The following is a 137,550-nucleotide window of genomic DNA, read 5'->3' as shown; positions in this document are numbered from 1 at the left end:
GGGTGGCTGCCTGCAGCTTCATCAAAACCCTTCATTTGCTGCCAGCAAGGAGCACTTTCTCTCTGTACCATAGCTTCTATCTCAGATGCCCCAGCAAATAAATGCTGTCTCTTATTGGTCAGAACTGAATCCTGTGTAATCACTTGGGCTGGACATATGGGAAAAAGGAGTTGTTGATTATCTGTTAAAGCAGTCTTGGTCTGCTTTCCTGGGCACATGTGAGCTGTACCAGGGAGGAAAAGTAAATGGATGTCCTGGTGGATGCAGATGGCCACTGCCCACTACAGGAAACATTTGAACCAGAAAGAGTGTGACTCCCTTGGATATAGTAAAGGAGAAAGGGATGAGGACTCAGACAAGGAGTGTTTTCTGAGACTTGCATCCAAAGACATTTAAAGTTTCTAAAGGCAGAAACAAACCATGGACATGTTCCTCATTTCAGAGTGCCAGAAGCCTGCGAGATACTCGCTTTGGCCAGAGATGAGACAGTGGTGTTTAGATGAGTTTATGTAGTGGGACAATTGGCAGGTTTTGCTGTGTAGCTACCTATAGAGTTAAAAACTAAACAGAGTTCCTCAGGAATCAGGCTATGGCTGAAACAGAAAACTCAAGTGTAGGAAGGAGTCCTGAAAGGGGTCCAATTGATACCTGATTGCCTTGGGAGGCTGGGGTGGCTGTATGTGGAAGATTAGGGACAGGGGAGATAAGATTGGACATGGAAATGAGTGAAGAGCCCTCAAAATATGAATTGGGGACCCTGTAATGGAAAAGCTGATCCATAAAAGCAATAAGAGAACTCCTTTTGATAGTTAGCTATTGGATTGTTATGAACCTTTTCTATGCAGAGCACTTTTCTTATTTCATTCTCATTTGACTGCCAAATGTAGGAAGTGGAGCAACAACTTGAACCCAGGCTTAGCTTTATCTTTAAGCTCATGTAAACATACTGCTATACCCAGGAATTGTCTGTAGAGAAGGAGTTCTAGATACTGGAAGGATGATTGAGTTGGCTACCCAGAGAAAGGGACTAAAAAAGAAAAAAGTCTGAGCCTCAAGGAGCCGGCTTCACTAACCAGAGAGTTTAGAAGGGAGCTAGAGACAAAGGCATGGGCAGGAAGTGGTGCCAAGCACAAGTCAAGTCAAGGCCAGGCCTCCAGAAGAGAGAGACCATCAGTGCTGCCACTACAGGGACAAGGTGGTGCCTCTCTCTGGAGTTCTTAATATGTAAGTTATTGCCACTGTATGATAGGCCAAAGAGTCCTCAGGAACCTCTCATTCCACAAGTTGTGTGTACAAAGGAATGGGGACAAATAGATAGTGTTTGTTAGGTTTCAAGCTGGAACAAATGGTTGAGATGCCTATTTAACATATCAAAGCAGACCTGGCCTCCAGGTTCTCTCCCCATGCCTCAATCCCTACCTTTTACCAGGCCCTCCTGGCTGGCATACCCCAACTCCTACCCTGAACTCTCCAGCCCAAAGGGCTGGGCTGCTCTTCTCTGTATAATCCAACCATTTTGGTTACCTACCCTCTTTGTACCTTTGGGCCTCCTAGCTACTGCACCTGGTTCTCCTCTCTCCCCTGCACCTCCCCCTCCCCCTCCTCACAGGGCTCAGGGACATGTCCACTCAGAATTCTTCCAGATGTCCCTACCTCTAGCTATGTTCTCCTACATATCTATAATAAACTTTCTCTGCCACAATACCTAGGAACACTCACGTTCATTTCCTTTCCTTTTTTATTTCTTTTTTTTTTCATTCAGTTTTAAGCCTTGAGGAGCTGTGTCAGGGCAAGGATGGCAGATGAGGGAAGACAAGAGGTGACAAATGCTGCTGGGATGAGAAATGGGGGGGGCATAAAAGGAGGCTGAGACTCAGTGACCACAGGATGCAGACCCTGCCTTTGCCCTGAATTTGGTATGGCTCTCCATACACCAGCAGACTCTGAACTCTAAGGGCCCTCATCAGGGATTGGAACATTTGCCACAGGCACTGTGCCATGCTGAGCCACATGTACACCCAAGTGGCAATAATCCACTCACTGCTCCCTGCCCAATACAAGTTCCTGAGAGCCTCTTTCTGACTCTCAGATTGGGACCCTGGTCCTAGGTATGGGATGTGATCACAATCACACCAGGAGATAGCAGCAGAAATGAATGGCCCAGCTCAGATGGCCCCCAAAGACAGAAATGTTCTGGGAGCTGGGATGAGGTGTTTGGTGGGCCAATAGGAGGGGCAGACTGAAGAGCTCACCATTTATGGTAAGGCTCATTGAGTTGGATATTCAAGGGGGATAGATTAATTAATGAGAGAGTTTTTGGTATGAACTTGTGATTTCTTTCATGTCTATGTGGACATGGGAAAGTAACACAAGAACAGCCCCCAAACAACCACATTTAGAACAGTTTGAGCATCCTTCATCCAATTGAACCTTTTGGAAAGGAGTCATGAAAGTTTGGGACATTCCATCATGCTTCCCTGTTATAACAGTATACTTTCTTGCCCTTGACTAAGGATCAGCCCTTTTTACTAGAGAATGGTATTTGTTTGTCTGTTTATTGAATATATTAAGAAATCAAGAGCTGTGTGAAAGATGTGCTCATTGTGAGTAGGATATCACTATTTCTAGACCACTTTAATAGATAAACCTTAGAAATATATATATATATATATATATATATATATATATATATATATATATAAAGAAATCACAAGTTCATGCTGAAACCTTCAGCCATAATCTTGTGTTACAATTCTTTTACACCTTCCCTCATTCCACAGTGAAAATTCTAGTTTCTGATAGCATCGATATGTTTACTCATTTGTTCTACCAGATAAAATCTATCTTAACATATATCCAAAATAGCTTCATGCTCACCTCATCCGGACCATTATCCACTTTAAATATGCTAAGAAGAAAGCCAGTTATCTTTGTCCTTAGACTATATCCCACAAGATAGTATGGTAGCAGAGTTGTACTTAAAGGAATTAGCTGGGTGTGGTGGTGCATACCTGTAGTCCCAGCTACTCAAATGACTAAGAAGGGTCACCTCAGTTCAGGACATAGAGACCAACTTGACTAACACTGAGACTCTTTACAAAAAAATTAATTTAAAAAAATGGAAAAGGGGCAGTGAGGCGGCTCAGCAGGTAAAAGCATTTGCTGCACAATCTGGAGAGCAGCTATCTCAATCCTCTATAGAAAAGCATTTTAAGTAGTTTCTGGTTTAGCCTTCCTGAAAATTGTACCACAGTAATTATGTGTACCTGCATGTGTGTTAAGTTCCTGCTCTGTTTTTTTTTTCCTATTTTGTCTTTTACTTCCTTGTTTCATGAGACAGGAAGACTACCAAGCACTCTCTATCCCAAGCTGGCCTCAAACTCAGGGCAATCCTCCCTCAGGAGGCAGAGACAGGTGGCTCTTTGTGAGTTTGAGGCCAGTTTGGTCTACACAGTTCCAGGATGGCTAGGGTGACACTATGTCTCAAAAACAAACAAACAAACAAACAAACAAAAATAAAAATTAAGTAATCTTTTAGGTTACTGTAGACAAATTGCTAAACAGTCTTATTAATTAAAAACCCAGAGTCAGATATAGGGGTAAAAACCTGAGAGATCAGAGGAATAGGAGAAGCCATAAGCTAACCTCACCTCACCGACACCTCAGCTTCCAAAGAGACCTACTTCCTATATACTCATGCCTATATGCCTTTCTGTTCTGCTAATTCATTTGTTCTCTCAGCCTAGCTACCTCACTTCCTCTTCCTGCCTAGTTTTGTTATTTCCTGTCTGTCTGTACAGACCTCCAGACCTCTATGGTTAACTACTGTTGGAATTTAAGGCATGTGCCACCACACCTGGCTCTGTTTCCAGTGTGGCTTTGAACTCACAGAGATCCAGACAGATTCCTGCCTGCCAAGTGATAGGATTAAAGGTGTGTGCTACCATTGCCTGACTTCTGTGTTTACTATAGTGGCTGGCTTTCTCCTCTGATCCTCAGGTAAATTTTATTGGAGGACACAGTATTTTGGGGGACACAATACATCACCACAGGTTACCCTACAAAGTAATTGATTTCATCATAGCATCTTCATTTTTTAAACTTATTTTTTTAATTTTTCCCCTTTATTGAAAATAGATTCTTTTTTTTATACAATATATCCTGTTTACAGTTTCCCCTCATACTCCTCCCAGTTCCTTTCCACCTCCTCTGCCGTCCAGATCCACTCCCTTTCTGTCTCTCATTAGAAAAGAACAGGCTTCTAGGGGAAAACAACAAAACATAACAATAAAATATAATAAGATAAAACAAAAACTATCACATCACATCAAAGTTGGACAGGACAAACCAACAGAAGGAAAAGAGCCCAAGAGAAGGTATAAGAATCAGAAAACCATTCTTTCACACATTCATGAGTCCCATAAAAAATACTAAACTGAAAGCTATAATATACATACATAGAGGACCTGTTGCAGACCAATGTAGGCCCTGTGATTGCTGCTTCAGTCTCTGAGTTCATATGAGCTTTGCTCAGTTGATTTAGAGGTTCTTGTTTTCTTGGTATCCTCCATCCCCTCTGGTTTTTTATACTCTTTCTGCCTCTGCTTCCACAGGGTTCCCTGAGCTCTGAGGGGAGGGATTTGATTAAGATATCCCATTTAGAGCTGTATGTTCCAAAGTGTCTTTCTCCCTCTTCCTCTCCCCTCTCCCTCCTCCCTCTCCCCTCCCTCTCCCTTTCCCTTTCTTTGTGTAATATCTGGCTGTAGGTCTCTGTATTTGTTCCCATCTGCTGCAGGAGAAGCTTCTCTGATGATAACTGAATAAGGCCCTGATCTATGAGTATAGCAGAATATCTATAGCATTTTATCACTACTTCTTTTTTAGATCAGTAAGTAGTATTTGGTTTTACCCTAGGTTTCTGGGCTATCTAGTCTCTGGTTCTTGATCACCCAAGCAGTGTTGGGTACAGGTTCTATTCTTGGTATTCTGAGTTATAAGGGACGATCAAAGAAAGAGGGTCACTCCAGGATATAATCAGGCTCTGAGGCAGCAGGGAGGAACAGTCTATGATGGACTGAACCCCAAAGAGCCATGTAGAAGCATATTTATTGATTGTTACACAAAAGTTGTTTTTTGGGCTGGGCAGTAGTTGGCACACACCTTTAATCCCAGCACTCAGGAGGCAGAGGCAGATGGATCTCTGTGAGTTCAAGGCCCGCCTGGTCTACAGAGTGAGATCCAGGACAGGCACCAAAACTACACAGAGAAACCCTGTCTCAAAAAAAACAAAGAACAAAAAAAAGTTGTTTTTTGGATAAAACAAGTTCCTCATACCAAAACCCATGATCTAATCTGTATGTTTTGTGAAGGAAAACATCACACCCCTGCAATTTTAGTCCTTATTGTGCACTGTTTGAAGTACTCAATAATGCATGACATTCCAAGTTTGACAGGACTGTACTGCGACTACAGTCATACAAAGGCTGTAAAGCTCCTTCATAAAAACAACTCTATAGATAACAGAAAACAATCATTGTTTTCTATAATGATTTATTCAAGGTCTAAGTGCTTCCAGAAAACAACTATTTCATTCTAATGTTTACCCTACAGTGACTCTACTAGATTTCCTACTACATTCCAGCTCATGGAATAAGCCTTAAGTCCAATCAGACATTGGTCGGTTATTCCCACAAGCTTTGTGTCACCATTGCCCTAGCATATTTTTCAGGCAAAGTATTGTAGATCAAAGGTTTTGTGTCTGGGTTGGTGTTTACTTTTCTCTTTTGGTAGACTGCAGAGTACCTTCCTATACCAAATACACTAGGACATAGGGGTAAAGTTCTGAGTATGCACCAGCTTGACTTCTCCATGTACAATGAGTTGTGTAGGTATTGTCTTCAGCAATAGGACCTTGCTGTCAGTGTTTTTAAAGCAACCTATCATCTTGGCAAGTCTGGGTTGTTTTGGGGTTTCCATGGAACCTCTTTGGCCAACAATACAATTGGATGTAACCCAGTCCCAGTACTTAAAGTTTTGTTTGGTGACAAGAGATGGCCAGTGAGAACTCCATCTCCCTCATTATTTGGAGACTTTATTAGGATAACCTTCATATATTTTAGGAAGTTTTCACTGCACTAATTTTCCATACCACACCTCAAGTAGCCCTCAATTCTAGCTGTCTCTCCCCAAATTCCCTCCATCAACCTCATATCCCTCCCCCTCCCCACCAGATCCTCCCATTCCAGTCCACCTGCCCCCAGTCCATTTTAAATCTATTCTATTTCCCCTCCCAGGAAGATCCATGTGTCTTCCCCTAATACCTTCCCTTATTCCTAATCTCTCTGAGTCTATGGATTGTAGCTTGGTTATAATTTATTTAATGCTAATATCCACATATAAGTGATTACATATCATATATATCATTCTGGGTCTGGGTTACCTCACTCATTATTTTTTTCTAGTCTCATCTGTTTGCCTGCAAATTTCATGATGTTATTGTTTATAACAGCTGAGTAATAATACTCCATTGTGTAAATGTACCACCTTTTTTTATCTACTCTTCTGTTGAGGGACATCTAGGTTGTTTCCAGTTTCTGGTTATTATGAATAGAACAGCAATGAACGTTGTTAATCAAGTATCATTGTGGTAGAATGAAGCATTAATGAGAACATTGTTAAGCAAGTATTCTTGTGGTAGAATGAAGCATTCTTTGGGTATATGCCCAAAATATATGGATCTTGAAGTAGATCAATTCTCAACTTTTTGAGGAACCACCATACTGCTTTCCATAGTGGCTATACAAGTTTGCACTCCCACCAGTAATGGAAAAGTGTTTCCCGTACTCCACATCCATTCCAGCATAAGCTGTCACTTGTGTTATCAATCTTAGCCCTTTGGACAGGTGTAAGATGGAATCTCAAAGTAGTTTTGATTTGCATTTCCCTGATGGCTAAGGATGTTGAACATTTAAGTGTTTCTCAGCCATTTGAGTTTCCTCTATTGAGAATTCTCTGTTTAGACCTATACCCCATTTTTAAATTGGATTATTGATTTTTTGATATCAAGTTTCTTGAATTCTTTATATATTTTGGATATTACTCCTCTATTGAATGTGAAGTTGGTAAAAATCTTTTTCCATTCTGTAGGCTGTTCCTTTGTCTAAATGATGGTGTCTTTTGCCTTACAGAAGATTTTTCAGTTTTATGAGGTCCCATTTATTAAATGTCAATCTTAGTGCCTGTAAGATTGGTTTTTCTGTTCAGAAAGTCTTCTCCTGTGCCAATGAGTTCAAGGCTATTCCCTACTTTCTCGTCTATCAGATTCAGTGTATGTTGTTCCAATCTTAGATAGTCTTTTAATTAAAAAAAACTAGAGCCAGATATTGGGGTGAAAGCTGAAAGATTAGAGAAGCAGAGCCAGCCACAGCCACCACCTCTTACCTCACCAGCTCCACGAATCTTCTGAAATCCTCTGAGTCCTTACCCAAAAGGGTCTCAGCTGAACTGCTTTAGTTTCTGTTTCCTCACACCTTATATACCTTTCTCCTCCCTGCCATCACTTCCTGGGATTAAAGGTGCATGTGCTTCCCAGTGCTGGGATTAAAGGTGTGTACTACCACTGCCTGACTCTGTTTCCAGTGTGGCCTTGAACTCATAGAGATCCAGACAGATCTCTGCCTCCTCAATGATGGGATTAAGGGTGTGTGCTACCACTGTCTGGCCTCTATGTCTAATTTAGTGGCTGGCTCTGTCCTCTGATCACCAAGCAAGTTTATTAGGGTGCACACTATATCACCACATTTCCCCTTTTTTGTCTAAAATAATAGAAGGTTATAACTAATATAAGAAAAACTATATACAAAAAGTATACAGAATATATACAGTCAAGAATTACATTAACAATGTCCATTCCATTAACATTTGACAGATTCAGAGAAAATACTCCATTATTTATCCTATTTTGGTAAGTCCAAAAGGTTGTACCTAATTCACTTTCTATCCTAACTTGTATTACCAACTGAAAAATATCTTTTGATGTCTTTCAATTATATACACTTTACACCTCTTCAGAGTTTCTTTTCTGAATTAGTTAACAAGGAAAACTATAACTATCTAATCTTCAACTCCCTCAGAGACCGGAGAAGGAAATAATATTACCTAAGTAAACAGGAAGTGCAGACAAGCAACTTCCAAAAAATGTGAGTTATGACAGAAACAACTGGCTACCTGGACAGTCACCCAAGATTTTTCTGCAACATTGGGGCATCCATCTTCAGCCTACAGGCCTAGCATATCTGATAGACTCTTCTGTGAAGCAGGATTTTCTGAAGGGCCTTCCCACTATGTCTAGGCAAAGCTAGGCAGTCCTTTGTTTTGTGCCCTGCTTGTCCATTTTGGACAGCATACTGTCAGCAGTCAAGACAAGGGCATTTTCTTGCCCAGTGGCTAACTTGCCACAAAGAAAATAAACTCTAAGGAGTTTCTTTGATGCCCATCATCTTCTCTAAAGTAGATTGGTGCTGCCAGGAGCCAACATGTCTCATTGTCATAAAAAAGAATCTATGGTATTAAAACATCTTAAATGCCATATTCTGTAGATCTCTGAAGTGTTTGAAGATGACTTGTCTATCTAAAATATGTCTGTTTGACCTTGAAAATGTACCTAATATGACTATGCATTTGATTGTAATGACTATTAACTTGCATTTCTTATATCCTAATTAGTTGGTAATAATAACTTTCAATAACTAGCAATTTACATTACATTGTTAAATAAATTGTATAGGTATAATACATTGAAAAAGATTAAAATTTATGTACAGTATTTTATAACAAAATCAATCTCAAATTTATATCAATATACATAATTTGTATATAATATACAAAAATCCAATCCAATGTAAAATATTTAAAACAAGTAGTTGCTTTCAAAAAGTAGATTCAATAATCTACCCTTTTATTTTATCATATCCATATTTCCTCTTTTTTCTTTTCAGAGTAGATTTAATAATCTACCCTTTATTCTATTATTTCTATATCTTTTTTCAGAGGAGATTCAATAATCTACCTTTTATCTTATCATATCTATATTCTTTTATTTCTCTTCAGAGTAGATTCAATAATCTACCCTTTTATCCTATTATTTCTATATATATATTTTTTTTCGAGACAGGGTTTCTCTGTGTAGCTTTGCGCCTTTCCTGGATCTTGCTCTGTAGACCGGGCTGGCCTCGAACTCACAAAGATCTGCCTGCCTCTGCCTCCCGAGTGCTGGGATTAAAGGCATGTGCCAACACTGCCCGGCTCATTTCTATATTTTTTAAGAGTAGATTTAATAATCTACTTCTTATCCTCTTTTTTTCTTTTCCTTTGTTTTTTTTCAAACAAGAACCCTAAATCTAATCTCCTTTGTTTAGTCTTTTTCCTGATCATTAATAATAACAACTTGTAACCAACCATCATCCTAAACAATGACAATTATCCATAACCCATTGAACGACCAAAAACTCAAAACCCCACCAATTGGGAATGTGGGTGTTGGGTTCTTAAAATGACTTCCTGCTGTCTGGAGGCAAAGGCATCTTTAGGGGATCCTGAAAAGAAAAATTTTGGATTAATTTTCAAGTCCTGGGTAAGGTAGCTGTATCATTTGTTGTCCAGTCTCTGCATAATGGCAAAGTACAGGGTTTGTCTCAAGTCCTAGCTCAAGTAGTCTGTGAGGCTTGATCATCTCAGCTAGCCATCTCCATATTGTCCTGAGCAGTTTGTAGTCCAAAGCTGATCTTTGGGTGGTGTTTGTCAGCTTAGTGGTGTTGTCATCATCCTGATGGAATCGTCATTGTGGGGCTCCATCATCTTTTTGTAGACTTCAAAGTCATTGTTAGGCATGGTCACAGTTACCTGCAGAAAACTGAGACTCAAACCCAAAATCATGTACAGAAAGCTAGATGAAGCCTTTTTTCTAAAATCAGTACTCTATATGACCTTTAACATCATGACAAAAGTATGTGTGTGTGTGTGTATATATATATATATATATCTTATAAATTTTGATATAAAATGGATACCTTAAGAAAAGTTTTAAAGAGTCAAAATAAAACCAAAGAATTATAAGATTAGTGACAATAGAATAGTCCCTTAATTTTGGTTTTTCTTCTGTCCCATATCAGGTGGCTCTTTTGAAATGACACAAAGATTTTGGATTTTCTATTAACAGGCATGCTTGGGTTTAGAGAAGGAGAGAGCCACGCTCCAACTCCAAAGCCAGCTTTAATTTTTAATTGAAATGGAACTACATAAAGACCATTTGTGTTATGTGTCTGTAGGGAAGAGCAGAAACAAACATTTAGGAAGATTTATGAAATTATATCCTGTTAGATATGTGATATACCAATAGGCCAATTTACTCTTTTTCTTGGGACATTTTTTTCTGGATGCTTTGTCCTTTTTCTTCAGATGTCTCTTTTGTCCAGGGTTCTTCAGATTCCTTATCCTTCATTCTCATGAAAGACAAAAACAAAAACCCTTCCCCAACCCTAACTTTGGGGAGGTTCCCTTTTGGCAAGTTATATCTGATTAAATGAAAAGCATTTGTTAGTGGTATAAGTTAATTTAAATTGGATGGTCATGCTGGTTGATGAACTATCTACTAATTAAGAGATCTCTCTTGTTCAAATCAAACCTTTATCAATTTTGATGGTCTCCACAGTTTATCTTTTCCTGTAGAAACAAAAGCAAAACCTCGTCCACAACATAACACATATCCTGGTTTCCATTTTGAGGTCAGCACATCTTTAAAGTATACAGGCTGATTTAATTCTGTAGGTTTTTCTATTATCCAATGTCTCTCCACAGCCGTTGTTCCTTTCTCATTAGCATTGAAAAAATTCAAAGTTAGTAGAGCATTATGCAGTCTATTTCTGGGGGTTTTTGTTACCCCTTTCTGTTTATTTAGCATATCCTTTAGAGTTTGATTTGATCTTTCTATGACTGCTTGGCCTGTAGGATTATGTGTTTTGCCTGTAATATGCTTTATATTGTAATAAGCAAAAAACTGTTTCATTTTAACAGAGACATATGATGGAGCATTGTCAGTTTTAATTTGTGCAGGTATACCCATGATGGCCATAACTTCTAGCAAATGCATGATTACAGAACCAGCTTTTTCTGAACTCAGAGCAATTGCCCATAGAAATCCTGAATAGGTATCAATGGTGTGGTGTACATATTTCAATTTTCCAAATTCTGCAAAGTGAAACACATCCATCTGCCAGATTTCATTCCTCTGAATACCCTTCGGGTTACATCCTGCTGGTAGTTGAGTCTGGTTATAAAAAGAATAAGTAGGACATTTCCTTATAATTTCCTTGGCTTGTTGCCAGGTTATGGAAACATCCTTTCTTAAACCTTTACTATTGACATAATGTTTTTTATGAAATTCTGAGGCCTCCAGCACATTTCCTATCAATAGTTTATCAATCTAGTCATTACCTTGTGCTAAAGGGCCTGGAAGACACATATGGGAATGGGATATGAGTTATATATAAGGGATGATTCCTATTCCTGATTATTTATTTATTTATTTATTTATTTATTTATTTATTTATTTATGTTCTTTTCGAAACAGGGTTTCTCTGTGTAGTTTTAGTGCCTGTCCTAGATCTCGCTCTGTAGCCCATGCTGGCCGTGAACTCACAGAGATCCACTTGGCTCTGCCTCTCGAGTGCTGGGATTAAAGGTGTGCACCACTACCACCCTACCTGATTATTTCTTGTAACTGAATAAATAATGAAGTTAATTCTTACTCATCAGGGATAAATTCAGGAGTTTCACTATGTAAAACCCCTCTCTCTGCACACTGAGAGTCAGTAACTATGTTGAGGGGTTCCAAAAAAATCCATTAATATCAGAATAGCATATAATTCCAAGTTTTAGACAAAATTATAAGGACTTTGAACCACTTTATTTAAATTTTCTGATTTGTATCCTACCTTTCCTTGTTTGCATCTATATAAAATGTAGGGGCTCCAGATATTGTAGTTTCCCCTACAATGCGAGGCAGGATCTAATCAGCTCTCTTTATAAGTTGAATTCTATTGCTTTTGGGATATTTGCTGTTAATCTCTCCCAAAAAATTACCACAAGCTCTTTGCCAAGGTTCACTTTCTGCCCATAATTTGTCAGTGTCATCCTTAGTTAAAGGTACTACAATTTCTGCTGGGTCTATTCCTGCTAATTGACGGAGTCTCAATTTTCCTTTTAAAATCAACTCAGAGTTCTTTTCCACATAAGTTTTAAATTTTTTACTCTGTTTATTTGGTGGAAATATCCATTCCAATATAATATCTTACCTCTGCATTAAAATTCCTGTAGGAGAATGCTTAGAAGGTAAAATAACCAAAATGCAATCAAGCTTTGGATCCACACGATCCACATGTGCATCCTGCATTTTCTTTTCCACCAAAGCCAATTTTCTCTCAGCTTCAACTGATAATTCTCTTGAACTATTTAAGTCCTTGTCACTATCTAAGGTTTGAACAAATTACTCGGTTCATCATTTTTTACCCCAACAAGAGTCTGTAGATGGTAAATGTTCTGAATAATTTTTGAAAGTCATTAAGAGTCCATAATTGATCTCTCGTAATTTGCAACTTTTGGGGTCTAACTTTTGTAAACCTATTTTATATCCTAAATAATTAATAGAATCTCCTCTTTGTATCTTTTCAGGAGCAATTTGTAATCCCCAACAAGACAAAATTTTCTTTACTTCTTCAAACATTCTTTCTAAAGTATCTGCATTTGAATCAGCTAGTAAATTATTGTCCATGTAATGATAGATTATAGATTTAGGAAATTGTTTGTGTATTACTGTAGACAAATTTCTAAACAGTCTTATTAAATGAGAAACAATGAGCCAAATACAGGAGTGAAAGCCATAGAGATCAGAGCAATAGGAATAGCCACCAACTAACCTTAGCTCACCACGCCGCCGCCGTAGCTTACCCAGAGAACCAGCTTCTTCCTGTCTAACCTGTACCTTTATTGCTTTGCTGTTCTGCCTTCTCATTGGCTCTTAGCCCAGCCACCTCACTTCCTCATCACTGCCTGTTTGTACAGACCTCCAGGTCTCTATGGTTGGTACTGGGATTAAAGGCCTGTGTCACCATGCTTGGCTATGTCCTTGAACACACAGAGTCTCTGCCTGCCATGTGATTGGATTAAGGGCATGTGCTACCACCACCTGACTTTTGTTTATGGCTTGCTATCTATATCCTCTGATCTCCAGGCAAAGTTTATTTATTAACACAAATAAATTATCACCACCTATTACTTCCAATGGTTGTCATACAAAATGTTGGCACAGGGTTGGACTATTTAGCATTCCCTGTGGGAGACCCCTCCATTGATATCTCTTAACAGGCTGAGAATTATTATAAGTAGGCACCATGAAGGCAAATATTTCTCTGTCTTTTTCTTGTAAGGGTATTGGGAAGAAACAGTCTTTTAAATCGATTACTATAAGAGGCCATCCTTTAGGTAACAGAGTAGGCAAAGGAATTCCAGATTGTAGAGAGCCCATTGGCTAAATTACCTTGTTAATTGGTCTTAGGGCTATTACCATTCTCCATTTACCAGATTTCTTTTTAATAACAAATACAGGAGAATTCAAAGGGCTGGTTGATTCTTCAATATGTTGAGCATTTAACTGTTCTTCTACCAGCTCTTCTAATGCCTGGAGTTTCTCTGTTGTTAAAGGTTGGTGTCTTTGAAAGATCAACAGTTGTTGTGCTCTGTTCTTGTACAATCTGGATGGTCGGTGACTGTTCTTTATAATATCTTCTAATATTTTTCCCAGAAACATATGTTGGTTTATAGTTTCTGATATTGGAGAAACATTAATCTGGGTATTCCATTGTTGTAATAAATCACAGCCCCATAGATTCATAGCTATATTAGCCACATATGGCTTTAATTTTCATCTCTGTCCTTCTGGTCCTATATATTCAACCCATCTTGCACTCTGTTTCACTTGAGATAATGTTCCAATCCCTAACAGCTGAACACTTACCTCCTGAAGAGGCCAATTTGGATGCCAAGATTCTGGTGCAATTATTGTTATGACCATACCTGTGTCTACAAGACCTTCAATGAGAACGTCATTTATTCATATTTTTAATTTTGGTCTTTGTTCACTTATAGAAGTTTGCCAAAAAATTTGCTTTATGGTTTCTCCGGAATTTTTTGTTCTCTGTTCTCTAGCTGTTCTATCACCCTGAGCAGCCTGGTTTTTTACAATAGGCATTTGGTTATTTAATTTCTCTGGGAAGGGGTTTCCTCTACAATGTCAGGAAAGGCCTGAACTGAATTTGCCATGGGAGCCTGTGAGAGGCCCCTCAGAGAGTTTCCCAATGGCAAAGGCAAAGGATTACCTTGTCTCTCTCTTGTTGATCTACATTCGTTAGTCCAGTGTCTACCTTTACCACACCTTCTGCATAATCCAGAAGGGAGGGGTGTTCTGTTGCCATTGTTCCTTTAAGAAACATTGTTTCTAGGAACGCCCTGTTTACAGTCCCTTTTTAGGTGACCTTGTTTACCACAATTTAAACACCTGACATTACTATTTTTCTTCAAACCTCTGGAAATCACCTCTCCTATCCAAGTATCATCATGGTCATGTGATTCAATATTGATTGTATCTCAGATCCAGTCCTTCCAAAGGTGCTGATCTTTGTAGCTTAAGTTTTCCTGCCTGGCCCATAGTCTCTCTCACCTGCCAGTCCCACAGCCACTCAGACCCGACCAAGTAAACACAGAGACTTATATTGCTTACAAACTGTATGGCTGTGGCAGGCTTCTTGCTAACTTTTCTTACAGCTTAAATTAATCCATTTCCATTAATCTATACCTTGCCACATGGCTCGTGGCTTACCGGCATCTTCACATGCTGTTTGTCATCATGGCGGCTGGTAGTGTCTCTCCGACTCAGCCTTCCACTTCCCAGCTTTATTCTCCTCCTTGTCCCGCCTATACTTCCTGCCTAGCCAATGGCCAATCAGTGTTTTATTGACCAATCAGCAACACATTTGCCATACATAACATCCCACAGCAGATCTTGCCTTTAATGGCCTAATTATCCTTTTGCGTTGTGCATTAGCATTTTCAAAAGCCATAGATTCAATTATTATCTGTCTAGCTTCTGACTGTGGTAGTCTTTGTAAGAAATCAGTGAAGGTTTTTTTTTGAGCCCCATATAACTTTTGTAAATGACTCAATTTTCTTTCCTACTTCTTCAATTCTGTCCCAAGCAGTCAAGGCTGCCATTCAGCATAAAGCCAGGGTGTGGTCATTTTATAAAGATTGTCTTTGTGTTTCAGAAAAATTGCCTTCTCCAAGAAGTTGATCTTGGGAAATTTCCATACCTCTAGCCCTGCATCATTGTTCAATGGTCTTAGCCTCATCCTTCCACCAGGCTCTCCATTGTAACTGTGGACCAGCCTCTAAGACTGCTGTAACCAAATCTTTCCAGTCTTGAGGGATAATTCTATTACAAGTTGACCATGAGTTTAACATTTTCTTCATGAACAGAGAATGCATATCATGTGTCACTATAGCTTCTTTGAATCTCCTCAAATCTAACATTTGCACAGGAGTCCAATCAGCTTGTACACAGCCTTGAGCATTTGGCAGTTCCTGTAATTTTACTGGATAGATTAAGGTTGGCTGTTTGAAAGCCTTAGACTGCTTCTCTGTAACCTTATAATGCAATGCTGAGATTGGGTCACCTTTAAATTCCTCTGTCTGGATTTGAATATCTCTATGATCTGTTTTTAACAAGTTTTTCTAAAACTTTTATCTTGGCACTCACATTAAACAACCTTTTTAATGATAAAACAGAAATGATCAAACAAGTAATATTTATAAATGACATTACATCTATCTCATCAACATTAATTATTGTCTCATTTAATTGTTCCAGTTTTCAGAATGTCAATCATATTATCAAACAGAGACCAAACACTCTCCATTGTGAAAATGTTTCGCATTTTTTAATGTGGGAAAAAAACTTTGTTTTAACTAATTCCTCCCTTTAAGAAATCCCAATTGACTCACCAAGTCTGCTGATAATGACGATTCAGATGATGGTGTGGCAGCAGCCCTAGGAGGGGGCCCAAGGAAAGCCAGAACCTACCAGGAGAGGAAATAAGCCAAAAAAAAAAATCCACCTTTATGCACCAAGGAACGTGTGAAAGCAGCTAATTCTTTGGTGTTTGGAGCTTGAGCCTGGGGAGTTTGCTGCAGAGAGGCTGCAACAGAAACTTAGCCAGTGGGGTAGGAGGCTCCTGGGTAGACATTCCAGCCACATCTAGCTCCAGCCCGAGCCTCGGGCAAGTGGCTTTTTGGTGAATTCATGCCACAAATGTTGGGCACCAGATGTTGTTCAAATCATAAATGGTCTTTTAATTTAAAAAAAAAAAACAGAGCCAGATATTTGGGTGAAAGCTGAAAGATCAGAGAAGCAGAGCCAGCCACAGCCAACATCACCTATTACCTCACCAACTCCATGAATCCTCTGACTGAAATCCTGAGTCCTCACCCAAAAGGGTCTCAGCTGAACTGCTTTAGTTCCTGTTTCCTTATGCCTTATATGCCTTTCTCTGCCCTGCCATCACTTCCTGGGATTAAATGCATGTGTGCTTCCCAATACTGGGATTAAAGGTGTGTGACACCACTGCCTGGCTCTGTTTCCAGTGTGGCCTTGAACTCACAGAGATCCAGATGGATCTCTGCTTCCTGAGTGATAGGATTAAGGCTGTGTGCCACCACTGCCTGACCTCTATGTCTAGTCTAGTGGCTTGTTCTGTTCTCTGATCCTCAGATAAGTTTATTAGGATACATAATATATCACTACAAGTGTATCTGGTTTTATGTTGATGTCTTTGATCCATTTGGAATTGAGTTTTGTGCAGGGTGATAAGTATGGATCTATTTGCATTCTTATACATGCAGACATCCAGTTTGACCCGCACCATTTGTTGAAAATGCTGTCTTTTTTCCACTTTGTATTCTGGCTTCTATATCAAAAAAGAGGCATCTATAGGTATGTGGATATGTATGGATCATCAATTTGATTCCATTGACCAATGTGTCTGTTTTTATGCCAGCACCATGCCTTTTTATTACTATAGCTTTGCAGTACAACTTGAAATCAGGAATGGTGAGACCTCCAGAAGTTTTTTTTTTATTGTTCAGGAATGTTTTATCTGTCTTGTTTTTTGTTTTCTTTGGGTTTGGGTTTGGGTTTTGGTGTTTTGGTGGTGGTGGTGGTGGTGGTGGTGGTGGTGGTGGTGGTGGTGGTGGTGTGTGTGTTTCCATATGAAGTTGAGAATTTTCCTTTTAAGATCTGTGAATAATGTGTTGGAATTTTGATGGGGATTGCACTGAATCTGTAGATTACTTTTGTAGGATGGCCATCTTTACTATGTTAATTCTACAGATCCATGAGCATGAGGGATCTTGTCACCTTCTTCAATTTTTATTCAAAGGCTTGAAGTTTTTAATCATACAAGTCTTTCACTTGATTGGTTGGAATTACCACAATATATTTTATATTATTTGAGGCTATTGTGAAAGGTGTTGTTTCCCTGATTTCTTTCTGAATACGTTTGTCATTTGTATATATGGGAGGGGGCTACTGATTTTTGTGAGTTAATTTTGTATTCAGCCACTTTCCTGAAAATGTTTATCAGCTGTAGGAGTTCCCCAGGTGGAATTTTTGGGGTCACTGATGATACTATCACATCATCTGCAAATAAAGATACTTTGATTTCTTCCTTTCCAATTTGTATCCCCTTGATCTCCTTTAGTTGTCTTAACACTTCCAGTACTATATTGAATAGGCATGGAGAAAGTCATGTGTAGTGGTGTATACCTTTAATTCCAGCACTCAGGAGGCAGAGGCAGGTAGATCTCTGTGAGTTCAAGGCCAGCCTGGTCTACATAGTGAGTTCCAGGACAGCCAGAGCTACGTAGTGAGACTCTAGCTTGGAAAAAAAAATAGGTATGGAAAGAGTGGACAAACTTTTTTTCTTCTGATTTTAGTGGAATTGCGTTGAGTTTCTATTTAAGTTGCTGTTAGGTATGGGCTTGCTGTAAACTGCCTTTATTATGTTGAGGTATGTCTCTTATATTCCTAATCGCTCCAGGACTTTAATCATAAAGTGGTGTTCAGTTTTGTCAAAGTCCTTTTCTGCATCTAATGAAATGATCATGTGGGTCTTTTTTCTTTCCGTTTGTTTATATGGTGGATTACATTTATTGATTTTCCTATATTGAGCCATCCTTGCGTCTCTGGGATAAAGCCTACTTGACCATAGTGAATGATCTTTTTTTATGTGTTCTTGCATTTGATTTGTAAGTGTTTTATTGAATATTTTTGCATGTGTGTTCATAATGGAAAACGGTCTGTAATTCTCTTTCTTTGTTGGGTCTTTATGTTGTTTGAGTATCAGGGTAACTGTGACCTCATAAAATGAATTGAGCAATGTTCTTTCTGTTTCTATTTTGTGGAATGATTTGATGACTATTGGATTTACTATTTCCTTGACAGTCTGGTAGAATTTTGCACTAAAACCATCTGGCCCTGGGCTTTTTTGGGGGGTGGGGACAGGGGGAGATTTTGAATGACTACTTCTATTTCATTAAAGGTTATGGGTATGTTTAAATTGCTTATCTGATCTCAATTTAACTTTGGTAATGTAACAGGGTCCCAGACCTTAGTAGGCCCTGAGACCTTAGCACAACTAACTTCCATGATGGAGGTGCCATTCAGGCTGTAAAACTCAGCATGTAGACAGCACCAAACAAAGACCTAATACATCAAATGCTTTTTAGCTTCCGTAGTTCCACTTCTGTCTAACTGTTCTTGTTAACTGAAGTACATGGGGTTTTTTGGGGCTTAAAAATTCATCCTGAGAAAGGCTTGGGCCTACAATGGGATCCCAAACACCAAGTATAGTTGCCAGCCGGCTAATAAAGATTTTCTATTGACTTAAACCCATGTCTGAGCAGTCTTCTCTAGTGAATATCCCACAACACCTATACCTATATACCTATAGAGAAAATTATACATTTCTTTTAGATTTTCCAATTTGGTGGAGTACAGGCTTTTAAAGTATGTCCTTGGGCTGAGGGGTCACCAACTGGATCAGGCCCTCTGAGTGGGTGAGACAGTTGATTGGCCTGATCTGTTTGGGAGGCATCCAGGCAGTGGGACTGGGTCCTGTGCTCATTGCATGAGTTGGCTGTTTGAAACCTGGGGCCTATGCAGGGTCCCTTGGCTCAGCATGGGAGGAGGGGACTGGACCTACCTGGACTGAGTCCACCAGGTTGATCTCAGTCTGTGGGGAAGGCTTTGCCCTGGAGGAGATTGGAATGGGGGGCGGGCTGGGGGGAAGGTGAGGGGGGCGGGAGGGGGGAGAACAAGGGAATCTGTGGCTGATATGTAGAACTGAATTGTATTGCAAAATAAAAATTAAAAAAAAAAAAAGTATGTCCTTGGGATTCTCTGGATTTCCTCAGTATTTGTTATTATGTCCCCCTTTTCATTTCTAATTTTGTTAATTTGTATGTTCTTTCTCTGCCTTTTAGTTAATTTGGGTAAAGGTTTGTCAATCTTATTCATTTTCTAAAAGAACGAACTCTTTGTTTCATTGATTCTTTTTATTCTTTTTTGTTTGTTTCTGTTTTATTGATTTCAGCCCTGAGTTTGATTATTTCTTACCTTCTACTCCTTTGGGTATGATTTCTTCTTTTTGTTCTAGAGCTTTCAGATGTACTGTTAAGCTGCTAGCATGAGATTTCTCCCGTTTTTTTTTTTTTTAATGTAGGCACTTAGTGCTATGAACTTTCCTCTTAGTACCACTTTCATTGTGTCCCATAAGTATGGGTATGCTGTATATTCATTATCATTGAATTTTAGTATCACTACCTGGGAGACCATCCCCGAGCAGCACAGGGCTCAAAGGGAATCCATGGAGTTGGGGCGTACTAAGACTTTTCTAGCTGAGACGGTTAGGGGAAAAGACACTCATAGTCTCTCTTGATGGTTTCATTCTTTATTCTCTATTTTTCTGTTTTTTTTCTACTATATACTTTTTTTTTCTACAGCTTGTATTCCTCAACAAAGTTTTTCAGGCAATATAGGAATTACAATGTGGTTAGATTCTGTTTTTCAAATGAATGATTACAATGAATACAAAGCAGTAAAAAAACAGCATGTTTTCCATATCCCTTACATGATTAAACATTTTATGTATTACAGGTGAAAAACAAATTATCTCAAGAACCCACATATATTTATACCTAAGCAACTTGCTATAGATTAACTGTGTGGACAAGCAAGATATTTTTCTCAGTCAGGTCTTTTACTGGCAGGCTGCATTTGCACTTACAAAGAAAGGGCCAATTACTTTATTACTTATCTTGAAAGGTAATCTTAAAGGAATCACAAATCAGTCAGCTCTACTTTAAATCTTTAGGGTGCATACCCACTCATCAATAGTTTCTTATATCAGGAGATTGAGGGCAGAAATGGGTATAAGGAATTAATCATCACCTTTTGTGGTGATATATTGTGTACCCTAATAAAATTTGCCTGAAGATCAGAGGACAGAACAAGCCACTAGATTAAACATAGAGGCCAGGAAGTGGTGGCACACACCATTAATCCCAATATTTGGGAGTCACATGCCTTTAATCCCAGCACTTGAGATCTCGTGCCTTTGCTTGGGAAGCACACACACCTTTAATCCCAGGAAGTGATGGTTGGATGGAGGAAGGTATATAAGGTGTGAAGAGATAGGAACTAGAGGTTTTTTCAAGCTGAGGAGTTGGTGAGGTAAGAGGTGGTGGCTGTGGCTTGCTTTGCTTCTCTGATCTTCAGGCAAAGTTTATTAGGGTACACAATTATCACCACAACCTTTGATCATCAACCAACCCTAGTAAGGAAAGTACATCAGCTAGTAAAAATTGGGCTGCTTTGTATTTTTGACCCTAGCTATGTGTCCTTGTGAACTTTAGATTGTTTTCTGGGATTTTTTCATTTTAAAGCTATTATCAAAGCTAATGTGAGAAATCCATGGAGTCTATTTAATGAGCAAGGGAATTTATTAGGCAGTAACTCACTATTGCACAGGTATTTATTGTAGGGTACAGGAAAGCTGATCTTCTTCCAAGATCTGCCTGGTCAGTCCCAGCATCCAAAACCATGAGGGAGCGAAGAGAGTGCCAAGTACCTTTCTTAAGGGTCCTGAGTGGCTATGCCCCAGGGGCATGTACTTCAAGGTCATAGGCAGGTGTAACAGTTACCTGCTACCTCACAGGGGTGGTGCTTCAAGGTCAATGCTAGAACATCTGATCTAACCTGAAGTTATTTTAAAGCTTTGTTTCAGCTAATGATGTACACCAAAACCTGTGAACACATCTCCCAACATTAAGATTAAAAGAATTTAAGCTAGTTGGGCTACCAGGACTCAGTTGTTTTTCTTAATCATTAACCTAAGCCACAGTCTATATGACTCCTCAATAGGAACTCTTGTGTTCTAGCTGTGTGATATTTCCTTGTTTATAATTTTTATAAACTAATATATTATTATCAATTAGACAGTACAGCTTAGGAAGAAATCATCTTCATAAAAATGCACAGGTAAAAATGCCCAGTAGAACAAGATGTTTCCATGAGATAAACACACTACATTACAGGCAGTGGGGATCTCCCCACACCCATTCATACCATGCCAGATATCAGAGAAAGATGGCAGCAGCAAACATGTAAAGGCACAGCAGAAGCAAAAGACATTCCGGGGTCTGTGGTCTCCAGGCCTTGCCTAACCGAGATTCACTCATCAGAGAGTTTCCTCCTGGTGGGCTGACACCTTGAACTTTAATTGCCACCTGCTGCCCCTCTGACACAACCACTGGCATTTTAGAAAATCTTTAATTTATTTCTTAATATCTGTGTTGACCCATTTTTCATTCAGTAGAGAGTTATTCAATTTCCATGAGTTTGTAAGCTTTCTATTGTTTCTGTTGTTGTTAATATCTGGCTTTAATCCGTGGTCTGATAGGATGCTGGGAGTTATTTCAATCTTCTTGTATCTATTGAGACTTGCTTTGTGTCTGAGTATGTGGTCAATTTTGGACAAAGTTCCATGAGATACAGAGAGGAAGGTGTATTCTTTTGTGTTTGGATGAAATGTTTTGTATATATCTGTTAGGTCCATTTGTTTTATAACGTCTGTTAGCACCAGTATTTTTCTGTTTAGTTTTTAGAAGGTAACATTGGAAGTGAAATCTAATGTTGATAAACAAGCCATAAGAAAGTTCAGGAATATTCTTACCCATGGAAGAGGCAAGTACAAAGTACTGAGGGTAGCCTCAGGAGCAGAGAGAAGGCCCCAGTAACTGCACATAATATGGGCCCAGACAGGTGGCACAGGCCCATAGAGAGGGAACTGGATCCACATCATACAGGGCTCTTATAAACTACTACAAAGGCTTTGGATTTTATTCCAAGTGAAACTAGAAAACATTTTAGGGATTATAGGTTGGTAGATAGATTAATTGTGATAATGAGAATGAAACCAGAACCTTGAAATGCCACATAAGTGCTATACCAAATGAGTTCTATCTAACCCACCATCACCTTTTTTATTTTTAAACTTTTAAAAATGTTTATTTTACTTTTATGCATATGAGTGTTTGGCCTGTATATGTGTCTGTGCATCATATGTATTCCTAGTGCCCATAGAGGCTAGAAGAGGGCATCAGATCCCCTAGAACTGGAGTAACAGACCCTTGTGAGTTGCTAGGTGAGTGCTGAGAATGGAACTCAGGACCTTGGTAAGAGCAGCCAATGCTCTTAATTCCTGAGCCATCTCTCCAGTTCCAATATACAGGGTTGTAAGCATTGATGTGATCTATATTAGAAATTACACAGACTGAGAAGGGTGAGTTGGGGTGCATAGGATCAAAGTACATTGTATACATGTATAAGATTGTCAAAGAATAAGTAAAAGATATTTTTTAAAGAAATTAGACAGGAGGTGGTGGCATATGCCTTTAATCCCAGCATTTGGGAGGCAGAAGCAGACAAATCTCTGAGTTCGAGGCCAGCCTGGTCTACATAGTGAGTTCCAGGACAGCCAGGGCTACACAGAGAAACCCTGAATTGAAAAACCAAGAAAAAAGAAAAGAAAAGAAATAAATAAATTAGAAACTATTTTGTGGGGACTAAGCTATAGACAAGAAGAAAATCAATCTCAGACCTTTTGAAGGTGTGATTCAGAGAAAGAGGCTGGAGAGATAGTTCAGTGATTAAGAGAACTTGCTGCTTTTGCAAAGGACCTGGGTTAAGTTCCCAGCACCCACATGAAAGTTTACAACCACCCATAACTCCAGTTCCAGTACCCACAGGCACTGCACACTGTGGATGCACTTATATACAACCAGGTAGAACATTCATACACATAAACTAAAAATAAATAAATCTTAAACCAGATGGTGGTGGCTCATGCTTTTAATCCCAGCACTTGGCAGGCAGAAGCAGGTGGATCTGTGAGTTTGAGGACAGCCTCTCTCTCTCTCTCTCTCTCTCTCTCTCTCTCTCTCTCTCTCTCTCTCTCTCTCTCTCTCTCTCTCTCTCTCTCTCCAGGGTCTCACTCTGTAGCCCTGGCTGTCCTGGAACTCACTATGTAGACTAGGCTGGCCTCAAACTCACAGAGATCTGCTTGTGTCTGCCTCCAAAGTGCTGGCATTAAAGGCATGTGCCACCATGCCTAGCTAAGGGACCTTGTCTGGAAAAACAAACGAAGTAAATCTTTTTAAAAAAAAAAATGTGACTGACAGTAAAGAAGGCAAAAGCATAGATGTAGGACCTATTTTAGAAGGAAATCTAAGAGGACTTGCTGATATAGCTCAAAGTCTTATTTCATTTCATTTATTTGTTGGTTTTGTTTGGTTTTTTGTTGGTGGTGGTTTTGAGACGATGTAAATTTGTCTGTCTGTCTGGACTGGAAGTGGTTGTGTAGACCATGCTGACCTTCAACTTAAGCAAAGAACTACTTCTGGGGCTGGAGAGATGGTTCAGTGGTTAAGAGTATTGACTGTTCATATGCAAAGGACCCAGGTTCAATTTCCAGTACCTACATGGCAGCCTACAACTGTCTGTAACTCCACTTCCAGAGGATCTGACACCCTCACACAAACACACATGCCAACAAAACACTAATCAGTGCACATGACCCCAACCATAAAATTATTCTTTTTGCTATTTCATAACTGTAATTTTGCTACTATTATGAATTGTAATATAAATATCGGATATCTGATGTGCAACCCCCGTGAAAGGGTCGTTCTACTCCCTAGTTGAGAACTGCAATCCTAAATGCTGGGATTTCAGGCAGGCAACGCCACACCAGGCCAGTTTTTTGGTTTTATGTATTTTGTGGCTTTTTTTTTTTTTTTTGGCTTTGTTTTGTTTGGGGGTAAATATCACCTTATATCCCCTTTTTTGTTTTTTTGTTTTGTTTTGGTTTGGTTTGGTTTGGTTTTGGTTTTGGTTTTTCGAGACAGGGTTCCTCTATGAAAGCCCTGACTGTCCTGGAACTCACTCTGTAGACCAGGCTGGACTCAAACTCACAGAGATCCGCCTGTCTCTGCCTCCCAAAGTGCTGGGACTAAAGGCGTGTACCACCACTGCCCGGCTACTTAGATCCCTTTTAAAAACGGAAGGGAAAGCTGGGCGTGGTACAGCACTTCAGAGGCAGAAGCAGACCTGATCAGCCTTAGAGAGATTGGGGAAGAAGCCTCTGGGTGGGGACTGAACCAATTTAGCAACTTTGTCGCCCGCCCATTCGCCCGCCCATTCGCGCAGGTGATGTGGGATTGGCAGCCTGAGCGAGGGCGGAGCTTCCGGAGGATAAGGCGGGCTCAGGGCGGTAGCCTTGGCGGAGGGGGCGGGCTGGTGACACGAGGGTGGGTTGGAAGGTGTAGACATGCAGGCAGCACACACAGGTTTAGGCCACACTGCCGAAGGCGCCGATTCCCCGACCAGACGCTGCTGTCCCCGTGATGCAGGCACAGTGGCAGTTATTTCCAGTGGAGCTCATCCTGTTGCACGAGCACCGGAAGTCTCTGATTCGAGCAAAAGCGCCGTGCCTTTAACCCAAAGGCCGGGAATCCGACATCATAGATTGTATCCTACTGAACAGGAACAACTGGGCCACCTTCGGGATGCTTGAGGCGGGAAAAGGGGTAGTCTGGAGGCGGAGTGGGCGTAGGGGGCGGCGGGGAGAGCCATCAGGTGGAGGGGGGCAAGGGGACCCGCTGATTAAGGTATATTAACCACGGACGGTCTGGGCATGAGAAGAGAACAGGGGAGGGGGACTGGAGGGTGGAGGGAAATGAGCAGGAATTGCCCAAACAGTGTGTAAGATGTAGTTTGGGGAGCTTAGACCAGATCGTTTTAGAGGTCCAAGGAGGCAAAGTTGATTCAAAATAGTGCCTTTCCTGAGTCTCCACCAGCGCCCTTACAGTGTCTTTCCCGACCTCTTTGGAGGCAGATATCGCCTGTGGGTCCCTAGCTCCTGATGCTGAACCACACCAAGGACTTTTGAGGAAGGAGCTTAAAGTGAGCGGCTGCATGCTGGAGGTGTAAGTGCTGAAAGAGTCTGGCATGCTGGGTAGGTGACTGGGCTATTCTCCACCCAAGACTGCACTTCCTTAGAGATGGCACACAAGGGTAACTTCTTAGGGGAGGCTTGGTGCACTGGACCAGTATTTACCTACAGGATATATGGTACAGTAGGTGCCTGAGGGGAGGGATATCAGGAAAGGGAGGAGGCAGAAGTAAACAGATTTCTGTGAATTCAAGGCCAGTCAGGGCTACATCATGAGGTTCTCTCTCTTTTCAAAAGAAAAGGATAGGAATTACCATTTTGAACTTAATATTCTTTTTCCTTACTCTTAGACACTGGATCTCAGAAGACTCTCGCCTCCTCCGAATTTCCATCATGAACTTTCTTGACCAGCTTTCCCTAGTGGTGAACACCATACAACGCTTTGGGCCCCCATTTTCTCGTTAAGCCTGGCTGGGAAAAGGGACTCAGGTCTGACCTTATGTCCATTTCCTCCTAAGCAGTATAATTTACCCTAGGAAAAAGATTCCAGAAATAGTAGCTGCTACTTAAATGTGGGGCCTAATATTTTTCTTGCCTGACTTGGTCCTCAGGCACTGGTTTAGTCTGGTGCTTAAATGTTTGTTGCTGAAGAAAGTAAAGCTGTGCTTCTAATCTGTATTTGAGTTTATTTCAGCCTCTAGATTTTCTTTGACTTTTTCCTTGTGTCAGAGGAGAGGCTCTGGAATTCAGGTACTTGTTACTACAAGAACCTCCCATATCCACCACTGCTTCCTTAACCCCCTCCCCAACTCTTTTTAAAAATAACCTATCAAGTCTAATTTGTGCTGTCCATGTACTCTTGGGTGTGGGGCCATCCACTGGAGCATGGTTGACCTATAAGAGGCCATACCCTTAAAGAAAACTGATTTTTCCCTCCCCTGTAGTGGGTAGCCATTCCAGCTTTGATCTGGAAGTTCCAACCCCCATTGAGGCTTCAGTAACTGTCACACCTACAAGGCAGGGCCAAGGGAGGACCCTGAAGACCCGAGATCCGGATGCGCCAGCCCTCTTGGTTCCTGGACCCTGGACGCTGGAGGTAGACCGAGCAGAGTTCTCCAGAGAACATCGTTGGACTACGCCACACCTTTCCCAGACCCTGTTACCTATCCCTTCACTTGCAAGTTACCCCACAAAATAAACCTCCCTTTTAACTACATGGAGTGGCCTTAATAATTTCACCAATACTCCCCCAGAAGCCATCTACTGTTAATAGCTCCCCAGTTATAGGTGAGAGCGCATGAACCTCTCCCCCTCAACATTAGACTGTTGACCAGCTCATCTTGTACAGGTGTTATGAGCTGTAAAACAAGGCATTCTTTAACCTCTAGGCCAAAACAAAAAAGAATCCCACAAGCCAGGTGTTGTTTTCATCTTGTTTTTTGATAATGTGGTCCACGCTGGCCTGGAGTTTAGTGTGTAGCTGAGGCTGTCCTTGAATTCCTGCTGCCACCTCCCAAGAACTAGGAGCAATCTACCCTGTTTTATTTTTCTCATGTGTATGTATATGCATGATCCAGTGTGTATGAGTGCACCTGTTGTATGTGTGGAGGCCTGAGATTAATGTTGAGAGTCTTTTTCTATCACTTTCCACCTTATTCAATAAGGCAGGGTTTTTCAGTTGAATCCAGAGCTTGTCTATATGACTAGTATGGCTATCCAGCTTGTCCCAGGATTCCCTCATCGCTGCTTTCTGAATACTGTGATTACTATCTAAACTCTAGTCCTCAAGTTTAGGTGACAAAGCTTTTAACGACTGAGCCATCTCCTCAGTCCTAAGCTATCCTTTTTTTAATTGTACAGTAATCTTCACCCCATATGCAACATCTAACACGTGTTGGGAGTAATTCACACACAGGTAGGTCCTCTCCAATTATAGTCCAATGAGTTGCCACATCTTCAGAATTTGGGGTACAAGTGAAGCCACTGAAAGTTTTTCTTTCGTGCATGCCTGGTGCCTGAGGAGGCCAGAAGAGGGCATCAAATCTCCCAGAACTGGAGTTACAGTTGTAAATCACTATGTGGGTACTGGGAATTGAACCTGGATCCTGTGGAAAAGCAACTGGTGCTCTTAACCACCCAGCCATCTCTCCAAACCCCACTGAAGAATTTTTTTAACACAGTGGGGATGTGTCTCTTATTTCTTAACAGCATCTCTTTGTCCCCAACTAATAATGTACTAAAAGGGGCAAGGCAGAAGCAGGAAGATGGGCATATCTGAGTAGAAACAGTATATGCAAGGAGAATGAAGCAGATTTATTCAGTCTTGAAGCTAGAACCACCAGGATTGCCTAATGAACTACACATGGCCATGATCTTCCTCAAATCATCAGAAATTCTATAAAGAGTTATATTTCCTCCCACAGTCCAGCTCATCCATAGCCCAACAGGTCTACACACTTGCCCCAAAGACAAAGACATGCACTGACCCCATTTCCCAACATTTAATTAGGAAAAACTTACAACAACAAAGAAAAACTCATGCAACAAAAGAAAAGTGGACTGGGGGATCTGGGACCATCAGACAGGGCCAGATTCCTCAGAGGCAGGAGACACGAGAAACAGTAAGGCACTGCCACCTTGGCCCCTAGGGGTGGGCACATGATGGGGCAGCTGAGGCTGAGGGGGTTCAGAGCAAGTGCCTACAACACTGAGGAAGTTTGTCAGTAGGGACACAAGGAATGTCCCAGAGGCCCAGGCCCACATCAGGCCCAAGCACAACCTGGTTTTATTTCTCTCAGAGACAACAGGCCCCATGAAAATGTGGTCTGACTCCTGAAACATCTGAAGAGGGGCACTGGCCTGGCCAGGCCCAGCCAATCTGAGGGCAGCTTCAGATGTATTATCCAACCCCAAATGCTGCTGGTACTGAGGCTCTCTTAGGGCAAGTGAGGCCTTATAGGGCAAAGGTGAGATGCCAGAGGCTAAGCGAAGGCTGGCAATGTCACAAAGGAACCAGGACAGGAAGTAGGGCCCAAATCAACCAAAGAGGCAGGTCTGTGAGGCTGGCAACATCCCATGGGGCATGTATATTTACATATGAAAATTAAGGTGGGGTTAGGTTAATAAATAGGTGGGTAGGGTATACAGAGCTAGAAGGGCAAGGGCTCTCTTGACATGGAAACACAAGGGCAAGAGGGTGGGGGTATTGCTGCTGCTGGTGGGGAGAGCTTGGTCCTGTCACCCCTCCCCCTGCAGGGCCCAAAGCAAGGCACTAATGAAGGGGGCCCAGGTGTGACGGGGGCATCTTGGCCTGGTAACCTCCCCAACAACACCAGATCTGGGTCTCAGCCCTGGAGACTCAGGCTAGAGCCAACCACTCCCCTGGCTGGGAGAATGGCTCAGAAGTGAGAAGCCCCCTCCTCACCATCTCCCCACTCAGCTACTGCTGGACACCAGGCTGATGATCTGCTCCAGCTTCTGTCGAAGCTTGTGCTTCCGACAAGAGGCATCTTGGTCCAGCGATGTAAGGATCTAGGAGATGAGGATCCATTGGAGCAGACCCATGGCAGGGCTCCACTTCTGCACAAAGCCCTTGCTTCCCAGACAGGCTCTCCCCTCCCACAAGCTTCAGTCTCTGTGCCCAGCTCAAGCTCCAAACCTCTAATTTCTCAGCAAACCACCTACTTTTCCTTGACTCCTAATACCATCCCCAACTACAGAGCAATTTTCTATCATGGCTCATGTGTAGCCTCTAGAGAGTGGGCCATACTTGCTGTTATCAATTCCTGTTCCCTCCTGACCCAAACTCCAACATCTTCTTGGCCAATCTGGCCATTCCATCCTCCTTGATCCATGAAGGGGTCTGGCTCAGGATACAGGGCTGACTCCACCAGCCACTTCTGGGATCCCTCCCAGTCCTCTGCTAGTTCCCTCTTTCTTCTTTGACCTGTGAGGGGCTCAGAGTGCTGTGCTTGGCATGATCTCCCTTGGTGAGTTCCTTTTTTTTTTTTTTTTTTTTTTTGAGACAGTATTTCACTATCTCTGACTGTCCTGGAACTCACTTTGTAGACCAGGCTGGCCTTGAATCACAGCAATCTATGTGTCTCTGCTGCCTAAGTGCTGGGACTAAAGAGATGTGCCACCATGCCTGGTCAGGGCTTAATCTTTAGTGCACCTGTGCATGCATGCACATTTGTTATTTGTCTGTGTACATGGGTGCATGTGGGTACACATGCCTGTGTGTGGAGTCTAGAGGTTAATACCTGGTGTCTTTCTCTATCACTCTCTGCCTTTTAAAAAGTGTGTATGAGTGTTTTGCTTGCATGTTATCACATGTGTGCCTGATGCCCACAGAAGCTAAAGGAGGAGGATGGATTTCCTGGAACTGGAGCTAAAGGGCTGAGTTGCCATGTGGGTGCTGAGAATCAAACTTGGATCCTCTGGAAGAACAGCAAGTGCTCTTAACTGCTGAGTCATCTCTCCAATCCATCCACCTTATTTTTGAGATACAGCCTCTCACTGAACATAGAACTCACTGATTGGCTAGACTGTGGGGATCTGCCTATCTCCTCTACCACTACCCCCAGTATAGGGATTATAGACACATGCCACCACACCCAATATTTTTACATGGGTGTTTTGAATCCAAATTCAGGTCCTCATGCTTTCATAGCAGATACTCGATCAACTGAGCCATTTCCCCATCCCCCTGGCTCAGGGCTTTAAATTCCATCTATGGTTTCCAAAAGTGTACTTCCATCCTAGACTTCCCCTGAATCTATACTCGTATACCTTGCATACTTGTCATTTTAAGTCTAGTTAGCAGGAGACTAGTAATTGGGCTCGACCTTCCCAGTCTAACCCAATCAACTTTGACACCATCCCTGCTACCTATCCCAAGATGCTTTATGTTCCCTCAGTACTTTAGCACTTTCTATGGATGACTTGAGTGGTTCTGAAGATTCTTGGTCTTTGTTCCCTGGGCCTCACAAAGCTGTTCCATCTACAGTCTTTGCTGTGGTTTATAGTATTACTGTGTTTATAGCAGTGAACTTCATCCTGTCAGCTGCTTAGGCTGAAGAAGCCCTGCAGTCATCCTTGATTCCAGCTTGTGGCTGACATCCAGTTACTCAGAAGAACATGAATCCAGGCCTCCACAGCCTTATGTGTTCCTCTGTCTGCTGGCATCTCCAACCACAAAAGCCATAGGCCCTGCTAATAGCTGGATGCACCTACCTCTGGCCCCACCCCACACACCTTGGCCCACCCCTTCTGATTTTCCAGCCTTATAACTTTTACCCAGTGGGAACTCTATACTCCAGCTGGTGGTTTCTTTCCTGTATTCCTTAAATCCCAGCATCTAGGGAAATTATTACTCATGTTGCCCTAGGCAAGGGGTAGAATGTACACAAGATACAAGATGGATTCTGTGTCCCATCTTGCTCAAATCCTTGTGGCACTCCTCAATCCATCAACCTCCCTGCCTTTCTTTGCCTTTAATTGCATCATTAGAACCATGCAACTGGGGGTCTGGAAGGTGTATCAACATACCTCCTGACGGTACTTGGTGACATAGAAGTAGAGCTCGCTGAGTGCACTTAGGACATTGAAGTCATTGGCATGGAGGCGGGACTGTTCCACCAGATAGGCATCCATGTCCTGGTCACTGATTGATGCCATCTTTGCAATATCTCGGTAGTACCTGTAGAGACCCTGGGTGAATCAATCATGCATATGTCACAAAAGCTAAAACTCATGTCATCAGTGTTTGGCCAGCCTCAGACCGGCTGTTTAGGCAGGCAGTTGCAGCCTGCCACCATGCAGTTACAGCAGTCTCCCAGGACCCACCTCTCCACCCAGCTCTTGTAATTAGGGATGTCCTTGGCATAGAGCAGCTTGTTGGAAGGGGAGTCCTTGCCCAGACGGTGCTCTGATGTAGAACAGGAGTCCATGAAGGTCTGGGCCACCACTGACAAACAGGCATCCGTGATGCTATTCTTGTGGATGTCAAATACAAACTGTGGGTTCTTGATCACATTCACCCAGAAACGCAGAGGTAAGCTGAACAGAGGGACATACACTTGAGACTTCCCAGTAGCCCTGTGTGCCCCTTTTCCCCCAATGCCTTCCTTCACACCTTGTTCCTGTCTGGCCAACTCATGTCTTCTCCTGATGTAACAGGAAGGACACATTTAGGGTAAATGGCTTTTTCTTTAACTTTCTGCTGGACTCAGGCAATGAGAAGTGAGAATAGATGGCTTTCTGTCTTCAACCTCCACCCCTGAAGTTTCCACTGTCTCCACCTGTGCCAAGCCATCAATATGTCTACCTTGTGCAAGGCCCTGGAGAAAAATGGCCAATCGCAGTGCTAGACTAGCAATTCCCATCTGCACATCCCAGCAGTACCCACCTTCTATATACTCTTATTCAGTTCTAGGCCAAGCCACTGTCCTATCCCTCCTGCCTGAAAGGCTATTCAGCTCTCAGTCAACCTGCTTCCATGGGCCTTGGGGCTTGGCTAAGTCACTCTTCCTCCCACCCATCCTCAAAATGGCCAGCAGCAGCCAGGAACTGATAAGTACCAGTTGCTTTTCCAGGTGTGGCGCACATCAGGGTCACTGATCTGGCGCTGGTCAGCCTGTTCATCCAGGAAGTCAAACATGTACTTGATGGCCAAGGGTAAGGCTGAGCCCCGGTGGGCTGTACTGAACACAGTTTCAAACAGGTCATCTACAAATTTCTGCAATGTGCCCTATGAATGACAGTAAGGCAACTATGTCAGGAAATACCCCAAATCTGACAGACAGGGGCAGAAAAGCTCAGTAAAGAACTCTGAAGAGCCAGCATTCCTAAAATGGACCTGCTCTTGACCTCAGGCCTAGAGGTCCTACTGCAAAGGCCCTGAGAAAGTGGCCCCTGCCTGGTAAGACCAGCTCATCTCATGGTTAAGTCTGGGCTAGAAAGTGTTTATGCAGATACCAAGGGAGCCTGGGGCAGGCCCACACCTTGGTGGCCAGCAGCCTTGTCAGATATATTTCTGAGACCATCTTGCTGCCACGGTCTCCCTCTCGGTGATCAGCATGGTCGTGGTTCTTCACCAGATGCCACAGCTTGGTGCCCGCCTCCTGGTCAGGTGTGAGCATAGGTGCTCGGGAACGGAGGCTATCCGGGCTGCTGGCAGCACGGAGCAAGCTCTCTAGGGCAGAGGACAGATGTGACCCTTAGGCCCCTACAGGTCCTGGCCATTACCCACCCTCTTGCTCCACTCTCCTCTAAGAGCCCAGGAGCCTTTGTGGAACCCATCTATTCTTGCCACCCCTCCCTACTGCGCTACAGAATTGGAGACCTCTCAGAGGCCCAAAATAATGAAGGTCTTTCCAGTTGGGTCAAGATAGCTACTTGGGGCTTCCTAAGATGGCTTATATAGCCTTAATTAAAGGACACAGGGCCAGCAGAAGCCACCATGATGAGGATACCTACCGTATCGACTGAGTGAACGGGTGAAGGTGAAGGAGTTGGCCATGTTATAGGCAGATACTTGTTTGGGCACCAGTGCTACTAAGGAACCATCTGTTACCTGGAGGTCCACAGACAAAGAAGGGGCAGTACAGGAAGCCAAGGGGCTACCACCCATCCAGAATCTTCAATGTACATATGTATATGTACAACCAAGGCCTTATGAGGAGAGCTCATGAATATAGGGATAAGGGCTGGGAGCAGACCTGGTCACTGCTCCTAAGAAGCCCTGGGGGTGAGGGTGAGTAGGCTCCCAGTTCCTCACCTGGTAGTGGGCCAATGAGTTGACCCTCTTCCAGTCATACTCTATCTTTGTAGTTACGTCCTCATCTTGAAGGATGATTCGGGCCATGCGGCCCTGGCGCCATTCTGCAGGCCACAGTCAGCTCTTAGGAACATTTACAACACAAGGCCTTAGGCCCACTAAGGAACAGAGCTCAGGTATAGAGTGTGAGAGCCCCCTGGGAGGGAATGGAAGGTCAGGGGCTAGGAAAAAAAGGGAGAGACCTTACCCAAGTCCATGTCCTCAGCTTTGGGGCGCTGAGAGTATGGGATACCCTTGTACACAGTATCCAACAGTTTGTCTTTAGCCTGGGTGATGCTGTCACAATTGAGAACCTTCACAGGGACCTGAGCACTGCCCTCACTCTCCGGGCACACACAATGAAGAGTCTAAGAGTAAAGGAACCCCCAGCATTAATCCTGAGCAAGGTTCCTCCACCCCATCTCCTGCTTACATGGCCCCATGCTCACCAGGGTCTTGTAGTCGATCTGCTGCCGGATGAGCTTGTCCTCACTTAAGGAGTAGCGGGCCTCTCCTGTTATGGCATCAATGGGACCTTTCTCCATCTGTTGCTTGATGGCACAGTACAGCAGGAAAAGTGGCTCCCCGGCACACTCCTGCATCCAGGGTCAAGGGCATAGCTGGCTGCCTGTCTGGCTTACCAATCAACTGCACCCACCCCTGAACATTCCTCCCCTGTTGCCCAGTCCCCCTAAGCACACCTTCAGGAACTTATGCAGCAGGAATGTGAACCAGTTGGTGAGCATCTTTTCAGCCACTGACTCTGTCCTGTGGCAAGAGATAGGTCCTAAGGCCCTGGCCTGGCTAGGGTGGGGCTTGAACAGATGGAGGGGCCTGAAATAGGAAATGGAGGAGTGGGCTGGGGGAAAGGCCAGGAAAGACAGTTACATACCTGCGCAATAACAGCTTTGGGTGGTTCTTGCTCTCAAGGTTTTTCTCTATGAGGTCGGCCAGCAGTTGCTTCAGCAGTCCAGTGGCATAGTCAAGCCGACTCTGCAGGGCCACCATGGTAAGTGAGGCTACAGTGCCACGGTCACGCATGGAGAAGCTGCTCTGAGCCTCCAAAGTGTGGATGAAGGTGAGCAGGAAGGCACGGCTGTGCAGCAACTGCCCAAATAGGCGCAGGGCCTTCTCCATGTTGGGGGGAGTCTGTGGGGACCAGAGAGTCTCAGAAGGTAGGTAGTGGTGGCTCTGGGGGAAAAAGAACATGGACGGGCAGCAGGGGGGCTCACATCCAGCTCCTTGAGCACTGGGTGGGCCTCAATGCCAGGGAAAAGCACACGCACAGCATAGGTCCGATAGTCCAAGAAAGGAATCTGCACACCATCCATGTGGTTTGTCAGTTCATTGATATCTGTCTGCAGCTCAGCAAAAGCTGGGGGAAAGTAGAGTGGAATGAGTTGAGCAAGAGGCAGGGAAGTCCCTCAGCTCTCACATACTGTGGTACACTCCCGGCTTTAGGCACCTTCTTTGCACTCCAAGGCCACACGAGACTCCAGGTTGTCCATCTGTAGCTGGAGCCGCTTGAGTGTTCGGTCTGCATCTTGAGTCTTTCGCTTGTAGGCGACCAGCACGGCAGTGATGGCCAGCAACAAGAGCCCACCCCCTGCTGCCAGCCCCACTATAGCCGGTAAGGTCAGTGCCCGATCAGCAGTGATATGCAGGGTGCCCAACCAGAACTCCAGGCCACCCACCAGCACCTGTAAGGGCAGGCTCAAGGTGAACCAACTCCCATGTACACCCAAGGCTGCCCTGGTGGCCTCCCAAGCCTATACGCACCATGACAGGCTGCCGGCCTGTCTGGCTGGGGGAATCACACAGAAGTTGAGTATCTGAGACGGTTAGTGCACACGGCTGTCCTCCAATCAGTACTGTATAGTTGAGGCGGGAGCTGCCAGCTGCAGCAGGGATCAGGTTCTTGCCCTAGCAGTGGATAACCCACACAGAGATAGTCAAGCTCTCCAGCTCTCTGCTCCTCCCCTCCTTTCTACTCCCTACCCCTATCCAAGCACCTTCAATACAACATGTGAGCCAGGCTTGACATCTAGCACACCAGATGGCCCAAGTGGTTCAAAGCTGGGATCGGGGTAGTAGGTGAAGGAAGAACGGTTGAGGGAGCGGGCTGTCTGCACATGATCCAGCAAGAAGCCAAATTCATCAGGGTGCTCGCCTTGGGCCCGAGGCTGAGGACGCCCAAGGAAGATGCCAGGGGCCTTACATAGCATTGCAGTGTCATTGATCACCTGGCATGTCTGTGGAAACAACAACAATCACCTCAGTGCATGATGCCTTGAATAAGAAGCAAGGATGGGAGAGGGATGGGAAGCTGCTACTCACATTAGTAGTCTCAATACCACGGTACTTTGCCCGTACACGGGGTTCCTGCACCGTCAGCAGATGGGTTCCACTCACAGTGATGGCAGTACTTCCACTGCAGAGATGGGTAAAGATCTCAGGTTCCCTCCCCCATCCTGCCTTGAAGTTACCAAGATTTTTCTCAAAGCTCAGAGCCTCTAAACTTGGATCATTTAGCAGGTGCCAGGCTCTATATGGGCAGGACAACTCTGTGTCCCTATTGATGCGGGTTCAGGAATGATTTGATACCCCAAGGCCCCAGTAACATATAAGGCCCCAAGAGAGACACTCGGAGCCCCAAATTAGTCCTCAACCCCATTCTCCTCAGAGTCTCACTTGATGATGCTCCAGGTGGGCTCAAGGTGTGTGACAGTGGGGTCCTGGGTGTACGTATAGATGACTCCAGGGCTGGAGATGTTGGCATGGTCGATGGCAAGGGTGATAGGGGCCTGACTGGGGCCCAGAGTGGAGACAGGTGAGATACACACGATTGCCTCGGCATCTCTCCTACGTAAGTAAGCAGGTAGGCTTGAAACAGGTGGCCTGGCACCTTCAGCTACCCTGTCCCCACAGCCCTCCACATAACGCTCAACTCTAGACTGCTTGTGCTCAGGCCCACCTTACAAACTGGCACTCGCCATCTCTTACAATCACTGTGACCCTGCTGCCAGCATCCAGAGAAGTTCCAGAGATGGTGAGCCGAGAGCCCCCAGAAGCTGGGCCTCGAGTAGGACTCACACGGTCAAATGTTGGGGTCTAGGAAAGAAGCAGCCCTTGAGAGGAGATAGGAACTAGCCCCATCCAAGGGCTACTCCAAATTCCCTGAGATAGGGGAGGGACAAGGCTTAAGGAAGGGGAAGGGACCAGTAGGCCACATACCACAAAGCTGTAGAGCTGTTGGGACTGTGTGCGGAAGTCAGCCGAACAGTCACCTACACAGAGCTCAGCAGGCCCAGGTGGTGGGCTGGGCACCAGCGATTCTTCCATCTCACATACGATCCTAGGAGTCACAGAAAGTCAGGACCAGCTGGGTACACAAGGACAGGGTACTTATATGACCACACTCACCTTTCAGCACTGACATATTCAGTAGGGATGGAGTTACAACGTACACCAGCTACTCGCAGGCCAATCTCACGGGAAGTGAGGCCCAGGTTCTCACCCACAATGGTGACCCGGGTACCACCCTCCTTGGGCCCTGTGAGTGGGTGGATCTGTAGAGCAGGATAAGAGGCAAAAAGATCAGGCCAGACTCATACATGCCCAGCAGGCAAGGTAGGACAAGTAGGTAAAGCTAACCTGGGTGATTCGGGGATGGCTGCATCGGGCACCCTTCTGGCTTGGGTGCATCCAGTTGCTCTTGGGAGCTGGGCAGTGAGCCCGCAGTTGGCACCTGTGCTCTGAGATGCACCAGCCACAGTTGAACCGGGGATCAGCCTTGAGGCAGAGGCCACAGCTAGGCCGCTGAGCCCAGCACTTGTAAAGAAGGGCTGCAGGCACAGGGGACTACTGATGGAGCAGACAGTGGCAGAGAAGCAGGGGGCTCTAGGGCCTCCAGACTTGCCCCCAGCATTGTCAACCCTATCCCAGGAACATGCTCCTTGGACCCATGTCATCCCTCACCTCGGAAGCTGGGAGGCTTATCAATGGGGAAATCTCCATCCCAGACCACAGAGAAATCCAGTTCTGTGTCACCAAACTCATCACCTTCATAAAAATACTAAAAAAAAAAAAAAAAAAAAAAAAAGGAACCACATGAGCGCAAATAAGATGAGCAAAATCCTTGCCCAACTTAGGAATCTCTGGTAAAAAGACTAAGAAGGGCCTGCCAGGACCAACCAGAGGCTTCCAGATCAGTAAGCTGACCATACACCAAAAACAAAAAATAAAAACCAAACCAACAAAAAACCCAACTATCCCTGGCTAGCCCACCCTGGACCTCACCGAGGCATTCTGGCACTGTACACTGCTGCTATTAAAGCGCACTGCAGGTACCCGATGCTGCCGACCCTGTACACGAACCACACATTCATAATTTTTCTGGCCTGACTGAGGCTGTGGCAGGTTCTTAGCCCGCAGGGTTAGAGGCTGCATGACACCCACAGGGATCAAAAGGTCTCCTCGAGGCAGGATCTCAGGGCAGCCCTGGGAAGAGAACAACTGTCAGAAGTATGCTGGGCTATCCACCTTTCTCCAGGCCCAAGGAGATGGGAGAGAAAACAAAAAAAAGTGAGAGGCCAGCCCCCAAGGAGCCCAGCCTTTTGCAGTGTACTGCACCACCTCACCTCAGGGCTGTGGACCCTGCCCTCCTGGAAGGAACACTCGTGTGGGTGGCTGGTACACACATGACGGTACTTACACCAGTGGCAGGGGTAAGGGCTGCCAACACAGGACATGCACCTGGAAAGGGAAGTGGCTTCAGAAATAACAGAGAAGGTCACACCACCCTGTTATCATCATCCTACAAAATGCACTGGGGAACAAATGAAGGGACAGGCAGAATCTGCATAAGCCACACAGTGCACATCAGGATTGATTGGACAGAAGTGGGGACAGAGCAGGAAGACCCAACAGCTCACCCCTGAAGCCCTAGAGACAACCTGCAAGTTTTATATATCCCAGAGCACCTATCTATCCCCAGGGATAGGGACAGATTCTGGACCAGGTACTCACGACTGGAGGGCACTGCAGTTGTAGAAGACAAAGTCAACCCCAGCAAACTTCACACCAGTCTCCATGGAGAGCAGCTGCAGCCGCACAGTATGAGTGGCCCCTGCAGCAAGCCAGATAGCCATCACCAACTAGCCTGGTATCCTGCCCTACCCCACAACACCCAAAATAGCCTGAGTCCACTGACCATGCCCTCTGGTAAGTGTCTGGAGCTCCTGAAGGGATGGTGAAGGGCAACGCAGCTCTCCAGAGGGCAGCAGAACAGCCTCACTTTTAGTCACCTCCTCAAATGAACAGCTCACACCTGCACTGAGGTCTGGCACGTTGCGCATGGCTACCATCAGCTGGGGGAGGCAGAGGGCTCAGAGCAGGGGCAGGATGTACCCCTTCCTCATGAAGCATACATGGACCCAAGTACCCTCCATATTGCTTACCTGCACCCTGGGGGTTGTCACTGACACATTATTGGGCCGGACCCGCACCTGCACACATTTGTTCAGCTCCTCTGCAAAGCCATGTGGGGCAGAGGCACCTGGACAGGCCCCTTCACGGCAGCACCTGCATGGGGACAGGCCAGAGCAGTCTTAGCACTGTCCCAGGAGGGCCCAGATGGGGGTGCAGTAAGAGGCTGAGTGGGGCAGAGGACAGCATACCCAGCTCCTACTGCCAGGCAACAGTGTGCCTTGGCCTCATCCCCTGAGATCCAAGGGACGTCACTCAGGGTGGAAGTTCCGCTCATTAGCTGGAGAAAGTGGAGGGGAAGGGAGGGAGGGGAAGGCTCAAGGCTCAAAGCTCAAGGCTCAAGGCTGGGGGAAACTGGGCAGGTGGGTGAAGGAAGGTATAACAAGTGTGGCTGGCTTCTGTTCAGCTGGCAAGACCCTCCTAAATCTTTCTGTCTCCCAAGATAATGGCCCCAGGGAGCCCATTGCTGCCCCACGTCCCTCACCCACTGCCCTCACCTGTGCTGTAGCACACACCAACCACAGTGTGGGTCCCCTGAGCCCAGGCATGCAGCGCAACTCAGATACTGCTCACAGGTCTCCACCGGGAGTTGGCTCACCTGGGGACAGCCACATCAGCACACAGCCCACCCCTGCCCCACCATCCACCACCACCCACCACGGGCCCACCTGCTTCTCACTCAGGAGGTAGATATGCCGATGGTCAGGGCTAAAGAGCAGGTCTCGGAGTATGGGGCTGCCCTCCACTACAGAGACCGTCTCATACAGCTGGGCATCTTGAGAGCCATCGACCCGCACCTGAGCCATAAGACCATGACAGAGAAATGACAGGCCAGCTTCACATTACCACAACTCCCTGCACCCAGAGCATCCTCTTCAGCCTCTAGAACTTTCTAGATTGCAGCTGAGCTGAAGTCAGGCAGGACCTCCTTGAGCCTACACTCAGTTTGAAGGCCCATAGCCCCAATGGCCACAGCCTTAGGCTAAGGCAAAGGCTACCTTGGATTCAGCTAAAAAAAAAAAAAAAAACACTGGTGAAGGTAGATGGCAGAGGAGCCACCCAAGGAGCAGGACTCAGCTCTTGGGGCCTAACCTGGAAAGTCATCATACCCTGTTCAGGGTTATCCACACTCATGTGCACATTCTGTTCCCCAGCCCTTCTTTCCGTGCATGAAAAACACTCCCAATCCCATAAGACAAGGGTTCTAGGACCAACCTTCTTGAGATTACCACTGCGTGTACCGATGAAAACCACAGAGTGCTGGTGGTAGGTATAGGCAGCTACACTGGCCATGCCATCAGTGCTGTCAGCCAGCAGGGGTAGCCCCTCAATCACGTGTAGGCCACCCAATGGTTGATTCAACACTAACCCACAGAAGTTTCCATTGATCTGCATGGGCTGGTGACACAGGAGGGGTGAGTGAGAGTTCAAGATAGACAGATGCTATTAGATCTAATGTTCTGTAAAGCAGCAGAACCTGGAAGCCACTGCCCTCAAGACATGCCTGACAGTTTGCTCTAGGATCCCATGGGAAAATGGGACTGGGGACGGAAAGCAGGGAAAGAGAGGAGAAGCTTGGATCTACAAGACTTGATAGAGGGCAGGGAGCAAGCCAGGAATTAATATAGAGTCAGGAAAATGAAGGTGGCAATATACAAACAGGACACTGGCCAAGACATAAAAAGAGAGTTAAGGCTCTCAAGAAAGGTAAAGCAGGAAAAGTGTCAGAACAAAGGTGTTACTCCCAGGACCATGCCAAGCCTGGGAGTGGACAGACAGCCACCCAGCAGAAGGGCAGAAAGGCACAGAGCTGTCATGTCTAGCACAGGGACAGCAGAGCAAGCAAAAGGCTCACGGTGTTGATGCATGGCAGCTCCTTATTCAGCAGCCAGGGCAGGGCCAGTGTGCCCTCCCCACGGTAGCATGATTGGATTCGGCGCCGGATGTGGGCATTGATGTTGCTGAGGGTGAAGAGGCAAAGAATGGTCTGCCGAGGTGGGCTGGCTCGATTCTTCTGGCCCTGAGAGAAGATGGTGAAGAGGACATCCTCATCGGCTGGCACACCCAGAGCCTGGGCCAGTAGCAGGCCAGGCTTGGCCAGGTGGGCACTCTGCACCAAGCGGTACTCCACACCACGCCAGGAGCAGCCAATGGGAAACTCTACATAAGAGTAGAACTCTGAGTCTCCTGAACACATGCGCACGATCTTGGATGTGAAGAATTTCTCGCCTGCTGTATCCAGCAGCGTCTGCTGGGTGTCCAGCTGCAGTGTTAAGAAGTACACGAAGGAGGCACTGACAAAGCCATATATGTAGTAGATGTCAAAGGCGGGGTACAAGGAAAGTGTGTCTGAAGGGATCTTGATCTGAGAGGAGACAAACTCATCCTGGTACACCTGGAGAGTAGAGCAGAGTATGAGTACGGGATAAAGGCCTGCTCCCTACTCCACCTTGACTTCCCAACCCTGCTCTAACAATGTGGTATTCCAAAGGCTTCCCCTGTGATCTCCCACATGCCCTGCCTGGACAATTACTGGGATCCATGCCACAGAGTGCAAGGTAACCTCAGCCTCTCTAGAGACAGGCTTTCTACAGGTGAATTCTACCCATTTTCCTGTCCTCAGCAGCTGGTCTACATCTCTGTGACAGTGATGGGTCACAAATTCCCCTCTCAATCAAAGCTTTCCTTCCCAAGAAGCAGGGCCAGGACTGAGGGAAAGGAGTGAATAAGACCTGGACTCATAAGAAGCAGGGGAAAGAGGACAGAACAAACAGGCATGGCTCACCCACCAGACTGAACATATCTGCACTGTCTTCATCATCGATGAGCTTACGGGAACTCAAGGTGGGAAAGTATTCAGACTTGCCATCAACAGCAGTGCCCACAAACAGCTTGCTAGCCCCCTGGCCCTGTTCAACAATGACGCCAGCCATGGAGTCAGGCTCCTGGGCCCCTGACAGGTAGTGCTCCTTGCGATGATGGGGCTCACCCAACTTGAAGAGATCATCCAGACGTAGGAATTGGCAGATGCCCTGCCAGATGCTGCCACAAGCTACCAGGCGACGGGCTGCATAGTCTATGAGGAGCAGCTTGTTCACATTGTCCACAGGCACCAGGCGGTGGGAGCACACACGCATGCTAGGGGGTGGGTAGCAACGAGCATTGTCCTCAATGGGCCCTGTGACATGAGCCCGTAACTCAGTCAGGTTTGGAGCCAGCTTGAAAACTCGGTTCACTGCACCTACAAACACCTCCCCAGTCACTCGGTGAACAGCCAGGTGAGTCAGTGTGGTATCTGTCACCACAAAGGTACGAAAGGGCCTGCTGCTACCCAGGCACCCTCCTATGGTGAAGAATAACAATGGGAGAAGGCAGACAGTGGGCATGACCGGCAGCTGTACCAGGAACAGGCCTGAGGAGAAACAGCAAGTGGGAGTCAGAAGCCCCAGGGTCAAGCTGCTCTCCCTCCCCCTGACCTGCCTGGCCCAGTGACCCTGACAGACCAGGCTCCATGCCACAGAGGGGCAGAGCAACTCATCCAACATGACAGAGCCCCAGATGGTGACTGAGGCTGGGAGAGGGGAGGGGCCTCTAATAGGGCAAATGAATGAGTAACAAGCACACGCAAGCTTGGAAGCCATCAATCATTCCCCACCCTGTACTGGAAAAAAAGCCAAGAGGCCTTGTCTCAACTGGGCCACACCCAAGGGGACAGCAGAGCCAGACACTTGAAAAGATGGGGTGGGAGGCCATCCCAGAACTGGGACCCAAATATATACCAAATACATACCAAGGCTGAGAGCAGTTGATGGCACAGGAGAGCATTAACAGAGAAGCCTAGACCCTAAATACCCCTTGCCTGAGCTAGAGAGGGAGAAAAATAGGGAGAGAACAATCACAAGCTGGAGGTGGGGGATGCTTCTCTGTGAATGGCACTGCCAACAGGAGTCCTAGAGCAAAGCTCTGGAGAATAAAGGCCTGAGGCTGGTTTCAATGCCACCACTTCTCCAGCTCATGGCCTCAGGTGCTTTCTCCCGGAGGGCCTTGGCTGCCTATCCAGGAGTCTGCTGTCTGGCCTTTCTGCTGCAACACAAAGCCAAGACTCTCACCAAGACAGACGTAAGTCAAGCTTTAGTCAGATACAGGCAGACAGATGCTCTGCCAGGCCTGTGTGGCTCTCCCTGAAGATCCAGAGGTTAGTCAGAGAGGGGTAGGGGCAGAGGGGTCTAACCCACTTTTGAGAGTCCCAGAAGTCTTATATGTAGGAAGCAGCATCCCCAAATACAATTGAAGCCTTAGGGATATGGGGCAAGGCCTATATGGATAGGGACAGTGCTGGCACCCCCAGGCCACACCCAGCCAGCCCCAGGCTGCAAAGACAGCAGAGCAGTCTCTGCAGTCAGTGCTACCCTCTCACTGCCCAATTCCCAAGAAACACAGGAGGAACTCAGCATTGGGGGGGGGGGGGGGGACACAGAAAAGAAAAAATAAAGCCAGCATTTGCTGGAACAGGGAGCAATTCCAGCTTGAAATTGCCAAATTTCAGCTCAAATTGATTAGCTCTCTGGGGTTCTTTTGTCAGGTCTGCATCCCGGACCCCTCATGCAACAACCAGAAGAAGAATGGAAGGCGAAAGAGAAAAGCAGCTGCATCCTGCCCTCACCTCTTTTACACTCTACAGAAAGCCAATTTTAGAAACCCGCCAAGGACAGATTGGGAAGGAGACCTGGAAAGTCGTGATTTGCAGCACAAGACCCCACCCCAGCCCCCACCTCTAAGTGGCAACCTCAGGCATCACAGACGCACCCAGCCCCTCTGCTACAGCCCTGCCAGCAAAGAGCACGATAATGAGGAAAGCTCCATACAGATATGTGGGTCCACAGACCGCTCTCCCACAATGCTCCTCACTGTGCTACCAACCCAGCCAGCCCTGCCCCCATCGGGGGCACCCCTGGGCAGACCCGTGGAGACCTTAGTCAATGCAGAGGCTACAGCAATGCTCAGAGCTGCTGCTGCTCCTCTACAAAACGGTCGTATCAGGCAATGGGGCTACAATCAATCGAGTTGGCTGTCTCTTCCTGCTCAGGGGACCTAGTGCCTGGTGAACCTCAAGAGGCAGGGACAGAGCCTGACCCCTGAAACCATCTGGACCCCCAGGCTGTCTGAATCTCAGACATCCATCAGACTACTGGCACATGAGTTGTAAGGATGGCAGCCACCTACCTGCCCCTCCAACGCGGCTGACTCGGGGTGGCCACTCCTGGCCACGTGGATGTGCCCCCGTGCCCTACAGCAGCCCCACTCGCGTGGCCACGCAAACCCGCGCGCCGCGATAACTGCAACCGCCGTCGCCCACACACTGGGCTGGCCCGAGGCCGCCTGGGCCTTTTAAACCTGGACTGTACCACCACACCAGGAGGGGACTCCCAGGGAGGGTCCAGGGCCTGAGAGGCAGAGCGCATGGGAGTGAAGCCGCTGGTCCCTGAAGCCCAGGACTCTAGTGCACAGCACGAGCCGCCCATGGACTACTGGGGATCTCTTCCTGAGAAATTACCTCCTTCGCTCAATGGCTGAGTCCTAGGCGCTCGCCTCTCTACACTCCCAGCTCCTCTCTTGCTGCTTCCAGCAATCCTGGAATCCGCGCGAGGCCGCGCCACACCCCCTTGGTCCTGGAGAGCAAGCCAGCTCCTCCTCCGGGAGCCTTGGGCCACCTGCTGCGGTTGCAAGATTTTACTTGGACTGGCCTATCAAAAGCACCTAATTCAGGGCTCTTTCCCCAATGATCTATAAACTGGAAGGCTAATAATGAACAAATACCCAGCACAAAGCTTGGAGTACTGCAATTTATAGCCATTTTCACCTAGCTCCTTCCTCAACAAGCCACTCTGACCCTGAATCTGGGATTCTAATCCCCTTGTTTTCTTTTTCCTCTTTTTTTCCCCTTTCTTTCCCCTTTGATACAGTGTGACCTCGTACTGACCACCCTTCTGCCTCATCCTCCCAATATTGGAATTATTATGGGCTTGTGCCACCACAACTGGCTTTTTTTCCCACGTTGCCTCACACTGTGGCTCAGGCTGGCCTTGAACTTCCAGTGATCCCCCAGCTTCACAGTCCCATCTTCTGGAATTACAGGTGTTTGTCAACAGGTCCAGCTGTTCTTTTATTTATTTGTTTGTTTGGTGTGTGTGTGTGTGTGTGTGTGTGTGTGTGTGTGTGTGTAAGCCTCATGTGTGCAGGGGCCCAAGAAGGCCAGCAGAGGGCATTAGAGCCTATGGAGCTGGAGTTAAAGGAGGTTGTGAGCCATTGGATGTGAGTGCTAGGAACTCTTTATTCAGACCTGCTGGGTAAAGCCACTAGGAAAAATGGGCTCCAACATCAGGTGTCTTCCTCAAGCATGTTCCACCTTATATATTGAGATAGAGTTTATTTGAACAGAGAACTTGCCAATTCAGCTAGTCTAGCTAACTAACTTGCCCCAGGGATCCCATCTTTGCACTAGGATTCCAGTTGGGCTGCCATGTCTGACAGGCATTCCTGTGGATTCTGAGGATCCAAACTCCAGTCCTCACACTTTCACAGAAAGTGCTTTATGCACTGAGCAATCTCTCCATCCCATCTGGCCTTTCTTATTTATTTATTTATTCTTGTGTTTTTATTTTGTCTTGTTTTGATAGAGGGTCTTACTATATAGCCCTGGCTGTCCTTGAACTCACTCTGTAGACCAGACTGACCTTGAACTCACAGAGATCCACCTACCTCTGCCTCCCAAGTGCTGGGATTAAAGGTGTGCATCATTATACCAGGTTCTTTTTAATTTATGTTTTGTTTTAGTTTAGTTTTTTTGAGACAGAGTTTCTCTGTATAACAGCTCTGGCTGTCCTGGAACTCACTCTGTAGACCAGGCTAGCCTCAAACTCACTGAGATTACCTGCCTCTGCCTCCTGAGTGCTGGGATTAAAGTCATGTGCCACAACCGCCCAGCTTGTTTTATTATTTTATGTACATGATTGGTTTTTCTGCATTTATATATGTGTACCACATACAAGCCTGGTACTCTTGGAGGTCAGAAGAGGGCATCACATCCCGTGGGACTGGAGTTACAGACAGTTGTGAGCTGTCATGTGGGTGGTGGGGGTTGAACAAATGTTCTTAACTGCTGAAACAACTCTCCAGACCTGACCTCAAACTCTTTATTCCCCTGCCTCATCCTTCCAACTTCTGGAATCATAGGCATGCTTCACCACCCAGAAAGAATAAATTTTATTTTTTAAACTTTTAAAAATTTGTTTTATATGTATGGGTATATGGATGGGTATATGGATGCATGTATATGGATGGGCCATGGGCATGCAGTGCCCTCAGAGGCCTGAGGAGGGCACCAGATTCCCCTGGAACTGGAGTTATAGACAGTTATTAGCTACCATATGGGTGCTCAGACTCAAACCCAGGTCCTCTTAACTACTGAACGAACTCTCCAGTCCTAAGAATGAATTTTATACTGGGTGATAAGGAACTGGTTCAGCAGTTAATAGAGTATACTGCTCTTGCAGGGAACCCAAATTCAGTTCCCAGCACTCACATCTGGTAGCTCACAAATGCTTGTAACTCCAGATTCATGGGATGCCTCTTTCCTCAATGAGGACTGGCATACACATGCAGATACCCAAAGACAATCACAAACACATAATTTTTTGAGACAGGTGTTGTGGAATATTATTTTAAGATGTGTTACATTTGTTTGTGCTGTGGAGCATTTGCTTAATGATGCAAAGATGTGTTGCATTCCTTTATGTTGCATTTGTTTAACTCTGTGAAGCTGTGTTACTTTGCCTGTCTAAAACACCTGATTGGTCTAATAAAGAGCTGAATGGCCAATAGCTAGGTAGGAAAGGGGGATAGGTGTTGCTGCCAGGCAGAAAGAATAAATAGGAAGAGAAATCTGGGGAGAGGGAGATCAAGGAGCGAGAGAAGGAGGAGGACTCTGGGGGCCAGCCACCCAGCTACACAGCAAGCCATAGAGTAAGAATTAAAGAAAGGTATACAGAAATAGAGAAAGATAAAAGCCCAGTGGTAAAATGTAGTTAAAGAGAAATGGGATAATTTAAGTTAGAAAAGTTGGCTAGAAACAAGCCAAGCTAAGGCCAGACATTCATAAGTAAGAATAAGTCTCCGTGTATTTACTTGGGAGCTGGGTGGTGGGCCCCAAAGAAAAAAACTACAGACAGGGTCTCACTATGTAGCTCTGGCTGTCTTGGAACTCAATATGTAGACCAGACTGACCTCAAACATACAACGATCCACCTGCCTCTGCCTCCTGAGTACTGGGATTAAAGATGTGCATCATTACACCAGGTTCTTGTTAATTTTTTTTTAAGACAGAGTTTCTCTGTGTGTAGCCTTGGCTGTCCTGGAACTCTGTCTGTACTAGGCCAGCCTTGAACTCATGGAGATCTGCCTGCCTCCAAATGTTGGGATTAAAGGCATATGCCACCATTGCCCAGCTTCTAAGAAATCCTTTTAAAAGAAGGATTTTTATACTCTGTGTTACCAATTTCTGATTTCCAGTATGCACCATCACACTCAGCTCCTGATATAGCTGGGTGGAGAGAGGAAGTGATGTAGCTGGGTGGAGAGAGGAAGTAAGATGGCAGGGTACAGAAAGGTATATAGGAGTGAGTATACAGGAAGTAGTTCTCTTGGGCTGAGGATTTCCTAGTGGTAAGAACTTGTGGCTGTGGCTTGTTCTGTTCCTCTGATCTCTCGGCTTTAACCCCAATATCTGGCTCTGGGGTTTTTTTTATTAATAAGATCGTTTAGCAATTCATCTTACATCCCTTTTATTTTATTTTACCTATGTATTTATTTATTATGTGTGTGTGTGTGTTTGCTTGTGTGCCACCGCATACATATATGGATGCCAGAGGATAATTTAATTTGCATGAGTCAGTTCTTTTCCTTCTACCATGTGGGTCCTGTGAAATTATCAGGCTTGGTGGCTGGCATCTTTTTTTGTTTGTTTGTTTTGTTTTGTTTTTTTGTTTTTTGAGACAAGGTTTCTCTGTGTAGTTTTGGTGTCTGTCCTGGATCTCACTTGGTAAACCAGGCTGGCCTTGAACTCACACAGATCTGCCTGGCTCTGCCTCCCGAGTGCTGGGATTAAAGGCGTGGGCCACCAATACCCAGCTCATTTGGGGTTTTTATGGCATGGTTTCATAAAGACCTGGCTAGCCTTGAATCCACTATGTGGCCAAGGCTGCCTTGAATTCCTGATTCTCTTACCTTGTTACCTCCTGAGTGCTGGGATTAGTGTGTGGCTCTATACTGACACTCCATATTCTTTTAATTTTATATTTTGAAATTCTGTCTCACTTAGCCTGTATTTCTTCTAGCTAAGGATATTTGAATATATGGTAGTTCTTTATTACATTCTAGACATTCATGACTCTTCTGTGGTTTGAATGTCTGGATTTGTTGTCTTCCTGAAGAATATTGGACTTTGGCAGTCAGTGATAGATGCACATGATCCTCTCTTAAGGTCTGTTGCTAAGCTTTGGTAGGGCAAGTCTAGGAAGCTTTTACCAACAGTCAGTTTAGCTGTTCCTAAGGTGTGACCCTTCTGGGTTTTCACTGATTCACTTCCTGGATCTTCACCCTGTGTACATGTGTTGAATATTCAACCTGAAATAATGCCAGGTTTGGTGGCTCAAGCCTGGAATCTAGGCCAGCTTAGGCCAGCTCAAAAAACAAAAAACAAGACAACAGAAACAAACCTCTGAAACCCAAGGAAGATAGGCAGGGTTGGGCTAGGCTGAGCTACAGAGTGCTTGCCCCACTGTATTACACCTAGGTTCACAGAGAAGGAGAGAAGAGGGAAGAGGGAGGTGGAAGGAGAAAGTGGGGGATGAGTCTGCAGAGGTTATTCTTGGGTTATTACAGAGGAGAAGGATTCAAGGCCATTTCCTGTGATTACTCAGCATTCTCATGTAAATATCACAAGCTCCAAACACTTCTCCTCACCCTGTCACATCTGTTTCTCAATCCCATCATTACCATCTATTTTTTTTTTTTTTTTGGTTTTTGGTTTTTTGAAACAGAGTTTCTCTGTGTAGTTTTGACACCTTTCCTAGAACTCACTCTGTAGCCCAGGCTGGCCTCGAACTCACAGAGATCTGCCTGTCTCTGCCTCCCAAGTGCTGGGATTAAAGGTGTGCCCAGCCCATTATTTCCATCTTATTTGCTCACACAAGAAGCCTAGGTCCTCATGATGACCTCTAGATCAACAGCATCAAATAAGGTCTTTCTTGAAATCACTATGATTTCTCTCCCCAGCTTTATAATGTCTCCTTAGAACTGCTAGTTCATAGATCCACATCTCAGCTTGGTAGCCCCACTGGACTACCTAGCAGGAATCTCTACAAAACATGTCCACAGTAAACTGTTCACCTAAAACTTGCTTCTCACCGTGAGTCCATCTTAGTGCAGATATTAGAGTTCAGTATAGGTATTAGGGCTTACAAGATGGCTCAGCAGTTAAGTGTGAATACTACTCTAGTAGGGAACTGAGTTGGGTTCCAGCACCCATGTCAAGCAGTTCACATATGCCTGTAACTCCAGATCCAGGGGACCTAGTGCCTTCCTCTCACCTCTATAGGCACCTGCATGCATGTGCACATATACAGACACACATACGTGCACATTAAAAATAATCTTTTTACACCTTGGTGTTGTCCTTCATTTCTTTCTCTCAATGCCACTTCCTACCCATTATCAAATCTTATCATCTCTCCCCTAAGAAACTACCCTCTCCAAGCCTGCCTAATCCACCAGCACATCAATCACTTCCTTTGCAATACTGAATTGCAGAAGATCTTTCTAATGCAGAAACCATGAGATCAAAAGGATTTTGGTGAAATTATTTAGGCCACTCCATGTAGTTAAAAGGAGATTTATTTAATGGCGTAACTTACAAATTAAGGGATAGGTAGGTCGCGGGGTCTGGGGAAGGTGTATCACAGTCCAGCGGTGTTCTCTGGAGCTCTCCTCTGTCCACCTCCACCATCCAGCGTCCTCGAACCAAGCGCGCGTTCGCTGATCCCGATCTCTAGCTACAAATGGCGCCCAACGTGGTGGCAAGAGTTTCCACCTAAAAACTGAGAAAAAGGTTCTAAAACGGAGCTAAAAACAGTTCCTAATTGTCTCTCTCAAATGAGCGGCAGCTGTCGGTTTGAGCTACTGGTGTACTGCAGTTTGGCGGGAATGAAGCCTCTGCAAGTGGCACATTAAGCTGCATGGTGGATTTAGCCTTTGCAGGTACAAAACAAAAAAAGAGGTTTTTGGGCTACACGCTGCTTGGATAAAAGCATAGACCCACGATAGCTCCCAGAGCTGGTGGTAAACGTAGCCATGTTGGGAAGCTGAGGTGGGTGGAGCCAGCAGCCACAGCAGCTACAGTTTAAGGCAAGAGATTCACAATAAGACAGATTCAGATGTAATAGTTTACAATGTGTGTAAAAGATACGTAGGCTTGAAAGAGACAAAAAAGGTGATATATAGAGTTATAGAAACAAATACATAGTTTTAAAAAATAAAGTCATTAAAGAGACAGTAAAGGTAGTATAAAAAATAAGCCACGTAAAGATGAATATTACACAGAGAATCTGGATTGTGTTGTCTTTGGGATTTTTAACTGCAGAAAAACATTTGATTGTAAAAGCTGTTGAGTTATGCCAAAATGTATATTTTAAAGGTACCTTGACTTCAGAATTTGAATATAAGGATATGTTGCTTTGGAAAGGAGACTCTGCTTTTGTTCCCACAGAAAGCCAAAGGCTATGGATTTGTTCAAGATTAAGATACATCAGGTTTGACCAGCCAAGACCACCTGAAAGGTCTCCAATGACACCATGGCCCAGATGATCCAACATTCAGAATGGTTTGAAGGCATCTGGCTCAGACGATACAGCCTCATAGACTATTCCATAATTCTAAAATTTTCTTTGTTTTCCCCATAAGATACAGCGCCCCCCTCCAGCAGGAAGTAGTAAGAGAAGCTACGCCCAAATTCCCAAATTATATGTAATTTTACTTTGTTAAGGTTAAAACCTTCCTTTTTGAAAAAAAAAAAAGGGGGGGAAGTGCTGTGGGATGTATGGCAAATGTGTTGCTAATTAATCAATAAAACACTGATTGGCCGTTGGCTAGGCAGGAAGTATAGGCGGGGCAAGGAGGAGAATAAAGCTGGGAAGTGGAAGGCTGAGTCAGAGAGACACTGCCAGCCGCCACGATGACAAACAGCATGTGAAGATGCCGGTAAGCCACGAGCCATGTGGCAAGGCATAGATTAATGGAAATGGATTAATTTAAACTGTAAGAACAGTTAGCAAGAAGCCTGCCACGGCCATACAGTTTGTAACCAATATAAGTCTCTGTGTTTACTTGGTCGGGTCTGAGTGGCTGTGGGACTGGCAGGTGAGAGAGATTTGCCCTGACTGTGGGCCAGGCAGGAAAACTCTAGCTACACACTGCCTGGATGCCTCCCAAACAGATCAGGCCAATCAACTGTCTCACCCACTCAGAGGGCCTGATCCAGTTGGTGACCCCTCAGCCATTAGTTCATATTTCATGTGTTTCCGTTCGTTTGGCTATTTGTCCCTGTGCTTTATCCAACCTTGGTCTCAACAATTCTCGCTCATATAAACCCTCCTCTTTCTCGCTAATTGGACTCCCAGAGATCCACCCGGGGCCTAGTCATGGATCTCTGCATCCAGATCCCTCAGTAGTTGGATGAGGTTTCTAGCACGACAATTAGGGTGTTTGGCCATCCCATCACCAGAGTAGGTCAGTTTGGGCTGTCTCTCGACCATTGCCAGCAGTCTGTTGTGGGGGTATCTTTGTGGACTTCTGTGGGCCTCTCTAGCACTTTGCTTCTTCCTATTCTCATGTGGTCTTCATTTACCATGGTCTCCTATTCCTTGTTCTCTCTCTCTGTTGTTGATCCAGCTGGGATCTCCCGCTCCCCCAAGCTCTCTTTCCCTCGACCCTCGCCCTTCACTACCCCCATTCATGTCCAGGCTGTTCATGTAGATCTCTTCCATTTCTCTGTCATTGGGCGATCCCCGTGTCTTTCTTGGGGTCCTGTTTTCCAGGTAGCCTCCCTGGTGATGTGAGTAGCAGTCCAGCCATCCTTGTTCCACATCTAGTATCCTGCTATGAGTGAGTACATACCATGTTTGTATTTCTGAGTCTGGGTTACCTCACTCAGGATGATTTTTTCTAGATCCATCTATTTGTCTGCAAACCTCATGATGTCATTGTTTTTCTCTGCTGAGTAGTATTCCATTGTGTATATGTACCACATTTTGTTTATCCATTCTTCAGTTGAAGGGCATCTAGGTTGTTTCCATGTTCTGGCTATTACAAACAATGTTAATATGAACATAGCTGAACAAGTGCTCTTGTGGTGTGGTTGAGCATTCCTTGGGTATATGCCCAAGAGTGGTATAGCTGGATCTTGGGGGAGATGGATTCCCAATTTTCTAAGAAAGCGCCATATTGATTTCCAAAGTGGTTGTACAAGCTTGCATTCCCACCAGCAGTGGAGGAGAGTTCCCCTAGCTCCACATCCTCTCCAGCATAAGGTGTCTTCAGTGTTTTTTATCTTAGCCATTTTGACAGGCTTAAGGTGGTATCTCAGAGTTGTTTTGATTTGCATTTCCCTGATGATTAGGGATGTTGAGCAATTCCTTAAATGTCTTTCAGCCATTTGAGTTTCCTCTGTTGAGAATTCTCTGTTTAGTTCTATAGCCCATTTCTTAATTGGACTGTTGGGCATTTTGATGTCTAATTTCTTGAGTTCCTTATATATTCTGGATATCAGTCCTCTGTCAGATGTGGGGTTGGTGAAGATCTTTTCCCATTCTGTAGGCTGTTGCTTTGCCTTGTTGACCGTATCCTTTGCTCTACAAAAGCTTCTCAGTTTCAAGAGGTCCCATTGATTGATTGTTTCTCTCAGTGTCTGTGCTACTGGTGTTCTATTTAGGAAGTGGTCTCCTATGCCGATGCGTTCAAGACTACTTCCTACTTTCTCTTCTAGCAGGTTCAGAGTAGCTGGATTTATGTTGAGGTCCTTGATCCACTTGGACTTAAGTTTTGTGCACAGTGATAGATATGGATCTATTTGCAGCCTTCTACATGTTGATATCCAGTTTTGCCAGCACCATTTGTTGAAGATGCTTTCTTTTTTCCATTGTGCACTTTTGGCTTCTTTGTCAAAAATTATATGTTCATAGGTGTGCGGATTAATGTCAGGGTCTTCAATTCGATTCCATTGGTCCACATGTCGGTTTTTATGCCAGTACCAAGCTGTTTTTATTACTGTAGCTCTATAGTAGAGCTTGAAGTCAGGGATCGTGATGCCTCCAGAGGTTGTGTTATTGTACAGGATTCTTTTGGCTATCCTGGGTTTTTTGTTTTTCCATATGAAGTTGAGCATTATTCTTTCCAGGTCTGTGAAGAATTGTGTTGGTATTTTGATGGGGATTGCATTGAATCTGTAGATTGCTTTTGGTAAGATTGCCATTTTTACTATGTTAGTCCTGCCTATCCATGAGCATGGGAGAGCTTTCCATTTTCTGACATCTTCACCTCTTTACCTTTTAACACTCCCATACTTGCAGTTAAAAAGTCTAATGGAACCTACCACCTGGTTCAAGACCTCCGGCTCATTAACTGCAGTGGTCCCCCTCCATCCTGTAGTGCCTAACCATTATACTCTCCTGTCCACTATCCCTTCGGGAACCTCTCACTTCTCTGTTCTAGATCTCAAAGATGCCTTCTTTTCTATTCCTCTCAGTCCTCAGTCTCAAAATATCTTTGCTTTCACCTGGACTGACCCTGACATTCATCTGTCCACACAGCTGACCTGGACTGTTCTGCCACAAGGATTCAGGGACAGTCCACACCTATTTGGTCAGGCTCTGGCCTCTGATATGCTTTCTCTGTCTCTCCCTGGCTCTAGACTGATACAGTATGTGGGTGACATTTTACTCTGTAGTCCGTCCTTACAGATTAGCCAAACTAACACCTCTGCTCTCCTAAATTTCTTATCCAGCTGAGGTTACAGGGTATCTCCTTCTAAAGTTCAGCTGTTGACTCCCCAGGTCACCTATTTGGGTCTAACTATTACTCCAACCCACAAGGCTATTACTGTAGACAGAAAGCATCTAATCCAGTCTCTTATAGTCCCTTCTACTAAACAAGAGGTTCTGTCTTTCCTAGGAATAGCTGGCTTCCTACAGTCTTGTGTTCCATCTTTTTCTCTCCTTGCTCACCTTTTATATGAGGCAGCTCAGGGCTCACCACATGAGCCCCTCCTCCATCCTGTCACTAAATCTTTCCAGAAGCTCCAGCATGCTCTTCTTCAGGCTCCAGCACTCCATCTTCCAGACTTAACCTGTCCCTTCTCCCTCTATGTAGCAGAGAAGGAGAGATTTGCCCTGGGAACTCTAGGGCATCAGCTGGGACCTTCTTTTGCACCTGTAGCCTATCTGTCAAAGAAGTTAGACCTTACCAGTCAGGACTGGGCACCTTGCATCCATGCCTTAGCAGCTGCAGAGCTCCTTATTCAGGAATCAAAGAAGCTAAGCTTTGGGTCACCTATTACTGTCTTCTCTCACCATAATCTGTCCCATCTCTTAGCTTATAAAGGCTTACAAACTTTACCTCCTTCCCAGGTTCTTTCTCTCCAGGTGGATGCCACACTTACTTTTTGGACTTGTCCACCTCTTAATATTTCAAGCCTCCTCCCTCAACCTAATGCTGACTATTCTCCTTCTCATTCCTGCACTGAAACCTTGGAGGAACTGTTACCTCACCCTTCACACATACAGGAGGGCACGTTGCCTCAGGCTACATATATCTGGTACACAGATGGCAGCTCCTTTTTATATGAAGGGGCCCATAAAGCGGGTTATGCCATAGTGTCAGATACTGAGATGATAGAGGCACAGGCATTACCCACACACACCACTAACCAACAGGCTGAGCTGATAGCTCTCACCCGTGCCTTCCAATTGGCACAGGGACAATCTAAATGTTTACAGACTCCAAATATGCTTTTCATATCCTCCTGTCCCATGCTGCTATTTGGAGGGAGCATGGCCTTTTCACAGCAAAAGGGGGATCCATATCTAACTCAGGCCAAATAATGGCCATGCTGGAGGCTTCCCACCTCCCCAAGGCTATAGGAATTGTTCACTGCCGGTCTCATCAGACCGATAGCTCCCATCTCTAAGGAAAACAACTGGGCTGACCAGGCAGCCAGGCAGCCCTCCAGGGCCAAGTCTCACCTTATCCACCACAGAGAATCCATACAGTACAGTTCACACCCTCACAGGGAACCCCTGACACTAGGCAAATTCTGTCCTATCTACACCAGCCCTTTCATTCTAATAATCTTGCTCTGTCTCAATTCGTAAGAGCTCACCTGCAGCCCACCTCTAAGGACTTACAGTTCTTAAGAACTATTACTGCCTCTTGTGAGATCTGCCAAAAAACAGATCCCAATACCAAGTACAGGAGTCAGCCTTTTCCCACCCACCAGGCTAGAGGTTCCCTTCCAGGGACTGACTGGCAGCTCAATTTTACCCATATGCCCACCATCAGGAAAGTTAAATATCTCCTCGTGATGGTAGACTCATTTTCAAATTGGGTGGAGGCATATCCGGTTTCTAATAAGCAGGCTCAGACAGTTGCAGACCTCCTTCTCTGAGAAATTATTCCTCAGTTTGGGGTTCCTACTTCTCTTCAGTCTGACAATGGCCCGGAGTTCACCTCTCAGATTTCTCAGACACTAGCTAAGGCTCTTAACATTCCTTGGCATTTTCATATCCCATACCGTCCTCAATCCTCAGGAAGGGTGGAGCGTACCAACCAGTCTTTAAAAACTATTCTTACTAAGATGTCACAGGAACTTCACCTTGACTGGGTAAGATTATTGCCTCTAGCTCTTCTCAGGCTCAGGGCTCTTCCTAAAAAGCCTCTTTCAATTTCTCCATTTGAACTAATGTATGGAAGGCCAGTTCTAACACCAGGTCTTCTATCCAACCCTCCAACTGTTCCAGATAGCCTGTTAACTCCCCTTTTATGTCACCAAAGGTCTATCCTGTGGAGCTACGCAGATCATTCCTTACCTCAGCCATGTGACAATAATTGTCCACCTCCAATCCACATTGGGGATCAGGTTCTTCTCTTTCCTCCAGGCTAGCGCCCTTCACCCCTTTCCCCTAAGTGGCAGGGACCCTTCAAGGTAATTCTTGTGACTCCTACAGCTACTAAACTCGAGGGCTTTCCTCACCGGGTCCACTTGTCTCATCTAAAACCTTGTATCTCACCTCCATCCCAGAAAAATCTCTCTTCATATACATTAAAACCAACAGAGCCTTGTTCTCTCAAGCTCCAGAGGACATCAGGATCCACTGCCTTGTCACCAATTCCAGAGGAATAAGGTATCACCCCTTCCTTTCCCAACTAGGGCCACACAGAGCCGGAGACAAGAAGGACCATCAGAAATGTCCAAGCGATAAGGAAAAATGTAATACAACAGTCTGTCATTGTTCAATACTCAACAACTGATCACTTGCGTTTCCTAAATGCTAAACTAATGAAGGAAACAGGTGCCTTAAATAAACTACCTCTAATAAGGCTTGTCTCAGGTAAAAATTAAGCACAGTACTAGGACCAGATCTACCTCAGATAAATGCCAACTCCAAAAATAAAATAATAATGATTCTTTTTTCTCTAAGCTTTTTCTATGTCACCAGTATCTTATCAGACAAAAGGTTCCCAGCCACCCCACGAAGGATGGACAGCTGCAGAACAAGGGGACGACAGAACTTCATTCCAGGACCCCCACCATCATCTCAGGACTTCACAAGCTACCCTCCCCATTTCCCCAAGAGCCAACTGACACCCACCATTCAGCCTGAAGCAGTCTTTGAGAGAAATGGTGCCCCATACTCACTCATGCGCCATTTAAAAAAAAAAAAAAAAGCAAGAGTCTGGGATGATAGAGATTCACAATATGCCCCCATGTCCAGTGGACCTAGACACTTCCGCCTAGCCATTTCTGGGTCAAAGTAGCCATTTCCGGATCGAAACGTCTCACGTGACCAGGAACGCACAGCGCAACCATGTGATCTATGCGCATGCGTGGAGTAGCCACATGAGCCTGTGTGCGCAGGCGCAGCCCAGCCTTTATAAGCCAGTGCCATATTCCTGTCTCCATCTTTCTTTAATCATGTGTGTTTCCACAGGCCTGTCACATCTGTCTCTCTTTCCTATCTTAATAAAACTCTTGTTAGTGGATTCTGTTGTGTTTCGTAACATTTCCTCGCAGGGTAAGAGCACCGCAAAAAGCTAACACTACTGAACTTGGGTCACACCTAATTAACCCTCCTCAGGCCAGCACCGGCTTCCAATAATGAGGTTCATACAGAGACAATTGAACCCCAGTGGCCACACAGGAATCTTAGGAACTGGACCCTCTAGTTCTGCTCTTCAGGCTTGGCCCCATGATGGTTAATGTTGTCAACTTGTGACAGGATCTAGAGTCTAGATTCTAGACTCACAAGAAGACCAGCCTCTGGTTGTGTCTGTGTAGGAGTTTCTATATTGAGGAAGGAAGATCCTCTTAGTGGGTATAGGTAGCACCATCCTATGGGCTAGAGTGTCAGAATAAATAAAAGAAGGAACTAAGCCCGTATAGTGGCTCATGCCCTTATCCCAGCACTTGGGAGGGAGAGGCAAGCAGATTTCTGGGCCAGCCTGGTCTACAGTGGAAGTTACAGAGTAACCCTGTCTTGAAAAACCAAAACAAAAAAAAAAAGCCTTTAGGGCAGTGGTGGCACACGCCTTTAATCCCAGCACTCAGGCGGCAGAGGCAGGCAGATCCCTGTGAGTTCAAGGCCAGCCTGGTCTACAGAGTGAGTTCCAGGACAGGCACAAAGCTACACAGAAAAACCCTGTCTCGAAAAACCAAAAAAAGAAAAAAAAAAAAAAAGGAACTGAGCTAAGCACCAGCTTTCACCTCTCTCTGCTTCCTGACTGTAGATGCAATGTGACGACCAGTTGCCTCAAGCTTCTGCCACCATGCTTTCTCTGCCATGATGGATTGTACCATCAAACTGTAAGCCAAAATAAAACCCTTTCTCCCTTTTTTAAAAATTTTATTTTATGTGCATTAGTATTTTGCCTGCATGTATTTCTGTGTGAGAGTGTCAGATCCTCTGGAACTGAGTTACAGACAGTTAAGAGCTGCCATGTGGGTGCTGAGAACTGAACCCAGGTCCTCTGGAGGAGCAGTCAGTGCTCTTAACTGCTGAGCCACCTTTCTAGCCCCACTTCCCCTTCTTCCTTAAGTAGCTTCTGTCAGCTATTTTATTGCAACAAGGAACATAGCTAATACAGCTCAACACTTCAAAGGGATCCTGGATCCACCATGACACAGCCTTCCGTCTCTCCATGGGCCACAACAAGAATGTGGCCTCTCTAGCCAGGCATGTTGATATATCTTTAAACCCAGCATTCAGGAAGGCAGAGACAGGTGGATCTCTATGAGTTTGAGGCCAGCCTAGTCTACATAGGAAGTCCCAGGATAGCCAGGGCTACACAAAAAGACTGTCTCAAAAAAATAAAACAAAAACAAACAAAAAACTGACATCTCTTTCCCTGTCAGACCTTTATCCTCTTAGTCTTGACCCTAAGGTCTCCCCAAATACTTGGGGTTGTTTCCAGAAAATAGATCTGTTGCATTTGTTTATGTGTTACTTTTCTTGTCTAAAACACCCAATTGGTCTAATAAAGAGCTGAATGGCCAATAGCAAAGCAGGAGAAAGGATAGGTGGGGCTGGCAGACAGAGAGAATAAATAGGAGAGCAAGAGAGATCAAAGAGTAAGAGAACAAGGAGAGGAGGATGCTAGGGGCCAGCTACCCAGCCATCCAGCCACCCAGCCATGGAGTAAGAGTGGAAGTAAGATATATAGATAAGAAAAAAACCCAGAGGCAAAAGGAAGCTAGGATAATTTAAGGAAAGCTGGCTAGAAATAAGCCAAGCTAAGGCCGAACATTTATAAGTAATAATAAGACTCCCTGTGGATTTATTTGGGAGCTGGGTGGTGGGCCCCCAAAAGAGCCAAAAATAAAAACAACCAACAACATAGATCCTTCCCTGTGAAGACTCGGCAGTGAACTTCAAAGGAGTTCCTTTTCCAGAAGATGCAGGATTGGAGTAGCTTCTATCTTCTATCTGAGGTCCCTTAGGCCTCAGATCCATATGAATATAGAGTTCAAAGAGCTTGGGGACTAAAGAGGGGATTTGAGGCACTAATATGTGGATAAGATAGCCGAGAGTAAACTTTTTCTCCATAGTGCCTTCTTTTTCTGATGACTTCTCAAAAGGCAGATTGGGATTGTCACAGGGGACTAGACAATTCACATCCAGGACTCCCAGCAGCATACATCTGGAGTAGAAGATGAGGTCTAACTACCTACTACAATGTGCTCCCAAGATATCCTGACCTACTTTACCCTCTCCACCCTCAAAGTGATCTCAGATGTCTCTACCATAGGCACAGAGTCAAGGACCAGGCCTCCTCCAGCCATAGCAAAGCTCACTACATAGTACCATCAGATATTCATGCTTGCCAGAGAGACAAGGTGCAGACAAGCACCTGGCCTCAAACAGGGAAGGGACTCTCAACTCATCTTTTCTACTCTCCAAGCTGGACCACTATGTCTTAGCTTACCCAAAAGGAACTGAGAGAGCTGCCATTGAGATGGCAGAGCCACTGGTACTGGAGGCTAAGGCACTGTCCACCCCCAGATGGATCCTGCCCCTGGGGCTATTAACAGTGACCAGTCCCCATGCAGACTGAGCAGGGTAGGCACAGATGTGGCAAGTGAACAGTGACTTCAAGGCACCCATAGCAGCCATGAGTGGTGGGACTAGGGACAGGAGCTAGGAGAGGTTGCTTGGCCAAGACCCCATGGAAGAGGCAGCTAAGAGGACACAAGAACCTGGGAAGGAGGCTTAAGGAAGTATTCCCTTTTCACTCCAGAGCCCTGTCCAAGTGTGAGGCTATGTCTCCACATTCAAGAACAGTACTACCTAAGTGTCCTGGGGAAGGGAGGGCAGGGTCATGGCAACAGCTGGGCCTTCCCTTAGAAAGCCCTCCTTTTGCTTTCAGATTTGTTCTCATGGCATCCCTTTCTATTTCCAGACAAGTGAAATATCTAGAAGAGGCCAATCTACAGAAAGATTAAAGGTTGCTAGGGTCTAGGCCTGGGGACATGAGGAATGACTGCTAAAAACCCAGGAAGTCCATGGAATAACGATGCAAATGTTCTCGATGTATATAGAGGAGATGGTTGCACGCATTGTGAATAAACTAATTTATTCACTTAATTATATGGTTTAAAAATGAATGGGTGATGTGATGGCACATGCCTTTAATCTCAGCACTTGGGAGGCAGAGGCAGATAGATCTCTGAATTCAAGGCCAGCCTGGGCTACAGAGTGAGTTTTTAGGACAGCTATGGCTATGTAGACTGAACCTGTCTAAAATAAATAAATAAATAAAAAGGAATGGGTAAAAAGAAGAATCCTTTGGTGTGGTCTGTAGAAGAGGTTGACACAGGATCTTACTCTGTAGCTCAAGTTGGCTTGGAACTTGCTGTGCAACCCAGGCTAATCTCAAAACTCATGCTCCCTCTGCTTCTACTTCCCTAGTGCTAGGATTATAGGATTATACCTGGTAAAATGACCAAAATATTATATAAATGTTATTTCAACAAAAATGTTTTAGGTCTAGAGAGATAACTCAGTTGGTAAAGTGTTTGCATTGCAAACATGAGATTATCAGTTTAATCCCCAGAATCCATATTTTTAAAAGCCCAGCATTGATGATATACATGTACAATTTCAACCCTGGAGAGATAGAGACAGGTAGCTCCCCGGGGCTCACCGACCTTCCAGCCTAGTATATTTGGCAAGTTCCAGGCCAGTGAGAGATCCCATCTCCAAAAAAAAGTTGGAGAACAAAAATGACACCCAGGGTTGCCTTCTGGCATTTGAGCGTGTACACACGCACACACACACACACACACACACACACACACACACACACACACACTCTCTAAAAATAAAGCACAGGTTCTTATAACACAGGCACTCCGGCTCCCACATGTACACTTTTTTATTGTAAAAGAGAAAAGCAGTAATGACAATATCAGGGCCAGAGAATAGCAACTAACATCCTCCCAGAGTGCTCTGGCATGATCCCAAGGAATCTAGGCACCTGGAGCCCTAGAGATATGGAGGGCACGCTGGGGAGAGCCAAGGTCATGCCCACTTCTGGATGCTCACCGGATCTGGTATGAGAAAATGGGGACACATGAAACAAGGAAAGGAAGCCAGGAAATAAATAGGGGCAGGCTAGCATGTCACTTATGATTCTTCTCCCCTCCCCGCACGCCCCCCCCCCCCCCGTGTGTGTGTGTGTGTGTGTGTGTGTGTGTGTGTGTGTGTTAAAGTGGTCTTGCTATGTAGCCTGGGGTGGCTGCGAACTTATGCTCCTCTTGCCTCAATTTCCCTAGTGGAGGGATTATAGGTATGTGTTACCATGTCAGATTAGTTATCTCTGGTTTCCTAGCAGGATGGTTGCAGGTCACTGAAAGCCGAGATGACTCACACCCCTGACTTTGAGCTGCCCAGTCCAGCAGTGGGACCACCAAGAAGTGGCTTCCCAGGACCTAACCTTCCTGCCTGTCTTCCCTAACTCCTCACCGTGTACTTGTCCCATTTCTTCTCTGGGTCATAGGGCTCCCAGCGACTGGCAGGAAAGATGTGCTTGTTCTTCTCATACCAGCTCCTTAGCACCACTTTGCCTGCATGTGACTGAGGAATGAAGGCTGTAATTCAGGGCCATACTACCTGACCTTGCCTTCCTGTGACTTCTCCCCAAGGACAACCCCCATGTCAGGCTCAGGGCACCTTTGCCTGACCAGTATCCTAGCACTATCATACCTCATCTTTCTCCACAGTGGCATCACTGAGCAGTCGTACATCATCATGAACATCAAAGTTGAAGAGTGGCCCTGGAAGGGAGAAGCAGTAATCCCAAGGCCATACTACTGCCCTTCTCAACATATTAGAACAAGCTATAGGATAAACTAAGATAGAATCACTCACCACTCTTTCCTCGTGCCTTGGTAACGATGAAATCATAGAAGCTGTGATGCTAGGAGCAGAGGGTGAGAAAGGCAAGCTTGATGATCCATCTAAGCCTCTATCACCCACTATTCCCCACACCCCTACCTGCAGGGTGGGAGCAGGCACCACTGTGCTCACCAGCCCTGGAAGAGTGCACAGCAGTATGGTGACTCTATGAAACCAGTGTGTATGACCCTGGGTTGAAGGGACTCACGTGGGGGATGATTAAGTCCTCCTTGATATACATGAGCTGCTCCACCCCTGCTGACCTGAGAGAGAGAGAGGAGGGGATGAACAGCTGGAAGTCAGCAGAGTTGGCACAATGCTTTAAGCCTTATAGTTTAAGGGAAGCTGTGTAGTTTAGTGAACCTGGGATGACAATCCCAGTGTCCTCCACTTCTGGACCATATCACCAAGGCAGGGCTCTCTCACCTAAACTCTCTATAGCAGGAAGTTAAGAAAAAAGAGCACAGCTCTCCTCTTTGAGGAGCAGTGCCCAGCATAACATCTTCCCAAATGTGGAACAGTCAGCAGGGTTATCTGATACCCTGGCCAGGAAGGCAGGCTCTTCACAGATGCACAACACAGGCACACACAGTGTATAGTTTGCTCACCTGAGCTCACTGAAGTCTTTGCGCAAGATCTCAAGTGCTTTCTGCAGGAACTGCTGCATTGTGTTGCCCTTTTTCATCTGCAGAAGCAGGTATACCAGTGATTTGGGAAGTAAAAACAACAGCCCAAAGAAATACCTCCAAGAAGGCAAAGACCCACCCTGCTATCCACAGAGGTTTCCCAAGCCAAGACTGTCAGCTACTTTCCACTGAACTCAAGACAAAGGAGCCCTTCCACTTCTTACCTTAACTGTGCGCCGGTGTCCAGAGCCATCCCAGTAACTAAAGGTAATTTCAATCTCTTCACCTACAAAGAAGAGTTGCCTCTTGGTCTTCAGACCCAAGTGCTAAGAGTTCCCTTGAGATACATAACCAAGGTGAATATTTGCAAGAGAGCTGTTTGGGCCTTGTCCCTGTTCTCTCACTGCCCCAACTCTAGACCACACATGCCCAACTCTACTAGAACTTGTTTTTTCTTAATAATTTATTTTTATTTTATGTGCATTGGTGTTTTGCCTGCGTGTATATCTGTGTGAGGATGTTGGGTCCCCTGGAACTGGAGTTACAGATAGTTGTGAGCTGCCATGTGGGTGCTGGGAACTGAACCTGGGTCCTCTGGAAGAGCTGTCAGTGCTCTTAACCACTGAGCCATCTCTCCAGCCCCTATCGGTTGTTTTAGTGTCTGTTTTGTTTTTGACTTTTTGAGACTAGATCTAATGTAGCCAAGGCTGGCTTCAAACTAGCCATGTAGCTAAAGATGACCTTGAATTTCAGATCCTTTTGCCTTAGTCTCTTGAGTGCTGAGATAACAGGCCTAAGCCACTATATCTAGCTATATAGTACTCACTCTTGATTTTCTCCTGCTTGGCTTCCCACTCCTGACGCAGCTCTTCTCGAAGCCGATTCTCCTCCTCCTGAGAGGAAATGGACAAAGGATGAGGTTCAGGGCTGCTTCCTGGGCTAGAGTCTCCAACAAAGCCAACTTCATGATCAACACCAAAGTCAACACCAGTTTTTACCTCTCGGTCCCGGTCAGGCAAGAAGCTTGTGTCCACATCAGGGTTCTTCCCCAATTTCCTTTTCTTTGTGGTGATCTCTATAGCAAATGAGACAAAGAACATCTTATCATTTTTCAGAAAATGATTTTGCACGTTTGTTTTTAGACAGAATCACATTTGTGTAGCCCTGAGTTGCCTGGAACTCTCTTATATAGACTAGGCTGGGCTCAAACTCAGAGAACTGCCTGCCTCTGCCTCCCAAAGTGCTGGGATTAAAGGCATATGATACCATGACTAGCCTAAAAATGATTTTGATCTCTATGGACCTCTGTAAGGTCTCTCAGGCCCCTAGAGTATGTTGTAGGAACTACCAACTGCCAGTAGGTAGTGGTGCAAGCCTTTGATCCCAGTACTCAGGAGGCAGAGGCAGGTGGATCTTTGTGAGTTCAAGGCCAGCCTGGTCTACGAAGTGAGTTCCAGGACAGCAGCAGTCAGGGCTATTCAGAAAAACCCTGTCTCGAAAAACTAAAAAAAAAGTACTACTGACTTAGCTAGTCATGGTAGTACATAACTTTAATCGGAGCTCTGAAGAGAAGAAGCACATGGATCAGAGTTTAAGCCCAGCTCCATGTATACAGTGAGTGCCAGACATGCCACAACTACAGTTAAACCTTGTCTTAAAAATAAAATCGTTAGGTGGTGGTGGTGGCACATGCCTTTAATCCTAGCACTCGGGAGGCAGAGCCAGGTGGATCTCTGTGAGTTCAAGGCCAGCCTAGTCTACAGAGTGAGTTCTAGGATAGGTTCCAAAGCTATACAAAGAAACCCTGTCTTGAAAAGCAAAAAAAGAATAAAGAAAGAAAGAAAAAGAAAACCATTTGTGTGATGGTAGCTCATGCCTTTAATCCCAGCACTTGGGAAGCAGAGGCAGGCAGATCTCTGTGAGTTCAAGGCCAGCCTGGTCCACAAAGCAAGTTCCAGGACAGCTAGGGCTGTTACACAGAAAAACCCTGTCTCCAAAAAAAGCCAAAATAAATAAACAAATAAAAAAACAAAACAGAACTACTAACCTAGATAAATAACAAGCATAAACTAAAAGAAAAAAATAGATGCCAGGGCACTGGGTAACCAGTTCCTATTGCTAAAACACCAAAATGAAATCTCTGGATGGAAGGAGAAAGCCCACCACCCATGCTTTACAAAAGCCCTAGTGAACTAGGTGTAGTGGCATACACCTGTAATCTTAGCACTCAGAAGGCTGAGGCAGGAGCATCGAAATTTGGATGCCAGCCTAGGATATATAGTGAAACTATCTGAAAGAAAAAATCCCACTGATACACAGTGAGGTTGACAACATTTCCACTAGCCTATGTAATCTAGAACAGCTCCTAAGGTGGATGCAAGATGACTATCAAGGCCAGACTGAGCTACATAAGACCCTGTCTCAAAATACATCAAGCAAACAAAAAAAAAAAACAATAACACTGCTTGCCACATAGATCTCTGAACACTACTGAATGTATATCTAGTTCAAAAATCTATAATGGTATTATTTCTGGGTTAAATGTACTGCTAAAATTAAAGTGGAAGGGCCCATTGTGGTAGTGCACACTTATTTTCTTAGCATTGAGGAAAATCGGGAAGATCCGGAGTTCAAGACCAGCCTTAGCTACATGAGACCCTGACTCAATAAAAGAAATTTTTAAAAATTACAGTGTCAGGAAGCAACCAGAGGATGGGGGACGGACCTACATCGCTAAAATAACAGCTATTACCTAACTTATTTCAAGTCCTCACAGGCATTCTTTGTCCTGTTATTTCAGTACAACTGTTTCACTTCATCATCTACTCTTCCTGCCTCCTCCCATCTCTGCAACTAATGAAATATTCATCCTTTATGCCCAACCCAACTATCCCCATATGACTATCTCACATTGATCTAGCAATTTCCCCTGGGCTCTAGGGAAAGCAGTAATCCCAAGTGTCCTGAGCCCACACTGACTGTGTAGCCTGGCCAGGCATAGAACAGATTTACATACATAGGACTGTACATTGAAGGCACTGGATTTCAGCATGTATAGATCAAATTCACCAATCACAATAAGTGCCCAGTGGCCACCTGTGGTGAGCAGTTACACCACTTGGCAGTGGCTAGTCGTGGTGGCACACACTTTAATCCCAGCACTCAGGGAGTCAGAGGCAAGCGAATCTCTGTGAGTTCAAGGCCAGCCTTGTCTATAAAGTGAGTTCCAGACAGCCAGGACTATTACACAGATAAACCCTATCTCGAAAAACCAAAACCAAAACCAAACAAAACAAACAAAAAAAACCCACAATGCCTGGCAATGTATTCATGAACACTCCTATTGTTTCAGAAAGTTTCAGCAGGCAAGCCTAGTCCAGACTATCTTCTCTCCTCCTCAGTTTATCCTGTGTGCTCCAAAGGACAGCTTCTGGATCCTTTTAGACCAGGCACTAGTAGTACTCTGGTAACTTCTCACACTGGTGGCTCCTGTACTGGCCTAGCTCTGACTTAGTCTACTGCTGACAGCAACTCTATCCTTTAGGTTTAAAAACATAATGCTGCCTCAATTCTGTCTTCTTCTCCTACCCTGTGTGAAACTGGGGACCACAAGCACAGTAGGTGACTTAGGCTAAAAAATGAGTGTGTTTCTTCTTTTGCCGGCCCTAATGTCAGCCCAAATGCCAAGACAGAGCTCTGGCGGGCAGTGCCCTCACCTTCCCTCTCCAGTTCCTCCTCATACATGGCCACCTCTTCCTCCTCTTCACCTCCCTCTTCTTCTTCCTCCAAGGTGAAGGACAGGCTAGAGATCTTCCGCTTGGCCTCCTTCTTGCGCTCCTTCTCTCGCAGCTTCTCTAGCTTCCTACCAAAGCATGGGTGGCCATCAAGCCCCATGTTCCTGCCCTGGGGCCCCTTCTCTGACCCAGAGCCACTGTGTGCCTAGCATGGGGTCCACTTAGCACAAGCTGGATCTCCCCAGCACCCCAGAGGGATTCTATTTGCCCTAGTTTACTTCAAGCTCAAGGGCAGGGCTCGGATTATGACACACCAAGCATAAAGGACACAGGGGTCATGGGACAGAGAGGAATGGTGACAATGCAGGCTGTTCAGGCACCCAGTAAAAAGAAAGGGCTCAGAAAGGACTCACCACCTTTACAGAGGAACAGAAAGAAAGATAAACCTGGAAAGTGAGAACCAGTGTGGAGCTCAATAGATACCACAACTGCTCCCAAAGCAGAAAATGGGGTCTCCCTATGGAATGGGAAAAGCCTGACCCACCCCCAGGAGTTCCTAAGCACTAGCTGTACTGGAAGGGGACCACTGCTTAGAGAGGATGGGGGACCCACAGCTGTAGCTCCTTTGATTGCTCCTTTTTAGCCAGCTGCTTCTCTCGCTCTTTCACCAGCGCCTCCTGCTTGGCCTTCATGTCATTCAGGGTCACAAGACCTGTGAGGTAAGGAGACATGGGAGGAAAGGCTGGTCAGCCAAGGCCAGTGAAGGAGTAGCCCCTGGGTCTGGAAGAAGGTGGTACATGTGTCCTGCTTACCCACAGTACTGGATTTAAGCTCTGCTTCCACAGCATCATAGTGTGCAGAAAACTTCTTGTCAATGTTGGATTTCATTATATTCTCCTGCAGGGGAGGTACACATCAGTGAAGGCCATCTACCACTCCACTGTGGAAGTGAAAGAGTGGCTGTGGGTCCTAGATCTGTACCCAGACACACATGATATGATCTTAGAAAAGACACATACCCCTTTCCTTTTCTGGGGGGAAGGGTCCATGAAGCTAGGAGGACTAAAGGAGCCAAAGGAGATCCTTTCCTTGGCATCTCTGAACTGCTCTGGCCCCTTCAGGTCTCCTGCTGGGGATCAGCACTCCCTCAGTAGCCTATAGCCACCACCATACTTTGGCCTTTTTCCTACTCAGTCTTTAAGCCAAAACTCCTGAGACCCAAACCATGGGATTTCAGGAAAAGATAAACAAGAAGAAGAGGAATAAAAAGGTCCAGCCCTCCCCCCCCCCCCGTGAGAATTTTTCTTCTTTTTGGCCCAGGATGTCATCAGCAGCTACCTAGGTCATTGTTCTTCAGTCCAGCCCCATCATAATAGGTGCCATGTAGGTCCCTCTCTGACCAGGACCTCCCAAATGAGTGGCCAGCAGAAGTGTACTTTCAGCTGCCACTGAGGCAATGGGGTCAGAGCTAGAGGACCAGATGTCAATACAAGCATGACTGAGGGTTGATGATACCTCCATCTGAAGGCTGGTTCTTGGGTTTGGCTTCTCATTTCCCTAGATAGGCTTGCTCTCACCTGGAGAGCTAAGGCCCTGCTCTTCTTAGGAGTCTTGCCCAAAGGATCAAGCCCAGGTCTCCTTGGTACCGCGCCCCTGAATCCAGTGACCACTCAATGAAGAAGCCCTGAGGGAAACGCTAGTACTCTGGAATGCTAAAGGCTCTGGAATTAGCTTCAGTGGCATACCCCCGTGCCTCTCCACTTCCCTGTATGCACTGGAAGGCTGGGAACATGAACTAGAAAGCTCTGTGCTCAGGAGTGCCAGTGAGTCTCGCCCAACATCAGTGCCACCAAGAATCACGGACTGTGGCTCCCTCCTGCTGAAGTTTTCACAAGCTAGTGGTCTCAATCTCTGACATGGCCCAACACTGAGCCCATTTTACAGATTACACTGTCTCAGCTGGCTTCCCTTAACAGCCAGAGACGCACAAGCAAGTCCCGCCCCCAGTGCAGGGGCCCGCCCTCCGGGCACTCTCGCCCGCCTAGGGGTCTCCTAGAGCCAAATAGCATGAGACTGCCAGGGGTCCCGCGCGAAGCGCATGCTCTGAGGCGCCCTGGCCTGGCCCACACCTCTGCAATCCTCTGCTTCATCTGCTCCATTTGCTCACGCTGTTTCTCCCTTTTCTTCATCAGGTGCATGGCGCGGCCAGCCTCGCTTGCGGCGCCCTTGTACTGAGCCATAATGGCTGTGGCAGTGGCGGCAGTGGTGGTGGCGGCGGCGGCGGCGGCGGCGGTGGCGGCGGCGGCGACTTAGGCTGGAAAGAGTCCTGGCGGCAGCAGCAGCGACTTAGTCAGCTGATGCTTGACGTCAGCCACCAGGGAACGTGCGGACGCCGGCCCTGCCTTACGCCCGCGGCTCTGGCACGTGATCACACCCCGCCCCGCCCCACAGGAGGCTGGACTCCTTTCCACACCATTTAGAGAAACAAGTTCTTTCTGCTGGCTCTTTTGTGACAGAGCTATGTCTCCTAGCTTCCTGCATGCCCTCAAAGTTAACTGCTGTCTTAAGCTAGACCTCCAGTCCCCTTACTTCCTCCAGTTGGCCCCAAGGCTAAGCGCAGCGCTTCCCTGACTTAGCTGATGGAGCTCTTCGAGCTACATCTCGTAGTTAAGTGTCCCCCTTCACTCTGAGGCTTAGTCTCTTTCCCCTACTTGGTCACAAACTGACACTATTTGGCTACTTGGATTTTTTTTCCCCCCGAGACAGGGTTTCTCTGCATAACCTTGGCTGTCCTAGAACTCACTCTCTAGACCAGGCTGGCCTCCAGCTCACAAAGATCCACCTGCCCCTGCTTTCCAAGTGCTGGCATTAAAAGCGCGAGCCACCACTGTGGTTATATATTGTATACCCTAATAAAATGTCTTAGGATCAAAGTACAGAATAAGCCACTAGATTAAACATAGAGGCCAGGCAGAGGTAGCACACACCTTTAATCCCAGGACTAGGAAGAGATAGCTGGGTGGAGAAAGATATATGAGGCGTGAGGAGACAGAAACTGAAGGCTTTTCAGGCTGGAGTCCTAGAGGTTAAGATGTGGCAGTGGCTTGTTCCTTTGTCTCTCTGATCTTTAAGCATTTACCGAAATATCTGGCTCTAGATTTTTTTTTATTAAAGGACAGTTTAGAATTCGTGTTACAGGGCTGGAGAGATGGCTCAGAGGTTAAGAGCACTGGCTGTTCTTCCGAAGGTCCTGAATTCAATTCCCAGCAACTACATGGTGGTTCACAACCATCTGTAATGAGATCTGGTGCCCTCTTCTGGCCTGCAGGTGTACACGCAGGCGGAACATTGTAAAGAACAAATCTTTTTAAAAAAAACAAAAACAAAAACAAAAACAAAACAAAACAAAACAAAAAACCATTGGAGGAAAAAAAAGAATTCGTGTTACATACCACCTCAGTTGGCTGCTTGGATTTTTTGCTATCATCCAAGGCTAGGTATGGGTCCCTTTGCTTTCCCAGAACTGAGGCTGATTCAGGCAATGATGGGCACTAGAGGAAGTACTTCCAGAGGACCCAAGTTCAATTCCCAGCACCAACCGACTGTAACTCCAGTCCCTAGAGAACCAACGCCCTCTACTGCCTTTGCAGGCAGCAGACATGCAAATGGTGCACATTCATCTAGGCAAAACACCCATACACATAAAATGTTAAATGTGCGTATGTATGTGTTTGTCTGTGCATAAGCCATGGAACATGTGCAGAGGTCATACTGTGGAGTTGGTTTTCTCCTCCCACCTTTACATGGGCTCTGAAGATCAAATTCAAGGTTGCCTGGAAAGTGCCTTTACCCATTGAGCAATCTCACCTGTGCTTCCCTGCCTCAGAGAGTCCAGAATGGCCTTGAACCCAGTCTCTACACCCAGACGCCTTCTCTCTGACTTAGAAACCACTAGTGCAGCTGGGCAATGTTGGAGTACCTTTAATCCCAGCATTAGGAAGGCAAAGGCAGGCAGGTCTCTTGAGTTAGAGGCCAGCCTGGTCTACAGAGTGAGTTCCAGGACAGCCAGGGTTATAAAGAGAAACCCTGTCTCAAAATACCAAAAAGAAAAAAAAAAAGAAACCTCAAGTGCAAAGATGACCCCACGAAACACCAGCTGTTGATCTACCTACTTCACCTGCCTTGACCCTTGAGGATACAGTTCTAATTCCAGAAGCTAAATTGCTCCAGTCCTGCAAAACAACCCAACAACCTTTGAGAAAAGAACCTAAAGATCCAGACTCAGGTTTCAACAGTTTTATTGGGAGGTTTTTGTTTCCTGTGAAATACACTAGAGGTTGGGGAAGGGGACACATTCACTTTGCAAGATAAGGGTTCCCACCACTAAAGGAAAAGGCATGGGGCAGGGCATACTGGGGTTTGGATCCACTTTCCCACCTCCTTCTTCTTTGCTCACATTTACTTTTTCTCAGAGAACACAACACAAAGACAAGAAATTAAAAATAGATCAACCCCCAGAGGGGGCTACAACTAAACCTTCACCCAACCCAGACTTTGCAAGGGCTGGGAGAAGCCAGGGCAGCTCACTCTACAGCCCCATGCTGCACAGAAAGGCTGAGGGCTCAGATAGGTAGGACAAAGTTAATAAATTAGAATAAATTATAAGGGGGAGGAGGAATGCAATTTTGTGCTGGAAGGGTCCCGTGTCTCCAACACATAAGAGTTGGGGGAGGAGATGGATCTCCAAAGGCCACTACATTGGGAGTAAGAACAGTGGGTGCAGAGTCAGCTTTTCCTCCACTCCTTCCCAAACAGTAGAATTAGGGTGTATATGTGTATGTACATATACATACATACACATACACACACACACACACACACACACAGAGAGAGAGAGAGAGAGAGAGAGAGAGAGAGAGAGAGAGAGAGAGAGAGAAATCCTCTTTTCCTAGAACAAGGGTAGACCAAGAAAGAGGATACTATCCAACCCCCATCTCCCAAACCATCACTAAGGTTAAGAATTTGGTCAGTGAATCAAATCAATGAGGTGTGTGATCGGAATGTGGTGGGGGAAGCAGAAGATTCTGGAAACAGGGATGCCCAGCCATACCATCTTCCCTGTTCCAGAGGACATACAGGTTGGGGAGAGGGGAGCAGGGGCTGGAGGAGGGGAGTCAGCAATCACTGATCAGCCTCTCCAAAGACATCATTCTGTTTGCGCTTCATGTTCTCAAAATCAAAGGCAGACCCAGCCATGCGTTTGTAGATATCTTTGATGTCATTGCAAGTGGTCTCGAAGTGTGTGGTGGCATCATAAGAGCAGGAACAAAATACCTATAAATAGGCAAAACCCCAGGGCTCAGGGAAGTCAGGCAAAGGATCTTGGATGGGCATCAAGACCCAGGGCTGACTGGGACAGGTTTCTTACCTGACTCTCAGAACCATCATCAATAGGCTCATATAAATCACTGATAGCCACAAACCTGAGGGGCAAATGGGACAGAGAGGTAGATTAAAGTCTCCGGTTGGGCCTTGCCCATTCCTGGTCTTTAACCAAGCCCTCCCAGTTTGGCTCAGCCCCTCACTTCTGGTCAATGGGTTCCAACAGCTCCAATGCAGGCTCAACCTCCTTTTCTGGTTCTGCAGTCTCCACAGTGGTGCTGGCAATGGCGATGTATTTGCCCTGTGCTGCCACGTTGTGTGCATAGGAGATCATGCACACATAGATGTCTGACCACAGAAAGCACTCAGTTAACATGTGCCAGGGGAAATGACCATACAAAAATGTAGTTCCTAGGAACTGGACAAGAATCTGGCCCACCTGCCCCTCCCCAGCCCAACATGCAGACAGTATCCAAACTGTCACTCTCATGAAGAGGGGAAGGCCATCCAATCCCAGGTATATTCTGTAACAAAATGTCACAAGAAGCCACAAGACTTCTTGTGAGAAGAGAGGCATAGCAACAGAAGGTAGTCCCTCATCACCTGGCCTACCTGACTTCCTGTTGACCTGGTTCTGAGGGATGATAATTTGGCAGGAATTGGCATCATTGGTGTTCTTGATGGGGTGGCTGAGGATACAGATGATGCGAATAACCTGGCCAGCCTTCCGTACACGATCTGGGATGTAGCTAGGGTCACAGATCAGCTGCTTGCAGCGGGCCACCTGTGAAGGCACCAGAAGGCTTTGCACCTGTCAGATCACCCCCTTGCCCTGGATAGTAGTAAGCTGAGCTAAGAGTAAAACCAGAAAGCTCTGAGTTGTCATCACCATCCCTACTATAGCACATAAACCCTTCTTCGAAGCTCAGAGAGGTAAGCCCTTACATACAGAGATAGGTGACCCTACTGCTGAAACACAATCACAAACACATTTTTTTGGTGTTGATGGGGTTTTTGTTTGAGTCTATTTGGCCCAAACTAGTCTCAAACTCAGGACCTTCCTCCCTCAGTCACCTCAGTGTTCATGCCCCATCACAACGGGCTGAAGGATTTTTTTTGGAGGGGGGGCATGGATAGGGATGTGTCTCAGTTGGTAGAATTCTTGCCCTATCATGCATAAAGCCCTAGGTTAGATTTCTAGCATTGCCTAAACCAGGTATGTTAACACACACCTGTAATCCCAGCATGAGGAAGATGGAAGCAAATGGATTAAGAGTTCATCTTCAGCTAGACTATTTGAGGCCAACCTGGGATATATGACACCCTTTCCAAAAGAATGCTTTCAGGACCACAGACACAGCATGTGACTTCTGAAGGTTATTTATTTATTTATTTACTTACTTACTTACTTACTTATTTGTTTTTCGAGACAAGGTTTCTCTGTATAACAGTCCTGGCTATCCTGAAACTCACTCTGTAGACTAGGCTGGCCTCAAACTCCAGAGATCCACCTGCCTCTGCCTCCCAAGTGCTGGGATTAAAGGCATGCACCACCATCGCCCATTTGAAGGTTACTTCTTGCTTCTTGATTGATTTAAATCCATCTGCCTCTGCCTCCTGAGTACTGGGATTGCAGGCATGTACCACCACACCTGGTAATTTGAAGGATACTTCTTGCCAAAAGGAATAGCTACATAGACTTTTATTGACTACCCAGTTCCTAGCTACAAGGCTCTCAGGGTTAATCAACAGCAAACTTACCAGCAAAAAGGCTCCCTATGAACATAGCCCTAAAAAAAGACCAAACCTTACCTGAGCCATGGTAACAAATGCACAGGGCATGCTTACCTCTCCCTCAGATTTCACACCCACCACCTTGCCATTCTCCATGATGATGTCATCCACAGGTTTGTTCAGCATATATGTTCCCCCATAGATGGCACTCAATCTGTAGTAAGGAAAATGATGGGTAAGTCTTAGGAGAAGAGGGATCAAATCTACTGTACTCTCCCCACCCTACCAGTGATATAGAGAAAACTGCCCAAGTAGACAGAGTTCAACTCCAACTGTTTCAAGTGTCCCTCCTATGAACTTGGGGCCCCATCTTGGCATACTCCTTCCTCTCTAAGTTTCCATCCAGAATATTCTATTCTGCAAAGGGACAGTTGAGTGTAGGATGAAGGAGTAGCTCCACATAGTAATGGCCTAGGAATCTAGAATCAAGGACTCTGGAAAAGAACCAGCTCCCAGGGAAGCCCAGACTCAAGGTTCTGGGATCCTAGACTTAGTCCTGATGCTATCAGATGGGGAATCGATGTTCATGGTGATTTGGTCCTTTACTTTGTATTTCATTTACTTTTTAAGTAATTTTTTTATATTCACTATATTATGTGTATATATTTTGTTTGCATATGCCTGTACACCATACACATGCTTGGTGCCTGTGGAGGTCAGATAAAGGTGTTGGATTCCCTAAAACTGGAGTTATGGACAGTGTAAGCAACCATATGGGTGTTAGAATTGAACCTGGGTCCCCTGTAAAAACAAGTGCTCTTATCTGCTGAGCCAACTCTCCAACCTCTACTCTGCATTTTAATGCACTAGGGCTGTGCCCCCATTACCTAGGGATGAAGCAATGTACATGAAGATTAGATGGGAAAGTAGGAGATGCCACAAAAATGCTCAAGGAGGTAATTTCCATTCTTGGCCTTAGTCTTTTATTTCATTTTATTTTGTTTTTTTGAGACAGCGTTTCTCTGTGTAGCCTTAACTGTCCTAGAACTTACTCTGTAGACCAACCTGGCCTAGAATTCACAGAGATCCACCCACCTCTGCCTCCCAAATGCTGGGAAGCTTGCACCACCACCTGGCTTATTGGCCTTAGTCTTACCAGTAATGCCAGCTGGAAGAAAAAAAAACAGGTCCTCACCTTGCAAAACCCTGGGGCAGCTCACCCAGGCCATAGAGTGGGTACAAATATGGGCTCTTGCCATACCGGGCCAAGGACTCACTGTACAACTTGATACGGTTAATAGTCTCAAGACAGGGCTGATCCAGGTAGCTGGGGAACAAGAGAAGATGCTTTGACAGCAGCACCCCTGCTCACCTTCCAAGACAGCATCCAGCCCTCCCACCACCCTTTGTGACCTGGCAAAGATATAGGTCAAATGGAAGAGGTATGGAAATTCAACAGGTGAACTTGTAGACAAGTAAAAGGGATATGTAGAGTGGGTGGTGGATACAATAGGCAGATGTGGGGAGGGTAAGGTGTGAGCCAGACAAAGGGGCTCCTGCCACCAGTCAGCTTTCCCCTCACTCATCAGTGCGGTAGAGCGCCAAGGCGTGGCCAGTGAAATCAATGACATCTTGGCCCAGATCAAACTTCCGGTAGACATCACGCATGCTGGTGGTCTGGGGATCGACACCCTCAAAGGTTTTGGGGTCATTTTCATCAAAGTTTGCCACAAACACCAAGAATTTTCGGAAGCGTCGCTTTTCAAACATGCCCATCAGATCTGAAGAAAGGGTTTTGAGAAGACCCGTTGTATTACTAAGACATAAAACCCCTCTTTCCACCAGAGCAGGCCAGGAAAGTTGATGTCCTGGCTCCCACCAGAGCTTAGTCATGGTAATCCTGCCCTACCCTTCTTGGCCTCAGTTTTCCTATTTGTAGGAAGAGGCCCTCCTAGCTCCATTTGGGGATGTTATGGGGGTCAAGTGGGCCCTATGCCAAAAAGAAATCCTCCCCCATGAGCTTTCTTTCTGGTAACTTGCCAGAATGGGTAGCACAGTCCAATAAATGTACTATAAAGCAAGGGGCCTCTAGTACTACATGGAGCTAAGATTAGGCTTAGGCAAATGGGAGCCTTTTGCCTAACTATCTTGAGAGAACAGTGTGCCTCCTCCTGTCCCATTATTCTCTGTGGAGAATCATACTCACTAGAAGCCAAGGCCTCAGTCTCAGTGGATGGTACTTTGTAGATCTTGCCTCCCTTGTATACAAAGCTGCCCTCTACCACTTTGAAGTCCAGATAACGAGTCACTTCTGTATACAGTAGCATCTTTACCAGCTGACCTGTGTCCAAAGAGGGGAAGGGACATCAGTGTGACTCCCTTCAAAAGCTCTCAGTTGTCTGACTGACCTTATTCTGGAGTTTAACCCTTCCCTCTGGTCTTCCCAATCACCACTACCCCCTAATCACCATATACATTATTTTCTTAATCTCTCTCACCATTGGCCATGAGGAATTTGGGGATCAAGTCAACGTTCCAGTCTCGGCCCCGGCCCATTGACTCAGGGGGCCCTTCCAGCAACTGAAAGCGCTTATATAGCTGTAAGACAGGAAGAAAGAAAAATGTCAAGGACCATCCATCCCTCTCCCATTCTCCTGCCCAGCACCTGGGAACTACTTTACCCCCATTTCCCTATGTAAGACTAATGAGGGGTCTGGGTCTAAGCCCAGATCCAAGAAGCCTTACCTCCTCCAGAGGTGTGATGGAAGAGCTCTCACCCCCATAGTAGGGGTTCCGGTCCATGTGCAGCACCTTCTTTCCATTCACAGACATGATGCCAGACAGGATGCATTCCTAGGAGAGGGGTGGTATTTGCAGCTACACTCTCATCTGCCTTCTGACCTGCATCCCTGATTTGTCCCTGACTCAAACCTGCCACAAATTTCATAATGTAAAACCCTGGCTCTTGCAGCACTTAAAACTGGGGAGAGGGGAGACAGCTTCATGTGATGTTTCCTTTATAACCCTGCTGGGCAAAACAGTGAACTACTAGAGCATTAAAGAAGGCTTAAGGAGGCCGACCTTCCAGCAGACCCAAAAACAGTCTTCTAGCACCAAGGAAGTATCTACTTGCTCTGAGCCCACAAAAAGATAAGACAACGAATTCTGGAGAACCAATTCAAAGGGTCTTTGAAAGGGAAGGCCAGTCCTTGAAATCCCAGGCCCCACCCTGGGCTCCTCCTTCAAAAGGTAGGAGCCCCTGACCCTTCTGACCTATCTACTGGTCCAGACTCAGGGTGCAAACCAACAAGATTTAGAGGAAGTGAGGAAGACAAAAACCCCACCCTCACCAGTCACTGTCACTAGCCCAAGGACAAAGACCGAGGATATATTCAGCCTGAGATTTCCATGGGAAACAGGGTTGGGGTAGAAGGAATGTGGTAACCACCCCCATTGCTGCTGCTTCTGGAACATTCCCTGGGTTCCCCGTCCCCTCTTAAAAGGCGGAAAGGCAGGATGAGAGCCCACCCTTGGAAAGCCCCCATAGCCATACCTTCATACTCCATGTCCTAGTGTGATCACCACAAAATAAGGGATGCTAATCAAGTGATGAGTGCAGGGGAAGGGTGGGGGCTGGGTGCAACCGGTCCAGTGGGAGGAGGGGGAGTTTTCCACCTCAGTGACACAGATAAGGAAGATGAGAGGGGTCTGAGTTTAAGACCTAGGGTGTGGGGGTACAGGCTGAAAGGGGACCCTCTATGGGGAGTCAAGAACAAGGCAGTGCAGTGGAGTCGACATCCTGGGGTGAGGTAGTGGGGTGGGCGCGGGGTTGGCTTTGCCAGGACCGGAATGATGGGAGAATGAGACGGGTGGCCGGGGCTCTGCATCACCGCGGGGGATGGGAAAGGCATGATGCAGGGGTATGAGCGCCTGTGGTGGCACTTACGGTAAGACCTGTCCCCAGCACAATCACATCGTATTCCTCGTCCATGGTCAGGCCTTGGTACCAGCGCCCACTCGGCTCCTCCTCCTCCTTCACCACAGCAGCCACTGCCGCTGCTGTTTCGCCGCACTGAACCAAAGATGGCGGCTATTAGTCGTCTCCCTATCCCTCCGCAGCGTCAAAGAGTCCCTCTACCTCCTCGGGCCCTGCCACACTAAACCGAAGCCACTGTTCCCCCGCTTGTTTTCTGGAAGGGCTTCCGGCCCCCGAGTCCCAGCACCAGCACGACTCTGGGAGCAAAGCGGATCTTCGTGAGCCCAGAGAAATACGGGGCGGGGCTGGTCCGCCGCAGGTGCTGCGTCCAGTGCAGGATCCATGCGCGGGAGCCCCGTGCGCCCCGCCCAGTCCCGCCCCGCCCAGCGCACTCCCGTACCAACCCCCTAGAAGAAAAAGCAAGGCCCTGTGGTGTGTCTTTGCAGCTGACAGTACCATTGAGAAAGATCCCATTGTCAGGACTCCTCCCAAGGCCAGGAGAAATAACAGGCCTCTACCCTAACTCTTAGAGTACCAGCTTGCTTCCCCCCTCACCTCCCTCCTGACAGGACTAGACCCGGGAACTTCTTCCCCTCAGTCAAGAACAAATCTACTGTCAAGTGCAGAAATGAGTGACATGAAGCCGAAGCCCAACACATGGCAATACGTCTTTATTTTATTAGGAAGGAAAAAACAGAGCACCCCTACCCCCGCCTCTTGACAGGCAATCCTAGTGGGAACAAGCCAGAAACCCAGTAAGCACACTCTGCTCACCAGTCCTCGTGGAGGTCTCTTCCTTCTCAGGCTACAGAAATAAACCCCAACATACCGCTCATTCTTAACACATCACCCAAAAAACACAACAGTCAAGCTGGACAGACAGTTAAGTAGTCTTTCCACACCTCTGAAACTCAAGGAACCTCGAGTTCACTGCTGTTTCTGGAAGCTCCATAAAGCTTGGGGAGTAAGCATTAACTACATAAAAGCACTATAAACAGCAAGGGATAGTAGCAGAGGGGCAAGAATAAATAAGGGGGAAGGGGGAAAAGGAAACACTAGAATTAATGTCCCTTCCCCTTATGATGATGGAGCCTGGAAGATTTGTCTAATATCTATGAAGAATATATACACTTTGTTGGTAGAGATGGGGGATAGCCCCAGGGAAGTCCCTAAGCAGGTTGAAGAGGAAGCAAAAGGTTGAGGGTAGTGTAGGGTTCATGCTATAATAGGAAGAGGACAAACCCTTCCATCCACTGTGCCACAAGATGGAAACATGACAACCTAGACACCAACATTTCCTCAATCCCTCTCTGGCACATGTCACACAATCTGTGTCAAAGTGATGGTGGGGCCCTTGTGGTCATCAAAGCGATCCATGGTCTTGAGGCTGAGTATCATGTGCAGGCCATAGGTGAAGATGAAAAGCATGAAGAGGGTGGTGAGCAGCCCCATCCAGATGCCTGGGGAGAAGAAGCCAGCACAGTCGCTAGCATAGGAGAACTGCTCACCTGTCACATTGAAGGCCTGGATCTAGGAGACACATAGACATTGATCAGAAGGGACTACAAGTTTCTACAGACAGCAAGGGCTGGGGTTCTGGAATCAGTGAACAGTCTATACCTTCAGAGACAGCACAAGGATGGAACTCTCAGCTACATGCCCAAGCCATACTGAGATTCTCAGGGCTCTTCTTCCCTCCCCCTACTGCAACCAGCTTGGGGCCCATCCCCCTTTCAATACCTGGAAGTCATGAAGAGTCATCTGCCAGAGTGAGGGCACGTTGGTCACAAGGAGATTGCCTTTCTTGCTCAGACTGCTGACATACTCACAGTGGAAAGAGTAGATGCTGGGTCCCGTGACTTGGGAAACATTGAAATGGGCAACAGAGCCATTGCTGTGGATTTCAAGTCGTTCCATGGTAAACCAGTATCGGGCAGACACTGGGTAAAAGCGACTAGCCAGAATGAACCTGGGAGGTGAGGGTAGCAGAGATGTCAGATGAACAGAATTGAGACATACCAGCCCAGCCACACTTCAGTCACCAGAACTTACTTGAATGTCACTGTTGCACCAAAGAGTGGTTCATAGGTCAGTGAAAGCCTGTGAGACAAAGAAGAGGGGTGCTATCAGGCTCTAGAAGGACCTTGAACAAGGTCCTCCTCAGGTTGGCTCCAACCTAAGCTGCCCTAGGTCCAGCTTTACAGTCACCTGCCAATACAGTGTCCTCATTTAGCAGGTGGGAAAACTAAGGCTCCAGTCATAACCAAATCAGGAGCAGTTGGGGGGTCAGCACCTAGGTCCCACACCTCCAGCTTAGGATTCCTTCCTCTGGTTCTCCTGACTCCCCTGGACCTCTTTCAGCCCCTTCTTAAGGTCATTCAGCTGCCTGCCGAGGTTTCAGGGGTAGGCCTAGAACTGGTTTTGGCAGTTGATCTGCTATTTGCCCACATGCAGTCCCAAGGGTTGAGCTCAAAGAAGGGCCAGGGTCCCAAGGGACTGTGTGATGGTACTAACCCAGAGCCTAACAACCAAGGCCTAAAAAACATGGGAAGGCAAAACTTGTGAGAGGCTCCCTCTCTAGTAACCTCCCAGCAACATCACCCTGTGATACTATCTCCAACTCCTTGGTGAACATACCATACAAAGACCTTTTTCACCCCCAATACATATACACCTAATCTTATATCCTTGCCCTGTACTGGGCTCACAGAGGCAACAAGGTCATGTGTGATAACACATTCCTTCTTTCCCTGCCTAGTACCCTTACATGGCAAAGGAGTCGTTCCAGAAGGAGCCAGTCAAGTTAAGATTCTCCACACCAAAGGTGAGGGAAGTCAAGTCTTTCCACTCGTCTCTGTATGCCACAGAGAAGTTTTGTGCCCAGAACAGGATCCTTGGGGCAGTGTCATTGTAACTCACAGGAGGATGGATTGCAGGTGATGCCACCTGAGTCTGAAGCAGCTGGCGACCTAGACCCCCAGCCACCATGGGTACATCACGGGCCACCTGCAGAAATATCAACAAGCCTTCTCTCAACAGTCCTAAAAACAAAGCCTAATCCACTGTAGTGGTCTCCCTCCTCACTGGGTACCCTGTACACAATCTGAAAGTCCCTAGCCCTGATATTCCCTCTCCCTAAACTTATGGTCACTTGCAGCAAGTGTACATGAACACAAGTGGCTCACAAGCAAGATGGAAAAAAAAAGGCCCTGTGGATAAAGGAAGCAATCCTTTGCCCACTAATCCCCCAAGCTGAGGACTCCTGGGAGGCCCTGCCTATGACATACCCTTCTATCTCCAGGCACACCCACCAATGACCTCACAACCCCAGGGCCCCTGCTAGAAGAGTACATACTCTAGGACGGACTGCAGTAAGAGCCGCGGTGTAAGGGACATCTTCAGACTTGAGTGTGCTCAGAACCTGTCCAATGACTTCATCTGAAGAGTGACACAAGAGCAGAGAGCCAAGTCACCAGGTAGCCTGCTTAAATAAATACTCCCCACTGTCTGCTTTAGAGACCTAGACCTTGAGAAAATCAGTGCTGTTAGTTTCCACTGAGGACCCCTAAAAACAGCTATTTCTCCTCCTACCCCCTGCCAGTCTCTCTGGCAGGCCTCTAATGCCAAGCCCAACCTAAGTGAAACAAAATAAATAGTGGATACAAAGAACTCCATATCAATCCAACTCCTTTTCCATGCAGATAGACTGTCCTTTACTACAAAGACAAGTCCTCCTAATCGCCTTGCATAATGCTACTGGTCTAGTAAATCCATAGATTCATCAGACCTGTGCAGAAACTAGATTCCGGAGCTCTTCCACAGGGGTCTAAGGCACCTCTGTCAGGCGAAGCTGGCTACAGAAGAATATGACCAGGCAACCAGCCACTATGTCCCTGCTCGGCTGTCAGCTACTCTGAGAAACAGGGGCCACCCTTGTATTGAGAAACCAGTTCTATTTTCCTGGCTCAAAGGCAAGATGAGGAGATAAGTTCTCTGGGACCACACTCACCGTTGCCTGTGAGGACCTCCCTGGGCGCCATCAGACCGGAGCTATGGATAAGAAAGTGAGAGACCCTCAGGTTGCTCTTTCCTCAAGTCCAAAAAGCTTGTCTGGAGCAGTTCTCTGATGCTCACTACCTTTCTCTCAGTCCTTCCAGCATCTCTTTCCCTACTAGCCCCACTCACCAAGCCTGTGCACTTCAGCTGCTGCCCAGACAGTCATGCAGAGGCCCAGCTCAGCTGCAGCTAGCCCCTGTACTTCTATTTGCTTCAGTACCCCTGCCTAGAATCCCATTTCCCTTTCCCCATTTTGCAGGTACAGTCCCTGTCCACAGTTCTATAAAGAGGGCCTCAGTGAGTGAAGAGGTTTTCTAGGCCATGTTTGCCTCATTTCTGGAGGCCCAATAGGCATAACTCATTGATGGACACTTGTAAGTCACAGCCTGTCAGGAAGTCCTTCCTGTCTCTTCTGGGCATACAAAGAACTTTCTGGAAGAGTCTCAAGGCAGTGAACAGGGGAATATTGTCATCTTTGGCTCAACTCTGCCACCAAAGCTCAGAGCCCAGGACCTTACCCATCTCTCAAACTGCAAGGCTGGAGGCTGTGCCACCCAGGCTGTACCTGGCTGTATAGGGCAGGCGGATGAGCAGCAGGGCAGGGAGACTGGCATTGAGCTTCAGCTCCTTTAGGGTAGCTAGATCCACATGCAGGGGACTAGCCCCAAGCTTCTCCTGCAGGTAGGTGGTCAGAGTGCTGATTGCATACCAGTCCACGGCAGGAAGCACCAGTGAGGAGGGGGCCAAATCCAGGGCATTCTGATGGTAGGGGAGAGGTGGAAGGCAAAGTAAGCCAGGGAACAATGTGCCTAATAACCCCTAAAAATCTTGCCTGGAAAGCTATACCCCACAGGAATATCACATGGGTCAGAAAGTAAATGTCCCACAACTGACATTCACATCCCAGGCCCTCTACCCTCAAAGCCTCTGGTCCTGTCTCTGGGAGAGAGAACACAGAATGTATTGTCTGTCCTCTTAGCTGGGGTTGTGAGCAGACCCTTACCTCCAGGTTAGAAAAGGCACTGTCCTGCTTATTTCCAAACACACCACCGTATGCTGTGAAATCCTCAATGCTTAGCTAAAAGGGAAGCAAAAAAGATGTCCCAGGAGGGTAATTAAGGAACAAAGACTAAGGAGGATGGGTGTGTAGGGGTGGGGATTCTCAGGGCTAAAAAAAACATTACAAGTCAGATGGGGGAGGAGAGTGAACCACCAGCACTTGTGGTGGGGGCAAGTGGAAGGCTCACTCTTTCCTCCCCAGCACTCTGAGGGCAAGGTGACAAGACATTGAAGGTGGTCATAGGGTTGGAAGATCTATGGACAGCTGGCTTATGATAACCTACAAAGCAAGAGTCAGCCAGCAAGAACTGGGGAGGGAAGAGGGAAGCTGGAAAAGAGGAAGAAGACAGCAAAGAATGTTTATTGCATGCCTCCTAAGAGGGAAGTAGAAGTCAGAGCAAAGGAGAACCTCTACATCTAGTCTAGACAGGATCCTTTTCAAGGGAAGCAGTGCCCCACCATTTTTGGTGGGAATTAGGAGAGAGGAAGACATTGGAACACAATGGAGGAAGCTGGGACTTCTGAGCTCCCAGGATCCCAGTAACTCCAATCTCATTCGCTTCCCTCTACAATCTACAAGTATCTCAGCCCTCCTCTCTTCAACCCCCAGCTAGCTTCCTCTGGCTTTTCCCAGTTAGGCCCAGAGGGAATCTTAACCAGCTTCCCTAAACTCACTGTGTTTAGTATACACAAGCCCAGCCTTCTTTCCTAGCCTCTTCTCCTGCTATACTCTCATATACTCTGTACTATATATGCAAGGCTTTGTTATACTCAAAACTGCCACCAACCTTTCCCTTTGTGGCTCCATCTCTAGGTAACCTAGCAGATCATCTCCTACCCTTTCAATCACTCACCAGGCTTCAGTCACACAAGCACTCCCTTGAACTTACTAAGAGCACTCCCTTGCCCAGGGCCTTTACACCTCATGTTCTCCTGCTAGTAATGTACTCGCTGCTGCCAACAAGATGTTACCTCCTGAGACCCTGCCTGATCATACTGTTATTGTGTTGCCTTAGCCTGCTTCTTTATCTAGAATAAAGAACTGACATCATATCATGTACCAACTTAGCTCTTTTTTTTTTTTTTCCGAGACAGGGTTTCTCTGTGTAACAGTCCTAGCTGTCCTGGAACTTGTTCTGTAGACCAGGCTGGTCTCAAACTCACTGAGATCCACCTGCCTCTGCCTCCCAAGTGATGGGATTAAAGGCATGCGCCACCACCGACAGGCTCCAATTTAGCTCTTAACTACTTGCAAGACATTCATTCACAAGAATGTCTACTTCCTAACACATACTAAGCATTCTATCATTGGCAAAAGAAGGAAATACTCTAAGATTGGGAGACTGTGGCTAAAGGATTTATGTAGATTACTTCTCTCAGTCCCCTGGAATAGGTGGATATCTTCATTTTACACTTATAGCAACTGTGGTTTACAAAGATTATTCTACGTGTCCCAAGGCTGAAACAAGTGGTAGGACTGAGTTCCAGTCTGACCTGTTATTTACCACCTTTCAAAAGGACTATTGACCAACATAATCACCACCACCAGCAGACACAGCAACAGAGGGAGGCCACAAACAGAATGAGCCAGGCAGGCCACTAAAGAGGAAGGGACAAACAGAGACTTGACATCCTCCTGAACAATAATCTTTTTTTTTTAAACATTTATCTATTACGTATTCAGTGTTCTGCCTGCATATATGACTGCAGGCCAGAAGAGGGCACCAGATATCATTATAGACGGTTGTGAGTCACCATGTGGTTGCTGGGAATTGAACTCAGGACCTTTGGAAGAGCAGCCAGTGCTCTTAACCTCTGAGCCATCTCTCCAGCCCCTGAACAATAATCTTATGCTGCACTAGAACCTTCTCATAGCCCATACTCCTGCTCTGGGTGGACACACCTGGGGAAAAAGGGGAAATAGAATGCTGAGTCAGCACAAAACTGGGGGGAAAGTCTGATACCTCCAAGCTGGAAGCAGTGTGTTGTGCTGTCTCCAAATCTGGAGCTTCAACAACTCATTTTACCTCTTCAACATTATTTTCCTTAGTGGTTAAACCAAGAAAATGTTATCAGTAGAGCACAGTACATATAACAGGCAAAATAAGGGGTCATTTTCCAGTTACTCCTATTACAGTTGTGACAGTTAATGATTACAATTCTGCCAACTATTAGCTATTGGGCAAGTCACTGATCTTTCCTCAAAGTGAATTTTCCATCTGTGAAACTGAGTGATAATTCCCACCATGCTCCAGGACACCAGAAAATAATGCTTAATACTAGGTTGGTATCTGATGTTTGACCCCTTGCTTCCTTAAATCAAGTCCCTGCCATTTCCATGAGTCTCTTGTTTCCACTGAAGCATCTCCAACAGGTCTTAACAAAAATCTAACCACACCTGCCTACAGGTGGGACAAGGTCACTACAGCTTCACCTGGGGAATTGGGGGTAGGGTAGGGTCTGCTTCCCGATGACAAAGACATAGCAGACTGGGTCAGGCTCACCTTGTCCTGCAGGAACAGCAGTACATTGCGTGGGCCCAGTTCCAGGGCAGGGTCTAAGTAGGTAGAAAGCTGCATATCGCTGGTTATATGGCCCTCATGTGTATCGGCCACAGGAGACCACAGGTCCCTAAAAGTGGACAGAAAAGAAACTGCCAGATGTGATTGCATGGCTTGAGATCCTAAGCCCATGGGCGCCCGGCTTCACGTGGGGCCCTGAGAGCTGAACACTGGCCGTCATGGAGCAAGTCCCTGAGTAAGAGACTGTCTCCATCTGGGCCTCGAAGCCCCTGGCCAAGGACAGTCCTGGAGTTCAGCGAGGGCGACTCATCCACCGCGGCGCACAGCAAGTCCCTCACAAACCCCACCTGGCCCGATTCAACTCGGCCCGGCCCAGTCCGACCCGACCTGGCCCGACCAGCTCACCGGTCACTCGACCATAGTACCAGTGGCACCTGCTGCTCCGCGGCCACTGCCGCCGCCACCGCCACCAACGACAGAGGCAGCCACGGGACCGGGGCCCGCCGTGTCCCCATCCGCATCCGGGATACCAATGTTGCCGCCATCATAGCCTCAGCCTTCAGTGCCTGGGCCTCCCAGGCCGCTGCAGATCAGATGACCGTCACCTCCGCCCGAGCCCCGCCCCCATCGATCTGGGAGGGGGGGCCTTCTCTCATACTCTCCTGTGATTGGGCCAAGATCGTGGCACTCATGATCACTCGTTCTCATTGGTTGGCTGTACGTGTCTCCAGTCGCGCACGCTCCTTGTGAGAAAGGAGGCGGGACCGAGCGCTACCGGCTGCTACCTGGCTCAGCTGGGTGGGGTAGTTCGATAGAGTTCCATTCTCTAATATTTGCTTTTTTCTATTTTCGTCTTAAAATTGCGAGACTGGATCTTTTTCTAAAGATAGACCCTCTGTCTGGTACAGATGAAAAACTGCAATACTGTAAAATAAGGAAAGGGTTCACCATACCATCAAGGGAACAACAGCCAGCACTTAAAATGGGCAGGTTGGAGGAGGATCTAGAAATGAGAACAGATGCAGCTTCAGAAAGGAGGGGAAAACCCAGACGGTGGTAACCGAGTCTGAAGGACACCATTAAGTAACAATGTCAATGTCATTTCCCACTAAAAGGCAGGTAATACGATGAGATCAGAACACTGTTTCTTTTTACTTAGCAACACTTGATAACTTTGGCAAGGGTGATCCCACTGTTAAGTTAGGGGAGACGCCACGTGGGAGGAGTATCCTTCTTTGTGATTTGCCTTAGAGGAAGGACTGACAGCTAGAGTGAGAAAATGGAAGTCACCGGCACAAACAAATTGACTTTTCTGGTTTTGTGGGTTTTTTTTTTTTTTTTAAACAGGCATGAACAAAATTCACTATGCAAACCTCAACATTTCAAGTGCTAGGATTACAACTGTGAACCACCAAACATGCCTACATTTCTGTGCCATTTTTATTTCTTGGTCTGTTGATTATCTTTACATATAAGAAATTCATTCCCACATTACTACAAAAAAAAGAAAGAAAGAAAAAAGAAAAAGAAATGAAGAGTACAACCAAATCTTGAACTCTCCAAACATATGTGATTAATCTAGGACAGTGTTTCTCAACCTGTGGATCGTAACCCCCAAGAGATTGTAAGTGCATCTTAATTTGGAAACAGGGTCTTTGCACATGTAATCAATATAATAAACCCATATTGACTGCTAAAATCACAATATGGAAGGATGGGCCACAGTATGATAATTGATTATAAAAAGAGGGAAATTTGCTGGGCGGTGGTAGTGGATGCTTTTAATCCCAGCACTCAGGAGGCAGAGGCAGGCAGCTCTCTGAGATTTCAAGGCTAGCTTGGTCTACAAAGTGAGTTCCAGGACAGCTAGTGCTACACAGAGAAACCCTGTCTCCGAAGGGAAAATATATATATATATATATAAATAAATAGATAGATAGATAGATAGATAGATAGATAGATAGATAGATAGATAGATAAAATACAAATAAAAAGTTAGAACCTTTCCAGGCATGGTGACACAGCTATGTAATACCAGCATTCGGAAGGTAAAGGCAGGAGGATCAGGAGTTCAAGGTCATCCTGGGATACACAGTGAGTTCAGACACACTTGTACCAGCGTATACACAGAACAGACACAATCCTGGGTTAGGGGAATTCCTCTCTTTATTCAACATTTTTCTTTCATTTCTTGATTTTTTTTTTTTTTTTTTTTTTTTTTTAGTTTTTCGAGACAGGGTTTCTCTGTGTAGTTTTGGTGCCTGTGCTGGATCTCACTCAGTAGACCAGGCTGGCCTCGAACTCACAGAGTTCTGCTTCCAGAGTGCTGGGATTAAAGGTGTGTGCCACCACTGCCCAGCAATTTCTTGATTTTTTTTTTAAGGGCTGGAATTAAACCCAGGCACTCAGGGCCTCACACATTCTAAGTAAGTGCTCTATCATTGAGCCACATCTCCAACCCCTTCTAAGATTTATTTTTTAATTTTTTTTTGTTTTTTCGAGACAGGGTTTCTCTGTGTAGCTTTGCGCCTTTCCTGGATCTCGCTCTGTAGACCAGGCTGGCCTTGAACTCACAGAGATCTTCTTGGCTCTGCCTCCCAAGTGCTGGGATTAAAGACGTGCACCACCACTGCCTGGCTTATTTTTTAAATTTTCTGTGTTTGTCTGCATGTATGTATGTGTACCACATGTATGTCTGGTACCAGTAGAGGCAAGAGAGCTTTGGATCTTCTGTAACTGGAGTTACACATGGTTGTGTGTTACCACATGGGTGATGAGAAACAAACCTGGGTCCTCTGGAAGAGCAGTCAGTGTTCTGTTGAGCCATCTCTCCCACACCCCCTCCTTTCTTTTTAAGGTCTTTTTTTGTCATGCTAGGGATCAACCCTAGGACTTCTTACATGCTAGGCACACACTATACCAGCCACAGTCCTTGGTTGCCATTGTTGTTTTAAGATAAGGGCTTGCTAGATAGCCCTGATTGGTCTGGAACTGGACATCCAGTTGAGGATGACTTTGAATTCTTCTGATCCTGCCTGTTTCCAGAGTTCTGCAATTAAAGGCTTGTGCTTGGCTGAAGGCTATATTAATTTTTAAAGACAGGTCTCAGGTAGCCCAAAAAGGCTCTGAATTTGCTATATAGCCAAGGATGACCTGAATTCCTACTCTTCCTGTCTCTATCTCCAAAATTCAGGCATTACTGGTATTTATCATCATGCCTGGGTTACTATTAGTTCGAAACAGTTTCTTGTTTTGTGGCTCAGGCTAGCCTTGAACTTAAGCCATCCTCCTAAGGGCTAAAATTATAGGTATGCACCACCATGACAAACTTGGTCTTATCTTACCTCTGTCCCATCTCTCTTCTACTCTTTGCTTCCCACTGCCAAAGGGTGCACAGCTCTGTTCCATTGTGTCCACCCCCATCATGATGCTCTCACAAGCCTACAGTGATGGGATCAAGTGACCATGATTGAAACACTGAAAGCAGAAGCCAATATAGTTCCTCCTTTAAGCTGACTTCTCTCAAGTATTTTGTCACAGCAGCAGAAAGCTCAGAAACCCATTAATTGCTGGTAGGAATACAAACAATATAGCTACTTTAGAAGACTAGATGTTGGCTTCTAACAAAAATTAAACATATTCTTGCCATATAAACCAGCAAGTATATCCCTTGGTACTTACCCAAATAAGTTAAAAGTGTATATTCGTGAAAAAAATTGCACAAAGATGTTTAGAGCATTTTAAATCGTAATTACTAAAGTTTGGAAGTATCCAAAATGTCTTTCAGTAGGTGAATGGCTAAATAAACTGGCACATTCATACAAGGGAATATAATTCAGTGCTAAGAGGAAAGCAGCTATAATGTCATGAAAAAGACATAGGGCAAACTTAAATGCTTATTACTAAGTGAAAAACAAGCAATCTGATAAAACTGCCAACTATGATTCCAAATTTGCTGCATTCTACCTAAAGCAAAGCTGTGGAACAGTAAAAGGCTAGCAGTAGCCAGGGGTTTGTTGGGAGGGGAGATGAGTAAGAGGAGTATAGTATTGCCAGGTGTGGCACACGCCTTTAATCCCAGCACTCAGGAGGCAGAGCCAGGTGGATCTCTGTGAGTTTGAGGCCAGCCTGGTCTACAGAGCGAGATCCAGGACAGGCACCAAAACTACACAGAGAAACCCTGTCTCGAAAAACAAAACAAAACAAAAAGAGTATAGTATTTATGGTAGTAAAGCTACAAATAATGGTGGGCACATGATAGACTGTACCTATGTAAATAAACTATGGACTCAGGGAGATATGTCATGTGAGTTCATCCATGTGACAGATGTGCCCTAGTGCAAAATTCTGGTGGTAGGGTAGACTATATGTGCAGGGTATATGGGGTAGGTAGAAGTTCAATATACTAATTTTGTTGTGACTATAAGATCATACTCAAAAAAATAGCCTGTATTTAAAGCACATGGTGTAGCTCAGTAGTAGACTGCTTGCCTAGCACACAGGAGGCAGTATTTTAAGTTATTTTTTAAGATTTATTTTTATTATTTATGTGTATGTTTGTGTGTAGGTGCCCATGGAGGCCAGAGAGGGCACTGGGTCCCCTGGAGCTGGAATTATAGGTGGTTGAGTCCCCTGACATGGATGCTAGGTATAGAACCTGGGTCCTCCACAAAATCAATAAGCACTCTTAACTGCTGAACCATTTCTTCAGCACTCCCTACCTGTGTGCATCTCTGTGTGTGTACACACATATATGGGCATGTGAGTGTCATGGCATGTATGTGTTGGTCAGATGAGAGACAACTTTCAGCAGTTCCTTCTCTCCTTCCATCATGTAGGTTCTGGGCATCTCACTCAGGTTAACAGGCTTGGCAATGAGTACCTTTACTTGCTCAGACATCTTGCTGACTCTACTTTTTCTTTTTGATAAAAGGTCTCCTATAGCCCAGGCTGGCCCTGAACTCACTATATAGCTAAAGACCTTGAACTTCACTTTACAATTGCTGGGATTATAGGATTGCATCACCATTCCACCAGGGGTGTGTGTTTGAACAAATGGAATTGTAACATCGGTATAAGTTCAAAACTCCTTAAGAAATGTAGCTAGCATTTCTCAAATGTATACAAAATAAATACATGAAAAGGCAATGTTACCCTTGGACCTAAGTTGTATGGTTGGTTTTTACATGTATTCTATCCCCGCAAAGTGATGTTTTCCCCTTCTGAAAAATGTTTTAAATTTTTAATTGTCTCCCCCCTCCACTTTCCCAAGACAGGGTCTCATTGTGTAGCCCTGGCTAGCCTGGAACGCTCTATGTAGACCAGGCTGGCCTCAAATTCAGAGACTCAACTTGTGGTAGTTTGGTGTGTCACTGTGCGGGTGGCCTTTGAGGTCTTCTATGTTCAAGCTATGCACAGTGTGGACACAGACTCCTGCTGCCTGCACATCAAGATGTAAAACTCTAAGCTTTTTCTCCAGCACCAAGTCTGCCTGTATGCCACCATGATGATAATGGACTAAACTTCTGAAAATGTAAGCCACCCCAATTAAATGTTTTCCTTTTTAAGAGTTGCTGTGGCCAGGTGTGGTGGCACATGCCTTTAATCTTAGCACTTAGGAGGCAGAGGGAGATGGATCTCTGTGAGTTCAAGAGCTACACAGAGAAACTCTATCTCGAAACCCCCCCCCCCCGCAAAAAAAAAGAGTTGCTGTGATCATGGTGTCTCTTCACAGCAACAGAAACCCTAAGACACACCCACCCCAAGTGCTGAGATTAGAGTGCACCACCATATACACCTAATTTTCCTATTGAGACAGGATTTCACTATGTAGCTCAGAGAGATCTGCCTGCCTTTGCCTCCCATGCTTGACTTAAATTTTTTTCTTTTTAGTCTCTCACTCAGTATCCCAGGCCAACCTTGAACATGTGGCAATATTCCTGCTTCAGCCTCCCTAGTGCTGGGATCACAGGTGTGTACTACCATGTCTGACTTCACTTGAGGTTTTGAAGCTAGTTTATTAGTCTTGTTGTGCCGCCATTATGAATCTCTACTCCTGCCACACTGTTATGGGGCTTAAAGTTAATAATGGAAGTCTCAAGTAGCCAGAGCACAGTGAAATCCCTATGTCCATCTACTTAAATGATCTCATTGTATCCAGCCTCAAGGGTCCTATTTTCTTGTCCACCAAGGTACTTCCCATCTGCATTCCTACACAGAAGACAGAGGTATAGTGGCATAACACAAATATTTTATTACTCTAAAAACACGAAAACCCAGACCTCAGGACATAGGGAATGTCAAGGCAAAAAGGTTAGAGAAGTGGGTAGGCCCTGACATTGGGGGGTTCACAGTCAGGTCTTGGGGGCCCTTTTTCTGCAATCTAGCAGAAACATCTAGTTAAGTTTAGCTAGGCTTGAATCCTGGCCAAGACTTGCTCTTGTCTGGAGACCACCCAAGGACAAACCTTGCAGCAGGAGAAGCTCAGGTAGAAGAATGACCTGGCTGACAGCCATTCCTAAGGAGATTGTGAGAAGTTCCTGGGTAAATATAGGCAAGTGGTAGTCCATCCAAGGGGCCATTTGGGTCCTCTTTCTGCATCTATGGCCAGGACACCTATTCTCCTACCAGTTTCGCAACTGCCTGTTTTGCTCCCTTCCAATGCTAGCCCCTGAGAGATGTGAGAAGGAGGCCAGCCCCTGCCTAAGAGTCTTCCTCCCTTCTCTGCCAAGTGTGAGGGACAGCCAAGGCTCTTCTTTTAGCCCAGGAGACCCAGAGGAACCAGATGCTTGAGGATAAAAAAGGGTATCCAGGCCAAGCAATGGTGGCACACACCTTTAATCCTAGCACTTGGGAGGCACAGGCAGATGGATCACTATGAGTTCAAGGCCAACCTGGTCTACAGAGTAAGTTCCAGGAGAGCCAGGGCTACATAGAGAAACTCTGTCTCAAAACAAAACAAAACAAAACAAAACAAAACAAAACAGTATCCAGCAGGGATTATGAGCCAATCTGAGTTAAAAGCATCAGTTCATCTTCCAGCCTCAGTTTTGTGCAGGGAAGAATCTCAAAGGCAGTACAGAGCCAAGCAGGGTTGGGCAGGGTCCTGCACCACCACTTCCCAAACCCTGGAGGATCCAGTGCTCCCTTGGCTAAGGACTTCAGGGCACAGACTGGGCAGGCAAAACCTATCTTCCAGGCTGGAAATGGTTGTGGAGCTGTTCCGCCTGCATCTTCAGCCGCTGGAATTCCTCTTGAATGAAGTCTGTGAGGGCTTTCCGAATCTCCACCTGAGAGCAAGGATGGTGCTGGCCTGCACTCCCTAAGGACCATGGCTGAGGTACCCTGGGAGTCTGAGGGGCTGGGAAGGCCAAGGACAGCTAGGGGACCTTGGGTGGAAACTCACAGCAGACTTGTTTTCTGCCCGGAGCCGCTCAAGCACAGGGAGTGCACTGAAGGGCTTCCCGATCAGCACGGTGATTTTCTGTAAGGAGGCAGGCCATCAAGGATGACAAGGAGCCTATAGTTCCAGCTCAAACAATGTGAGGAGTCAGAGCCCTGCCCTGCCCAATGGGCTTGGTGCTCCTGAAAGCCACTGTCTCTCTCTTCAAAACAGGCAGCTGGGCTTGGTGATATCCAAGAGACAGCCTAATCCTAGGATCCATCCTATCAAGGACCTGTCCTGCCCCACCTTGTCCCCCACCTGATTTTCAATTCCTATTCTAAAGGCCTTGCTTCCAGAAAAGCCCCACCTAGACCCCCACTACATGCTTATGTTGAGCAAATAACCAATCCTTTATAGTATGGGCTAGGAGACACAGGGCAGATAGCAGGCAAGTAGATAGACAGATAAGAATCAGCAGTGCCTACCCACCTGTCCAAATCGGGGGAAGTAGGGCGGGCTATTAGGGAGGACATCATTCATTCCTGTAGCACAGTGGATAGAAAGCCAGCCATTGGGAGAAGCGGTGTACAAGGGTACCAGAGAGAGCCCCAGGCACTTCTCTCAGCCATCCAACCCACAATCCCCTTAAAAACATCTAAGGAAGTCCCTCCCTACCCCCAGCCCCTGGCTCACCAACATGCCATAGTGGCAAGATGATTGGGTTTAGATGACACTCAGCAATCAGCCGTCCAATTCCTACTTAGGAGAGAGGCAGAAACACTGGCACAAGTTGAGCCAAGCTTCCGTGCCAATCTCTGGCCAATGTCACTTCTACTGTCTCTCAGTTAAAGACTAGTCCTTGACTCACCATCTGTCCCCTTCCCACTGCTCCTGATACACCCACCAGAGAGGGGAATGAAGCCAGGTATCCACAGGGCCATCTTTGGATGGGGAACTTGGCTGTGTCAGCTTGACCAGCAACACTTACCCCATTTGAAGCGCAGGAACTCAGAACTCATGTTTACTTTCCCTAGTGAAAGAATAGAGACAAGGTTTGGAACCTGAAAACATGCATGCTGCAGGACCCTGACCAAGCACCCAACTGACCTTCTGGAAAGATGTGTACCCAGTCCCCATGGTTAAGCTTCTCCAAAATGAAGTCCATCCCTTTCTGGTAGACACCATCTCCTGCAGAGAAAGGTCTGTTCTCTTTGATTCATTCTCTGGGGAAGATATCAAGCTCTCCAAACCTCAGTGAAGTAGATTCACACATTAAGGCCCACTCCTGATCCATCCTCATTAGGATAGAGGCAACAGTTCATAGCATCATCCATAGACACCTCCAATAACTATTTCCAGAGCCTGTTCCTCCCTGCTACCCTGACCCTTCACATTTTTGGTTTGACCACGTCCTCCTCTCAAGATGGGCACGGTGGCTCATGCCTACAATCCCAGCACTTGGGAGGCTGAGGCAGGAGAGCTGCTGTGAGTTTGAGGTCAGGATGGGCCACAGAGTAAAATCCTGTACCAAAACAAAACAATGTCCTCTCAACCTCTTAGTGCCTCTCATGTGCAAATAGCACCTTCCTTTTCTTTTTTGAGACAGATATTACTGTGTTACCCAAGCTTGCCTCAAACTTATGGCAATCCTCTTGCCTCAGCTTTCCTGGTGCTGGAATTACAGGTATACATCAAGACATCTGGCTAGACAGTATCTCTTACTGAAATGATAACCATGGCAAGTCCTCCACCTTCCTCTGCCCCTATGGCCTGCCCTACTACAACCTGCCTCCACAACACACACCCATTGCTGGCTCCAGATCAGCTCCAGAGCCTCTCTTACTCTTTGGTTGCCACTACTTTGACCTTCCTTGAGGTTTCTGGGCCAAGGGAGAACAGTTCAGTAAACAGAAAACACAAAAGAGACTGGGAAACTTGGAAGGATCGATCAGTATTTCAAGGCCAGCCTGGGTTATATGAGACCATGTCTCAAAAAACAAACAAAAAGATTGAAAAAAAAACTGAAAATAGGAGTCAAGCTGCCCTGAGGCTAGTAAAACCTTAGAGATATTCTGAGATGATCACACTGGATTAAGGAAAGGCAACAAGACAAACCTAGATCATCCAGGTAGCCCAGCTATCAGCCACACTATAGACGTAGAGGCCTAACACCTCTTGCTGGCTAGCAACCTTGAGTCACCTGGATATAGTAAGACTCTCCACAACAGTGGAAGAATAACCATAGGGTGGACAGAACCAGGAAAGGGAAGGGAGGAGGCTAACGGAATGGGCAAATATCCTAATCTTATAAAATGGGGCAGAGGGGTATATCTCACAAGAGACAGAACAATATTGGGGCTATCTCAGGTCAGTACATTAAGAATTGCCTTTCTGCCGGGCGGTGGTGGCATACGTCTTTAATCCCAGCACTTGGGAGGCAGAGGCAGATGGATCTCTGTGAGTTCGAGGCCAGCCTGGACTACAGAGTGAGTTCTAAGAAAGGCGCAAAGCTACACAGAGAAACCCTGTCTGGTGGGGTGGGGGGTGGATTGCCTTTCCACGTTTCTCTGTAAGCCTGCTATTTGGAAGATGTGGTTAGGGGTTCAGGAGTCTCACCTCAACCTCAACAGGTACCTGATCTGGCAGCTCACTCAGGGGCCACAAGTGGGAATGATTTCAGGGAACAGAATGAGACACAGGTTCCTTGCTTGGGATGGCAATACATAGCAAGGGTGGTCACTAAAGGTGTTTGCTCCTCTAGCAAAAGCCACTGGTATATACCCTCTGAGCTTGAAATTGGGAAGTAAAAAGGATAACAGCAGGTCACACTTTTTAGCTTTTGCAAATGCTATTTCTACTTGTGTAAAATCACTTCAGTGCTTAAAGGTCAACCTAAAAGTCTTAGGCTTAGAGAAAAATGGTTTGTTTGTTTTAACACAGAAACAGTATCGCAAGCTCTGTTTCAGTCGCATGTAATTAAATCTTTGCTGTCCTTGAAATTAATGTTTCATTTTCTAGTTTTTGTTTTATAATTTTTACAATGCTGGGGATAGAACTCAGGGTTCTGTGCCAGCTACACACAAACTGTACCATCGAGCCACACCTCCAGCCCTCAATTTCTTTGTATGTGTGTATGTGGGCACACACTTGTGTACACACACGGGCTTTTTTTGAGACAGGTCTCAGTCTCCAGCCCAAGCTGGCCTCAAACTCATGGTAAATCACCTATTTTCACCTCCCAAATACAGAACTACAGGCACAGGCCACCATACCTAGCTTTTTTGTTTGTTTTTGTTTCTTTTGAGACAGAGTTTCTCTTCATAGCCCTGGCTATCTTGGAACTAGCGCTATAGACCAGGATAGCCTCAAACTCAGAGACATCATGCCCATCTCAGATCCTGTTTTTAACTGAAATAAAATCTAGGTACAGGCCAGGCAGTGGTGGCGCATGCCTTTAATCCCAGCACTCGGGAGGCAGAGGCAGGTGGATCTTTGTGAGTTCAAGGCCAGCCTGGTCTACAGAGCGAGATCCAGGAAAGGCGCAAAGCTACACAGAGAAACCCTGTCTCGAAAAACCAAAAAAAAAATAATAAAAATAAAAAATAAAAAAATCTAGGTATAGATAAAAAAGAATGAACAGAACTGGGAATATAACTCAGAGGTACAGTATACGCCTAGAATGCAGAAGTCTCTATGTTCTGTCCCCCGAACTGAAAACAAAAGAAAAAGAATAAAAACAGACACATACACACAAGACTTTTGAGCTTGCTGAGGAGAGGCGCTTAGAGTCAGGGACAGGTGTAAATTAATAGAATGCTGACATATCAGAGCAGGACCTAAGAGAAAATGCCACTGTCATTCAGCAAGATGATGTAGTCTCTGCTGGAATGCTTAGAAAGATGGAAATACAACTTTCCCTCCTTCAGACATTTTCTACCTTTCTCTTCTCTTCTCTATCACCTAGTACATGCCCCCCCCCCTTTGGAATGTTTTTTGTTTTTCAAGACAAACTTTTTCTGTAGCCCTGGCTGTTCTGGAACTCGGTCTGTAGACCGGGCTGGCCTCGAACTCACAGAGATCCACCTGCCTCTGCCTCCTAAGTGCTGGGATTAAAGGCGTGTGCCTCTACCCCTTGGCTTATTTGCCCATTTTTAGACTTTTTTCTTTCACTCTTTGCTTAAAAAGAAATCTGCTTCCCCAGAGGAAAGGGAAATGTGGATCTGAATCCTAAATTTGTCCAAGGTCAGTCTATGACCTTAGACTTCTGAACTCTGTCTTGAGAATCTGAGCCCTATCTAGAGAACTTCTAGGGGTTTGTGAAAAGTACTGAGTGATCATTCAATCCCAGGCTCCTCACCCCACCAGTCTGTTTGTTCTCACAGAAACAAACCCTCTGGCCTTCTTCTATACATGTACCCCACTGCCACCATAAAGTGATGGTACCACACTCCTCTCCTTGAGAGGAACAGTAGATACAGAAGGGATGGCAAATAAAGCTTCCTTGAATTCTCATGTGAGTTCTGGACAATCCTCAGGCAGCTGCAGAGGATCTAAGAGGCCATCCTTCTCCCTACCCTCTGCCACCTATACTGTTATGTCATGGCTCTCATAAATCCTTCTAAGACAAAGACACTACCACCAGCTTCCTTACCCCCAATGGAGGACTGGACATGCCTCTCAAGAGGAGCAGCTCACCTCGACACACAGGCACACATTTGCCCAAGCTGAAGAAATGAGAGTGCAGCTCCTTGGTGAAGCAGATGTCTGCAGCTGCAGGGGTCCTAGAGCAGCAACAGACCCAGTCATCCCTGCCTTCAAGACTTCCTAGTCCTTGTCCCTAACTCCCCCCACCCAGTACAACACCTGCCATCATTGTCATGCAGAATGAAGCTCGAGAGAAGGGTCTATGAGGCCCCACCCATGCCCTTCCTTGACTGATGGATGCCACCTCCTGAACAGAGGAGGAAGGCAAATCTGGGCAGAAATGGGTGGACCACTTTAAGGGGCCTATTGCTCCTCACCAACGCATCAACTTCAGGTTCCAGATGTGGCGAAGTTTCAGGATTCCTAGGAAAAAGGAAAGCCCTTGATTTGACATAGCCACTTCCACATTCCTTCTAAATTTCTGATATCCTGTTCAAATAACATTCCCTGGAGGAATTCTAAGAGGAACACAAAACTTCCAACAGCTAGGCAGTATATCCCACAAATAATGCCATGGTTTTCCTGAGAGCCTGGTGAGAAGTGAATCTACTCTGTCTTTGGCTGGGGCCTGTTCCTGTTTTTCCTTCCTGAACCCAAGTACACTGACACATTACCCCATAGATGAGGGTCATCCATGCAGGATTGGTGGTTGGAGACGGTGATAAGGGGTGTGGCAGGGCCTCGGTTCTCAATGAGCTCATACAACACTTCTTTGTTGTGCACGGTGAGTTGGTTCATGTACTCTGAGAAGAGAAGTCAGGCTCAAGCTCTTGCTCATCTCCACCTGCCGCCAAAGAGACCCTGTCACCCCAGTACCCAAACCAAAATCAAACTCTGGCCAGGCTGGGAGCCTGTGACAGACTTTGCCTTGGCCTTTGGCCACTCACTGGTCCAGAAGCAGCTGTAGGTGCCCACCAGGCCCATGACGACGCTGCTGGCTATGGTCCAGGTGAGCCGGGGCACCGCGGGGAATGGCCACTTCACGTGGAGGGGCATCTCCTCCGGTCCCGACCCTGCTGCCCGGAGCTCCTCCTGCCCTGGGCCAGCCCGTGTCCTCCACCGCTCAGGAGATCTCAGACACACTAGCAGGGGACTAGACTAAGGTCAGACTAGCAGGGGGCTAGACTAAGGTCACCTAGTGGAGCAGCTCAGAGCCTCCTTAGCACCGCTCTCTAGACAGAGAAGCGCCGCCGCTATGGCCAGGAGCCAGGGTTGCTGTGGGGAGCCATACGCACTAAGAGAGGTTGCCTTGGGGGCCTCAGGGTCCACATACCCGCCGGAAAAGGATCCCCGCCTGTTGTCGCAAAACACGCCTAGGTCGCTTGACGGCTGCCGGGGGCAGGTCTACACCAGTCTCGCCCCGCCTCCTTCCCGTTAGGGTCTTGGCTAGAGACCGCCGGAAGCTACGAGTCTCTTTCGTTCTTTAATTCTATAGGTGACATGAGCTGCGCAGCACCATTACCTGAAGCCACTCAAGGCCTAGGCTGGCGGAACCCTTTTACTTATTATCTCTCCCTCTCCCTCCCCCACTCAGTGTGAATCCGGTTATACACGCTTCTGAAGGCGCACGCAGAGGCAAGAAAAGGGCATTGAGTGTCCGCGTCCATCATTCTGTCCCATCATTTAGACGCAAGGTCTATTATTGAGCCTGGGGTCACATTTTTCGCCTAGGTTGGCGTCCAGGAAGCCTCAGAGATTATCTTTTATTGCCCCCCTCCATTTAAAACAATATAGTCTCATGCAGCCTACACTAACCTCAAACTCACTATGTAACCTAGGCTGGCCTTGAAGTCACAACAATCTCCTGCCTCCGTCTCTCAAGTGCTGGTATTATGTGGGCATCACAAGAGGCTTTTTTTTTTTTTTGAGGGGGGGGATTTACTGTGATCCCTGACTAGTGTGGAACTTAATATATAGACTCAAACTCACAGCGATACCTGCCTTCCAAATGCTGAGATTAAAGGCATATGCCACCACCACATCCTGGTATTGTTTTAAAACTCAGTTTTATTGATTGTACTGTAGTATTTCCCCCAGTAAGCTGGCGGATGGAGCGTGAGGGGGGTTATCTCCACAATAAAGTCCTTGCCTAGCATTCATGTGGTAGCAAAAGTAACAAATTTCTGCCCATGAGACGTTTTTCTAAGCTGCCACTCCATAGTCATCCAGTGGGGACCTGAAAGGATCCAGTCGCCAGTCGCGCTGCCTATCCTGTGCAGAAGGTCCATTGCTTTGGGTTTTCTGAGCAGTCACATTGGCAAACATAATTTAGGAGGGCCTGAGAACCTGGAGAAAAGACTGTCTTTGTTTCGCTTCCTGCTGCGAGGAAGGTGCCAGAGAATGAGTGAGCAAACCTACTCACCTTGGTCCCTGGGTCCAGATAACTGCTCAATGATGGGCCACTGCTCGTCGGCGCAGGTAGCACCAACCATACTCAGATCCCCAAAGTGCTGTCCGCTATGAAGAGACACCACCCATTTTGGGCGGGGAGGGCGGGCAGGTGGCCAATTCCCAGGCGCCGCCTCCTGGGCAGAGGGGCGGAGCCCAGCCCTGTTTGTTGGGACAAGCGAGCTGGCTGTGGGGCCGGGCATTTGGGTGGGTCTGGAAGCGGTCTTCCTCTTTTCCCCACTCCAAGTCCTTACCCTGGCTGGCGCTGCGATTCTGTGGAGTGTTTCAATCGGTTCAAGGCTGAGGCAGGCGTGCGGCCAAGTAGGTCTGCCGAGGTATGAGAATCCTGAGGGCTAGGGAAAGGGAGGAGGTTGCTCTCTACCTGGGGAGGGGCTTAAGAGGGGAAGGGAACTTTGATCCAGAACTAAGGCTGACTTTGGAAGATTAGGATGGGCATTGAGCTGAGGCCAGGAACCATCATTCTTTGTGGTTCTTTCCCAGAGTTCTAGTGGTCTCAGTCTCCAAATGTAGTTTGGCCAGTGCAGAGCTGCACCAATGCTCACATGAATCCCAGAATAGAAACCAGTGCAAAGAGACGAAAATAAGCATGAGTGACAGAGCAGATGGTCAGAAAGAAACAAATATCAAGGCCAGCCAGGAAGACACTAACAGAAACACTGAGATGGGCAGAACCGGGATGATAGAACAAGACACACAGGAAGAAACTAACAGAGAGGAGAAAGTGACAGGGTGACTGAGAAAGCAAGCAGACAGAAGCAGAGGGCCTCATGCTTCAGAATGTGACATGGACAGGGAGTACAGTAAAGGGTGTGCCCAAAAGATATGGTAAGGCAGAGCTGACTCTGAGACAAAGATAAACCTGAGACAGATGCTCAAAGAGGGGCTCCAGGAGCACCCAGTAAAGTTGAGGCCAGCCTGGGACTACATAATGAATTACAGACCAGCCTTGGTTATAAATTGAGGCCTGTATATGAAACAAGCAAAAATGAAAAAAGAAAGAAAAGGGGAAAAGGAAAGCACATAACATGTCACAAATAGAAAGAGAAATGGTATGGTATAATGACTCAGCAGATAAGGACAATTGCTGTCAAATTAGATGGCCTGAGTTTGATGCCTGGAAGAACCCACATGGTGGAAGAAAAAAACAGACTCCACATAGAAGCATGCACACGTGCATACATACACCAACACACACAAATACATGTTTAAAAAAAGAAAAAAGGTTTAAGAAGAAGAAAGAAATGCCTGAAGAGGTTCATGTTTTATTTTCTAATATGGATAGGACAAACTGAACCTTCCTGAATCTGGAACTATCTCTGTCCTAGCTAGGAAGTGGGCCTATGTGGAATATGGTACACAGCAGTTTATTTATTTATTTTATTTATTTATTTATATTTCAAGACAGGGTTTCTCTGTGTATCCCTGGCTGCCTAGAACTCATTCTGTAGACGAGGCCCGCCTAGAACTCTGAGATCCGCCTGCCTCTACCTCCTGAGTGTTGAGATTAAAGGCATATGCCACCACCACCCAGCTACTTCTCTACATTTCAAGGAAGTAGATTAAAAGAATGAAGTCAAACCCTTATGCACTGTTAGTGGGAATGTAAAATGGCACAACAGCTGTGAAAAGCAGTTTGGTGTTCCTTAAAAATTAAAAATAAAACTAATATATGAATCAGCAGTTCTGCTTTAGGAAATTGAGATACTTACTTTACTCAAAATGGCTGAGCTGGAGGTTCAGATGATACAGTGCTTGCCTAGTTATGAGGCTTACCTAATATAGCTTACATAGTATAGCCTTCCCAACATAGCCAACATATGAGGCCCTGGGTTCTAGCCCCAGCACTGTATAAGCCAAGCTTGGTGGTATACACCTGTAATTCCAGTGTGGGTGAGGTAAAGGCAGGAAAATCAGAAGTTCAAGTTCAGTTTACCCCCAAAAAACAAGCAAACAAACAAAACACTATGGGGTTAGGGATATAGCTCAGTGGTAGAGCAGTTCCTTAGCATGTGTAAGGCCCCATCTTCAATCCTCAATACCCCACATAAAAAATTAAATAAGAGCCAGGCAATGGTGACACATGCCTTTAATACTAGCACTCAAGAGGCAGAGGCAGGTTGAGCTATGTGAATTTGAGGCCAGCCTGGTCTACAGAGCAAGTTTCAGGATAGTCAAGACTATACAGAGAGAGCCTGTCTCAAAAAACAAACAAGCAAGCAAACAAATAAATAAAAGAATCCAAGTAGTGGATGTACCTCAATGCTGATGGACAAAGTGTGTCTGAGCATAGACTGGAATATTAATCATTCTTAATAAGGAAGATGGGACCAGGCAGTGGTAGTGCATGCCTTTAATCCCAGCACTCAGGAGGCATAGGCAGGCAGATCTCTGCGAGTTCGAGGCCAGCCTGGTCTACAAAGTGAGTTCCAGGACAGCCAGGACTGTTACACAGAGAAACCCTATCTCAGGGGGGAAAAAAGAGTGTTTACTGTTCTTGCAGAGGACCTGAGTTTGGTTCCACGTGCCTATAGGTTGCTCACAATCTCCTGTAACTCCAGCTTAAGAGGGATCTGATGTGTCTGGACTTTGAAGTTACCTGCCCTTACATGAACATATCCACATGCAGACACATACACATAATTGAAAGTGAAATATACCCTTTTTAAAATGGAAGAGAATTTCTAGACTGACAAGATGTGTCAGTGGGTAAAGGCACCTGTTGTGAAAGCCTAGTACCCTGAGTTTGATCACCAGAAACTACGTAAAGGTAGCAGAAAGGAGATGACTCCACAAAGTCCCCTGACCACCACATATGAGCCATGGCACATGCCCACCAACCAACACACACAATAACAACAATAATTTAAAAAAATTAAAGCCAGGTCTAGAGCCAGGTGTGGTAGTGCACATCTTTAATCCCAGCACTCAGGAAGCAGAGGCAGTGGAATCTCTTTGAGTTGGAGGACAGCCTGGTCTACCAAATGGGGTCCAAGGCTACATAGTGAAAACTTGTCTCAAAAAACCCAAAATAGCTAAATACTAAAAATAATAATAATAATAATAATAATAATAATAATAATATAAAAATAAACTAGACGGTGGTGGTGCATGCCTTTAATCCCAGCATTCAGGGGGCAGAGGCAGGTGGATCTCTGTGAGTTTGAGGCCAACCTGGTCTATTTAGTGAGTTCCAGGACAGCCAGAGCTATACAGAGAAACCCTGTCTCAAACAAACAAACAAACAAACAAATAAATAATAAATAAATATAAGACCAGGGCAGGAGAGATGCTCAATAATTAATAGTGTATACTGCTCTTGCAGAGAACAAAAACAGCTCACAACTGCCTCTAACTTCAGTTCCAGGAAATTCAACTCTCTCTGTGGCCTCCTTAGGCATCTGCATGTGCACTTACCCCCATAAACATATACATAACTAAAAATAATATTTTGTTATTTCTTGAGACAGAGTTTCTCTGTGTAACAGCCCTGGCTGTCCTGGAACTTGCTCTGTAGACCAGGCTGGCCTTAAACTCAGAGATTCACCTTCTTCTGCCACCCGAGTGCTGGGATTAAAGGTGTGCGCCAACACCTCCCTGCACTATCTTTTTTAATCATTGTGATTGTGGGTTTTTTCCTGAGTATCACAGAAGTTTATTTAGCAAAAAGTTTCATATAAAAAATGTACATGAGCCGGGCGGTGGTGGTGCACGCCTTTAATCCCAGCACTCGGGAGGCAGAGCCAGGTGGATCTCTGTGAGTTCAAGGCCAGCCTGGGCTACCAAGTGAGTCCCAGGAAAGGCGCAAAGCTACACAGAGAAACCCTGTCTCAAAAAACCAAAAAAAAAAATGTACATGACCCAATTCTACATCACAGTCAAAAGAGACCCTTTGGGGAGGGTTGTGGACTTCTCTGCTGAAAAGCCATTGTTTAGATGCTTTCCAAGTTTTCTAACAAGATGATACTGTTTCCTCATATGACCACTATTCCGATGTTGTTCTGCTGCTCACTAGTTGTCATTTCCACACATTCATCAGTCTCAAGATTCATAAGGAGATCAAAGCCCTGCAGTACCCAAATACTGGGAGTGTAGGTATATGCCACCAAACCTGGAAAGCCTCTCTCTCTCTCTCTCTCTCTCTCTCTCTCTCTCTCTCTCTCTCTCTCTCTCCTTCTTCCCCTCCTCTCCCCTCTTCTCCCTCCTCTCCTCCCTCCTTTCGTCCCTCCTTCTTTTCAGTACTGAGGCTTGAACTCACAGTCTTTATCTTTCTAAGCATGGTAGAGAAGCACGCTGCCATTGAGCAATTCTCCAGTCCTGAGACCCTGTCTTTCAAAAAAACAAAAACAAGGCTAGGTGTGGTGGCATACTCCTATAATTCCAGCATCTGGGAGATGAAGGCAAGAAGATCACAAGTTTGAGGCCAGCTTGAGTTATATAATGATACTCTGCTTCAAAATACAAGCACAAGCCAGGCAGGCAGTGGTAGTGCACACCTTTGATTCCAGCACTCAGGAGGCAGAGACAGGCAGATCTGTGAGTTTGAGGCCAGCCTGGTCTACACAGTGAGTTCCAGGACAGCCAGGGCTACACAGAGAAACCCTGTCTCGAAAAGCAAAAAAAAAAAAAAAAAAAGAATGAGTCATTCAGGCATCATGGTGTACTCATGTAATCCCAGCACTCAGGAGACTGAGGCAGGAGGATTGCTCCAAGTTTGGGACAAGCCTGTGCTACAGAGCAAGATTGTGGTTCAAAAAATAGTCAGAGGGCCTGGGGACAGTCAGTAAAGCATCCATATAAAAAAAACAGGCATGAGCCAGGTCACGGTGGCACATGCCTTTAATCCTAGCACTCGGGAGGCAGAGCCAGGTGGATCTCTGAGTTCAAGGCTAGCCTGGTTTACAGAGAGAGATCCAGGACAGGCACCAAAACTACATGGAGAAAACTTGTCTGGAAAACAAAAACAAAAACAAAACACAAACAAACAAACAAACAAACAAACAACAACAACAACAACAAAAAGAAACAGGCATGGTGAAATGCTCTTGTAATCCCAGCACTGGGGAAGCAGGGATAAGCAGATCCCTAGGGCTTAATAGCTGGCCAAATAACCTAGCCTAATTAGTGAGTTCCAATCCCATGAGAGTCTGACTCAAAAAGCAGGTGTATAGCTCTTGAGGAATAACATCTGAGGTTGACCTCTGACCTCCAAAAATACACACACATATATGCATATGCACTCACATGCACCCATATACTCACCCCCCCACTCATGTACAATGCACATATCATTAAAAAGTAGGATGAAAGACAAACATAGAGACAAATAAACTTTGTTGCTGGGGCTGACCCTCTGTGAACTCCTGGCCTCAGTTTTGGCAAAGAAGTTATACTTATTGAGTACACAATTTCAATTGAGGAAGATGAAGATACTCTGCAGATCTAGGCTGGTAATAGTACATTGTGCTTGTGTCCCTGGCTACTGGACTGAGTCCTTAAAAGACTTTATTCTATCCAGGACAGGCACCAAAACTACACAGAGAAACCCTGTCTCAAAAAAACAAAAACAAAACAAAACAAAAACAAAAACAAAAAAATGTTTAAAATGCTTTATTCCTTGTACATATCTGCCACTATTTAACTTCAGTGATAACTTCTTGTCCATAAATTTCTTCAGCTCCAAAGGGTGGGCCTTGCTCATAGTGACTGTGCTTATGGTTTGTTTGTTTTTGTTTTTTTGAGACAGGGTTTCTCTGTGAAGCCTTGGCTATCATGGAACTCTCTCTGTAGACCAGGCTGGCCTCAAACTCACAGATCCAACTGCTTTCTGCCTCCTGAGTGCTGGAATCAAAGGGGTGCACCACCGCCTGACTTGTGCTTGTATTTTGAAGCAGAGTATCATTATATAACTCAAGCTGGCCTCAAACTTGTGCTCTTCTTGCCTTTATCTCCCAGATGCTGAAATTATAGGAGTATGCTACCACACCTAGCCTTGTTTTTGTTTTTTGAAAGATGGGGTCTCAGGACTGGGGAATTGCTCAATGGCAGGGTGCTTCTCTACTGTGCCTAGAAAGTTTTATGCCATACCACATGTATCTTATCAGGTGGTCAAGCTTATTGTACAGAAGTTGAAACACTTCCCAGGAAGAGATGCAAGAAACATTCAGGGCCAGCAGCAGGGAGCACACCAATTAGCTGAGATCAGCTGCAGTGACAGTACTCTCTGGACAACCTTGATTCCTTTGGAGGGCTCCTGATGCTACCACATATGGCCATGCAAGGTCTTGTTGTGGCTCTCCTGCTCATCCTCTTGGCTGGTGGGGCTGAAGCCTTTCGTATCTGTGCCTTCAATACCCAGAGACTGACACTGGCCAAGGTGGCGAAGGAGCCAGTGGTGGATACCTTAGTTCAGGTAGGTTAAGTTCATTGTTGCAAATTATCTGTGCCCTTAAGGACCTTGACCAAAAGCCCTCAGCTTTGTCTGACTAGGGATATGCACTAAAAAGGGGGGACATCCGGAAATGTGAGTGCACAGATGTGAAAAGTGTCTTTCAACTATCATTTAATTACCAACCTCTTCCTCTAAAAAAATGGGCAAGGTATAATGGAATGATGCTCTTTATTTTCCTGGGTGCCTCCTAGTCCCACTGCTATCTGTAGCCACTCTGATGCCAGTCTTTACATATGTCAGCCCCTCCATAGTGACAGCTCTGAATTGAGCTGGTATCCCTCATTCCCTGCAGATCCTGACCCGATGTGATATCATGGTGCTTCAGGAGGTGGTGGATTCCTCCCAGAAAACTGTCTCCTTTCTGCTTCGAGAACTTAATAGGTAAAGAAGGGTTCTGTCAATCTAATCTGGGTTCCACCCAGAGCCTCAAGGGCCCTAACTCTGGGTTCTTTTTCTGGCAGATTTGATGGTTCCAGGAGTTACAGCTTCCTAAACAGTTCCCTGCTGGGGCGCAGCACATACAAGGAGAAGTATGTGTATATCTACCGGTGAGTATGGGGCTTGAAATCTATCCTCATAAAGACAATTCTAGCTGATCTTGGTGGTCTGAAGACCCAGCTAGTCTATTCAAGAGGCTAAATTAGGTAGAAAAATTGCTTGAGTCCATGAGTTCAAGACCAGCTGGGCAATAATGAAATGGATCTCAAAAAGACTCATGAAAGTTCTAGGTAGAGCTGGAGAGATGGTTCAGTGGTTTAAGAGCACTTGCTGCTCTTTCAGAGGACTAGGGTTTTATTCCCAGCACCCACACAATAGCACACAACCATCATTAACTTCAGTTCCAGGGGATCAGACACCCTCTTCTGGCCTCTGCAGGCCCATGGTGTACAGAGACATACATGCAAGCAAAACACTTATACACATAAAATGAAAATAAATCTTAAAACAAAAACAAAAATAGTCCCAGAGGGCTGGAGGCATAACTCAGTGGTAGAGTATCCCTAGTGATAAACTCTTTTAAGCTAGAAGTGGTGGCACATGCCTTTAATCCTAGCACTCAGAGGCAGAGACAGGTGGATCTCTGTGAGTTCAAGGCCAGCCTGGTCTAGAGTTCCAGGACAGCCAGGACTACATAATAGAGTGACCCTGTCTTAGAAAGAAAGAGAGAGAGAGAGAGAGAGAGAGAGAGAGAGAGAGAGAGAGAGAGAGAGAGAGAGAGAGAGAGAAGAAAGATAGAAAGATAGAAAAATAGGAAGAAAGAAAAAAAGAAAAAAAAACAGAAGTTCTAGTTCATGTGCCCATATGAAACTGGCAGAACAAGGAACCTTGAATGTTCTTCCTTGAGCACTAGCTCTGTTGTTTTCACATAAATAAGACTTGGGTCCATTGCTTTCCACCCCTTGGTTTTCCCAGGTCTGACAAGACACAGGTTCTGAATGTCTACCAATACAATGACACAGATGACCTTTTTGCCCGAGAACCGTTTGTGGCCCAGTTCACTCTCCCCAGCAAAAGTAAGAGGGAAAGAAAGGTGGGCCTAGTACATGGAAATAGGAGGAGAGGTACAGCTGGCTTTCCTGCGGGTTGGTTCCTAAGGGAAGCAGAAGTGTTGTGTGTGAGAAGGGCTGGCAGCTGTTGGCAGCCTCAGCTTCTTGGGCCTCACAGTTCTTCCTAGTGTGGTACTGGTTCCACTCCATACTACTCCCAAGGACGTAGAGAAGGAGCTGAATGCCCTATATGATGTGTTTCTGGATGTCTCCCAGCGCTGGCAAAATGAGGTAGGGTTAATAGCTTGCAGAGGAGAGGGGATGGTGGGACTGCCCTCTGGCAAAGCCCAACCACTTGTTTCATCTTTAGGATGTGATCCTGCTTGGAGACTTCAATGCTGACTGTGCATCACTGACTAAAAAGCGTCTCAACAGCCTGCTACTGCGGACTGAGACAGCTTTCCGCTGGGTGATTCCTGATGGGGAAGACACTACAGTGCGGACCAGCACCAACTGTACATATGACCGAATTGTGATGCATGGACAGGGCTGTCAGACACTGCTGAGGGCTGCAGCTCCCTTCAACTTCCCCAGGAGTTTTCAGCTGACTGAGGAAGAGGTAAAGAAGCTAAGTTGGCACAAGGGCTACACAATGCTGAGGGCAGAATTGTGGAGGTGAGTTGACAGGAAAGCCCCTCAGGCACTGACACTTCATCTCGTCCTGCCCCAGGCTCTCAGCATCAGTGACCATTATCCTGTGGAGGTGGAGCTGAGCCGGGCAGCTCCAAGTATCCAACCCTTAAGTCTGGCCATTCTGCTATTTCAGTTGGGTAGGTGGCTTGACACCTTTTATACCTGATGGCCATGACTTGACCGGGACACTGCCATCTCCAGGAACTGAAGCAAGACCTGAAGGACTTCAACTGCAACCTTCCTTTTCACGTAGGATTTCTGCTGCCTGCTATTCCAAGAGGAAAACAGGGCTGGCAGTGTTCTTGCCTATTAAATCCAATGCCCTGGGTTTGATTTCCATTTGGAATAGACAGGACTTGTCAATGTATGCCACTCTACCTCAGGTAGTCAGAAGCTAGAAATGGGCTCAGGGATTTAGACTATACCTGCAGGAGATTTGTGCAACTGACAGGAAGGGTATTGTATGCCAGGTAGCTTATTGAAAATGAGCTCACATGAAAGAAAATAAAACAACCTGGAGGCAGGAACTCACCACTAGCTTGCAAAAAGTTCTGGTAGATATAAGAAATGTTCATAGCACCATAACCCCACGTTTGCTTCAAAATTTTTAGATCTAAGTTATCTTGCTTCTCAAATGGTTAAACTATATGGGATAGTCTTGTTTCTGGGCCACACATCCATGGTATGATAAACTTGCTCTGTACTCATGTACTACATGGCTTTCTGCCAGGAATGTCAGGTTTAAAATATTACAATAAAATCACCAATTTTAACTCTTTGTATGCTTAATTCACTAAACTGCCCTGCTTAACCAAACTATACAACCCCATGGTCTTAAGAATCAGATACAAATACATTAAGCAGACTGGATGTGAGATTTATTACTGAACATGATTTGGTAGGGTACAGGAGAACACTGTGGAACCCCTCAGGAGTGCAGGGCTCGCCATTTGTCCAAGGGACCACGATTAGGGATATACTTGACCCCACAGCCATCAGGAATAAGGCGCTTCTCAGCAACCATGTCTTCAAATTCATCCGCATTAAACTTGGTGAAGCCCCATTTCTTTGAGATGTGGATCTAGAGGGAGACAGGAGAAAAATAACTTAGTGAAGAAGATCAGAGCAAGAAAGCAGAAGGGAACTTAATAATACCACCTACCTTCTGGCGGCCAGGGAACTTGAACTTGGCTCTACGAAGAGCCTCAATCACATGTTCCTTATTCTGCAGCTTGGTACGGATGGACATGATGACCTGGCCAATGTGAACCCTGGCCACTGTGCCCTGGGGCTTCCCAAAGGCACCACGCATACCTGTCTGGAGCCTAGATAGGGAACAACATTGAGATCAGAGGCTTGAATAACTGCCAGAAAATTGTCTCCAAGGTCCCTTAGAGCAACCTATATAGGCAACAGGCTGCATACACTACCAAGGAAGCTGCTGTTTGCAACCATTGCACACCAGGCCCCCATGGGGAAAGGAACTTGGTCGGCTTAATTAGCTGCAAAAACAAACAAGCAAGCAAAAAAAAAAAAAAAACCAAAATAATCATGTGAGAGGCATTACTAGCTCTTCGAAAGCTACCCAACTATGTACTCCAGGCAGATGATTGTCATGGTCAGAAAGAGTACGAATAGCACAAGTTTTTCCTTTTACTTCAGGACCAGAGGCTGATAAGCCTTAGTTGTATGCCCATGCATCACACTATAGTGTCCCATCATTGGACCCCTTTAGAATTGTACATGGGTCTTCTACAAGAGCCAAGTGCTCCTAGCCAGAGCTGAACCATCTTTCTAGCCCATCTCTGTCTTGACTGGTAAAACAAACACAACATTACAGGCCACAAATTATGGGGAAGGGTGAGAACTGCCAGCTTACCTGTCAGCCCCAGCACAGGACAACATCTTGTTGATTCGGATGACATGGAAAGGGTGGAGCCTCACTCGAATATGAAAGCCATCCTTGCCACAACTCTTTACCATGTATTTGTTGGCACAAATACGGGCAGCCTCCAGAGCTGAGTGGGAAGAAAAACAGCAGTGAAAACAGGATAGTGTAGAGGAAGGACTGGGATGGAGGTTATGTTAGTAGAAATCTCAGATTAATGAAATAGCTACTACCATGTACAGTGTACACAGGAAGAAATGTTGATCAACCAAGGGGATCTCACCTTCAGAAGAGAGCTGCTCATATTCATCTGACACCATGTGGCCACAAAGTGGGAATTCATCAACCTTCGCCTTCTTCCGTCCCAAGTCAAAGATGCGGATTTTAGCATCTGAAAAACACAAGTATTACGGTGGTAAATGCCTACGGAGTGAGAATCAGCACCACAGATTCAGTTTGCAAGTTTGTCACTACTTACCAGGGACACCTCGGCAGAAGCGAGACTTTGGGTATGGCTTGTTCTTACAATACCGGTAACTGCAGGAGGAAGGAAAGTCAGGTGTGGTAAGTGTGGCAACTAAACACAGCAAGCTTTAAGCAGTAACAAAGGGAGGACAAGACCAACTCTGAATTCGGTCTCCATTACCGTAAACTGACTCTAGGAAAACTAATTAAACAGGCTGCCATACAAAACTCATGAAACAGAAGCCAAGCACCAGTATCACCCCCTAATCAGAGTCGGGTGAGATAGCACAATTTTTCAAGACCTCATAGCACGTGGACATAAAACCGTCCTCAGCCACGTGAAGAGAATATGGCGCCCCCTGCAGGGCTTGCAGCTAGGTGGCGCCCACAACCATTTGGCCGGCCCTTGGTGTCCGGTCGAAACCACAAAGCACAAGGGTCCGGAAATAGCATGGGAATCTTTGTGACAAGGTTTATTTGCGACACAGAAGGTTGGATGCATACGCACATGCTTCTAGCTATACACAAGCGCTTTAAACTAGTCTTGGGTCAACCCACCCACAACCTTGAAAAAACAAAGCTCCCAGTAAAGTACTAAAAAAAAAAAAAAAAACCTCGGGTCAGTTTTCAGTTCTGGGTCGCTGAGTGACCGAGAGTCGTCCCCAAAAAAATTTATTTGGGAATAAATGCAATTATTCCTCCGTTTTTACAGTAGAAAAATAGTATGGCTTCAGCACTTACCACCGGGCAGGGCGGCGACCCATGATGACAATAGGATCGTCGGTGGCTGTAATGAAACGGTCAAAGTAAGAATACAGACCCAGATTAAGTGTAAAAGTCCTAAAAAAAAAAAAAAAAAAGAACGACGAAAGCACCGAAAAACACCAAGGAAGCGAACTCACTCACCGCGCCGGAGGAAAAGAGACGCTCCCACGCCTGCGCATGCCTTATATAGGCGGCCTATCTTCCAGCGTAGGAACCATAGAGTCCCAGCTACGGGGTGATGACGACGCTCTATCAGACTCCAGGATCATAGATGCAGTGGCGCTCTGCGCATGTGTACCAGGCCGGCCCGAAACATGCGCAGAGCGCTGTGGTGTCTGGACACGGGAATCAGAGCCGAGTGCTAACGAATGAGGTTTCGACACATAGGCAGGAGACACCAGCTTCCGTCTGGCCATTTTGGGCGGGGAGCCATTGACAGACTTCGCTGTAACTAATATTCTAACAATATCCTAAGACTTGAAAAAGAGGAGTTTTTCTCAGTGGAACTGGGCGGCCATGCAGGTGTTCCTTAGCTTATGGGACTCCAGAATACTGGTTCAAGTTTTCCTCAAAGCTACAGGAAATGGCGCGAAAGTGCTATGCCAGGAACTCGGAGTTCCTTTGTCAGCAGGGAAGTTGGAGCCGGAGATCCACCCACAACGCTTATACCTACGCCGAAGAGCCCACAAAGAGCACCATGATAGGCGCTTGGTTTCAAGAGGCGGACAAAAAGCCTCCGTAGGCAATTGCGGTCGTCGTCACTAGTTGGGTCCTCTCCACTCTAAACTCCTGGGAAAAGATAACCTACGTTCTCAAGGAGATTGTAAACTGGCAAAAACAGTGGCAACACCACTACTTTCATTTAGCCAAAGAGGAGGGTCACAATGCCTTGGGCCACGCCCCAATAGGGGCATTGAAGCTCCTTTACTCTAGGTTCCAAAAGAAAAACAAGGTGTAGCACACCCCTTCTTTTCACTAAGATGAGTTCAAAATGTACATCTGGGTATGTCTAGGAGAATTGGCAGTTAACCACTACTTTCCTATACAAGGTTACTATTCAGGGAGACACCAGAAGGAGAATATTGTTCTGACCCAGGAGCAAGTGTCTGGACATCAATCACTGAGACTCTTTGAATTCTTGGCTCTAGTGTCACCTGAGGGGGAGACATTTTAAGGACAGTACTGTAGAGAAATCCATTGGCTTTTCTATAGGTAAAGGTAGGGACAAGGAGACTTCCCTCCCTACAGTTCTTACTGTGCATCTCCCAGGTACACAGGCCCAGCTTGTTCCAACATGCTTAGGAGCCCCAGCCACAGTCAAGAGTTAGTAGATTTCCTCTGCCTTTCTTTGAAATTGCTTCCCTGGCGCTATCACCCAGTTCCTGTAGGCTTCTGCACATCCCCACACATTGCCACCTATCTCCTGAAGACAGTTGTGTCCAGCCAGTCCTTTCCCTCATTGGTATTTGTGCAGTTGTGGAGGTTGCTGGAGGGGGATAAATGAGAATCTAGATTGATTGATTGATTGATTGATTGATGTATTTTTGAGACAGGGTCTCACTTTTCCCTTGGCTGACCTGACCAGGCTGCCATTAAACTCAAACTCAGACAGGTACCAGCTTCTGCGTCCACAGTACTGAATTTAAAGGCATGTGCCACCACACCCTGCCTGGACCTAGCATCTTACTGCTGTGGGAAGATATCATCTCCCAGAGTCACCCACAGGTACTCAAATCTTTCCCTTTTCCCTTGTCATTCTTATCCAGCTCCCTCTGGGCTTTCCTTGTTTTTGGCTCACTCAGGATGGACTGCCCTCTGATTCCCAACTGCTGTGTGACAGGTAACCCCAAGGTTAGTGCCTTCCACATGAATGGCACTTCTGTTCTCCAATATTTTATTTATGTTTTAGATTTATTTATTTTAAACATTTATGTATTTATTGTTTATAATATATTTTGGCCTCTTTTTCAATTAAACATTTTTTGAAACAAGATCTGTCACCCTGGCTTGCCTGAAACACACTATGTAGATCAGGCTAGCCTCCATCTCCCAGAGATCCAAATGCCTGTTTCCAAAGTGTTGGGATTGAAGGCCTGTGCCACCACACCCAGCCATTTATTTTTATGTGTATGAGTGTTTTGCATGTATGCATGTAAGTGCACCACATGCATGTCTAAAGCTGGCAGAGGACAGAAGAAAGTGTCAGATCATCTGGAAATGGAGTTACTGACAGTTGTGAGCCCTCATGTGGGTGCTGGGAACTGACCTCAGGTCCTCTGCAAGAACAACAGTGCTCTTACAACTGACCTTTCTCTTTAGCCATTAGATTTATTTTTCTATATGAATATTTTGTTTAACAGTGTCTGGCCCCTGCTTTGCAAATCTTTAGCCCTAGGAGCACAGTCTCCCAGGCCTTCCTTGCATGAATATGTTTGTGGTACATGAGATATTCTTTCAGCCAGGGTGCTGGGCTGAGTGTCCTTGGGCTCTTTGAGACACAGCCAAGCTCAAAATATACACAGACTCAGAGCTATCTGTTTGTTCTCTCTGTCTTTCTAGTGGATATGAGCCACCTTTCCCATGCTCTGATAGGAAGGTAAGGAGCAGGGTGACAGCAAGGAGCCAGACTTCCCTTGCCTGGGATAGTCTCAGAGAACCAGGGGAGGGGCTAGGTCTGCCCACTAATATTTGCATGGCATCTTGGTCATGGGGTTCCTTTATGGGCCTCTCTGTAGATAGGTACAGTTAGGACAGCTGCCAGTTGGAACTTGACCCGTGTACCCATCCTGGCTTAGCAGCTGCTCCCTTCTACCCCACTGTTTCTCTCTACATTCCCAGTAGAGCTGTATTGGAGCATTATGGCCAGGGTCTCTCATATACCAGGGTCTCCAGAAGCTGATTCCAGTATGTCCCTGCCCACAAGTAGGACCCTAGGGCCTTTTGGAGACAGTGTGGCCACTCTTGGCACCTACACGCAGAGCCTCTCCAGCTGTCTCAAATCAAGGGCTCTGCTTTGGCTACAAATCAAGTTCTACTGTCTGCACTTAATTTGGCCTGGAACTGCCTGTTGTGGGCTAGTGTTCTGCCCCTTGAGCCCTTCTCACTGACCATGGCAGCTGGGCCTTGGCGTCCTCTCTAATCTGGGTGTGTAGAGAAAGGACACACACTGGCCCTCCGTTGGGGGATGAGGAGAGGGCACGGAGGGTCACTGTCATACACTGCCTTGTCTCTGGTAGTCCTTGACAGGTATCATGACTCAAACTGATGCCCTCTGCCTGCCTTCACCTACCAGTCTTGGGACCCTGGTTGATCCCCTCCTGCCACCCACCTGAGTCTCCCTGCCTCTCTTTCAGGCTCTGGCTGCCTGGCATATGCATGGGCATCTGCTCCTCCACAGATGTCTGCAGCGCTCGCCCCCACCCCCAACTGTCTGTGGCCTCTGTGGGTTATTCCCATGATCACCTGCTGCTTGTCCCCTCTGGTCTATTCCCACCCTGCCACCTTGGCCTGGGCCAGCCCTCTAGAAGCCCAAGGGATTACTGGTCAGTTCCTGGTGGGGTATGAGTGCTGTGCCCCCCCCCACTGCTGAGGGAAACCCTACTGAAGGCATTGTCCCCCTTTCCTTATGGGGGTGGGGGTGGTTGAGCAGAGTGTCTGGGCTGTCAGGCTAAGGGAAGAGGAATGGTCGGCTGGGCCTGCCCCCTGCCTTGCCCTGCCCTGAGTCCAGCCTGAACTTGCAGTCTCTGGGCCCTGCTTTCAGCTGGAGCCAATCAGTCCCTGGTCCCCTTCTTGGTATCACTGGGTGGGAGATCAGGCTGTGCGAGGTGTATGGCCATGTGGCCTTGACCTCTTGACTTCTGGTACCTGTTGGCCAACAGAGCCAGGGCATGGACTGTGTTGTGGTTGGGCAGATTCTAGGCCATGTGGTCTGGCTGACTTGCAGAGTCAGTCAGCTGAAGTGGCCACAACTGTGTACCCTGCCTGCCTCTTCCTGGTAGCCTGTGGGACCTCCTGTACTTCCTGTGTGGCTGGGTCTGTCAAGAATGGTAGGCATGGGACTGGAGAGATGGCTCAGCTGTTGAGTACCTGCTCCTCTTCCACAAGACCCAGAATTGATCGATTCCCAGCATCCATATTATAGTGGCTCACAACCATCTCTAACTCCAGACCCAGGCAACAAAATGCTCTCTTCTGGCTTCTGTAGGCACCAGGCATGGATGTGGTACACAGACATACATGCAGGAAGACACTTATACACATAAAATAGTTAATCCTTTTTAAAAGGATCCATTAAGGATGATAGGCATACTTGTGGGTATCATATGCCTGGCTCCTGGCCAGTATAGGGCACCCATCTCTTTTCCTTTTGCCTCCCTGACCAGATATCTTCCAGTTCACTGCCTGAAGCCTCTCACCAGGTTTCCTCAGAAGCCTGTCCCATCCCCAATCAGGCATCTTCTGCCCTATCTACAGCCCTAGGTGTCTCGGCCACCTGTGTATGATGTAGAGGCAAGGAGACAGGGACCCCTGCTTAACCCAACTCAGCCCTGGGCGGGCAGTGGCTCCCTTGAGTAACTTTGCCAGGCCTTGGCTTGAGAAGAGGGTGTGAAGGTGGGCCTGTGTGGGCAGAATTGGTGCCAGGACTGGGTAAGAGGCTCTGGGTGATTAGGGAGCAGGGATTGTCCCAGGATGCAGTCCTAGCTATGTAGAGGGGGAAACTGCCTCATCTGCCTCTGCCTCTGTTAATGCTGCACCTCCTTGGACTTGCCTTTGATATATATATATATTTTTTGCAATACAGTTCAGTTCTATATATCAGCCACGGATTCCCTTGTTCTCCCCCTTCCCGCCCCCCTCATCTTCCCCCCAGCCCACCCTCTATTCCCACCTCCACCAGAGCAAAGCCTCCCCTGCAGACTGAGATCAACCTGGTAGACTCAGTCCAGGCAGGTCCAGTCCCCTCCTCCCAGGCTGAGCCAAGCGACCCTGCATAGGCCCCAGGTTTCAAACAGCCAACTCATGCACTGAGCACAGGACCTGGTCCCAATGCCTGGATGCCTCCCAAACAGATCAAGCCAATTGACTATCTCACCCACTCAGAGGGCCTGATCCAGTTGGGGGCCCCTCAGCCATTGGTTCATAGTTCATGTGTTTCGGTTCGTTTGGCTATTTGTCCCTGTGCTTTATCCAACCTTGGTCTCAACAATTCTTGCTCATATAAACCCTCCTCTTTCTCGCTAATTGGACTCCCAGAGCCCCACCCGGGCTTTAGCCATGGATCTCTGCATCCAGATCCCTCAGTAGTTGGATGAGGTTTCTAGCACAACAATTAGGGTGTTTGGCCATCCCATCACCAGAGTAGGTCAGTTCGGGCTGTATCTCGACCATTGCCAGCAGTCTATTGTGGGGGTATCTTTGTGGATTTCTGTGGGCCTCTCTAGCACTTTGCTTCTTCCTATTCTCATGTGGTCTTCATTTACCATGGTCTCCTATTCCTTGTTCTCCCTCTCTGTTGTTGATCCAGCTGGGATCTCCCGCTCCCCCAAGCTCTCTTTCCCTCGACCCTCGCCCTTCATTACCCCCACTCATGTCCAGGCTGTTCATGTAGATCTCTTCCATCAGGCAAACCACTTTTATATATACAAATCAAAAATAAAATTGGGAATCAATCTCCCCCAAGATCCAGCTATACCACTCTTGGGCATATACCCAAGGAATGCTCAATCATACCACAAGAGCACTTGTTCAGCTATGTTCATATCAGCATTGTTTGTAATAGCCAGAACATGGAAACAACCTAGATGCCCTTCAACTGAAGAATGGATAAACAAAATGTGGTACATATACACAATGGAATACTACTCAGCAGAGAAAAACAATGACATCATGAGGTTTGCAGGCAAATGGATGGATCTAGAAAAAAATCATCCTGAGTGAGGTAACCCAGACTCAGAAAGACAAACATGGTATGTACTCACTCATAGCAGGATACTAGATGTGGAACAAGGATGACTGGACTGCTACTCACATCACCAGGGAGGCTACCTGGAAAACAGGACCCCAAGAAAGACATGGGGATCGCCCAATGATGGAGAAATGGAAGAAATCTACATGACCAGCCTGGACATGAGTAGGGGTAATGAAGGGCGAGGGTCGAGGGAAAGAGAGCTTGGGGGAGCAGGAGATCCCAGCCTTTGATACTTTTTACCCCTTTGTCCAGGTGGGAAGCTTCTGGAGGCTCCCAGAGTGTTGGGCCCTCCTCTCTATCCTGGCTGTTCAACAATAATACCAATGGGCCAAGGGAGAGATTTTATTTAGTTGTGTCTACATGTCCCTTGGGCAGTGTCTTTTGTGAATAGCTATCCTCAGACCATGAAGCATGCTAGTACTAGGTGTAGAAAGTCTGGATCCAGCACAAAAAGAAAGTAAAAAGTGATGATCCAGTCCCATTTTTGTCCTTTCTTAGGTGCCCTGTTGTCTGTCTGTCAACCATTGGGTTCTTTTCAGAAGATATGCAGGCAAGTGGGGAATGTGGCTCAATTTTTACTTGCCTAGCAGACACAAAGCCCTTAACATTCTTGGTATTAAGACACATATCTGTAATCCCAGTACTTGGAAAGTTGAAGCAAAAAGATCAGGAATTCTAGATCGTTCTTGGCTATACAATGAGTTTGAGGCCAGCTTGAGGTTCATGAGACTCTATCTAAAACAAATTAACAGATGCCAGATGGTTGTTGTTAGAATCTTAGATGGTCTTTTAATAAAAAACCCAGAACCAGATATCAGGGTGAAAGCTGAAAGATCAGAGAAGCAGAACAGCCAGCCACTAGTTCTTACCTCTATGAAATCCTCAGCCTAAAGAGAGAGAGAGAGTTCCTGTTTCCTCACACCTTATATACCTTTCTCTGCCCTGCCATATTACTTCCTGGGATTAAAGGTGTATGTGCCACCACTGCCTAGCTCTGTTTCTCTCCTAAATTGAATCAATCTCATGTATCCCAATGTGGCCTTGAACTCACAGAGATCCAGATGGATTTCTGCATCCTGAGTGATAGGATTAAAGGTGTGTGCCACTGCTGCCTGGCCTCTATGTCTAATCTAGTGTGTGGCTCTGTCCTCTGATCCTCAGGCAAGTTTATTAAGGTACACAGTATATCACCATATTTCCCCTTTTTGTCTAAAATAATAAAAGAAGGTTATAACTAATATAAGAAAAACTATATATAATAAGTACAATAAGTATATATAATATATACAGTCAAGAATTACATTAACAATGTTTGGTCTATTAACATTTGACAGATTCAGAGAAAATATTTCGTTATTTATCCTATTTTGGTGAGTCCAAAATGTTGTACCTAATTTACTTTTTATCCTAACTTGTATTACCAACCAGAAACTATTTTTTGATGTCTTTCAATTATATACACTTTACAACTCTTTAGTGAGTTTCTTTTCTGAATTTGTTAACAAGGAAAACTATAACTATCTAATCTTCAACTCCCAAGAAGGAAATAATATTAACTGAGTAAGCAGGAAGTGCAAAGAAGCGACTTCCAAAAAATGTGAGAAATGACAGAAACAGCTGGCTGCCTGGACAGTCACCCAACATTCCTCTGCAACGTTGGGTCATCCATCTTCAGCCTACAGGCTTAGCATATCTAACAGACTCATCTGTGAAGCAGGATTTTCTAAAGAGCCTTCCTACCTTGTCTTGGAAAGGATCAGCAGTCCTTTCTTCGTGTCCTGCTTGTCCATTTTGGACAGCATACTGTCAGCAGTTGAGGCAGGACATTTTCTTGCCCAGTGGCTAACTTTTGCCACAGAGAAAGTAAACTCCATATGGAGTTTCTTCGATGCCCATCATCTTCTCTGAAGTATATTGGTGCTGCCAGGAGTAGACATATCTCATTGTCATTTAATAAAAAAGAACCTATATTATTAAAACATCTTAAATGCCATATTCTGTAGATCTCTGAAGTGTTTGAAGATGACCTGTATATCTAAAATATATCTGTTTGACCTTGAAAACATACCTAATCTGACTACAAGTTCAATTGTAATAACTAACTACTAACTTTCATTTCTTTATATCCTAATTAGTTGGTAATAACTTTCAAGGACTAGCAATTTGCATTACATTGTTAAATGAGCTGTATAAGGTAGAATACCTTGAACAAGATTAGAAATATATGTGCAGTATTTTCTAGCAAAATCAATCTCAAATTTGTATCAATATACATAATTTGTATACAATATACAAAAATCCAATCCAATTTAAAACTAGTAGTTGCCTTCTAAAAGCACATTTAATAATTTACCTTTTTATCTTATAATATCTATATCTTCCCCTTTTTTTCAGAGTAGATTCAATAATTTACCCTTTATCCATCATTTCTATATCTTTTTTTTGAGAGTAGATTCAATAACCTACCTTTTATCTTATCATATCTATATTCTCTTTTTTTCTTTTCAGAATAGATTCAATAATCTATCTTCTATCTTATAGATGGTCACTGTCCTGCAGGTACCCTCCTAGTGCAAATTCTGGCTTTGTCATGTGGAAGTCAGGCACAAGAACCTTTTGGCTATCCCCCTCCTATATGTTAGCTCCATAAGATGTATACTGTGCTTGCCTTGCCCTACAGGGCAAAGGCCTTCCTGGACCTCTTCCTACACTACTGTCAATTCTGCTACGCCTATACCCCCCAGCTGTTAGGCTCCTCCCTTGTCATCAAGGCCTAGCACAATCATGGTGACTGTGCACATTGTACTTCCACAGGCTGTACTTACATAGTCATAGAGGGAGAGAATTAGGAGGCTGATCAGTGTCTGGCACAGTCTCTTGTTGACACTTTGAGCAACTACACCTGCTAGGGATGCTGTGAATGTGTTGTTCTGATTGATTGATAAATAAAACACTGATTGACCAGTAGCCAGGCAGGAAGTATAGTATAGGTGGGATAAGCAGAGAAGAGAATTCTGGGAACAGGAAGCCTGAGTCAGGAGTCGCCAGCCAGAGACAGAGGAAGCATGATGTGAAAGTACTGGTAAGCCACAAGCCACGTGGCAACTTATAGATTGATAAAAAAAAATGGGTTAATTTAAGATATAAGAACTAGATAACAAAAAGCCTGAGCCATTAGGCCAAACAGTTTAAATAATATAAGCATCTGTGTATTTATTTGGGTCTGAGTGGCTGTGGTCCCAGGTGGGACTGGAGATAACTCCAGCAACATACACCTTGTATTCTCCATCGGCTACTGGAGTCCTGAGGTGGGGGTGTAGAGTCCTAGATCTCTCAGAAGTCTTGACCACTGGTAACTCTGAACCCTTGGAAACTTTTAGGGGGTGGAGTCCCAGCTGCCCCTCAGGTCTTGGAGAGTGGGTTCTGGAGCTCTACAGAGCTGGCAGCCTTTATTTTACTTGGAGGTCTATAGAGGCTTCACAAGCCTGTGGCACAACACTTAGTTAATGTCTGGGTATTCATGTGCCTTTCTAAGGCACCAGAACCCTTAAGATTCAATGAAGTTGAATGGAGTTGGACCCTCAGAGCTCTTAGAAGCCTTGGAGGTTGAGGACCAAACCAAAATAAGAGGCCTCAGGAATCTGAGAGGAGCCTAGGCATGTTGCTAGAGAGCCTTAAAGAAGGCTCAGAGCCCCCAGGAACCCTTTTTATTATTTAATTTTTATGTGCATAAATGTTTGCTTGCATATATATGTACTATGTGCTTGTGGAGGTCAGAAGAGGCCATCAGATTCCCTGGAATGGTAGTTATAGATGGTTATGAGCTGTTAACTGAAACCTGTTGTAGAATATTATTTTAAGATGTGTTACATTTGTTTATGCTGTGGAACATTTGTTTTTTAATAATGTATTTATTTTTATTTTATGTGCATTGGTGTTTTGCCTGCATGTATGTTTGTGTGAGAGTGTCAGATTTTGGAGTTACAGACAGTTGTTAGCTGCCATATGGGTGCTGGGAATTGAACCCCTGTCCTCTGGAAGAACAGCCAGTGCTCTTAACCACTGAGCCATCTCTCCAGCCCTGGAACATTTGTTTTAATGATGCAAAGATTACTATGTTGAAGTTAAAACCTTCCTTTTTGAAAAAAAAAGGGGAGGGGGAGAAGTGCTGTGGATATCGCTCTATATAAATAAAGCACTGATTGGCCAGTGACCAGGCAGGAAGTAGAGGCAGGACAAGGAGAGAGGAGAATTGAGGAAGGAGGAAGGAAAGGGAGACCGGCTGGAGCCACTGCCAAGACAAGGAAGATGTAAAGTACCAGTAAGGCACGAGCCACGTGGCAAAGTAAAGATTAATAGAAATGGGCTGAATATAAGAGTAAGAGCTAGACAATGATAGGCTTGAGCTAATGGCCAAGCAGTTTAAATAATGTAAGAGTCTGTGTGTTTATTTTATAAGTGGGCTCTGGGACTGGTGGGACTTGGCGGTGGGAGCTGGAGAAAAATTCTCCAGCTACATGTGTTGCATTCTTTTATGTTGCATTTGTTTAACTCTGTGGAGTTATGATTCTTTGCCTGTCTAAAACACCTGATTGTCTAATAAAGACCTGAATGACCAATAGCAAGGCAGGAGAAAGGATAGGTGGAGCTGGCAGGCAGAGAGAATAAATAGAAGAAGACCATTAGAGGAAGTGAAGAGAAGGAGGAGGAATCCAGGTGCCAGCCACCCATCTACACAGCAAGCCACAGAATAAGAAGGAAAGAAAAGATATACAGAAATAGAGAAAGGTAAAGGCCCAGAGGTAAAAGGTAGATGGGATAATTTAAGAAAAGCTGGCGGGCTGGAGAGATGGCTCAGCGGTTAAGAGCACTGGCTGTTGTTCTTCCAGAGGTCCTGAGTTCAATTCCCAGCAACCACATGGTGGCTCCCAACCATCTGTAATGAGATCTGGCGCCCTCTTCTGGCCTGCAGGTGTATATGCAGACAGAACACTGTACACATAATAAATAAAATCTTAAAAAAAAAAAAAAAAGAAAGAAAAGAAAAGCTGGCTAAAAACAAGTCAAGCTAAGGCCAGGCATTTATAAGTAATAACAAGCCTCTGTGTGTTTATTTGTGAGCTGGGTGGCAGGCCCCACAAAAGAGTAATGAGAAATAAAACAACCAACCACAGAACCCAGGTCTTTGGACTAGCAGTCAGTGCTCCTAACCCCTGAACCATCTATTCAGCCTCCAGGAACTTTCTATTTGGTACTTGGCCATGGATGAGCCTGGGAACCCTTGAATGAATGAGTAAATGAATGAATGAATGAAAATTGGGAGAGTTTGACATATTAAGGTCACTCTTCCTTTTCTTACTCAATGCCAGAAAGTATGAAATTGCCACAGACACATACATAGCTGTTATGTTCTCCACACATGCAACAATTCGAGACCTGAGTTAGAGGGGGGGGGGGCGCCCTTTTGTTCCAAAGCCTGACAACAATCCCTATCCTTGTTCTTTTCAGAACCTAGATCCCCTTCTTGTGCTGTCCCTTATCTCCTCACCACGGACTGCCTCATAACTTTGGGATGCCAACCTTGATACCACAGGACCCAGTACAAGTGTTATGCTCCATCTACTTCTGCCTGGTCCTCATCAGATGCAGTCCAATAGCCATCCCAAGCATCCAGTCCCTCCTCAGTGTACTGTGTGAGCAGTTGCTGAAGCAGAATGCTGTCATCACGTCCTTCTAAGGTGCTGTTGGGAATTTGCCTGATTATTTTGACACCCCATGTACAGAATCTTTGACAGAACTCTTACATCCTTAGTACTGATCTATAAGGAAGTAGCATGTCCACCACCTACAATGGATCACTGGGCAGGTAGAGCCAGACTTCAATCCTTTGCATTGGAACTGAGATGGTGAGGAGTAGAAGGCAGTAACCTGGCTCATAGATACAGTGATGAGGTGCTGGGAAAGCAGCCAGATGGAAATGGTTTGCAATAAACCTAAGGTTAGAGACTTAGGCTGTGAGTGTCAAGAAAAATAAAAATAACTCATTCTTTTCCACTCACCCCCTGGAGACAGGGTTTCTCTGTGCAGCCCTGGCTGTACTAAAACTCTCTCTGTAGAGCAGGCTGGCCTCAAGCTCAGAGATCCGCCTGCCTCTGCCTCCTGAGTGCTAGGATTAAAGGCATGAGCCACCACCACCCAGCTCTGTTGTGGAATATTATTTTAACTATGTAAAGATGTGTTAAATTTGCACTGGGCAGTGGTGGTGCACTTTTAATCTCAGCACTCGGGAGGCAGAGGCAGGTGGATTTGTGTGAGTTTGAGGCCATCCTGGTCTACAGAGGGAGTTCCAGGACAGCCAAGGCTGTTATACAGAGGAACCCTGTCTCGAAAAAAGAAAAAAAAAAGATGTGTTACATTTGTTTATGCTGTGGAATATTAATATTACTTTAACTGTGTAAAGGTGTGTTGCATTTGTTTATGCTGCCTTTGTTAATGATGTAAAGATGTGTTGCTGTTTCACCTTGCCTGCCTTAGGTACCTGATTGGTCTAATAAAAAGCTGAATAATAGGCAGAAGAGGGATAGGCAGGGCTGGTGAGCAGAGAGAACAAATAAGAGAGAATGAAAGGTGAGAACGAGAGGCAAGAAAGAGGAAGAAAGAGAGGGACATGCTGGAGTCATAAGCCAGGTAGCCAGACACAAGAAGCAGTGAAAATAAGGCATAAAAAAGGGAAGAGAAGGAAGGAAGAGAAGGAAGGAAGGAAGGAAGGAAGGAAGGAAGGAAGGAAGGAAGGAAGGAAGGAAGGAGGGAGGGAGGGAAAGAAGGAGGGAGGGAGGGAAGGAAGGGAGGAAGGGAGGGAGGGAGAAAGGAAGAGAGGGAGGAAGGAGGGAGAGAGGGGAGAGGAAAGAAGGAAGAAAGGAAGGAAGGAAGGAAGGAAGGAGGGAAGGAGGGAAGGAGGGAAGGAGGGAAGGAAAGAAAGTAAAAAGCCCCAAAGCAAAACATAGATGAAGAGAAACAGCTTAAGTTATAAGAGCTAGTGGGACAAGCATAAGCTAAGGCTGAGCATTCATAACTAATAAGAATTCTCTATGTCATTATTTGGGAACTGGTTGGTGGCCTAAAAGAAAGTCTGATACACAGCTCATAACTCATTCTTTTTTTGGAAAGCATTTCACAAGGGTCTCATTGAGTTGCCTAGGCTGGCCTCTACCTTGCCATCTCCATTTCCACATGCACCATACCACCATGTCTAGCTGGCTCATGTTTGTTCTGCATCATTTCTTTTTTTGAGACTGTCTCCTGAACTCCCAGGCTGGCCTAGGACTCACTAATATATCCGAGAATGACCTTGCACTTCTGATCTCTGGAGTGCTATGATTACCCTGTGAACTACTACACCCAGCTAATGTAGTGCTGGGGATCCAAACTAGGGCTTCATGCATACTAGGCAAGCACTCTACCAACTACATCCCCATCCTACTTTTTTTATTCATAGCTGAGGACCAAACTCAGGTCCTTGTGCTTTGCTAGGTAAGTGCTCTACCATTGAGCTAAATCCCTAGCCCCATACTTACTTGTTGTTTTAAAGAGAGATGGCTCAGTAGTTAAGAGCACTGGTTCTCTTCCAGAGGTCCTGAGTTCAATTTGCAGCACCTGAATGGTGACTCACAACCATTTATAATGGGATCTGATACCCTCTCATGGTATGCTGACATACATGCATATAGAGCACTCATATAAAAGATACATAAACACAATCTTTTTGAAAAAGGGTCTCCCTGTGTAGCTCTGGCTGTCCTGGAACTCACTCTGTAGACCAGGCTGATATGGAACTCGGAGATCTGCCTGCCTCTGCCTCCCAAGTGCTGGTATTAAAGGCATGTGCCATCATTCCATTTTTTGTTTTGTTTTGTTTTGTTTTTCGAGACAGGGTTTCTCTGTGTAGCTTTGCGCCTTTCCTGGGACTCACTTGGTAGCCCAGGCTGGCCTCGAACTCACAGAGATCCGCCTGGCTCTGCCTCCCGAGTGCTGGGATTAAAGGCGTGCGCCACCACCGCCCAGCATCATTCCATTTTCATTCATTCATTCATTCATTCATTCATTTATTTATTTATTTATTTATTTATTTATTTATTTATTTATTTATTTATTTGGTTTTTCGAAACAGGGTTTCTCTGTGTAGCTTTGGACAGGGATTTGAAACAGGGTTTCCCTTTGGAGCCTGTCCTGGAACTCGATCTGTAGACCGGGCTGGCCTCGAACTCACAGAGATCTGCTTGCCTCTGCCTCCCAAGTGCTGGGATTAAAGGCCTGCACGTGGGATTAAAGACCACTGCCCGGCACCATTTTTTTTAAAAATAAACATATTAAAATAGAAAAGATTTAGGGCTGGAGAGATGGCTCAGCAGTTCAGTTCCCAGCACCCACATAGCAGCTCATAAATATGTGCAACTCCAGTTCTAGGGGATCCTACACCCTCACACAGATGTACATACAGGTAAAATACCAATCCACATAAAATAATCATTTTTTAAAAGATTTAATTTTTGTTTTATGTGTTTGTTTTGCTTGCATGGGTGTATGTGCACTGAGTGATCAAGGAGGTCAGAAGAGAATGTCTAGTCCCCTGGGAATGCTGGGATTAAAATTGTGCACCACTATATCCAGTCTTTAAATTATTTTTTAGGTAGTCTTGCTTTGTAGTTCTGGCTGGCCTAGAGCTCATTATATAGTTCAGACTAACCTTGCCTTTTTTTGTGTGTTTTTTTTGAGACAAGGTTTCTCTGTTTAACAGTTCTGGCTGTCCTGGAACTTGTTTTGTAGACCAGCCTGGCCTTGAACTCACAGAGATCCGCCTGCCTCTGCCTCCAGAGAGCTGGGATTTAAAGATGACCCAGCCTATATAGTTTGTGTGTATTCACATCACATGCATGCAGATACCTATGGAGGCCAAAAAAGAGTGACAGATACCCTGGTACTAGAGTTACAGGTATTTGGGAGCTGTAAGACATGGATGCTGAGAACTAAATCTGTCTTCTGGAAGATCAAGTGCTCTTAACTTCTGAATCATTTCTCCAGACTCCATGTTATTTTTTTTTGAGGCAGTGTTTTACTATGTGGCCCTGGATGGCCTTGAATTCAGAGATCTGCCTGCCTCTCCCTTCAGAGTGCTGAGATTAAAGTCATGCACTATCACTGCATGGCTAAAAAATATTTATTTATGCATGTATATGGACACACGTGTGTCATGGCTTTCATGTGGCAGTCAGAGGACAATTTGCAGGAGTTGATTCTCATTGTTAGGATTGGTGGCAACTATCCTTACATACTGAGACATCCTCATGTAGTATTTTAATTAAAAAATTATGGCTAAGAGTGGTTTGACTTCATGTCTGTCTGTGTACCACATGCATGCCTGGTGCTGAAAGAAGCCAGAAGACAGCACTGGAGTCCCTGAAACTGGACTTATAGTCAGCTGTGGGCCATCATGTAGATGCTGGAAATAGGAACTTGAGTCTTCTGCAAGAGCAGCCAGTGCTCTTAACTGCTGAGAAACCTCTCCAGCCCTCCATGTATTATTTTTTTTTATTTATTATTTTTGTTTTGTTTTGTTTTTCAAGACAGGGTTTCTCTGTGTGGCTTTGCGCCTTTCCTGGAACTCACTTGGTAGCCCAGGCTGGCCTCGAACTCACAGAGATCCGCCTGGCTCTGCCTCCCGAGTGCTGGGATTAAAGGCGTGCGCCACCACCGCCCAGCCTCCATGTATTATTTTTAAGATCACACACACAAAAATGTAGGATCAAACAAAGAAATTGGCAGGAACAAGTGGTGAGGGTCATCCTGTGGCCCAAGACAGCCAAGAGCCCGAGTGCTCAGGAGCCTAGGATGAATGTACAAATACTGTGTGGTTGCTATGCGAGATGAGAAGCTGGGCTAATTCCCACTACCTGTAGCAAGGAACAAGCTGGGCAAGAACTGAAACCATGACCCCACCCTTGGCTGGGCTTCTACTTCCTACGGGGAATGTGTGCCTACCAATTCACCTTTCTTCCCTGTTGGCAGCATGGAACCAGGCATGCAGGACAGTATATGGCGTTCCACTCTGGATTTTTTTTTTCTAGATACGGTTTCTCCTTGTAGCCCTGCTGTCTAGAACTTGCTTTGTAGACCAGGCTGGTTTTGAACTCAGAGAGATTTGCCTGACTTTGCCTCCTGAGTTCTGGGATTAAAGGTGTGCACTACCACCCCCTGGCTGTTTTTTTTTTAATTTAAATTTTATTGTGTTTACTGAGGTTGTCAGGCTTTCACTGAAAGCACTTTTACCCTCTATCTTTCTACCTTTTTTCTTAAATAATTTATTTTTATGTGCATTGGTGTTTTGCTTGCATTTATGTCTGTGTGAGGTGTGGATCCCCTGAAACTGGAGTTACAGACAGTTGTGAGCTGCCATGTGGGTGCTGGGAATTGAACCTAGGTCCTCTGGAAAAGCAGCTAGTGCTCTTAACTAATGAGCCACCTCCCCCCCCCTTTTTTTTTGAAGAGGGTTTCATGTAGCCCAGGCTGGCTTTGAACTCCTTATGCTGTCTTCACCTTCCAAATCTCAGCATGGTGATGGTGGCATATGCCTTTAACCCCAGCATTTGGGAGGCAGAGGCAGGCAGGCCTCTCAGTTCCAGGCCCACCTGGTCTACTGAGAGAGTTCCAGGACAGCTAAGGTTATACAGAAAAACCCTGTCTCGTAAAACCAAAACCAAAAACCAAGAACAAAACAAAAAACAACAAATCTCAGCATGGAGGGGATTTGGCCATACAATCCCACCCCTAGCCATGGATTGAATAGGAATTGTTATCTTCTAGGAGAGGAAAACAGTTTTCCCTATGTTGATCATGCTCCAATGCAAGACATCCAAGAATATTTGAGCAGCATAAATTGGCCTGGAACTTTTTTTTTAAAGACATAAAGTTGGGTGGGTCGGTAAGGGGGGGGTGGATATGAGAAGAGTTGGGGGAAGGGGAGAGAATATGAACAAAACACACACGAAGCACAAAACTGAAAGAAGAAAAATAAAAGACATGGTTGCTTAAATAAGATCTGTATAATGACAACTCCACTTGACATGCCAATATGGATGAGGGAAAATTCACAAGGTCCCATCCATAGGTAAACAACTATAGGCAATCAATGTCTGCCAAGAGAGGGAAAAATTTTCTCTAGGTACAAGCATCTTGATAGGTTTTTCAATCACAAGTGCTGTCTTAGTGTTTCTATTGATGCAACAAAACACCATGAACAAAAAACATGTTGGAGAGAAAAGGGTTTATTTGTCTTACACTTCAGTATTGCTGTTCATCACCAAAGGAAGTCAGGACCGGAACTCAGGAGCAGGATCCTGGAGGCAGGAGCTGATTGATGCAGAGGCTATGGAGGGGCGCTGCTTACTGGCTTGCTTCCCCTGGCTTGTTCAGCCTTTCTTATAGAACCCATGACTACCAGTCCAGGGATGGAACCACCTATCATGGGCTGGGCCCTCCCCCATTGGTCACTTGCTGTGGGATGTCTTGCTGTATGCTGTGTGTTGCTCTCATTGGTTAATAAATAAAGCTGTTTGGCCAATGGTGAGGCAGAATAAGGTTAGGCGGTACATTCAAACTGAAGACAGCGATGAAGGGTGGAGTCAGAGAGAGGTCATCCAGCCACCCAAGGAGCAAGCTGTCAGCAGACCAGTAATGCCATGGCCACTAGGCAATATATAGATTAATAGAAATGGGTTAATTTAAGATGTAATAGCTAGCTAGCAAGAAGCCTGAGCCATAGACCAAACAGTTTGTAATTAAGCCTCTGAGTGATTATTTTATAAAAACAGCTGCTGCCCAGGCAGGATAGAGAAACTTCAGTCTACAGTCACTAATTGAGAAAATTCCTTACAGCTGGATCTCATGGAGGCAATTCCTCAACTGAGGCTACTTCCTCTCTAATGATTCTAGCTTGTGTCAAGTTGACACCCAAAACCAGCCAGTACAAGTGGTCAGCCCTAAACACATGAAATATAAACAACTCTAAATGGACTCAATAGGGGTTACCTGGGGAGAAAATAAAAAAAATGTTCTACAAGTGTACAAAAATTCTCAATTAATAAAAATATTATGTTAAGCCAGGCAGAGGTGGTGCACAGCTTTAATCCCAACACTCAGGAGGTAGAGGCAGAGGCAGATGGGTCTCTGAGTTTGAGGCCAGCTGGATCTACAGTGTGAGCATTCCAAGATAGAGCTACACAAACTCTATCTTGCAAAACAGTAAAAAAATAAGAATTGTATTAAGAAGGATGATGGGACAAATGGACTTTAAAAAATGTCATGCAACTTTATCTTGGGTTTCTGGTTGTTTTTTATTTTTTAAAGATTAAAAAAATTGGGGGCTGGAGAGATGGCTCAGAGGTTAAGAGCACTGGCTGTTCTTCCAGAGGTTCTGAGTTCAGTTCCCAGCAACCACATGGTGGCTCACAACCATCTGTAATGAGATCTGGCTCCCTCTTCTGGCCTGAAGGGATACATGCAGGCAGAACACTGTATACATAATAAATAAATAAATCTTAAAAAAAAAAAAAAAAAGATTAAAAAAATTATATGTATGGCGTTTGTCTTCATCTATCTATACATAACATGTATGTCTTGTGCCCACAGAAGTCAGAAGAGAGCATCAGCTCCCCTGGAGCTGGAGCCACAGCCAGCCTGTAAACCACCATGTGGGTACTGGGAATTGAACCTGGGTTCTCTGGAAGAGCAACCAGTGCTCTTAACCACTGAGCCATTATCTCTGCAGCCTAGGATTTAATTTTTTTAATTTTCATTTTGAGACGCTGTCCTGGAACTGTGATATGTAGATCATGGCAGCCTCGAATTCAAAGAGATCCTCCTGTTTCTGCCTCCCAAATGCTGGGATTAAAGGTGTGCACCACTATGCCTAGATAAAACCTTTTTAATATTATGTAATATATAACCAGGACAGAAAACCTGGAAACTCAGCAAGAATAAATAGGCAAAGAATTAGGATACTCATGGGAACACTGTATTTTTTGAATCTACCTCTATGCCATCAAATGACCATCAATCCCAGGAGCTGAACAACAATCCACTGGCAAGATGCCTCATTTTTCTAACCTTGTTTGTAACCTCGGATGTTGGCATGAGCCTATCCTGGCTAAAGTGCCTGCATGTGGCATCATACAAGCAGTTTTGCCTGCATTTCCCACGGGCACATTTGGTTACATAGTAGTTATTTTTTGTAAGTAGTTATAAGTGCTTCAGGGAGCAAGCCCAGAAATAAAACCCACAACCAAAACAGACTTATAGTTGGGTAGCATTTGATCCCTTCCCCAAGATCAAAGTAAAATGCACAACCAAAGGAAAAAGCCACAGTGATTTTTGAGACCCAAGACCAAGCACCTATGCCATGGCAGCCCAACTCCCACCCAGGTAGGAAAAGCCAACAAAGTAAAAATAAACATGTTTTTTATTGTGTCCACGAAAACAAAGCCAGGGTGGCCTTTGGTTAATACACCTTGAAAAGGTAACAACAAACAGGCATGCATGACAACTACCAACTACCACCACCAAGTTTTCCTCTAAAGAAGTGAGGTCTTATCTCCCGGAGCCCTAAGGGTCAGAGGCAATAGAGCTAGGAAGCTCCAGAGGAAGGTACATGTGGGCCCACTGGGCTGTGGAAGGCCAGCATTTGCTGCCTTCTTGGCAGGAGGTGGGAGATAAGCACTGCCCTAGGCTAGGCCCTGAACCTCTTAACTAGAACACACAAAAAGCCCCCCCCCACCCTACCCCCAGCAAACACTGCTAAGGCAATCAGCCAAAACTCCTGTTAAGAGCTGCTCTGAAACCAATACCCTCAGGGATCCATCCAGAAAGGGTTGCCTTCTTCAGCTTGTATGGAATAGTAAACAAAGAGCAGAAAGGCAGCAAAGACAAGGAAGAGCAATAGCTGGCCCCAGAGTGGGACCTGTCGATCCTGGCCCAGAGCAGCAACAGGGGCCTGCTTTTCTGGCCTGATGGCACGTCGGGTAAGCCAGGAAGAGGGAGAGGAAGAAGAGGAGGACACAGAAGAGGTGGAGGATGTAGGATAATAGGATAAGCCCAGGGAACTCCTGGAGACATTGGAAATGGGGCGGTAGTGTGCGATGCTCTGGTAGGCACTGTCTCGGCCATAGATGGAGCGTTCCCTGTGGCAAAAGAAGTGAACAGGTGGGCAGGAGAGCCTGAGCCCAAAACCTGTCCCTGTCCCTATGTGTGTTCACTACTCACCTATCCTTGCCCTCCTCTTCTGAAGAAGAGAAAATATCATCACGCACCTGCAGGACAGTAGGGGTTAGGTACTTGGGGAAGGGTGTTTCCCCACAAATGTCTCTGACCAGCCTACTCTAATCACATCCTAGAGGCCAGACCATTGCCCCCTCCCTCCAGAACCATTCTGGGTCTATGGCCTTTTTTTTTTTCCTGTGGGGCCTTGCCACTCAGTGACTATGCCTGTCGACTCTGTCCCAGCATCCTTTTATCCCCTAGTATTCTCAGAAGGGTTAAACCTAGATCCCAGACTAGAGTGCAGGGAATGCTACATGTGCTCTGATCAAAAGTTTGTGGGTTGGAGAGATGGCTGGGTACTTGAGTTCAATGTCCAGCACTCATCAGGCAGTTCACAACTGCCTGTAGCTCCAGTTCTAAGGGGAATCTGACACCTTTGGCCTCTGCATACGCCAGCACTCATGCATAAATATAATTAAAGTAGTTAATTTTTTTTTTTTTTGGTTTTTCGACACAGGGTTTCTCTTTGTAACCCTGGCTGTCCTAGAACTCACTCTGTAGACCAAGCTTGCCTCAAGCTCATAGAGATCCGCCTACCTCTGTCTCTCAAGTGTTGGGATTAAAGATGTGTGCTATCACTGCCCAGCAAAGTAATTAAATCTTTAAAAAAAAAAAAAGCCCAAAACCTAAAAACATTTTGTGTGCTGCTGGAGATGGAACCACAGGTAAGTGTTACTCTACTGAGCTACATGTCCACCCACAAATCTAATAGTTTTGGAGGCCCCAAAGTAGAACTTTGAGTCAACAGCTGTATGCCGACCCTATCCCTGTTTGAAGGCCTAAGGACCACTCTCTGCTCTTAATATCTCCTTGGATTTATCCAGACCTAGCTAGAATCCCCCCAGACTACACTATGCCTGCCAGCCAACTCACCTGGTGATGAAAGGTGTGAGTATTTGCAAGTGAGGTCCCCGGCTGGCGGAAGCTCTTGGACATGCCCACAGACTCGGGCTCCACATATGTCCTGGTAGTCAAATAGCTCTCCTCATAGTAGTCGTCATTATAGTCTTGGGAAGGAAAACAGTGGTAGAGGAGGCAGTGGTGTCCCTTACCTGGCCTCATGGCCCCAAATTCTGTGCCAGTTTCACCACTCTAGAGCCACTGAGAACTGGTATGAGTGGGTGAAGTCTGAGGTTTTCCTGTGCCCAAATCCCTGAAGCATGGGGTAAAGATACCAGTGCCCACCCCACACCTGTCTTACCCTTGCTCTGGTAAAGTAAGGCGTCCTCTTTTTTTGGCAGATCGTACATGTCTGAGTCCACAGAGGCTGAATCCAAGTCTGCATTTAAGGGGGGAAGGTACAGACCATTAGCTCTCCAGGCTTCCCCCTACTCCCTCAGTTGCTTCAGCCACACCCTCCCTCCCCAAGCCTTGTGCCCCCAAGCAGCTCAACCGGGCTCTGCGGCAGAGGCCTCACCTGAGAACCGATAAGAGAATGAAGAGGATGATGAGTTGGGGGGTGAGAGCCTCCGTCTCTGGGTCTCATACTCGAAGATTTTCTTTTCGTAGAGCTTGCGAGTGGAGCCTGGCCAGACACAGGGTGCGAGGCGGTCAGGGGGTGCGAGCTAAGCACCCCAAGAGCGCTGGGGAACACAGGGAGGGGAAGAAGAGTGGGGAGAACGCTCAGGGAAGAGCGCGGGAAAGCGGGCCCGGGGGAGATTCTGCGCGCCACCGGCTGCCGCGTACCCACGATAGGCCCATGAGGTATGTTGTACTGGCGTAGCACAGCGGCCAGCTCAGTGTCGGACAAAATCGCATAGTCGTCCATGGCAGACACGTCCTGCACCGGGAAGCGGTGTTGAACGTAAGGGGTGGCCCGAGCCTATGGACACAGCCCAAGAAACGGACAGCTCCGAGCGTGGCAGAAGAAGCGCCAGCGCCTCAGAAGCTGCTGTGGTCGCGTCACGCCTCTGTCACGTTTGCGTCACAGCGGCGGCTACGCGGGTTGCGCGCGCTCCTCAGGGCAGGCTCAAACCTGCCTGAACAGCCGGTACAGACCGGTCTGGCAGAGGGAACAGGCGGGGCAGGCAAACGGAAACGTCACACTTGTGTGGTATTGGCTAGAACAGGAAGAGGGCGGGGCCTGCAGGAGAGCCAGAGGGGCAGGCAAGCAGACTATCTCTAAGAGCCCGGCTGGTGAGGGGCGGAGTTAGCTAGACGTTACCAGAGGGTGTGTTAGAGCTAAACATACTAGAGGGGCGGGGAAGTGCTCGTTCTCAGCTGGCTAAAACCGGCCTGTGGTTGGGAGACTGTAAGATCTCACATACCTTTGTCACTGTCTTCACACTGATTTTATTCCCTAGTGCTCTAGCGCCTAGGGTCCTCAGCCGCAGACTGTTCCACAGCAATGCAAAGAGTCCAATCCTGAGAGGGAACCCTTCCAGAACGCCTGGTGCTGCTGCGAGCTCTTTGTGCGCACTAACGCCAAGAAACGGCTGCCATTCAGGGCTCTCATCACCTAACATAGCCACCCGCAGACCCTTGCCCACCCTACCCATCTCCGCTGGTCTTCCCAGTCTCCATGGCCCTGCTCACCTGCACCAGCTCATTCCCACCGTCTTCTCTGCCCCCTAGTTCCATCCGGAAGGAAATGGGGCAAGCAACTGGGCCAGGAGGCTGCCAGCACTCCAGGACCAAGCAGCCTTCCAAAGGCCCAGGGCATACCAATGGGCATAATCAGAGGGCGCCCACCTTGTGATGCGTGTAGACGGGTACACCTTGTGCCTGCCAACTCACAGTTCCATCCACCTGGGCCCCTGAGGAATTCTGGGGGAGAGTTCTCACTTGGCAGAATAGAATAGCCCCTAAACTTGGTGTGACCTTGGAGGCCATCAGGGTGCAAAACCTAGAAGCAAACCGTGGGAATCGGCTGAGGCTTACTAAGCATCTGTATCAGACAAAAGTTGTCTGGAAGAGTGACCATAACCATTATATTCTATTTGAATATTATATTCAAAGTCATCTGGGACTAGGTAGGCTGTCCCTTATTGGACAGACCTAGAAGGAGGGGTACATGCAGAAAAGGTGCCTGGGATGCCTGATTTCTTAAATCAGTGGTTCTCAACCTTCCTAATGCTGTGACCCTTTAATACAGTTCCTCAGGTTGTGATGACCCCCCACAACTATGAAATTATTTTCGCTGCTTTTTCACAACTATAATTTTGTTATTGTTATGAACCTTAATGTAAATATTTTTGGAGGAAATGATTGTCAAAGGGATCGAGACCCACAGATTGAGAACCATTGTCTTAAATGTTAGTGATAGCAAGTACTCTGGTCAGTTCTAGACTGGCCTGATGGTACTTTGGTGAAGGTCACAGGTCAATTCTCTACGGAAGTTTAAAGTAGGCAATGGTGAGGAGATGGAGCCCCATTTTGACCATATACAAAGTTGTTAATGAAGAGTTGCTGTTGGATGGATTTCAAAGACAGTGCCCTCATTTGTCCCTGGAAATGGAGTTGTAGGAATCCCTGGAAAAGATACTGTTTTACGGAAAGACAGGAGAATCTTGGCCAGGAGTGTATGTAAGTGAGAGACAGGGTAGGGCAGAGAGAGACATTCTACCCATCCAGAGGCTGCTTCATGAAATGTTTTTAGTTTTGGCAAAATCAGTTTTCCCAGCATCCCCCTCCCCCTGTGCTGGCCCCTCTCCCAGAGGTTTCTGCATACAGAGTGATTGCTCAGTACTCCCCTATGCCCCCCCATACAGAATCAAGTTGCTTCCTTATGAGGTCAAGGAATTTTAGGTTTGCCTTCTCCCTAAGGAGCACCCTCTGCACCTGCCTCAGCACTCTGCCTCTTAATCCTCCCACTACTCCACTATAAAATTCTATCATAGATGTTACCGGGAAGCTGAACTGTGGTTTTCTTGAACAAACCTGGAGCTTAAGTCTAGCCCCATTGCAATGTAGCTTCCTTCTCTATCATCCCAGAGTTGAAAGAGGCTTTTGCAATAGCCCCAAGTTGAGTGATTAATGGAAATAGTCTCCCCAGGAAGTAGCTGGTCACCTAGGTGTTGCAAAAGTATGGCCTCATACCTCATCCAGGATTTGTCAGAGGGGCTAGAAGGATTCGTGCAGGGCATTCTGTGGATCTCTGGTAAGTTCTTCCTCAGAAGGAGTAGCCCTTGGCAGGTGTGGCTAATGGGGAAAAATCTTGGAAGTGACCCATTGTAAGAATAAAAAAAACAAAAATTGTTGGTCCTGTAATCCCACTGAGCACTTAGGATTTTGAGGCAGAAGAATTGAAAGTTCAAGGCCTGCATAAGCTACAAGGTGAATTCAAGGCCACCTGGGTAACATAGTGAGACCCTGTCTCAAAAATCTCAAAAGCTGGGGCTGGAGAAATGGCTTAGAGGTTAAGAGCACTGACTGCTCTTCCAGAGGTCCTGAGTTCAATTCCCAGCAACCACATGGTGGCTCACAACCATCTGTAATAAGGTCTGGTGCCCTCTTCTGGTCATACATGCTGTATACATAATAAATAAATCTTCAAAAAAAAATCTCAAAAGCAAAAGAAAAATGCGGGCTTGGGATATAATTATCTTGGTGGTAGAGTACTTGGCCGAAATGTATTAAATTCTGGATTCAATCCAGAAACACCCCTCCCCAGTTGTAAGGAAAAATCTATATGAAAACATTTATTCAACACAAGAAGAAAATTCTTTGTTTTGGTTTTTCGAGACAGGGTTTCTCTGTGTAGCCCTGGCTGTCCTGGAACTCACTCTATAGACCAGGCTGGCCTCAAACTCAGAGATCTTCCTGCCTCTGCCTCCCAAGTGCTGGGATTAAAGGCGTGTCCCACCACCGACTGGCAAGAAAATATCTTTTTAACTTTTTATGCTTTTTACCAAAGAACCAATTAGTCCTGAATTAACTAATCTTAATAGTTGATAGATCTGAAAGAAGTTGGAGGCCCTAACTTCTTGTGCTTCTTGAGTATGTGTGTACTGGGAGGAGCAGTAGAGTTCAAATGCAGTGTGTGTGTGTGTGTGTGTGTGTGTGTGTGTGTGTGTGTGTGTAGTGTAGCTACACACTCACTACCTCCCCCATAGTCCTTCCATCTGCCTACTTGTTGATCTGATTACCGTGCCTGTGGGTAAATGGGTTTCTCCTCTGAAAAGACAATCATTTCCATGAACTCTAGTGCAGCCACCTCATGAACCTGAACTCAAGCCACCAATTTAGTAAATGATGAATTCATTGGCTTCCCTAGTAGAGGTCTCCAGCTGGACAGAACAGTGAGAGACCTTGATCCTAATTGGGAAGCCAGAATGTGAAATGTCATTGCCAGCAGAGCCAACAAAGGTAGCAATGGATGCATAGTGCCTGGAGGGGGGCCCAGCACTTTGCTATTCAAGTTAAAATATGGATTACTGAATTGACTCTGCAGATGTGATCAAACTCCCCCTCACTATTTTTCCTATTCCTTCCTTCCTCTCCTTTCTTACCTTCTACTTTTTCCTTCCTCCCTTTTACTATGTAGCATGTGCCACCTTCTCTTTTTGATAATATAGAGTAGGAAAGCAAATCAAATAGGTCTGTTATTCCAGCACTTGGGAGGCAGAATTAGGGGGTTGCCACTTCAAAGCCCAGTCTGGGTGCTACATAGTGATTTCCAGATCA

The 137,550-nt window shown here is 45.9% G+C and overlaps 11 protein-coding genes and 1 non-coding gene across 19 annotated transcripts in view; 3 read left to right on the top strand and 9 right to left on the bottom strand.

The window, feature by feature from the left end:
* Positions 1-309, top strand: part of Ubl4a (ubiquitin like 4A) — a 3,049-nt gene extending 2,740 nt beyond the window's left edge. Inside the window, exon 4 of the mRNA XM_059250482.1 lies at positions 1-309. This exon is cut by the window's left edge and continues 1,772 nt beyond it. The gene's annotated coding sequence lies outside the window, so the exon portion shown is untranslated.
* A 24,697-nt stretch (positions 310-25,006) lies between these two features.
* Positions 25,007-26,728, top strand: Lage3 (L antigen family member 3). Of its 2 annotated transcripts, XR_009376083.1 has the most exons (4): positions 25,007-25,252; positions 25,582-25,710; positions 26,027-26,426; positions 26,621-26,728. XR_009376083.1 is itself a non-coding variant. In XM_059250813.1 (3 exons), the coding sequence occupies exons 1-3, from the start codon at positions 25,053-25,055 to the stop codon at positions 26,139-26,141; spliced, it is 444 nt and encodes a 147-aa protein (XP_059106796.1). In that variant the 5' UTR covers positions 25,007-25,052; the 3' UTR covers positions 26,142-26,728. The 2 variants fall into 2 exon arrangements, 1 of the variants encoding a protein (XP_059106796.1); XM_059250813.1 differs by having other exon boundaries at positions 26,027-26,728.
* A 1,240-nt stretch (positions 26,729-27,968) lies between these two features.
* Positions 27,969-42,381, bottom strand: Plxna3 (plexin A3). The gene is made up of 32 exons (XM_059250084.1): positions 41,772-42,381; positions 40,838-41,377; positions 40,198-40,380; positions 39,651-39,779; positions 39,480-39,580; positions 38,955-39,078; positions 38,708-38,864; positions 38,524-38,623; positions 38,136-38,250; positions 37,795-37,995; positions 37,474-37,570; positions 37,150-37,340; positions 36,919-37,064; positions 36,730-36,850; positions 36,470-36,606; positions 36,187-36,357; positions 35,833-35,926; positions 35,508-35,747; positions 35,275-35,418; positions 34,961-35,195; positions 34,728-34,870; positions 34,388-34,644; positions 34,197-34,263; positions 33,945-34,091; positions 33,704-33,863; positions 33,457-33,560; positions 33,156-33,252; positions 32,681-32,871; positions 32,258-32,427; positions 31,524-31,736; positions 31,227-31,377; positions 27,969-29,207 (listed from the first exon to the last, which is right to left on the bottom strand). The coding sequence occupies exons 1-32, from the start codon at positions 42,366-42,368 to the stop codon at positions 29,112-29,114; spliced, it is 5,619 nt and encodes a 1,872-aa protein (XP_059106067.1). The 5' UTR covers positions 42,369-42,381; the 3' UTR covers positions 27,969-29,111.
* An 18,831-nt stretch (positions 42,382-61,212) lies between these two features.
* Positions 61,213-68,948, bottom strand: Fam50a (family with sequence similarity 50 member A). Of its 2 annotated transcripts, none has more exons than XM_059250393.1 (13): positions 68,748-68,948; positions 67,431-67,515; positions 67,231-67,330; positions 66,601-66,746; positions 63,883-63,959; positions 63,711-63,777; positions 63,109-63,170; positions 62,867-62,943; positions 62,467-62,521; positions 62,232-62,280; positions 62,067-62,137; positions 61,827-61,937; positions 61,213-61,411 (listed from the first exon to the last, which is right to left on the bottom strand). In XM_059250393.1, exons 1-13 carry the CDS (start codon positions 68,856-68,858, stop codon positions 61,403-61,405), a joined length of 1,020 nt encoding a protein of 339 aa, XP_059106376.1. In that variant the 5' UTR covers positions 68,859-68,948; the 3' UTR covers positions 61,213-61,402. The 2 variants fall into 2 exon arrangements, with proteins under 2 accessions (XP_059106376.1, XP_059106377.1); XM_059250394.1 differs by lacking the exon at positions 68,748-68,948 and adding an exon at positions 67,638-67,900.
* Positions 68,949-70,899: 1,951 nt separating this feature from the next.
* Positions 70,900-78,020, bottom strand: Gdi1 (GDP dissociation inhibitor 1). Its single transcript, XM_059250029.1, has 11 exons — positions 77,681-78,020; positions 76,480-76,587; positions 76,233-76,332; positions 75,941-76,075; positions 75,317-75,515; positions 74,930-75,061; positions 73,849-73,948; positions 72,613-72,784; positions 72,204-72,348; positions 72,047-72,101; positions 70,900-71,952 (listed from the first exon to the last, which is right to left on the bottom strand). Exons 1-11 carry the CDS (start codon positions 77,723-77,725, stop codon positions 71,800-71,802), a joined length of 1,344 nt encoding a protein of 447 aa, XP_059106012.1. The 5' UTR covers positions 77,726-78,020; the 3' UTR covers positions 70,900-71,799.
* Positions 78,021-78,364: 344 nt separating this feature from the next.
* Positions 78,365-85,956, bottom strand: Atp6ap1 (ATPase H+ transporting accessory protein 1). The gene is made up of 10 exons (XM_059250976.1): positions 85,753-85,956; positions 85,330-85,456; positions 82,770-82,844; positions 82,332-82,525; positions 81,720-81,760; positions 81,066-81,148; positions 80,478-80,716; positions 79,763-79,810; positions 79,451-79,679; positions 78,365-79,240 (listed from the first exon to the last, which is right to left on the bottom strand). Exons 1-10 carry the CDS (start codon positions 85,893-85,895, stop codon positions 79,031-79,033), a joined length of 1,389 nt encoding a protein of 462 aa, XP_059106959.1. The 5' UTR covers positions 85,896-85,956; the 3' UTR covers positions 78,365-79,030.
* A 5,624-nt stretch (positions 85,957-91,580) lies between these two features.
* Tafazzin (tafazzin, phospholipid-lysophospholipid transacylase) lies at positions 91,581-99,898 on the bottom strand. Of its 5 annotated transcripts, none has more exons than XM_059251002.1 (10): positions 99,798-99,898; positions 98,050-98,178; positions 97,753-97,798; positions 97,427-97,512; positions 93,839-93,919; positions 93,720-93,761; positions 93,425-93,490; positions 93,221-93,273; positions 92,753-92,830; positions 91,581-92,636 (listed from the first exon to the last, which is right to left on the bottom strand). In XM_059251002.1, exons 1-10 carry the CDS (start codon positions 99,865-99,867, stop codon positions 92,535-92,537), a joined length of 753 nt encoding a protein of 250 aa, XP_059106985.1. In that variant the 5' UTR covers positions 99,868-99,898; the 3' UTR covers positions 91,581-92,534. The 5 variants fall into 5 exon arrangements, with proteins under 5 accessions (XP_059106985.1, XP_059106986.1, XP_059106983.1 ...); XM_059251003.1 differs by having other exon boundaries at positions 98,050-98,219; positions 99,798-99,887; XM_059251000.1 differs by lacking the exon at positions 99,798-99,898 and adding an exon at positions 98,323-98,894.
* Positions 99,899-99,988: 90 nt separating this feature from the next.
* On the top strand, positions 99,989-108,921 carry Dnase1l1 (deoxyribonuclease 1 like 1). The gene is made up of 8 exons (XM_059250157.1): positions 99,989-100,158; positions 105,946-106,253; positions 106,585-106,673; positions 106,754-106,840; positions 107,706-107,806; positions 107,958-108,070; positions 108,150-108,398; positions 108,510-108,921. Exons 2-8 carry the CDS (start codon positions 106,098-106,100, stop codon positions 108,636-108,638), a joined length of 924 nt encoding a protein of 307 aa, XP_059106140.1. The 5' UTR covers positions 99,989-100,158; positions 105,946-106,097; the 3' UTR covers positions 108,639-108,921.
* LOC131898889 (small nuclear ribonucleoprotein G-like) lies at positions 103,816-105,542 on the bottom strand. The gene is made up of 2 exons (XM_059250159.1): positions 105,451-105,542; positions 103,816-103,924 (listed from the first exon to the last, which is right to left on the bottom strand). The coding sequence occupies exons 1-2, from the start codon at positions 105,540-105,542 to the stop codon at positions 103,816-103,818; spliced, it is 201 nt and encodes a 66-aa protein (XP_059106142.1).
* A 407-nt stretch (positions 108,922-109,328) lies between the features above and the next one.
* On the bottom strand, positions 109,329-111,668 carry Rpl10 (ribosomal protein L10). Its single transcript, XM_059250158.1, has 6 exons — positions 111,567-111,668; positions 110,839-110,897; positions 110,644-110,751; positions 110,352-110,490; positions 109,635-109,797; positions 109,329-109,553 (listed from the first exon to the last, which is right to left on the bottom strand). The coding sequence occupies exons 1-6, from the start codon at positions 111,587-111,589 to the stop codon at positions 109,401-109,403; spliced, it is 645 nt and encodes a 214-aa protein (XP_059106141.1). The 5' UTR covers positions 111,590-111,668; the 3' UTR covers positions 109,329-109,400.
* Positions 109,846-109,980, bottom strand: LOC131900281 (small nucleolar RNA SNORA70). The gene has a single exon (XR_009376187.1). It is a non-coding gene; the product is annotated as a small nucleolar RNA SNORA70 (small nucleolar RNA).
* Positions 111,669-131,375: 19,707 nt separating the features above from the next.
* On the bottom strand, positions 131,376-133,909 carry Emd (emerin). 2 transcript variants are annotated; one of them, XM_059250326.1, is made up of 6 exons: positions 133,612-133,908; positions 133,343-133,450; positions 133,127-133,204; positions 132,799-132,932; positions 131,869-131,915; positions 131,376-131,786 (listed from the first exon to the last, which is right to left on the bottom strand). In XM_059250326.1, exons 1-6 carry the CDS (start codon positions 133,691-133,693, stop codon positions 131,456-131,458), a joined length of 780 nt encoding a protein of 259 aa, XP_059106309.1. In that variant the 5' UTR covers positions 133,694-133,908; the 3' UTR covers positions 131,376-131,455. The 2 variants fall into 2 exon arrangements, with proteins under 2 accessions (XP_059106309.1, XP_059106310.1); XM_059250327.1 differs by lacking the exon at positions 131,869-131,915 and having other exon boundaries at positions 131,384-131,786; positions 133,612-133,909.
* Between the last annotated feature and the right edge of the window lie 3,641 nt (positions 133,910-137,550).

The sequence above is a fragment of the Peromyscus eremicus genome, chromosome X, assembly GCF_949786415.1.
Source record: "Peromyscus eremicus chromosome X, PerEre_H2_v1, whole genome shotgun sequence".
In the NCBI taxonomy this organism is placed as follows: Eukaryota; Metazoa; Chordata; class Mammalia; order Rodentia; family Cricetidae; genus Peromyscus; species Peromyscus eremicus.
The sequence above is the reverse complement of the archived record's forward strand: the minus strand, read 5'-3'. Positions and strand labels throughout refer to the sequence as shown.

Excerpts from the sequence above, each read along its gene's own strand:
- Lage3 (XM_059250813.1), top strand. The coding sequence starts at position 25,053 with ATGCAGGCAGCACACACAGGTTTAGGCCACACTGCCGAAGGCGCCGAT. Across the intron at positions 25,253-25,581 it reads GGAATCCGACATCATAGATT|CGCCCTTACAGTGTCTTTCC; the intron begins GTATCCTACTGA and ends AGTCTCCACCAG. Across the intron at positions 25,711-26,026 it reads AGCGGCTGCATGCTGGAGGT|ACACTGGATCTCAGAAGACT; the intron begins GTAAGTGCTGAA and ends CCTTACTCTTAG.
- Plxna3 (XM_059250084.1), bottom strand. The coding sequence starts at position 42,368 with ATGCCCACTGTCTGCCTTCTCCCATTGTTATTCTTCACCATAGGAGGG. Across the intron at positions 38,251-38,523 it reads AACTGCAGTGCCCTCCAGTC|GTGCATGTCCTGTGTTGGCA; the intron begins GTGAGTACCTGG and ends TTCCCTTTCCAG. Across the intron at positions 36,358-36,469 it reads GGCGAGTGCCAGTTTGTAAG|GAGAGATGCCGAGGCAATCG; the intron begins GTGGGCCTGAGC and ends TTACTTACGTAG.
- Fam50a (XM_059250393.1), bottom strand. The coding sequence starts at position 68,858 with ATGGCTCAGTACAAGGGCGCCGCAAGCGAGGCTGGCCGCGCCATGCAC. Across the intron at positions 63,778-63,882 it reads TGCCTGACCGGGACCGAGAG|GAGGAGGAGAATCGGCTTCG; the intron begins GTAAAAACTGGT and ends ATTTCCTCTCAG. Across the intron at positions 62,281-62,466 it reads AGGACTTAATCATCCCCCAC|CATCACAGCTTCTATGATTT; the intron begins GTGAGTCCCTTC and ends CTCTGCTCCTAG.
- Gdi1 (XM_059250029.1), bottom strand. The coding sequence starts at position 77,725 with ATGGACGAGGAATACGATGTGATTGTGCTGGGGACAGGTCTTACC. Across the intron at positions 76,333-76,479 it reads CCATCACACCTCTGGAGGAG|CTATATAAGCGCTTTCAGTT; the intron begins GTAAGGCTTCTT and ends CCTGTCTTACAG. Across the intron at positions 75,516-75,940 it reads GACTGAGGCCTTGGCTTCTA|ATCTGATGGGCATGTTTGAA; the intron begins GTGAGTATGATT and ends CCCTTTCTTCAG.
- Atp6ap1 (XM_059250976.1), bottom strand. The coding sequence starts at position 85,895 with ATGATGGCGGCAACATTGGTATCCCGGATGCGGATGGGGACACGGCGG. Across the intron at positions 82,526-82,769 it reads GTGCCTTTTCTAACCTGGAG|AATGCCCTGGATTTGGCCCC; the intron begins GTAAGGGTCTGC and ends CCCTACCATCAG. Across the intron at positions 79,680-79,762 it reads GGTGCAACAGTGACATTCAA|GTTCATTCTGGCTAGTCGCT; the intron begins GTAAGTTCTGGT and ends CTCACCTCCCAG.
- Tafazzin (XM_059251000.1), bottom strand. The coding sequence starts at position 98,431 with ATGCCCCTCCACGTGAAGTGGCCATTCCCCGCGGTGCCCCGGCTCACC. Across the intron at positions 93,274-93,424 it reads CTTGCCACTATGGCATGTTG|GAATGAATGATGTCCTCCCT; the intron begins GTGAGCCAGGGG and ends ACTGTGCTACAG. Across the intron at positions 92,637-92,752 it reads GGGCAGAAAACAAGTCTGCT|GTGGAGATTCGGAAAGCCCT; the intron begins GTGAGTTTCCAC and ends CCTTGCTCTCAG.
- LOC131898889 (XM_059250159.1), bottom strand. The coding sequence starts at position 105,542 with ATGAGCAAGGCCCACCCTTTGGAGCTGAAGAAATTTATGGACAAGAAG. Across the intron at positions 103,925-105,450 it reads AGATATGTACAAGGAATAAA|TATTTGGGTACTGCAGGGCT; the intron begins GCATTTTAAACA and ends CTACACTCCCAG.
- Dnase1l1 (XM_059250157.1), top strand. The coding sequence starts at position 106,098 with ATGCTACCACATATGGCCATGCAAGGTCTTGTTGTGGCTCTCCTGCTC. Across the intron at positions 106,841-107,705 it reads AAGTATGTGTATATCTACCG|GTCTGACAAGACACAGGTTC; the intron begins GTGAGTATGGGG and ends TGGTTTTCCCAG. Across the intron at positions 108,399-108,509 it reads TTCAGCTGACTGAGGAAGAG|GCTCTCAGCATCAGTGACCA; the intron begins GTAAAGAAGCTA and ends GTCCTGCCCCAG.
- Rpl10 (XM_059250158.1), bottom strand. The coding sequence starts at position 111,589 with ATGGGTCGCCGCCCTGCCCGGTG. Across the intron at positions 110,898-111,566 it reads GGTCGCCGCCCTGCCCGGTG|TTACCGGTATTGTAAGAACA; the intron begins GTAAGTGCTGAA and ends TTCCTCCTGCAG. Across the intron at positions 110,752-110,838 it reads CTTCTGCCGAGGTGTCCCTG|ATGCTAAAATCCGCATCTTT; the intron begins GTAAGTAGTGAC and ends TGTGTTTTTCAG.
- Emd (XM_059250326.1), bottom strand. The coding sequence starts at position 133,693 with ATGGACGACTATGCGATTTTGTCCGACACTGAGCTGGCCGCTGTGCTA. Across the intron at positions 132,933-133,126 it reads CTTACTTTACCAGAGCAAGG|ACTATAATGACGACTACTAT; the intron begins GTAAGACAGGTG and ends TTCCTTCCCAAG. Across the intron at positions 131,787-131,868 it reads GAAGAGGAGGGCAAGGATAG|GGAACGCTCCATCTATGGCC; the intron begins GTGAGTAGTGAA and ends CTTTTGCCACAG.